Source organism: Quercus robur, chromosome 10, assembly GCF_932294415.1.
Source record: "Quercus robur chromosome 10, dhQueRobu3.1, whole genome shotgun sequence".
Taxonomy (NCBI): Eukaryota; Viridiplantae; Streptophyta; class Magnoliopsida; order Fagales; family Fagaceae; genus Quercus; species Quercus robur.
The window spans coordinates 50,362,248-50,506,426 of record NC_065543.1 but is presented as its reverse complement, the minus strand read 5'-3'; the positions used below and the strand labels follow the sequence as shown (position 1 = coordinate 50,506,426).

Sequence of the window (144,179 nt, the reverse complement as noted above, 5' to 3'; positions counted from 1 at the left end):
CATATACTTTTGTGATAAAGCAAAAAGAACATACACAGATTTAAGGATAAGCAGTAACATAAATAGATGGATAGACAAAAGCCACAAACAGATATTGAATATATATATATATATATATATATATATATATATAAAATAATTAAAAACACACAAACCAAATACGTGAAGATTGGTTCAGATCAAATTTGATATTTGCCACAATCTCTTTAAAGCAAATTTTGCCCCTCACACAATCATTGTTTGTGACTACTCAATGTCTTTTTCTCTCTCTTTGACACAAAATGAAATGCACAAAAAATATTCTCACTATTTTAGAGTTTTTTTTTTTTTTTTTTAAAGTAGTTTATTATGAATGAGGGACTATGAAAAATTATGTGTTTCTGAACAGGCACTCTGATTCAGTAATAACTATTGTGCACAAACTAACTGACTCAAACATTAAAATAATAAAATATTATTATTTGGACAAGTAGGCCCAGTCCATATATGCCATTGGCCCAACCTAATGTCCAACTCATAAGCATATAAACTCATATATTATCTCTTTCATTTTCTATGTAGGACTCAGAATTTTTACCACATTTAATAACATCTTCAAGTGAACATAGAAAACATCAATTTTTTATTCACTCCATACTATTTTTCCAACAATCCCCCACATGAATAGAAATTGATAAACACAATGCAAGTGATGATGCAGATACAGAGAGAGTAGAAGGAAAGTTACTGTATCGGAAGAGGTGGCTTTTGGCTTTGAACCTTCCTTTATGAAAGACTATTAGATATACTAGCTAATCAGTGAACACAATATTTTTGAACTGTCAGCCATTTGTGTATACCAAGACAATAGAATTCATACAGCTCATTTTCGGACATATTTCGTTCTTATAGTTGTGTTTATTTTGGCCCTAAACATATTCTAGTAAATTCATGAAGTGTTTTAGAGAATTCAGCCTTGAAACTCTCATGGAAGCGGCCCACTTCACATTCATATAGGTGACTCTTATTAAGAGTATCCTGCTATACCCCACTTGGAATTCCAAGATATAAGTGTTAGGACATATGTGATTTAATATTAGAAACATATGTCAAATTAGAATTGGCTAATCCTTTGACAAAACACACTTGTAGTTGGGTAGATCTAAGATGTGTTTAATACCTCAAGGAATAAGGTTTCAAAATTAAGTGCTAAAACCATGCAAGTCTATCTAAGAATCAAGTGAAGAAGTGATGGATTTTAAAGCTCAATAGCTAGTATCTATCAAGGTTTAAAAAACTGTTTTAGCCCGATGCTCGACAGCTTCTCGATAGATAAGCTATCTATCGAGGTTTATAAAAAACATATTTTCAGCTCTGATTTTCATCCAATCCGTGTATATATGTTTGAGCTATCTTTTCTCACAACCCTAAACATATATAAGGATTATTTTAAGGGCCGTCAAAGGTTGCATAATTGCGCGAGTGTGAAGCAAAGTTGTGTTCATGCAAATTGTGACCGGAGACAGAATTTGCCCTAGTTCATCTTTCTCTTGAAGAAGCTATCGTGTTTGTACATCGTAGGGTTTTGTAACCAAGGAGATTCGTAATCTTCATCGTGTTGGTGAGTAAGCCACGTACTCGGATCCACGCATCAAATTGGTTAGTCACGTATTAGGAGTCATGCATTGAAAAGGAGATATTTTCACTACAGAACAAGTTCAACTAGATATTGGGATAAAGGTTCAACTGTAGGTTGGTATAAGGTACTGGAATTCATTTACTTGTAACCGCTTGTTGTGATAATAGTGAATTCTTGAGAGTGGTGACCTTAAAATCACCCGATGATGTTTTTACTATATAGGATTTCCCCATTTGTAAACAAATCACCTTAATTTCTGCTGCATTTAGTTAATTGATGATTTGTTTGTGCTACCATGCGTATTGCATGCTAATTGAATTCATTAATTAACTTGGCAAATTAATTTGTTAATTCATCACAAGGGATCAACACATTCTTGGCCTATCAATAAGAATCATTAAAAGCAAAACTTACCCTGAACATCGCTTATAGACATCACTATTTCATCAAAGGAATGCGAAGGAGATGTTATCTCCATAGTGATAAAAATAATCTCCACGATTCTGTTGTCCATTTGAACCTAGATCTTGGGATTTCCTGTAACGACCCCACTCCACCTGTGTAGATATTGATTTTGCATTAAAGAAGGAGATTATGGAAGAAGCCCATCATTCCCCATACTCAGTGCACCCTGGTAGCACTAAAATGTATCATGACATTCGAGAAACTTATTGGTGGAATAACATGAAGAGAGTGATAGCTCAGTTTGTGGAGCAATGCTTAACTTGTCAACAAATTAAGGCATTACACCAGAAACCTTTAGGATTGCTGCAACCACTTCCCATTCCCGAGTGGAAGTGGGAGCGTATATGTATGGATTTTGTGACTGGGTTGCCAAGATCTCCTAAAGGACATGAGGCCATTTGGGTAATTATGGATAGGATGACAAAAACAGCACATTTTATTCCGGTTAAGATGACTTACTCACTTGATCATCTAGCACAAATATATATTGATAAGATTGTGAGTCTTCATGGAGTCCCAACATCAATTGTGTCTGATCGAGATCCAAGATTCACTTCAAAGTTTTGGGAAAGCCTACATAAAGCTTTGGGTACTAATCTTAAATTTAGTACAGCCTTCCACCCACAAACAGATGGACTGTCAGAAAGGACTATTCGTACTTTGGAGGATATGTTAAGGGCTTGTGTATTGGATTTCAAAGGGAGTTGGGAAAAATACTTGTCTTTAGTGGAATTTGCCTATAATAATAGCTACCACTCTAGTATTGAGATGGCTCCCTATGAGGCTTTGTATGGTAGAAATTGCAGGTCCCCATTGTGTTGGGAAGAGGTTGGTGAGAGAAAATTGTTGGGACCAGAAATCATTCAAATGACATCTGAGAAGATTGATCTAATTTGTAAAAGATTGCAAACAGCACAAAGTCGACAGAAGAGTTATTATGACAACTCAAGAAGGCAAGTAGAATTTGAAGTTGGAGATATGGTATTTTTGAAAGTCGCCCCAATGAAGGGTGTCATGAGATTTGGGAAGAAGGGGAAGTTGAGTCCCAGATTTGTTGGTCCATTTGAGATCCTAAAATGTATTGGAAAAGTTGCCTACAAGTTGGCCTTACCGCCTACACTTACAAGAGTGCATAATGTGTTTCATGTTTCCATGCTGAGGAAATACATCCCGAATCCTTCACAAGTCTTGAACTATAAGCCACTCAAGATCAAAGACAACTTGACTTATGAGGAAGTTCCAATCCAAATACTTGACCGCAAGGATCATGTGCTACACACCAAGACCATATCATTGGTTAAAGTTCTTTGGAAGAATCACACAATGGAAGAGGCATCTTGGGAGCAAGAAGATGAGATGAAATCAAAGTATCCAGAGTTGTTCGTTAACGAAGGTATGTACAATTTCGAGGACGAAATTTTTTAAGGGGTGAAGGATGTAACACCCCATAATTTTGATACCAATTTAATTATTATACGTAAATTATAAAGAAGGCCTACAATTAAATGGAATAAATTGATTTGGGCCTAAGATATAAAAAAAAATACTATGGGATATGAAGCCCAAGTGAGGTGACATAAGTAAATATATGGGCCTTGAAAACCCTAGTCTTTTACCCCTTAAGCTACACGTGCATATAGTTCTGAGGCTTCCTTTTTGCTTCAACCGCATCACACTATTGAACTTTGCTTCTCTTCACTGTGGCTGTGAGTAAAGATTACAGGTACGGTTTCTATGATTATACTAATAGAGAAAGGGCTCCTAGAATTGTTATTATATTTGAATAAGAATGGTATTATGGCCGTATGTCAGGAAGACTTTGAATTGAACCAAATAGAGTAATAGGCTTGGACTTTGTCACCATGTTAAAGGGAAAAGAGTGTTTGTGGTTAATATGCATTCACACTAAGCCTCAATTGTTGACCGGTTAATATGCATTCACACTAGTTCAGCCGTGTACTAGATTTTGGGTCTTTGGGTTGATAATTACAATATTATAATAGGAATTGTTTATATAGCTATATGGTCCAGGCTTTGAAATTTAGTTATGTATGAATAGTATGTATAGTCATATGGACTTCTATTGGCTCTAAGATTGATTTGGCAGAACTATATTATTGCACTAGCTATCTTTTAGCTATATTGAAGTTTCATGAATATTCTGATTAGGTTGCAATATTTATAAGTCCAGAAATCTTATCAAAGCTAAAAGTAAATTGGATAGTTAGGTGAATAAATAGAGGATTTTGGATAAATCAATATTGTCTAGGATAAAACCATTTTAAGTGTGAAAATTGATTTTTAAGTGGGAAATTGTGTATTGATGAACCTATTTTTGGTGTTGCTAGGTTCTAATTCTTCTGAATTGTTGTGATTCAAGGGAGGTTGATTTCCTTTATTTTTGCAACTAAAAGGTAAGTGGTGTTTACTAATTTTGGGGGTTTTCCCAAACAGTGTTGGTTATTAAACTATTATATATCAAAGAAATATATTGTTATTCTATACATATAAATGGATATTTTATAATTTCTTGATGTGCACATTAATTATTCGTTTTATGAAAAACTTGTGGGACAACCTAAATTTATTTGATATGGATTTCTGGCCGTGGGAGTTCCGATGCGTTGTGGGTTTGGCATGAGACTTCTGAATATGCTTTGAAAGCTGTGAAAGAATCAATCATGGAAGCTTGCTTCCTCTCCTTCTTCAAAGCTTTGAAAGCAGCCATGATGTTCTTCTCTAATCTTTTATTCCTTAATTTTTTTATTCATTTATCCAATTAATTGGCTTTTCTCTTCACATTCAAATCACAATTAATAAAAGGCGTAAATGCAGTTTTAGTTCTTACATTTTGGTTTTTTTTTTTTTTTTTTTTAATTTTGGTCCTTACATTTTAATTTTTCCAATTTTAGTCCCTAAATCAATTAACGCGTGTTATTTTGGTCCTTTCCGTCAATCAACAGCCGAAAATATCTGAGGTGGCTAAAGGAAGACTTAAATATTATTAAAAATCCACATCACCCATGACACATCAACATATAAATTTAAAAAATTAATTTATTAATTTTAACTAAATAAAAAAAATAAAAACAGAATTAAAAACCAAAATTCACATGAATTAAGATCTAAAAGTTTCTTGAACAAGAACACCAATCCAGATCTAAAAGTTTCTCCCATTCTTTTCATTATTTTTTTCTTTTTATTATTTTGTTGGAAGATCATGCCTTTTTTATGTTCTTTGTGTTCTTCCCCACTTCCCCAGAAATGTTCATGTTCTTCCTCACTTTCCCAGAATGGTTCATGTTCTTCCTCAAATAACTCGTTGCCCAGAAAATTATAAAAATCAATATTTTTTTTGTTTCTCTTCTTGCATTTTCTTAGCAACCAAACATGCAATACACACAACAATCTTCAAATGAGACCAAAACCCAACAATCACAAAAATACCAAAACACATCTCAACCAAAACACTAAAACATCTCTATCGGACCCAACCAACCAAACTCCAAACATCAAAACTCAACCAAACACAACAATAGACCAAGAAAATCCTCCACCGAGCCACCACCTTCAAACCCCACCAATGGCCAAAAAATCCAAATCTACCCACCACTTGTGAGCCCAGCTAACCACCGCCACCCAGATCTAAAAAATTTCCTTTCACAAACCCATATTATCCCTTTTCAAATTTATCAAAAATGCAAAAGAAATACAACAGACTCAACCCAGATAAAGAGAGAGTGAGATGAGAAAGTGAGGAGGGAGAGGGGTTTGGGATCTACCTTGAAGCCCACATGATGGCGCCGACACCGGCGTCTTGCCACCTCACCATGCTCCTCAACCTCACCCTCACACTCACACCTACTCTCACCACCAGCACCAGCAAATGATTCTCAGCGATAGTAGTGGCGGCAATGACGACCATGAAGTCGAAGTCAAGGCTCCCAGAAGCGAGCCGAGACATGGGTCCAAGACGAGAGCCAAGACGTGGGTCCAAGCTGAAGTTGAACAAGCACTTGTGGGAGCAGATTTCATCGGAGATGAGAGAAATCGATCACCCACTATGTGCACCAACAAGTGGAGGAACTTGCTTAAAGAGTTCAAGAAGGCTAAGCACCAAGATAAAGGGAGAAAGAAGAAAAAGGAAAAGAAAGAAAGAAGACAAAAGAAAGAATGGGAGGCGAAGAAAGATCTGGGAAAGAAGAAGAAAATAAAGAAGAAAAAGAAACTAAGTACAAACAAAATAGATCTAAATTCCACCATTTTTTTTGTTTTTAATTATGTTTTTTTATAATTTTTAAATTGATAAATTTAATTTTTTAAGTTAGGTGCTGACGTTGATGCTAACGTGGATGTTGAAGTTGCATTTTTAATATTATTTTAATAGGCACGTCAGCATTTACTGTGCAAATAGTACACTCCGTTAGCCACCTCAGATATTTCTGGCTGTTGACTGGCGGAAAGGACCAAAATAACACTCGTTAATTGATTTAGAGACTAAAAGTTATGAAATTAAAATGTAGGGACTAAAATGGAAAAAAACCAAAATGTAGGGACCAAAAGTGCATTTATGCCTTAATAAAACCCAAATCAAAGACCCAATTCATTGTTTTGTTCTCCAACAAAAGTTGTTCCATCAAACTTTGAAGCTCTTGAAAGAGTTCTTAGGCATCCTAGATATGGGTCTGGAGTGGCTGATCATTTTGTGATAGTGGAAACCATGAAAATATGATTTTGAAAGATCATTTATCGTAACAAGTGATTGAAGCAAACCCAGAAATTTTTTTTTGAAAATTGAAAAGGGTTAAAAGGGAGAGAAAATTATGTGGCTTATTTATAACCTTGGGATTTGTTGCTTGCCACGTGTCTTTCATTGGTGTAAAAACAAGAGAAAACTGGAGATATTATAACGGGAGGGGAGCCCGCCTCGAAAAAAAATAGGGTTAAGTTTAATGATTTAAAACGACATCGTTCCATTAAAATTTTTTTTTTAATCTTATACAAAACGACGTCGTTTTAGTTTGTAGGTTAAATTTCTGAATCTCTTTTAAATGTTGTCTTCTCTTATCTCTTATCTCTTGTCCGCCTCTCCCCCTTTCCCCTCTCTCTCTCTCTCTATCATTCCTCAGCCCCTGCCTTCGCCACTAGCCCACCACTGTCGTCCACTGGATGCCACCGTTTCCAAGGTTTCCCCTCTCATCTCTCCACTTTGTCACAACTATTATCTAGAAATTTCAAGAGAATGTTTTGATGCATAATACCTAGCTAATATGGTTCTCCTTTCTATGCTTTCTTCGAGGTATGAAAATTTATATAATGCTTAATATATACCTACTTCTCCTTGCAATGCTTTTTAGAAAGATGGAGAATTTGTTTGAAAGTTTTGTGAAAGATTTTGAACATGTTTGTTTGTTTGTTGTTGTTGTTGTTGTTGGTTTTTTTTTTTTTTTTTTTTTTTAATATTTGGGTTGTTTGATATTTCTATGTGGGTTGCTTGATGATTTTTTTTTTTATAATTATTTGTTTGTTTTATTTTTGCACCGAATTAACCGCACCACCTTGCTATGGTCAACCAAACCTAGTCTAAACCAGTTCTTACCCTTCACATGTGAGGCGCAGTCAAGCATAAGGGGAAACCGCACCCTATAGGTGTGGTGCAAAATTCCCCCGGCTGCACCGCACCGTGTACAGGCCTAGTTGTTGTTTGGTATTCTTTCTATAAGTGGCCCTCTGTGTTGTTTCGTATTCTTTCTATAAGTGTTATAGAAAGAACAGGCTAAGGAATTCTTACTCTCCCTTGGTGCTCGATATGTGTATTTATCTATATGTTAAGAGAATTTAGAAAGATAGTTATAATTTTAAAAAATATAAAAAATAACTCTAATCTAATTAGATAATCTTTATTCTTAAAAAAAAAAAAGGTTAAAATTGTAATTCAATATTGTAGGGACCTAATTTAGACTACTAGCCCAACGTGTATATGGACTTAAGCCCAAAACAATAAATTTGTAGAGAATGAGTTGGAAAACTGGGCTCTCGTGAATCAGATAATAGAGAAACAGATTTTGATGCTAAAAAGAGAAAGATAACAGAAGTTTGTTAAGAAATAACACTCTCAAACTGATCCAAGGATACTGATTCTTAAATATTTACTCTTGAAGCTTTATTACAGATTTGTTTACAGTTTTTTCCTCCCCTTTTCATGGAAGGTCTTTCACGTTATATAGCCTTCCCTAGACTATCTTAATCCTACACTTGTTGATCATCTAAGCCCTTACTTGAGTACTTGTCCCATCAGACACCCTTTTTGGCTTTTTGTGAGTTGCGTTTGCCAAGGTAGCACTATTCAGAGGTCTTCTCCACATAAATGCGGCCAGAAAAGTAGCTATAGTGCATTTAATGCGGTGGTAGCAGCTTTCCCTTAGATATTTTGAGTTTCCTTCCTTCTTGCACATTCATGAAACACGTTCCTATTGTTGGAGCTTTTTGGAGGATTACCTTAGTTATTGGAATGCATGCTTGAGCTGCATTCATCATATCCGAGGAGGAGTTCCTCCTCGGATCACCTTCCGTTCGTTCCTTACTTATAAGACTTTCACTGGAGACTTCTGATAACTACTTGCTTCTCCTTGGACAATCCAGCATTCCCGGACAAAGGCCCAAGGCCCAATATGTCATTCTGGGGCCTTTATCCCCACAAATATAATTAAAAAAAAAAAAAACTATTAGAGAAACTTTTTTCCTAAAAATTAGCACACTTTCTATCTAAACATATTTCATGTATGTTTGATACATTTTTTTTAACCTATTGCACACTCTTGGTGCAATGATCACTCCACAAGTATAAGTGCTTATGGAGTGTGGGGGGTAAGAGCTGGGGTTCAAGTCTCCAGGAGGGAGTTTCACACATTTATACTTAATTAGGTTAGAGTAGAATTCTATCTTGTATATAAAAAATAAAAATAAAAAGTACATTTTTTTTTTCTAAAAATTAGCACACACTAAAACCAACAATTTACTTCATTTCAAATCCTAAATTTTAGTTTAAAAAATCTCTTCCGGTGTAATTTCACTAACAATAGATAAATTCAAATTGAAAAATTACATTAAACTAAAAAAAAAAAAACTCAATCGCACATGCGGAGTGCGTGTAATGAAATAAAATTTTCAATTAATTGATTTGTAAAATTGTGATATGAATATATATATATACATTGGGTAATTCTACAGTACCCCTTCTTTTTTTTTAGGGGGTACGATACCCACTAGTAAGCAACCTGCTATATCAAGTTATCAAAACATCACATTTGATGATACCATCCTCATATTGTGTAGTACTAACATCATATGTGATTGTACTTTTGTCACATTTGGTGGTTCCCTTATTTTTTTCTCACATTTGATGGTATTATCCTTATATTGTGCAATACAAACATCACATGTGACTATACTTTTATCACATTCTGTGGTTTCTTAATTTTTTTCTCACATTTAATGGTATCATCCTTCCATTGTGTAGTACTAACATCATATGTAATTGTACTTTTGTCACAGTCGGTGATTCCCTTATTTTTTTCTCACATTTGATGGTACTATCCTCACATTGTGTAGTACTAACATCACATGTGACTGTACTTTTGTCATATTCGGTGATTCACTTATTTTTTTCCTCACATTTTATGGTACCAGTCTCACAAAACGCAGTATTAACATCATATGTGACTGTACTTTTGTCACATTCGGTGGTTCCCTTATATTTTTTTCCTCACATTTTATGGTACTAGCCTCACATTGCACAGTACCAACATCACATGTGACTGTATTTTTGTCACATTCGGTGGTTCCCTTATTTTTTTCCTCACATTTTATAGTACCAGCCTCACATAGTGCAATACCAACATCACATGTGACTGTACTTTTTTCATATTCGGTGGTTCCCTTATTTTTTTCTCATATTTGATGGTACCTTCCTCACATTGCACAGTACCAACATCACATGTGACTACACTTTTGTCACATTCTGTGGTTTCCTTATTTTTTCTTACATTTGATAATACCATCTACACATTGCGCAATACCAACACCATATGTGACTGTACTTTTGTCACATTCGGTAGTTCCCTTATTTTTTTTCACATTTTATGGTATTATCCTCACATTGCACAGTACCAACATCACATGTAACTGTACTTTTGTCACATTCGGTGATTCCCTTATTTTTTTTCCTCACATTTTATGATATCAATCTCACAAAACGCAATACTAACATCACATGTGACTGTACTTTTGTCACATTCAGTGGTTCTCTTATTTTTTTCTCACATTTGATGGTACCCTTCTTATATTATAAAGTACCAACATTATATGTAACTACACTTTTACCGCATTTTATGGTTCCTTTATTTTTTCCCACTTTGATGGTACCATCTTCACATGGGGGAGTACTCAGTTTTTGAGCCCATGTTTGGATGCTTTTTTTTGGTCACTCAATTTCCGTCACTCATCACTCATCACTCATCACTCTAAAATACCATGTTTGTTTGGCACCATCACTCACTTCCCATCACTCAATATTTTTCACACTATTTGTGGGCCCCATACTTGTCACTCGGTGCAGCTTTTTTTTTTCTTCAGTACCCAAACCCATCGAACCTAGTGAAAAAAAAAAAAAAAAAAAAAAAACCCAGAACATGAAGACCGAACCAGTGAAAGAAGAAGAAAAAAAAAAAAAAAACCCCAGAACAGATCGAACCAGTGAAAAAAAAAAAAAAAAAAAAAAACCAAACAGCCAACCTAGGAGAAGAAAGGAAAAAAAAGAGTCGAAAGGTGGTCAAAAGGTGCGGCTGAGTACTGTTTATGGGTCCCCTATGTGTGTTTAATTACAATATTGTCATTGAGTTATGAGTTATGAAAACTGAAAACAGCCAAAATGTGTTTTCAGTTTCCATAACTCATAACTCAAAAATCAGAAAATTGAGTGATAAAAACAGAGTTATGGACTTCTCAAACAACCTTTTTGCTATGGGTCCCACAATTTTTAAGTTATGAGTTATGGAAACAAGGGCAAAATTTGCTCAACAGCATTTTTTCAAAAAAATATTAGATAGACAACACGCGTTTGAAGTTATTTAGTAAGTTAGACTGTTTTTTGAAAATCGAGTTTGTGATACTTTAGTTTCAACCCAAAATCGAGGTTCTCAAACTTGATTTATGCCTGACCTTGATTTAAAAAAAAAAAAAATATGGAACTCAAGTTCCATTTAAAAAAAATAAGAACTCATGTTTCTTAAACTCGTGTTCCACCTTTTTTTTTAAATCAAGGTTAGGCGTAACGAGTTTGAGAAACTCGATTTTGGATTGGAACTCAAGTTTCACAAACTCAATTTTCAAAAAAGAATCTAACTTACTAAATAACTTCATACGTGCAACCGAATTTTTTCCAAAAAATGTACTGTTGAGCAAATTTTGCCCGGAAACAGGCCATCCAAACAGCCCCTGAGTCTTTGACTTTCTTCTCCTCTCTCTTAGTTTTTCTATAGTCTTCACTTCTCTCTTCAGTTTCGTCTCTCTCAAATTCTTCGGGAAAAATAGCAAACTAACATTAATTTCCCAACTATCTAGTTAATAGGTTCAGTTTTGAAACTAATTTCTTTTCTAACATCTCGAGTCTTTAAGAGTCGATTTAGGGCCTATAAATCGAGTTTTTGAGACTCGATTTTTATGGATTGACCACGTCTGATGTGGATTTTTTTTCCATGTGGAGCCTAGCTGGAAATCGAGTCATAGAGACTCGATTTCTAACTCAAAATTTTTTTAAAAAACTTGAACTCTCATAGATAACCCAAAATACCAAAAAAACAAATCTAAGAATCAATCCAAAGCTCAGATCAGAGCTTAGAAGGCAGATCAGAGGGAGAGAAAGTGCAGGGTCGCGCGAGCCCAGGCAGCGCCATCCCAAAGGCTCAGATCAGAGCTTAGAGGCAGATCAGAGGGAGAGAAAAAGCGAGCCCAGGCCGCGCGACCTAGGCGCCGCGCTGCCTGGGTCTCGCCTGGGCTCGCGAGACCCAGGCAGCGCGCGGCCTGGGTCTCGCCTGGGCTCGCGCGACCCAGGCGCCGCGCTGCCTGGGTCTCGCCTGGGCTCGCGAGACCCAGGCCGCGCGCTGCCTGGGTCTCGCCTGGGTCGCGCGAACCACTCCGATCTCTCTTTCTATTTCTGGTTTTTTTTTTTTTTTTTTTTTTTCTCTGCTTCCTTCCCTGATGTTCTGGTGCCTCACTGATATGGTTGTGTTTATAACGTTTAGAAATCGAGTCTCTAAGACTCGATTTCTACATGTGGCATACTTTGTCACGTCGGCAATAATTGAGCATAGAAATCGAGGGTCTGTTTGGATAGAACTTATTTTGCTGAAACTGAAAACTGAAAACTGAAAACATTGTAGCAAAATAATTTTTAAATGTGTGAATAATATCGTGGGACCCATTTTTAATGAAAAAGTTGCTGAAAAGTGGAGTTTGTGGGTCCGTGAACAGTAAATAGGACCCACTGGTGTGCATTCCACGGCTTATTTTGTTGTGAACAGTACCTGAGTTTGATGAAAAGTGTACAGTGAATAGGCTGAAAAGTCAAAAACAACGGCAGAAGAAAAAAAAAAAAAAAAAAAAGACACAAAAACGCAAACGCAAACGCAGAAAAGTTGAATCCAAACTCTGCCCGAGTGTTTGATAGTCGATTTATTGGCCAAAATCGAGTTTAAAAGACTCGAGATGCTAGAAAAAAAATTAGTTTCAAAACTGAACCTATTAACTAGATAGTTGGGAAATTAATGTTAGTTAGCTATTTTTCCCCAAATTCTTCTCCTCCAAACCATCCACAAGAACCTATCTAGAGCGACGATTACTAAACAAAACCCTAAGCAAGACCCACAAAAGAAGAAACAGATCCCTAAGCCATGAACGGTACCTCACCAGCTCTAGCGAGGGAATTGTTCTCGCCAAACAATAAAAATCCATTGTTTATTTGCTGTCCTGCGTTCCCTCTCTCTCTCGACCGTGCTTTCTTTCCTCTCTCTTCGACTACGCTCCATTTTCAGAAAGGACCTCACCATTAATTGACCTCGCCAGCGCAGGGAAAGGGGTTTTACACGGCGACAATCAAAACCCATTTCAGGTACTGTAGAGTTGGTTTGAAATTTCCCAAATTCCTTTGATTTGTGCTTCACTTTTTCACCAAAATTGCTTGATGATGGTATTTGTGAGGTTTGTTCTTTCCAAGTTGACTTTTTCCCCCCTCTGTTCTGTTAGAAGAATTTGATGTAGTTCGCATTTTTATTGATTTTTCGTGAGGATTTGTGTTTGTTTGGGGTTTGATTTTGATGGGTATTTATCGTTTTGGTGATTGGTCGTTTTGTTTATGGTTATTTAATCTTGCATGCGTTTCATACTTTTTGTATCCTCTGTTTGGTTGCTTAGAATGTATTGGGAAAAGAGAATAAAATGGAATCTCAAATTTCAATGTTTCGTGTATGACTTGTGATCATGTTCTTGCAGAAAGAATTGGAGTTTATAGGAATGATTGGCTTCTTAGAATACACATAAACATTTAGAGTTTGTGTTGGATCATTAGCATAATTGGCTTAATATACTGTTTCTTATTAGATTGAGTGAGTTCTTTCCAGTTTCGATTTGATTCTTTTTAATAATAATTTCAATAAAAGCTAACATAAAAATTTAATCGCTCTATTATTATAAATATTAATTTCAATAAAAAGAAAGATGGTAATCAGTATACACTGTACCAGACTACACCTAAAATGATTACAAACTCATATTTAGGGAGTCAATGAAATCTATAAATAAATAAAAATGTTAGGAATGAATGTTGACAATAGTAGTCTTCCATTCATAAGAACATCTCAGCATAGACTTTTTGAGAACATGAATAGGATGTTCAACCCCATCAAAAGTCCTACTATTACACTAACGCCACAGTGTCCACATATAACATTACGGGACTGCCTTCCATATTTTGCCACCACTATTGACTATGGAAATTTTCTTTCCAGCAAGAAAGCATTCTGGGACACCATCTTTGGCATAACCAAGAGTCTCCAAATGAGGCAAATATCTTGGGCCAGATATCCTTGCCACTGAACGACTCAAAAGATCAGTTTCAAAATGATTTTTTCTACTTCTTTTATTGTTTTTTGTTTCCCTTTACTTTGATACGTTATTATGGGTAGGTTAACTAACAAGTTGCAATTTTATTTGCATCAATTTCTCCTTTCATGTCGTTACTTAACAATTAAAGGAACTATTTTGTTTTTTTGGTTGCAAAATTTAAGTTTCAGACTAATATTTTAAACTACCTTCTTATCCATAATTTTTATGGGCTTTTAGTAAAATGTATTTACCTACTTAGTGAAAGTCTTTGTTGGTTTCAGGGAGGCCTTACTGCTACAGATGTTTTTGCGGTTGAGTGGATTCAGACTGGTGTTATTCACTTTGGGATGACAGTCTCATATTTTGGTTTTGTTAGTGATGGTAAATCATGATCCTTGGAATTGCCTTTTTTTTTAAATCTTGACTTGTATTGTGGTCAATTAATTTCACATCAGGTCTACATTCCAAGTAGCAAGCACAGTGAAATAGAGCACAGTCACAATTTGGTGTTACAAGTACCTGCATTTTGTTTTTTCGTGTTTCTGGATCACCTGTATTTTTGAATTTTCTTGTTCCTTGAAGTTTGCTTTCTAGTGAAGTTTGCAGAAGAAATGCTTTGTCCCCATGTTTTTGAAGTTTCAGACTTGTAAGCGTGTTCAACACTTGATGCTTGCCTTACATCATTGTCAGGCATTTACCCTAGAAGTGATTCATAAGCTTACTTATTTTGTTAAAAAAAGAATTGGTGAATACATTTTGTGGTTAATTTCACACTATGCTTAATTGGGTGCTAAAGTAGGAAAAGGAATAAATTATTGTTTTATAATTCTAGACAATAACGTCCTCAACAATGCATACTAAATTATCCTAATGTAGTTGACGATTAATTTCACATATTTTTCCATTTGGGAGCTGGAGATATTTATATTTTTCGTTCGAATTCAATCAATGGTACAAAACAATGCCTAAGCTTATTTTGTTTTGGTAACGTGACATATAAGTACATGTGTTTGTACCATCAAAACTACGAATCTAAGTTTATTTGCAGTCTTTAGAATTATCTATATGGTTGTATTTGAGCTAATTATGGTGACTATGACTCTTTTGGTAAATGAGTGCAACATTAATCCATGTATGATGTAGTCCACTATATCAAATGGTAGTTAATATATGTGAGCTTTTCATGAAATGACATGTTTCTTCTTCTTCTATTAGCATGGTCATACTGCTTCCAAATTATTTTCTATTTTTATTAAACATGTGAACATGATTGAATTGATCTTTTAGCACAGTTCCAGACCTGCCATTGCTTGTTAGCTAGCCTGTTAATGCACATATATACTCCCTTGTTGCACTAATCCATTTTAATTGGTGTCTCCAAGAAGTGAGATTGATTCTTATTCTGTAATCATTGTTCGTTCTGCAGTGTTTGAATTTAAAGCAATGATTTGTTGTCAAAAAGATGCTGATTTTGAATCTCTTGTATACAGGATATTTTTGTCATTTAGAGTGCCTGTAAATTAGCTAATGTTATGTCTGATTAGCAGTCCTTTGATAACATTGAATTATATTGATTGCACTTTGATCCATTATTTTAGTTTTTAATGATAGAGTAGTGAAACAGGAATACAATTATCAGCTAAATATTAAATGGAACGAATTACTTTCTGTCAGCATGTTACAGTAATAATTATCCACAAAATAAAAAGCATGGTTCAGTAATGTCTGATTAGTTTTTGAGTATTTGTTGCTCGTGTGTCTGTATTTCGACTTTGTTGCAGTGTTGGAACTTTCTGAGAAATATCAGAGGCGCTTTGGTCCTCTGTGTTATCTTGTTGCTGGATTTCTAGTTCTAATGCTTGCCAAAGTACAACTATGAAGTGAAATATCTTCCAGCATCAAAAGAGGATCGAGAGGGAAAGTTCTCAGCTGACTGGGAGGTAGTTGACATGTCAGAACTTTACACTGATATTTTGAGGAGATCAAGCAAAGACAGCATTCCTAGAGCCTCTAGTCTATCTAGTATTGACTCAATAATGACCCCTAGTCGAATGTCTGGTGAAGATTTGGATACAACCTGCAGTAGTACCCATGCTAGCACTGAACCATCTGACTATGTGCCTGGCCTAGATCCAAAAGCGAAACACCTATCATCTGGAAGGAGCAATGTAACAGCAGAGCCAGAGGTTATTCATCCTCAGCCACCTCTGTCAACAACTCCAAAAGGAATGACTCATGGCTACATGATCAAAAGGAATCTATTTTCAAAGTGGGCATATCACATGAACAAAAGTCTAATCGAGTAATGTAATAAGGAGGGCCTTGAAGTGTTATAAAAAAATAAAAAGGAGGGTCTTGAAGTACTAGGGGTGTTTCTCTCTCCTTGTTAAACCCTTTAACCTGATGGTTATATCTTTTATGATATAAATAAAATCAAGTACAAAAAAGTCTAGGAAACATGGTCCTTATGCATCAACTAATAATTGCTCGTTCTTATAAATTTGATTGGGCTGGTATTTGGAATGAAATTAGGAGCAAAGATAGTAATATGGAATGGTGGCATTTACTGTGGTTTAACTGGGCCATTCCCAAACATTCATTTGTTGGTTGGATGCTTATTATTACTAAGCTTTCAACGAAAGCTAGAATCTTGCAACAGGGTCTTCCAAGTTCCAGTGGATGGTTTGTGTGTTTTCTGCAGCTCTAGCATTGAGTTCAGGGACCATTTATTTTTCGGTTCTTCTTTTACCAATAGTGTGAGACCAAGAAAACATGGGTGAGATTTAAGTTTATATTTTTTTTTTTATAATAGAATTTTAACTTTAATAAAATTTTAATTTGTTAAAGATTAAATGTATAACATTGATTTACTAATTAGCAGTTCTTAAAATGTTGATAATAGACTTTTACTTGGAGTAGAAGTCAAAAGATTGGGTTATTTTATTTTATTTTATTTTTTTGAGAAAGAAAGCGTGTGTTGTTGTCTGAGAGTTAAGTTTTTTTTTAATTAAAAACTTTAAATTTGAATAGATTTTAAATTTGTTGAAATATTTGAGTTTAGAATTTTTTATAATAGACTTTCAGTTTGAATAGAACTTAAATTTGTTGAAGTTTAGATGTAATTGCCAAATGTGACAAAAGTACGATAAAATGTGATGATGAAACTGTCAAATATGAGAAAAAAATTTCAAATGTGACAAAAGTACAGTAAAATGTGATATTGAAACTACCCAATATGACAATGGAACTGTCAAATGTGAAAAAAAAAATGCTCCCATGGAATGTGACAATAGTACGGTCAAATGCAATATTGATACTACCCAATGTGATGATGAAACTGTCAAATGTGAGAAAAAAAATTATGGAAAATTAGGGTACCATCGAATGTGACAAAAGTACGGTCACATGTGAAACTATTTTGGTAAGTTTCTAGGTTTTGGGGGCATTACGGTCATTTTATTAAGTTCTAAGCATATTTAAGTAATTTTTTAGGTTATGGGGTCATTTCAGTCATTTTTTAGGTTTCAATGTCATTAAGTTAGTTTTTAGGTTCTAGTAATTTTTGAGGGTTGCGAAAGTATTTTGGTTATTTTCAAGTGTTATGGAGTATTTTTGGTCATAGGTTTAGGTTTTTTGGTTATTTCAATCATTTTTTATGTTTTAGGGTAATTTTGGTCTTTTTTTTTTTTTTTTTTTTTTTTTTTTTTAGGTTTCAGGGTCATTGGGTCATTTTTTTTAGGTTGTAAGGGTATTTTGATAATTTTTTAGGTTCTAAGGGTATTCCATGGTGAGGATTTTCGGGGGTATTTTGGTCATTTTCAAGTTTTATGAGGTATTTCAAAATTTTTTAAGGTTTCAAGGTCATTTCAGTAATTTTTAAGGTTCTATGGGTATTTCGGTCATGCTTTAGGTTTAAGGTGCATTACAGTCGTTTCTTTAGGTTCGAAGGGCATTATTGTCACTTTTTAAGTTACAATGTCATTTTAGTCATTTTCTAGGTTTCATGGTCATTTTTTTAGTATCTAAGGGTATTTCGATTATTTTTTAGGTTTAGAGGGTATTTTAGTGATTTTTTAGATTTTAGGGTCATTTTCTAGGTTTTAAGGATATTCCAATAATTTTTGAGAGTTTTAGGGTCATTTTGGTAATTTTTGATTGTTAGTATGTGTTTTGATAATTTTAGTATATTTAAGGGTATTTTGAGAATTTTAGAGATTTTAGAAGTACTATTTTTGTTATATATATTCGTCAATTATTAGGTAATTCGGTAGGGTTGGGTTGGGTTAACTACGCCTATATGTAATATTGGTACGGCTTAATGTGATGATGGTTCCCTTATTTTTTTTACTCATATTTGACAATTCCATCGTCATATTGGGCAGTACTAACATCACATGTAATTGTACTTTTGTCACATTCAATAGTTCCCTTATTTTTTTCTCACACCTAATGGGTCCTTCATCACATTAAGTAATATCAACATCACACATGACAGTACTTTTGCCACGTTCGGTTGTACTCGTATTTTTTTTTTCTGACATTTGATGGTACCATCTTCAAATTGTGCAGTACCAAAATCACATATGACTGTACTTTTGTCATGTTTGGTAGTTCAATTTTTCTTTTCTCGCAAATGACGGTTCTATTGTCACATTAGGCAGTACCAACATCACATTTGATCGAACTTTTCTCATATTTGGTTGTACTTTATTTTTTTTCTCACATTTGACGGTGCCATCCTCACATTGTGCAGTACTAAAATAACCACAAAACCTTAAATATGACCAAAATACCCTTAGAAAAGAAAATGACCGTAATGGGCCCTATACGTAGAGAATATCTATAAATACCCTTAGAAACTTGATAAATACTGAGATACCCTTAGTTAGGGGTGTGCATGGGTTGAGTTGAGAAGTTTTTTCAACCCAACCCACCATAAACCCAACCCACCATGGTGGGTTGAAAAAAGTCCAGCCCAACCCATCATAAGGGTTCAACCCAACCCATATGGATCCGGTTAGGTCGGTTGGACCCATGTGTTAGACAATTTTTTTCCCATTATTACTAAATTGAGCATTAGAACAACACCACTACAAATAAGAGCAAATTTATAACCAAATAATCATGAGCATAACGCAAAAAAACACAAACTATATAAGAAAAACTTAGGGTTTGGGTTTTTTATTTAGGAAGAGGGACAAAAAAATAAATATCAAAATTATATAATATATATTTTTTAAATTTAAAAATATATTAAATATAGGTGAGTCGGGTCAAGTGAGGCGGGTTTGTAAATCTTATGACCCAAACCTAACCTGACACATTGTTAAAAAAAAAAAAAAAAATCATGACCCAACCCAACCCACCACCTCCTAAAAATTGACCCAACTTGGTGGGTTGGGTTGAGTCGGGTCGAATCGGTTTTAGCGGGTTCACTACACACCCCTACTCTTAATACCTAAAAAATGACCGAAACAACCTTGAAAACCTTAGAAAGGACTGAAATTCCCTCAAAACCTAAAAAATGACCGAAACAACCTGGAAAACCTTAGAAAGGACTGAAATTCCCTCAAAACCTAAAAAATGACCAAACCCCCCCCCCCCCCCCAAATTCTCTCTAAAATAAAAAATAAAAAATAAAAAAAACTATTAGAACCTATAAAATGACCAAAGTACCATTAGAACAAAGAAAATGACTATAATGCCCCTGAAAGCTAAGAATGACTAAAATACTCCCGCAAAGCTAAAAAATGACCTAAATACCATTAGGAAAAAAAAATGACTACATGGCCTTTAAGTTAAAAAATGTCCGAAATGACCATAAAACCAAAAAAATGGTTGAAATAACCACGAAACCAAAAAAGGGGCCAAAATACTCTTATAACAAGAAAATGACCGTAATGCCCCCAATACCTAGAGAGCATCTAAAAATACCCTTAGAAACTTAAAAAAGGCCGAAATACCCTTAGTACCTAAAAAATGATTGAAATGACCTGAAAACCTTATAAAGGATCGAAATTCCCTCAAAAACGTAAAAAAAAGTGATCAAAATACCCTTAGAACCTTTAAAATAATCAAAATACCATTAGAACATAGAAAATGACTATAATGCCCCTAATATCTAAGAATGACTCCCTTATTTCTTGTAAATTCACCTCCTCTAACCAACAATTCTTTCCTTTCCCTCTTTTCAGTTTTCACCTCTCTCTCTCTCTCTCTCTCTCTCTAGGAATTTTTTTTTTTCACAATTTACGGTGTTTGTTTTGTAGTAAAATATTTACTCACATGTAAAATATTTTTAGTCAATCAAATCGATCTAGGCACCACCAGCAAGCTCCAAACACTTGATGGCTTGCATTTTTCATGTGATTTATTTTTCCAAATACTTGAAAATATTTTATAGTAAACATGTAAAATATTTACATTTGAAAATATTTTATATTGAAAGAAAGATTAAAATTTTATATTGAAATTCCCGTGAAAAAAATGTAGGTTGTATTTCAAAATTTTCGCAAGCAAAGAATCCCACAAACCCACGGAGCTCTAAGAATCCCACAAGCCATGGAGCTCTAAAGTTTTTTCTGTTCCGCAGTTTTCTCAGTTCGGTAGCAGCATATCGTCTTCCCTACGCTGTCGATGATAAAAGATATAGTTTCCTCTATCTCTCTCTGCATCTCTCTGTGTTCACGATATCTGCCGTTTATCGCCTCTAAATTTCGGTACATCCCTTTTTTTCATTCCTTTTTCCATCTGGTTTTTATTTTTTATTATATATATTTAAAATTTTTGGTTCCCTTTTGGTTTCGCAGGTTTGCTAGGAATACAACCCAGCAGGTTTTACTTCTTCTATTATTCCTTTTGGTCACTAGCAGGTGAGAAAACTATGATGATTGTATATACTTAAACCATGAAACTTCTATGATTATCTATGTTGCAGTGTTGGTTGATGTTTTTATTGATCCCTGTTCATTATGTAAGGCAAATTTAGACAATAGTCAATTTTTTTTTCTAAATTATAAATAAGTAAGTTTGTTCATTTGTAAAAAATAGTGTTGATCTATTGTTTATTTATTTATTTTGGGTCGGATGGGAGTGAAGATAAAGAATTTTAATTTATACATGGGCTTGTTATGAGTATCACCTTTTAGTACATTCTTGGATGTTAGTAGCTGGTCATAAATTTTTATTCTATTTTGAGTCCACCCTTGCACTAGATTATTTTTCATGAAAATGATTGATGTGAATTCAATTAAATTTCAAAATGAGAGTAATAAGTTGGAACTTAATGGACCTCATCAATCATGTACAACATGTGATGATAAATCATTTTTTCCTTTTCTTTTTTTTTTTCTAAGAAAAAAAATTGTTAGCGATGGTGAAAAAAGAGTCAGGAGATTCTTGAGCACATCAAAACAGTATACTTCTTTATTTTCAATTACTCAGGAAATTTGACTTTCAAGAAGTTGGAAATTTATTTGGCCTGGGGGTCCATCTGCTTTTCACGTATTCAAGGATTCTATGACTTCTAGATCCCTTGCATCTTTTCGTCAGAAGCAGACCTTCTGAAGGAGGTAAGCTTGTTCAAAAATTTATTTGTTCCATTGCAACTTGTTCTTTTCGACACTGTATGTTTTCATTGTATCTAATTCAAATATTTGTTGTGTTAATATGCAAATATTTTACTGTGTTTTTTTGGTTAATTAGACAATAGTTTACAAGTCACATTATGAAATTTTTGGGAGATGGGTTTGTGCATAGGCTAAGGCACAAAACAACAATATTAGAGGATCAATCTTTACTTCCCAGTTTTTTGAGTTTTATGGTTTTGTTTCTTTCTAACTATCTTCGCTTCCCCCCCACTTGCTTATCATTGCAGATATACTTGACATGTGTACTTATTTCATTTTAATGGTCATTAACCATAGGTACCAACGTGTGGTCTTTTTCTTCTTATCTAATTTGTATAGATTCCTCATTTTGGAAATGAAATTGTCCAGTTATGCTGATTTCTGTTTCTCTAATTTAAATGACTTCAAATTTTTTGATAATTAAACATTAACTTAAGAAGTTTTGGTTCTTTTTAAATCAGCGTGTAAATTTTTCATCCTTGATTTCTGAGTGATAAAGGTCCAAATTACTGGTTTGTACTCTCTATATTGTAAGTGAATTGCTTGAAGTTATTCCAAACTTATACATTATCAGTGACTTATTAATATGTAATGTTTGTTAATAATTGTTGGCGTTACTTGTAACATTATGTTAGCTTTATTGTGTTACCCTTTTTTATTTTTTATTGATAAGTGTATATCTATTTTTAGGAATAACATATTGGTCCACAATCCACATGGATCATAATACAGAGAACAGTGGGAAGGTTGTGTTCATTGATGTGAATGATGATGCTGGCGAGGATGTTAATAATATTATAGATAATGAATGTATCATGGGACAACAAGGCAGTGGTGATGCTACACAAAATGTGCAAAAACAGTGGAGCACTATTCTTGACAAAGGAATAGATCACTTGACAGATGCAGAAATAACTAGTTTGAGATTCAGTTCCCTAGATGATGGTGGACAATTTTATAACACATATGCGAAATTGGTTGGCTTTAGTATTCGCAAAGATAAGATAAAGCATAACAAAAATAACATTATGACCTCTAGGATATGGTTTTGTGCAAAAGAAGGATTTCAAACAGCAAGAAAGGAGGATAACTTAAATTGCAAGCGAGAGGCAAGACCAATAACTAGAATTGGTTGCAAGGCAGCTTTTCGTATTAGGTTTGATCAAAGGTCAAATGAATGGGTGGTAGGAGAGTTTAAAAAGGAGCATAATCACGACCTAGTTGCTCAATTAGAGACTCAATTTCTTCATTCACACAAGCATATTAAGGATTCTGATAAGGCTTACATTATAGCACTGCATAATATTGGGATCAAATCAAATCAAATCATGGACAATTTGATCCAACAAGCTGGAGGATATGAGAATGTAGGGTTCATTCCAAAAGACCTATACAACCATGTAGTGGCAGATCGAAATTCTAATATGCGTGATGGTGATGCTGAATGTGCTTTGGCATATTTACAAGCTAAGGCAGATATGGACTCGTCATTTTTTTTCCGGTACACTGTTGATAAAGAAAGCCCTTTGGCCAATCTGTTTTGGACAAATTCTCAAAGTCGATTAGATTATGAGTGTTTTGGAGATGTACTGGCATCAGCATCATCTAGGTAATAGAAATGGTTCAGTCTTCACCACACATGCCTATGACAATATTGTGAAGGAATTGCAAGAAAAATTTGAAAAACCAATAGACAAGCAAAAGGTGAAAAATCGCGTTAAAACCATCAAGTATAATTGGTCAGATTACTATGATGTGTTTAAGAATGGATTGAGTGGTTTTGCTTGGAGTCAAATCACCAAAATGTGGAGTGCTAAACCGGAAGTTTGGGAAAGTCTAATCCAGGTTTGTCACTTATACTCTAGGAGTTCATATTGTTTCTTGTGGTATATTTTACAAGCTGCTACGTAGATGAGGTCCCTTTTGTTCTAATCTTATGTTAAGCTTCCTCTTTACCTATTATAAAACAATTGTGAAGGAAGTTTTTGTTAGTGACTATCCTCTGTCCAATGCTAGACTCTGTTCTTCATACTAAGTGTGGACTAGCATTACATTATTGTGAGTTTGTTATGGTATTGGCTTAATGATGGCAATGCATCTGGTTTGGATATAGTGACGTATTAAGTAGATTCACTAGTGACCCTAGTATTGGGGATGGGAAAGAAATTAATATTCTGGGATATTTAAAACATACTATGCATTATGTTTTGATTTATAAATGTACTTGTTTTTTGCTATTCATAATACAAGGAGTAAGAGGATGTCTAGTAATAGCAAACATATTACTATGATACAGTCACAAAAGAAGTCTTGTGAAAAAAAGGTAAATTAGTAAACAAATATCAACCAACTGATCATATGTTAACAGACCCCCTTACTAAACCCTTTTCCTGGTGGGAAAATTAGTGAAACCATGAGAGATATGGAACTGTTACAGTCTTGATTGAAACATGCTCTCACACTGATGTCAATTAAGTGTAACTTTGTAAACTGAAAATTATGTGCATAAAAGTTCAAGGCAATTTAATCAAGAATTATCCAAGAAATACGAACGTGAAAGTTTCATTTCCAGTATATTGCATATTTAAGGAATAGTTGAGGTAAGTCTAATCCTATTCCTACTAAACACTCATATCTAGCTAATGCACTGTAATTCCATAACGAGAATAGTTGGGTACATTATCCTTGATAGAGCTCATAGCTTTCAATGTGGAGTAATAATATGGATGCTCTTGATGATTTTGCCTTTGCAAGTATGAACCCTTATATACTATGAACATTTATTCTTTGAATTTTCAAACTTAAGATCAATTTTTAATCCTCAAGTGAATCCACAACCTTAAGATTAAGGTTTACTCCTCTTAATACTTTAGGCTCATTGACTGATATTCAACCCAAGGTCCAAGGTGTAGTCCACCTATTGGCATGTGTTATATAATACCTGAACTATTGCTTAAATATCAAGTGGTATATAATACCTTGAAATTGATGTATTATATAACACATAAGGTGTAAAAGAGGATCGAACCTTGATGTACATATATATATATATATATATATAACCCATGATATATAAACGGTTACATCTTGGCACCTTTGATATTGTGACTTTAGCTTTGTGTGTAATGGGCTATATATATACGTTACTTTGTAGAACGATATTTCTAAGGATTAATAAAATTTTTTTTTTTGATAAATAACGTAAGAATATTATTAATAATAAAAAGATTGCCAAACCGAGTACATTGGGGATGTACTATGGGGGCACAAGTCAGGAAACAAAAGAACAACGGTCAAGAAACAAAGAAAAGGAAGAACAAGAAAAATGAGAAAAAACCACACTCCATTCAAAGAGAGTGTGTAGGAAAAAAGACTTAAGCTCCAGTAAAGAGCGTTCACAACCCTCAAAACTTCTATCATTCCTTTCACGCCAAATGCACCAAATCAAGCAATGAGGCACCATTCTCCAAACATCAATATGGCGATGTCGCACAAACTTTCCTTGCCAAGCCTCAAACAACTCAAGAACAGTATGAGGCATAACCCATTGAATACCAAACAAGCAGAAAACCATGGACCACAACTCCCAAGCTATGGAGCAATGAAGTAGAAGATGATCCACCGACTCCCCACTCCTCTTACACATATAGCACCAGTCAAGCACCATCACTCGTCTTTTACGAAGGTTATCTGTTGTTAAGATCTTACCCAAGGAAGCAGACCAAGAAAAGAACGCCACCCTTGGGGGAACCTTTGATTGCCATATCATTCTCCATGGAAAAGAAACAAAAGTAGAAGGGTAGAATGAGTTATAATAACCTCTAACCTCAAAACCTCTACTCCTTGCAAGTTTCCAACAAACCTTATCAGGACCAAACCCCCGCATCGTCGAAGAATAGACCAATTCCATAAACCGGTCAAAGGCTTCTTCTTCCCAATCTTGTGGTAGACGACGAAATTGCACATTCCAGTGAAACCTCCCAGCAAACCAACCCATAACTTTAGCCACCGAGGAATCCTTTGACCTACTAAGACGATAAAGCTCTGGAAATGCCTCTTGGAGAGTACCATCCCCACACCACAAATGCTTCCAAAATTTCACTCTAGTACCATCCCCCACATCATAAACAAGGAATTTAGAGAAGTTCAACCAACCACTTCTAATGTATCTCCACAGGCTGACTCCATAAGGACTTGTCACCTTTTTCGTACACCAACCACCCCAAATATTCCCATATTTTGCCTCTACAACCCTCCTCCATAAAGCATCAGTCTCCATGCCATACCTCTACAACAATTTATCTAGCAAGGCAGAATTAAAGTTCCCCAACTGTCGTATACCCAACCCCCCCACCTACAAAGGCCTACAAACCTTGGCCCAATTAACTAAATGTATTTTAGGTTCACCACCAATCCCATTCCAAAGAAAGTCTCTCTGTAATTTCTCCATACGCTTTGCCACCTTCCCTAGTAAAGGAAAAAGGGAAAGAAAGTATGTAGGTAAAGACGAGAGTGAGCTTTTAATGAGAGTCACCTTACCCCCTTTAGATAAATACATTCTCTTCCAACCTGCTAATCTCCTTTCCATTCTCTCTAGCATAGGATTCCAAACAGATAAATCCTTAAATTTGGCACCTAAAGGAAGACCCAAATATTTCAAGGGCAAAGAAGACTGCCCACACCCCAACAGTGTGATGACTAAACCAGTGTCAGGAGCTGCTGAAGCACGGTCTAAATCGTCGTCGGAGTCCGAGAGCTCTACTACCCTGGTCGACACCTCTCCCTCCTCGGTAAATTGGAACTGGTCTATTTGCTCCTCTAAGGACGAATGCGAAGAACCAGCCTCTTCCTCCGGAATAACCACTGCGGGAAAGGCGCGTTGGGCATGCAGCTGAACAAGAGGTAAGTCTGTTGAAGCAAGGAACCCTGGTATGGATACGTCAATACGTGCCAATCTTGGACTGCCAGCCCTTATAGCTTGGCCGGGGTCTACCAAGGATCGAGTGAGTGGAACGTAGTCCAAAATCAAAGGAGCCGACCGTAATTGTCCATCCTCGCTTACGAAAATCTCAGATCTCAGGAGGTAATTTAGAGCCGGGACGTTGACCAAGCTCAACCGAGGGGATGTTCGCTCCTTGTCTGCAAAGGCCGTTAAAGGGTTTACGTTAGTCCGAGGAGGCGTGCAACCAAACCAACAAGTTTAAAATAAAAAGAAAAAGAAAGAAAGAAAGAAAAAAAAAAGGGGGAGGGGGGGGGGGGGAGAGCTCAAAACTAAGGTCCTCCCCACGGAATCTAGTTCTATGACACCCCACCTGGCTTTCCCGCCCTAGTCGGACAGTGAAGGCCGTCATGTCATGGTCCGGAGACGATCAGATGGTCGTCCTTCAAGCCTTTGCTGGACTTGGGAAGGCAAGATATCAACCTCAGTTCGTCAATCCTGGACTTTAGATAGTATGAGTCGCCGAGCTTATGGCATTCATAAAGATGAACCACGTCGTGCCATGAAAGGCCGAGGTTCATCTGGTCGTTTAAGGCGTCAGCGCACCCCAGGATCCGGAACAGGTTCGCGGTGCACTGGTGTGGGGCCAATCTATGACCACGTAGGTAGTCCCTAGTTATTCTCCCCATTGGAATCGTCATTCCTCCTTCCACGAAGGCTATCATTGGAATTGCGACTTCCCCCGTTCTTCTTTTGAACAAAATTTCCTCCTGGTGGCAATACTCTAAACCTACCTCCGGTGGAATACGATACTTCGCCCTGAAGCCCGCCATACCGACCGAAGAGTCTACCATTTTTTCAAGCCTACCCATCCCCCCTAATCCTAGACAATGTGAAGGCAGTTTGTCTAATGAAGAGAAACGAAGAAGAAGCGCGCACTTACGGGTAAGAAACTCGACGGAATCTTCAAGAGAATGGCGGCGAAGGTAAGAACGGTCTGAAGGAGAAGGCTCTAAGATGTTCTGAATACTGGAGTGTTCGTCAAAAGCGAGGAATGAACGCCTTCAAAACTTTATATACTCAGAGGGAGTTGGACAGACACACTCCCGCCTAGAGCAAATGAAACGTTGTCCACCGTTGATCCGATCTCTAACCGTTGGATTGAAAGAGCGTAAAACTCCAAAAGCTGCAATTACTTCCCCCAAGGTCAATAAATGCCTGCAGCATTAATGAGGCACATGAGGGCACGCCCCCGCACGTGTAAAGCAGGAATCCGCAACGAGCTGTCCAGTAAGCATCAAAATCCCGCCTCTCCTCCTCGAATCAAGAAGGAAGAGCCGGAATTTTGAGGGGCTATTGTAGGGGTGAAGTTCGCCAGTAAACTGTGGGCCATGGTACTCGTACAAAGCCCAACCATAATAGGAAGCGAAAACACGGACAGAGGACCCCCAGCCCAACCATGTTGGGCCGGGCTTGTTTAAGGGGCGTCCGAGGAGGAGTGCCTCCTCGGACGCACCAAACGGGAGTTCAATTCACACCCTTTACATGGTGAAAGGCCATCCAAAATCAAAGGAAAATGCTAGACGTTCAGGGGGCAACCACAGCTGCCGCATTAAATGCAAGGAAGCTACTTTTCCAACCGCATTAATGTGGAGAGGACAGGAGAACAGTATTATCTTGGCCAGTGCAACTCACAAAAAAGGAGGAGGATGTCCTATGGGACAAGCACTCAAGTAGAGGCCCAGATGATCAACAAGTGTAGGGTCATTATCATTCGAAGGATGCTATATAAGAGAAGAAAACCCCCATGATCAGGGGATCAGAGGCAGGAGAGCAAAAAGGAAGGAAAGGAAGAGAGAGAAAGAAAGGAATTCTGTAAACGAAACTTTGGGGTACAGCCCCACGAACTGTTATCCCAGGAAACTTAATGAAGTATTCCCACGTTCAAATGGTTGCATGGCTTACTAACAATTACGTTTACTCTGTCAAGACCTAGTTCTACGACCCACTCTCTACAAATTCATTGTTGAGGGTCTTTTGGGCCAGAATTGCTCGCTTGTTGGGCTTGGGCCTCAAAATCGGCTCTTACAGTTGTTATGTTAATTCCTTATAGATTAAAATAAAATATCATACTAGAATCATCTACAACTAAAACTAAAGGTATTATGAAAAAAGAAGTGCTACATCTACAATATTTTTTGCAACACTTTCACAATATTGTTCATTAGGCTTTTTTTTTTTTTTTTCCACAAACCACAATACGCCAGTTTTGGTTGTGCTGTTTTTGTCTTTTCTTTTAAATATTTATATGTGTATGTACAGTTACACTGAATTAACAAATTCTTACACTTTCACAACATTGTTCATTAGGCTTTTTTTCTTCACAAACCGCAGTACGCTGGATTTGGTTGGGCTATTTTTGTCTTTTCTTTTAAATATTTATGTGTATGTACAGTTACACTGAATTAAAAAAAAAATTTACAATATTTTCACAATTATTGGCAATTTGCACTGTTCATTGGCCCTTTTTTTTTCACAATACGCTGGTTTTGCTTGTGCTTTTAAATATTATATGTGCATACACAATTACACTGACGCAACAAATTTTTACAATATTTTCACAATCGCGAAATCTCAGTTCCTTATAGATAAAAATAAAATAAAATAAAAAGAAATGCTATGTCCACAAAATTTTCACAATAATTTTGTAACAAATTTTAGGTGGCAAGGTATTTTTGAAGGATAAAAAAGTGATATCAGTAGTGGGTTCAATTTAAAACCAATAACAACTTGTCATTTATAATTTGTTCTAAAAATGTTATGGATGTAGCATTTCTCTCAAATAAAATAAAAATATATCTATTCGGATCCTAAAAATAAAAGTATCGTGAAAATGTTTTAATATTTTGTTGTATTCTTAGACTTCTTTTTTAGTATATATAGTCGAATTGGGTGAGCCAAAATTCACTGTACGTTTCACGCACAATTTTCTTGTATTGTCTTTTTGTTTGTTTTTTTTATTGCATAATTTTAAAACCAGTAATAATTTTTTACTTAAAATTTGTTATGAAAATGTTGTGGACGTAAAAATTAAATACTAAAATATCAAACTGGGACCTACCACAGTTGGAAATAAAAAAATATTACGAAAATGTTGTGATGTTTTGTTATACTCCTAAACTTCTTTTTTGTGTAACATTTTGTTGTGTTCCTAGGCTTCTTTTTTTGTTTAGTCAAATTTAGTAAGCCAAAATTCATCATTTTAGGCACAATTTTCTTCAATTGGCTTTTTATTTTATTTTTAAATGCAGAGTTAAAAGTGATTAGCCCAATTTAAAACCAGTAGCAATTTACCACCTAAGATTTATTATGAAAATATTGTGGACGTAACATTACTCTAAAATAAAATAATAAAATATCAGACTAGGACCCACCATAGCTAGAAATAAAGGTATTGTAAACGTGACTTTTTGTTGTGTTTCTAGATTTCTTTTTTGGTTTATTCAATTTGTTGAACTAAAATTCATTGTTTAATGCATAATTTTTTTAGGTTGATTTTTTTTTTAACACATTCTTTCAAGTTTTTTTTTAAAAAAAAAAAAAACACACACACACACATATTGTTTTACACACACATAACACACACAAAAATTGACGAAGTAACACTTTCCTCCTTTATGTTCAGGGTAGTTGCATTCCCCCCTAAACTAAAGTTGAATAATTTCGTCATTTATATTTTGTAAATAAGCATATACCCCTATTGTTTCTCTCTTAGTTAAACCCTAACAAAATCTTATAATTCCTAAAATATTTCATTGTGCAATGTCTAATATACTCCTACTAAATTTTAATGTCCCAGAAAATTTCTTTGTGTATATTGAATTTTATGTGGTAGACTGGTAGTCATGCTTAGAAAATTAGAATGATGATAAATGGTGTTCTATTTGTTACCTAGAGAACACTAATTTATTAGGTTTAAATCTTCTAGACTTATAGTTTTATCTAATAGAAACTTTGATGACATATGTATTTTGTTATTTTGTTCTTTTTTTAATTTATTTTCCTGTTTAAAAGGGTATTCATTAAAAATAAGTAAGCTAAACATCGTTGTTAGACTCATAAAATAAGATAATAAAGAATCAAATATGGATAACAAAATCTTCATTGTAGATGATTGCAAGTATTTAATTTAATGAAGATCTTCAAAAAAATTGTAGCATATATTATCATTCATTGTGAAGATGATTGCAAGTATTTAATTTAATGAAGATCTTCAAAAAAATTGTAGCATATATTATCATTCATTGTAAAAATTTAAATATTGTAGAAAGATGATGACTTTCATTAACATTGTTTGTTGCATTTTTTGGTGAGTAGATATTACATTTAGTAAATAAGTTCTAAGAAATTATAATAGTACATATATATTCAAATAGTTATTTTAAATTTAAGTACATGAATTCATACTTTTAAAAAAAAAAAATCTATATTAATTTTCTCACTAAAGGGCTTGCACGTGCAACCCACACTAATGTGTGTACATATATATATATATATATATATATATATATGCGCGCGTTAAAGACCGTGAGTTGAATTGCTCCAAGTTTCAAATTCTTGGAAGATTTCAAGGGTTACGCTCGGTAATTTGTGCTTTGTCCAGTAGGGAAGCTGGACTAGTGTTTTGGCGGGAAAATTAAACGAATTGTAGCTGAAAAAACCGTTGGTTTCCTTATATGACCAAAACAACCTTTGCTATATATTTCTTTACGTCTGTATATTCAGTGCAATTCCACTGCTATTTTTTTCCATAACCCCATGGGTAGATTTTAACCTCCAGTTCAAGAACCCAAGATTCATAGTTAGCCTTAGATTTTAGTTCCACAATCACTCCCAGTTTTCACGTAAGTTTCATTTGCTTTCATCAAAGAATTTATAAGGTACACAAAGCCAGTTTATTCTATATATATGTTTTTAACTTTCAACTACTGATCTTAGCTTTGCATGTACAGTTTATGGAACACAACATTATTCTATACAACATTCTGGCAAGTTGTTGATACAATAATATTCACAGATTATTCTACTGAACTTTTGCAAGTTTAGCCACAAATAGAGCTTGTTTATAGTAAAAGAGCAGTCAAGTGATCTTACTTAATTTTCTTTGTAAGGATAATAATGGTTGGAATTCCTCCTTTCTCCCACTTATCATTGAAACAATTGAATTACAAAAAATAGAAAGGAGCTTGCTCACATTTAAACAAATTCTTTGAAGCAATAATTATTAAAATAAAAAATATTACTAATTTCTTCTACATCATTTCAAAAGATAAATGTAGCAAATGGTATTCATCGCTAACAATTCATAACATCCAATATGATTATTCATAAAAATAAAAATAAAATAAAACAAAAGTTTTACAAACAATTCCACAGGAAAATTAATTAAGATAGTTTAATTTTGTGATAGATAATTCACAGAACTTTACTGTCTATATGTATAAAAAAATCATACAAATTTAAGAAAAATATATATTTCAATAATCCTACATATCACGGGCCTAGAATTATCGCCTAGTGATTGAACAAAAGACCGTACAATACTACGATGCAAGAAAAGATAAAATTAAAATTCCACAATTGAATGGGGGATTTTATTGTCCCTTTGTAGGAAGGGAGAACAACAGCCTTTGCCTTGAATGTGCTTTCTGCTGATTCTAGTGCTTGGGTAGCTTGGAGGGCCATTTCATAATGGAGTTGGAGGCATGTCATAGCCATCTGAAAAAGAATGAACTGAATCAGTCATGTGGGCATGGATAAAATTTTAAACAATTCCACAGTAGATGAAATAAACAAAATAAGAAGGAAAAAAAAAAAAAGTTTTCTTAAAGTGCTGAACTTCTCCTATCATATCACAGGAGTTACATATGCATGGTTTCAGAACATGTTCTCAATTCTGCAGAACTAGAGTTCTTCAATTTTCTTAAGGTTAATCCAAACATCACCATGTAACCAAAAAGGGTATTAGCTAGCATTCAAGATTAGAGTGAATGACTGATTCATGAAGCATAATAATGATGAAAGCTAACTTTTACGAGATGTGTTAGAAGACAAATTAGTAGAAGTTGTTACAAATGGTATAAAAAAAGAAATGGTTTTTGCAAGTCCATTTCACAATGTTAATTATAGCATATTCCTTACTGCTTGACTATTAGCTTCGGCAAAATCTACAAGTTCAACACACAGGCAATATTATCCGCAAGAAAGAGATGGTGAAGATGAAAAATGCAAGCACGAATTTTGAGCCTCTATGGACCTTTTATTGCTTACTGTGTAGCACTCTCGATCTGTGTCTGACTCAACTAATTGAAGGGCCCATGTATGCACCCATTCAAGCAAAATAGAAAGTTCAAGATTTCCTTCAACCAAGGAAGATGCTACATTAGAAGGATGAAGTGCCCCCAATATGCACGAGGCAGCAAAAAGAACAGCTCTTCTGACATATGCTTCCTTGTGATGGCATACCTCCCTGCTCAAAATTAGCAACAGGATTCAAACAAATACTTTCCACTGATGGTTTAACATGCAATATGATGCACAGACACAAAGGTGAAACCGCAATAAATAATCACAATAAGCCGCCATTCACCCATTTTCACTTTATGCCACTTTAACAGACACGTTCAGGTCAAATAGTCATTTCTACTCAGCCATTAGATATGTACCATCTCCAAGGTCTCACATCATGTCAAAATATCAACATACTGAATTTCAATTAGTACCTGGATCTTAACAAATTGAGATGACAGAGAGCCAATGAAGATGCTTCTGGGTGCATGGCTGTGCATTTCATACAAATACCAAGCATATGGATGAGTTTCCCCAGGACAACAAAATCTCCACCAAGCAAGTCAACACCATGTCTTTTCTTATCAAAACCCTGAATGGCAGGTGCACATTTTGGATTCAATTTAGGTGGGCACATTTAAGTGTTCAAATGGTGTCAGTCATAGGCGAATGCTAGTAAACTCAAAGTCTCAAACCATGTCTGCAATACCTGTCAATTGGGAGATGCAAAACTCTCCAATCTGTTCTATCCTGGATTAGCTCATCATACACAGAGGATTAAGGCTCTCTGGCAAAATGAAGTTAAATCAAATATTGCTCAAATTCATTTTACTTAGTTTATTTTATTTTTTACCATCTTCTGAGAACACATTACTGTTGTGTTCCTATTACTCACAGGTTTTAAACTCATAGGCGAATGCTAGTAAACTCAAAGTCTCAAACCATGTCTGCAATACCTGTCAATTGGGAGATGCAAAACTCTCCAATCTGTTCTATCCTGGATTAGCTCATCATACACAGAGGATTAAGGCTCTCTGGCAAAATGAAGTTAAATCAAATATTGCTCAAATTCATTTTACTTAGTTTATTTTATTTTTTACCATCTTCTGAGAACACATTACTGTTGTGTTCCTATTACTCACAGGTTTTAAACTCATAGCTCTTCTTTCTCAGGTTCATGTTTGTAGACAAATTTTTACACTGGAAAATATTTCCTATCTGTTGCCTGCGATGGATCCTTCAATTTGCTGTTCTTGAATGCCCACCTGAAGCTACTTCACTCACAAATGGTCATAATATCAGTGGTCTTTTAGACACCATGCAGCGTTTGCTAGCAGTGTGGTCTAAAAAGGAATTTGTGCAATCAGCCCCAATGGAGCAGCAAACTTGTTTCCTTTGTCATTCCTTTACACCTGCCGTGCCTAACTTTGCAGCTGCAAAAACAAATCCTAAACAAAAAAACAAAAACAAAAAATGTCATCAGTGTTAAAAGTAACATTCAGTTGTCCCCAGACCTTTACAGCAATATTTTTAGTTCTAAATTCAGGCATGCTTTAGCAACAATTTTCTTATAAAGAGAAAAAAGTGTTTTTTACATTTTCTTTAGAGGATAACCTACTTGCATTTGCTAGAAGCTCTAAGGAAAACCCAGCTGCAGAGCTATCTTGCACTGTTTTATGTAATAAATGTAGTTCTGATATCCCTCTAGGACAATATCTTCTCCACAAAATGAGAAATCCATAAGGCCAAAGCACCATAAGACTCCTGTAATTAAGCCCACTAAAAAGCTATAGAAGATGCAAATTTAAAATAATGTTAATAATAAAGGGTGTAAAATCAAAAGAAACAAAAATAAAGAGAATGTTGTTGGGGTGTTATATCTATCACTCAACGAAAATCTAGACATGATGTAAGGACGGAAAGGCGGTAAATTCAGACAATACCAATCATTAGTGGAACGAATCAAATTTTAAATGTTTAGAGGAAAAAAAAAATCAAAATTAAACCAAACTTTAAGAATGTAATTGTAATTCAACCCAAAAAAAAAGACTATTATAGGCTCTGCCACTATTTTCGACTTTTTCTTTTTTTTAAATGAAGAAAGAAAGAAAGAAAGAAATCCTTATAAAATTTACACAAAACTCAACGTTTATCCATGTTTATCTCATTCTCATGCATACATGCATACATATGAACTCTTTCTTTCTATCCAATTTTCTAATTTTAAATGGAGAAGACACTGCTGCCTTCTGATGAGGTATAAATTATTTCCTTCACAATACTTGTCTTCATTTGATGGATGAACAAAAAGCCTGTCTAATGCAGAGAAGTTATACGAACCTCAAGGCTATAAGTGAGAGGTTAATGTGGCACTGTTTCCTGGGCTCTCAGCATTAGACAAAATAAGAACATAATGCTAGCAGAGATTTGAAGGACGAACAAAAAGCTTACAAATTTGAACGAAATGACTTACAAAAAAGTATACTAATTGAGATTCATACCAAAACAAAAGGGAACAAATTTACTCATTGAGATGCTTCAAAATATGCCTGTTTTGTGTTTGCACAGGCACTCAGGTATTGGGTATGCAATCACATCTCTATCTCTCCTGTTAGCTCTCATCCCAGGCTGCCCCTGAGATTTGCTGAGCAGTTTCCTCATGATGCTCCTGAATTCTGCATCAGAATTGGAGAGATCATCAAAAAAAGGAAGCATGGCTCGCTGTTTGGCTTTATATATTTCATATGCCCGACACAGGCACGAGCACAATGAAAAATGCAATACAGACAGACTGAGATAAACTAACACAGATTTAGCAGTTGCAGCAAAGACATAAAAATTACTTTGACATCATGTCAGACTTCTAGTTGCCACTAATCATATAGTTTATATCCAAAGGCCTATCCAGATTGATGATTTGTGGGATGAAGTTGCATAACAACAATATAAAATGGAAACTCTGCATTTAGAAATTATCACTTCTATCAAACTATATTGTGCCATTTTTAGCAATTATCATTCCATCAAACTAGAGTGTACCATCTTTACGTTTTCTGCAATGAGGGGCTATAAAATTATAATTGGAAACTACTATTTAATCAGGGTTTCCATGGGCTGATACTAATCGAACTTCTTCGAGGAAGTAGCTAGTATAAGAAGTCTCAGTCACTTACTTGCACTGCTCGTCCCATATTTCCACCATGGGAAGGTACAAAGACATTGCTGTTCAGGGAGACAATGTATTCAATGGCAGCCAGAGCTGAAGACTTGTTAATGTACTGTGAAAGTTCTCCCATTTGTGCCAACTTCTCATTTGTCGCAACATTTGCAAATTCTGCCACAAGCGGCTGCAGAGCCTTTTTTCTCCCAAATGGCTCTCCCCCTGCAGTGTATACCCGTGCTCTTCCGGATGCTCCTAGAACCTTTACGAGCCTGCAATAACAGCACATTTAAAATTCTCTCCAGTTAGTCTTAAAAATCGTTATCAAGGATTATACGTATGAAGTTTTGAGTTTCTGATATACCTTCCATTTCTAGTGCATTTAGGGGGCATGGTCCAGCAAGTCGTCGTTGAATGTAGGTCATGTTTAACCTTCCTGTCAGGTATTCAGTTTGAGACTCCAGAACCTTGGTGATGATGACATCATATTCTGTGTCTAAACCAGTGAAACATCCAGTTCTGACCCACACATCCTTCTCTAGCCGGAGATGGAGGGCAATGAAAGGGCCTTCCATCCACATTCTCCTTGCAGGCTGATTTTCAAGCTCCCTAATTGGTGCTGCATATCTTAATGCATGAAAGGATACCTGCAATATGAAGATGAAATGGGACATAATTAGGCTAGAGTACACTGATGATCATTTGAAATGAATTTAATGGAGATTTATTTCCAATATACCTTACATCGAAGCTTCTGCAGATCAGATGGAAGATTCGTTGAGAGTTTAGAATCTGAACCTTTCAACACTAGAGCACCATCAAATTTGAAAAGTATGAGGAGAAAATAATTTGTCTCTCTGTGAGACTCAAATGTATTTCAAGGGTCGATTATGAATGACTTCTAGAGCCACTAGAACAACCGGCATAGCACGCACCCGTATCTAATAAATTGTTTTTTAAGAAAAAGAAAATATCATAATGAGTGCATCTTCGATTCTGAATTAGCATTCTACCTACTAACACTTCATAAGGAATCTTGTTTTCAATGGTCTGCCTTGACATCAAATGCACGGAAGGAAGAGATGATACAACACGTACATCAGCTTGTAAAGTGCTCTTGTAATGGTTTACATCAAATATATCCAAAAACTCTTTGACTAATTGATTTCCATATATAATTTCCTTCAATACAGGACAATTCTAACAATTTCATTAGAAAAAATTTATGAACCATGAATTCCACTACACATTGAGAGGTGACCAATACTCTACTCATGCTACTATTCATATGTCACAATAAATGAGTGCTGGATATATATACATTCAAAGGACTAAAGTACTTAACACATCAAATTTAGTCACATATTTTTCTTTTACCTTTCATCTCCCATATCAGATTAACCCAAGCATGGTTTGTTCCCTGCCCATCTGGTTGCTCCCAGAACTCTCTCAACTCCTCAGAAACAATATTCCTAACAACCCCATAGCCGGTAACGGCACCGTCACAGTTCATTGATTTAAGAAAAAAACTTCAAGTGACATAAAGTAAAATAAACACATCAGATTCAGGAACATAAAGTAAACACATAATCAAGAACATAAATTAAACACAAAATTTGTGAAGAATGAGGGCATGTTTTTATTTTATTTTATTTTATTTTTTTGATAAGCAAGAATGATATACAAACGAACGGCTGTTTTTCTTGCATAGAGAATACAAAACAGAAAGAAAACATAAAAGAAACCCAGTTCTGGCTATTAGAGCTAAACCTAGAAACCTCCATAACCTAAAGGTTATACTCACCCTCCATAACCTAAACCTTAAAAAGGTTATACTCACCCTCCATAACCTAAACCTAAAAAAGGTTATACTCACCCCACATCCTATCCTATACAAGAAGAAAAACAGAAAGAAAACATAAAAGAAACCTAGAAACCTCCATAACCTAAAAAGGTTATACTCACCCCTCCATATCCAAGGTAAGACCAAACCTAAACCCTACTGCCCTCACTCCTCCAAAGGAAGACCAAGCTTCCCTCACTCCCTCAAAGGAAGATCGAGCTCTTTTGCCTTGTCCTTGAGAGCCCTCTGTTCCTCTTTGGCTAACCCACCGCTCACCCTCACTAGTTGTAGTGCTCAATGAGATAGCTCAGCGCCTCCGCCTCCGCCTCGCTAGAAAACAGGAGGACGTTGAAATTCCTCGATCCACTGGCTTCAGCAGCCATCTTCTGGAGCAGAGCGTTGGTGTGGGGACTCCATAATAGCCTCAGAGAGGATCTCTTGAAATCCTTGACTAGACTCTTGGAAAGCGCACTTTTCGATTTGGATTTGGGAGCCATCGGAGAGAGAGAGAGGTAGGTTTTCGGTGTGTTTCTTTCTTGATCGTCGCTCTCTATATATAGCATCTAATGCGAGAGTCGGTTAATTTAAACCTAGCATCCTTAATTAAATCATTAAAGACTAAAAAAATTAAAGACAAAGTCTGAATACGAGCTCCTCCAGCAGAATCAGTAAATTTTTGTACTATTTAGAGAATATAATTAAATCATTAAAGACTAAAAAAATTAAAGACAAAGTCTGAATACGAGCTTCTCCAGCAGAATCTGTAAATTTTTGTACTGTTTGGAGAATAAACAGTAACTTTTATCTTTATTTATCAATTTTTTCAAATACACTTTCTAACAGACTCTCTATCTCATTTAAATATTATTTCTTCATTCATTATTTATTTATTTTTTAACAAGTACACATCTTTCAATATTTTTTCATTCAATACCTAATTATTATAATAGAAAAAAAGGATTTGAAGAATGAACATGGTCTGATGAGCTACTGTTCATTAGCCAAAAAAATAAGTTTTAGAGAGATTGTTAGAGTACTCTTTTTCTGTTTTTTCCGGTTTCACTCTCCATATTTTGGCTATCCATAGCATATTGGAGATGCTTTTAGTTATGGCTAATGTTTATGATTTTTATTTAAAAAAAATTAATATGGTTATATATTTTGAAAATTTAATCGTTAAATTACATAATCATTATATTTTTAACATGCATGTCAAATTTTGTGTCAATTAGATATTATTTATTATTCGATTTATAAACTTATTTTTTCATGTATAATTTAGACTATAAAAACTTGAAATTTAAACATTTGGTTAATGATATAATTATTGATATTTGATTTTATAGAAATTTTGCAAGTATGAGAAATAAAAAAAAAAATTTAATTCAATGTTGAAAGTGTCAAAATTCACATATAATAATAAAAAAAATATTAAGTAAATTTGTAGCCAAATTTTGTGCAAAAATTGTTATAGATATTATAAACATTTTATGTTTTTGATTTTAGGATTCAACTTGCCAAATGAATTTTTAATTTTGAAAACACAAGAAAACTGTTTTCTAATTTTATGCTTGAAGACAAGTTTTTGAAAAAAAAAATTCAAAAAATCAAAATAAAAAACAGTTGTCAAACATTAGGTGTGGTGAGAAATGATATATTCGCAATATTTTTACAACAAATCGTAAGTGGCAGGTTATTAATAGTTGTTATTGTTAGGTTAAAAAAGAAATCTCAGTATTAAATTCAAATTTGAACCAATAACAACTAACCATCTATGATTTGTTGTAAAAATGTTATGGACTAGGTGTGATTGACTACTATAATGTTTTTATTTTTCTTAACAATTCTACGATTGAATGCTTTAAACTTCCACTAGGTCTTTATTCTGATATTGAATGCTTAATCATAAAATTTTGGTGGGGCCAATGAAGAGATTGTCAGAAGATACATTTGGTGAAACGGGAAACTAAAGAAGGTATGGGTTTTAAAGATTTGAATTTATTTAACGACACACTTCTTGCTAATCAGGTCTGGCACCTCCTCCACAATAAACAAACTCTGTGTTATATAGTTTTTGTATCTTTTAGATATTATTTATTATTCTATCCATAAACTTATTTTTTTGTATATAATTTAGACTACAAATACTTGAAATTTAAATATTTGATTAGTGATATAGTTAATGATATTTAATCTTACAGAAATGTTGCAAATATGAGAAATATAAAAAGAAAATGTAATTAAATGGTGAAATTGTCAAACTTCATATATAATAAAAATATATTAAGTAAGTTTGCAGCCAAATTTTGTTCAAAGACTAGTTTTCTTAACGTGGTTGACTACCATAATCTTTTTTTTTTATTATTATTTAAATTCTGATCTATTATTATAGTCTTAAAATTTAGCCACAAATTAAAATTTGATAAATAATTTAAGGTATTCTTTTTAATTTTTCTTTATTTGACCCATTTTTTAACAACATGTGGTTGGATTTAGACTTTAGTGTAGTTGGATGATATAATTCAATTTTTTATGAGGAGCCGACTCTGTAAGGTAAAACTCTCTTAAACAAAATTTCTGATGTTTTAATTTGGTTCCCCAAATTTCAACTTAGGTTAAACAAAGCATAAGTGGGCTTGGGCTTGGGCTTGTGTGGAAAAATCAACAGCGAAACAAAAAAGATTAGCAAGCTGCCAGTAATGGAGGACAGTTCGGAGAGAGAGAGAGATGGAAACCAAGCTCATCGAAAAGGTCAGCGAAGTAATCTCAGCTATAAAGAGCGCTAAGCACGTAGACGAAGTCGTTTGCGCACTTCACTCTCTCGCTCTCCTTCTCTTCCCTCTCGATTCCTCTCTCCTCTCAGGTCAGTCACCTTCTTCGTTTCCGTTACCCGTGAACTGTGCGAAGCGAACAGAAATATCGAAATTCACGAAGTTCGCAACAAATTTGGATTAGTAGGACTGTGTTCTTAGGTTTTGTTCATAGAATTTTGTTTTAAACGTCAATTTGGATTTAGTTTGTATGGATTTTGGAATAGTAATACTCTAATATCGAAATTTTGATTTAGAAATATCGAAATTGATGTATTTTCATTTAAAAAAAAAAAAAATTTAAGCGTTAATGTATGGATATTGAAATAGTAATACAGTAATATCGAAATTTTGATTCTGAAATATCGGATTTCTTTCTTTTTTTTCAAAATTTTGGGAAAAATAGGACAGTGTTTTAGGTTATGTTCAAAGAATTTTGTTTTAATTTTAATGGATTTTGGAATTGTGAGACAGAAATATCGAAATTCATGATTTTTCAACATTTTAAAATAGTAATTCTATTTAAGCATTGATAAAAACATTGGAACTATTCCTTTGCACTGTTTGAGGATTTTTATTTTTTATTTTTTTATTATTAATTTAAAATTTCGTATTGTTTGAATTCATGCGAATCGACTGATTTGCATGTGTATTATGGAGTTGTAGGTAGTGTTGATCAGCGCTATAGAGAGCAGGTTTGTTCAAATTTGTACATGGAATTTTGAAGAGGTTGTGGATTGTGTTGATTTTCATGATAGGTCCATTTTTCATTTGTTTGGTTGCATTCTGCTTGTGGTGTGTGTACAGGTCCTAAGTGCTAAGGTACCTTCAGAAGAAAAGAGGGAGTGGTGGCAAGCGTTCTATCAAGGAGCTGCATTTCTGACATTGGCTCGGTTTCTGTTGCTTGGTAATGTGCTTGCTTTGTATTTACATTGTGGTGTCCTTATATCATGATTAGGATGTAATTAGGTGCTGTGTCTGTTTATCTTTGTCTACACAAACTCTTTTGTTTTTATATTACTGATTGCATGGAAATGAAGCCTGGTGGAAATCAGATATACAGGGAAAATGGAATATTTAGCTAACACTTTTTCTTTTCTTTTCAATGTGGCAAAACTTTGGCTTGGAATAGAATATCTATTAGTTTGTTTTTGGAAAACTGGAATTTGGGTTTCAAGACCCAATGGTTGTATGTGTAACTTACCAATTAAACAAGTTCCTCATTGAGAAATAATTATTTCTATTTTCCCAAATTGCAAAGAATGTATGCTCTCAAGTCCTTAGACGACATCATGAGTTAGAAGGTTTGTATAAACTAAAGATTCTAACTGATGATTGATTTCTACAATTTATTAGCTGTTAGATTTAGCTCTTGAGCTTTTTGTAATTTTGTCACATCCAGAGTGTTCGTCATAATGAACACGATGTTCATTTTTTCAATAAAAGTTCTATTACCTATAAAAAAAAACTGATGGTTGATTTTCCAGAATTTAGAAGTATGTGGCGTTTTCCTTCATGCTTGATGATAGCATTTCTGTTTGCTATATGCGTCTGTATTTTCCTTCTCTTTTGACAGTCTTGTGATGCATGTCCCTGATTTCTTATACAGATTGCTGTTGCACACAGATCTCGCTTCCAATTGGCTAGCTTGTTTCCCCCTTTCAGCGCGTATACATGTCTTTGATGTTTTCTTTGTTGATGGACTTGCCACTGAGGTTGTTCGGACCTTGGTTCCTTGTCTACGGCAGAATGCAACTGATGACCATGATGTTAATTCTATCCACTCCAATACTGAAAGGTATGGGGTAAACACGCTTATATCCATAGTTGTGAAAACTGCAGTCACTATCGTTTCCCAGTTGTAATTTCATTGTTTTAATGGACAGCTTTGTTTAGCTTGGTTGCACATACTTGATTAGAAAATTAGTCAATACAGAAGACCATTAGCTTACCAAGCTTTTAGTGGGGGTTGCAAAGCAATATGAAAATGACGAATGAATCCTCAATTCATGTTGGCTGTTGACATTTATTATCACAATGGTTCATGACTAGATCATTGCTACTCATTTTTACAAAACTACAGTTCAAAATTGTTTAGCATGCTGTTGCAGCTCTGCATCTACTTGCATTGCCAGTTTTAACCCATTTGCAAATAGAAAATCATGGTCATTTTAAGAACCTGTTATTAATTAGTATGTTGATAATGCCATTGTAAATTTCAAAGGACCTATGACTAACAGATTGTTATCTGGTACAAGCACCTTCCTTTATATTTTACACATAGTTCTCTATGTCTCTTGAGGACATGCTTTTGTTTTATCTGATACATGCCCTTACCCCTAATATAGTTGATGTGGTACATTTGAATTCCATTTGTCCTCTTCATCAAACTCTTAGGACTGAAAGTTTTAGAATTTTTAATGATTACTTATAAAAAAAAATAATAAAAAAATGTCTAATGAGCAAATTGTATGTTCAGGTATATGTAATAATATGTAAGACATCATAATAAATTACCAGTCAATCTGTTTACATCTTATTCAACTATGACAGGTTACTTGTACTCTGCTTGCTGGAAAATGATGGGGTGCTCCATATGGCTAGAGAATTTTGGCAGTCCAAAAATTCTTTGAGTGAACGTTTAACACCCGTTGTATCTAGGGTGGCGCAGATAATTGCATCTATTCCTGACAAAGCAAGATTGGGAGCCCCAACTTCACTCTCATCACAGTATCCTTTTGTCTCTCTGCTCGATATAGTGGGTTGTCCATGAATGCAATTGTGCTTTCACAAGTTTTTGTCAAAACGATCAACGTATTTGAATGTTGTATTATCTACCCATAAAAAAAAAAAAGTGTTGAATTATCTACTTTCTTGTTTTCACTATATGATATCCATACTTTATACACATCAAATATGTGTTACTGGCTTTAGTTATTGTTATTCTTAACAAGAGTACCGCACTTCGTTCTTCAAGCAAATTACCATTCAACTTCTTTCAGTAGCAGAAGAAAAGGATGAGAAAATATATGATAATCGAACTCTCTGCAATAAAAGCAACATGGGTGATGCCTTGCTATTTGTTGGGGAAACATTTTCTCTTATTTGTCGACGTGGATCTGCTGGTAACTGAATTTTTTTTTATAAATATGGTGATGTATCCATATGCGTGCCTGTGCTCTTTGCTTTCTCAATAAGTTATTTTTCTTTGAAAAAGTAACTATTTTACAATCATGGGTTACACAGTTTCTTAGTTTCATTTATCAAAACTGAAATCTCATGAAATCCTAAAATTTCAATTCTGGATAAGTCGCTGATTACAACATATGCGCAGGTTGTTACTGGAAGAAATTGGCATTTTGGGTTTGTGTAAGGAAAATGTATTGAAATGTTCATGTCTGTCTATATGCACTTGGTTATTTTGATGGAAGTAATTACCCTAAATGGTTGTAAGTAATAAAATGCTGCAGAATAATACCTGCACCCTATTAAGTCTGTGGTAGTTGTTGCGGGCTCATAGTCCTGACATGTATTACCACCAACATCCTTAGGTGTTAATTGTCTCTCAAACACAGTGGCTGGTACAACTAGCTTATCCGAGCCATTAAAACCATCTCTATTTTGGTTGATTTTGCTTTGGGTTTGATATAATGGATTAATTATTCTTCTATCATGTACTACCAGATGGATTACAATTGCAACCAAAGCATTAACCTGTTTTTTTCCTTTTTTTTTTTTTTTGACAGACGTGATTTCAAGTGAAATAACTCCACGGGTATATTCAAGGTATGTTAGTTAGAACAAACTGTGTATAAAGTTGAATTCTTTATTGAACTTTTCTCCTTTAATATGTTAAGGACTTGAAGGACCTGATAAGCCAATTGCCAGATGATATCCTTGTCCATATGTTGTCTTTCTTGACTTTGGAAGAAGCAGTCAGAACTGGTGTTCTTTCACACAGATGGAAACATCTGTGGCCATTTTTCAGTGGTAGTTTAAACTATGATGATCCAGATACAATGTGGGACATTGCTGACTAAAAGGAAAAAAAATGAAATTTGAAAGGAATAAGTTTATAAAAAGGGTGAACCGTATTCTAAAATTACTCCGAGGCTCAAATTTAGATGAATTCTGAGTTTGTTTTGAGTTTAATAAATATTTTAAAGATCTGCTTGATGGATGGGTTGACTTTGCAATCTCAAAGGGAGTTAAGAGACTTGAATTGGACTTTTCACCAACATGGGCATGCGTAGGTCCAAAGCGTTATACATCTCCACATGATTGTTTTTCTGTTGGAGTATCTTGCATCAAGTCCCTCACTCTTCTATACGTACATGTAACCAGCTAGCTTCTCGAGCATTTCCTTTCCAATTGTCCCCTGCTTGAAAGATTATATGTCAGCAATTCTGAAGACTTAGTGAATCTGAAGATTTGGGGTTCAACACTGCGGTTGAAGTACTTACACATAATACAGTGTTCTCAATTTAAAAGTATTGAGGTGTTTGCTCCAAATCTGGAGTCATTTGGGCTCGTTGGTGGGATAATAGAAACGCATGTTAATTATGCACCCCATCTTCTAGATGTACATATAGGTGGATGCGAACCTGTGAAGTATGCAATTTGCCCTCTGTCAAACTACCTTTCTCAGCTACAGAGTTTGGTGCTGAATATTTATCTCTCTCCTTATGTAAGTACTTTAAATTATTTTTAAATTTCTTGCATTTGTATGGTTTGATTCTAACCAAAAAAATAAAGTTTATATAGTTTTACACAATGTTCTCTCATCTCTCATCGACAGGAAAAATTGGAACTCCCAAAATTTCAAACATTAACCAATCTTAGACACCTTAAATGGAGAGTTATTGAATCTGATGGAGAAAGCCTCATCGGTTTAATACCAATGATAGAAGCAGCACCTTTTTTCCAGAAATTTAATTTGGAGGTAACTGTTCTAGCTTTATAGCTTGCCACTTGAGTGTATTGATTGCTCTCTTTCTTTATTTAGTGATGCTATTTGCCCATTAATTATTGGATTATGGTTTTCCATCTTTTATCTATTTAAAAGAAATGAGTTGTGCTAGGACCACCAAATATTGTACAACTTTGTACCACAACTCGCCACATGGCGAGTTGTGATTGGTGAAGGAGTGTTTGTGGTTTAGTGGGGACACACTTTCACCAATCACAACTCGCCACATGGCGAGTTGTGGCACAACGTTGTGCCATTTTATGTGGTTCCAGCATTTTCAAAAAGATATTCCTTGAACTTTACTTGTCATTTGCCATGAGCATTTATCTTGTTTGTGTTTTTCTTTTTATAATATATAAAAGCATTTTATGCACCTAACAATTTTTTTAATATATATGCTTTAAAATGGTTTTGTCCTTACTTGGTTAGTTGGATTCACAATTGGTTTGATGTATTTGCCGTGAACCATTCTATCACTTCTAATTTGATATTTGGAGTACACTTGTTACAGTGAGCAAGTCAGCTTTTCTAGTGCTTTAATCATATAGTCAAGTTTCTGATCAAAATCAATAGGCTTGTCTAACATTCTTTGCCAGTACCTTTGGTTTATAATAAGATAACGTTCTTATTCTGTTTCCCAATTGCAGTTGTCATGGTGTAAACCTCTAAAAAAAAGAGAATTGAGGTAGGTGAAGAAACATCCTAATTAGCATATCAAAGAGGTGGAAATAGTGGGATTTGTGGGGCGTCCAATCGACATTGAACTTGCTTGAAAGTGCCATCAAGCTTGAGAAGATTGTCATTATTCCTCGTTGTCCGGCTCTTGTGGGAACCCCTTGGGAGTTTGATGAGATTGAGAAGAATGAACGTGCTATAAAAGCTGCCAAGCAGCTCAAGAAAAATCTACCCCTTGGAGCTGAATTACTTATTCTTTAGTCATCAGCATCACTAATATATATACATACTACTAATTTGTGGTTGAAACGTGATGATTGTCTTTTTAATGTTTTTCATTGTATTATTAGTTTTGTAACTTTCTGTTATTTCAATTGAATGATGGGAAAATAAGAACTTTATTGTATCTTAGTATTGTAAATTTTTGTAAACGTTGAATGATGGGCAAATAAGAACTGGCTGACACTGACAGTCGCCAATATATTTGGTGAGATCTCATTGAATTTGGTGAGATTTTTGCCAATTTTCGCCACTATCTTGCCTGCTGTTTGCTATTTTCTAGATCTCCAATGCCAATCGAATCAATTGCCACTCATTGAAGGCCTAATTAGATCAACCTCTACGTTGGTGGTGGGTTCAAATTTGATCCACCTGATCAAGTCGGTTTGGGCACCCAAATCCAATCTGTCTTAACCCATGGATAACCCTATAATATAGCATTAATGTGTTTTTCAAAGTTGAGCGCTCTTCATTTGGATGAATTATCTTTGTTAACTGTAGTTTGAAGGTAAAACAATATACTCTTGTGCATAATGTAAAAGCAATATATTTTCAAAATAAAATTGATAAAAATTAATTGAGATGCATTGCCCAAAAAAAAAATTCTCACATTTAAAGCCTATACAAAAATATGTTTGGGAAAAATATTTTCAAAAGTAATGTTTGCCCTTTTTGAAAACATAGCATAAAAATTAATTTTTACCCTATATAGGTTTTTTTCTTTCAAATTTAAATCCTACAAAAATGAAAACGGTGAACCAAATAGGTTACGCCTATCTACAATCCAATTTTTTCGTGCGGAATTCTTTGCACCCAAATATGTTTTTCCTTGTGAGTTTCAATTGACTCAACTGATAAAATCTTTGATCATTGAATAAGAAATTTGTAGTTCAATCCCCGTCTACACCAAAAACCAATTGGTATCTTGGTCTGATAATAAAAAGTTTTCATTAGGAGCGGACGCTATAAGTTGAAACTCTCTATAAAAATAAAAAAATAAAAAAGTATGCCTTCCTTTTGTTACAGAAATTCAAATGCTTTGCTCATTACTTACGCTCTGTTTGTTTCGATGTAAAATATTGCATTGAAAATATTTTCCGTAAAATATTTTCATTTTACAGTGTTTGGTAGCATTTGTGAAAATGTTTAGGAAATCATTTTGTAAAAAATTTTATAATCACAGAACCCATTGGATCACTGCGAGTCCAACTAGAATAAAGCAAATCAAAGCAAAATTTTGTCTAGTTGGAGCTATTGAAGCATCACCAGCAAATCCAAAGTCACAACCCAGTACAAAAAGTCACAATCCAGTACAAAAACTGCAACAATCATCAAATCCCACCAAGTTATATAGTATACACAAAACCCATCAAACAACCCAAGTCATCCATGAAGCCATAATCAACCCACCACCGTGACAAATGAAACCCATACCTGAAACCCATCAAACAACCCATGCCGTCCATCAAGGCACCATCACTTTGCCTCCGCCGCTGTCGACAAACACAAACCATACCTAAAATTCATCAGTACAAAAATCATCCACTCACTAAATCCACCATAATCCGACCCACCAAAAGCAGCTCCACCACAATACAACCTCCAGAAACTCAACTCAACAATCTTAGATGAATGGTTTTAATCTCTTCAATTTGGGTCTTGAAGGGCGATTTTCGAAGCTGAATAACTAGGTCGGATTCGGTAGGGAGTGGCGCCACCAGTGGTCTGTCGCTGGTGGGTGTTGTCGTTGGTCTCACTGGTTTGGCTGGGGAGAGAGTTTGAGAGAGGGAGAGAAGAATTGAGAAGAAGAGGGAGATAGGATCGGGTGAGAGGGAGTGAGTGTTTTGTAAAATGTTTTACCATTGATTTTTTGGTAAAATATTTTACAAGTTTTTATGCACAAACTTTGGTCAAACTGAAAATATTTTACAACTTTGACTATATTTTACATGTAAACAAACACTTGAAAATAGGAAAATATTTTACGGAAAATATTTTACTTCGAAACAAACGGAGCTTTAGTAATTTTGTGAAATCCCAAACTTTTTATTCTAACATAAGTCACAGCTAGATTAGGAAAACATCTTTTGGAGCTGTTAGGTTTTTTTTTTTTTTTTTTTTTTTTTTTTTTTTTCCACCAAACTCTAAGTCAATCAATAATTATACTCATGTTGTTGTCTAATAATGGTAAGATTGGAACCAAGCCTTATAGTCAAAGGACCAAAACTTGGGAGAAAGATACGAGATTTTTCCTAATATACAATATTTGAGAATTTTGAAGAACCACTCTTAATTTAAAAAAACATTTATTTTAGATACAAAAATCAAAACAAGGAATAAACAATCTATCCAACATACCTACATACATAGAGCTCTGGTGCTGCCAGCTACACTTGCCCAAATAAATTAACTACAAAGCATGCTCACTGACCTCGCTAATGTCTGAGTTTTAAAAGTCTGATGAAATAATAGCCAAAAAAACCAGTAAGCTTCAATATCACTTGCATGTTCAATAGCTAAATAATGCAAAAGCTGCTCAGACAATCTTTCCACAGCATAGGGATCTTTGATTGCTTCAATCATCTTCAACCAAACGGGGAACTAGAGTCTGACTCAAATAAACCAGCTACAGATGAATCAAAATTTGATGACAGAAAGCTCCGAACATGCCTGAGAACCCATGGAGTTATTTCACTTGAAATCACACCTGTCAAAAAAAGAGGAAAATATATATATATATATATATATATATAATGCTTTGGTTGCAATTGTGATCCATCAAGTAGAACATGATAGAAGAATAATTAATCCATTATATCCAACCCAAAGCAAAATCAACCAAAACAAAGATGGTTTTAATGGCTCAGATAAGCTAGTTGTACCAGCCATTGTGTTTGAGAGACAATTAACACTTAAGGATGTTGATGGTAATATTTGTCAGGACTATGAGCCCACAACTACCAGAGACTTAATAGGGACTAGGTCTTATTCTGCAACATTTTATTACTTACAACCTTTTAGGGTAATTACTTCCATCAAAATAACCAAGTGCATATAAACAAGCCTGAAAATTACAATAGATTTTCGTTACACAAACCCAAAATCCCAATTTCTTCCAGTAACAACCTGCACATATATTTTAATCAGCAACTTATCCAGAATTGAGATTTCATGATCTCAGGAATCAGTTTGATGAGGTCTAAAACTAAGGAAACATTATTTTTTATATTTGAAACTAATTGTGTAACCCATGATTATAAAATAGTAACTTTTTCAAAGAAAAATAACTTATTGAGAAAGCAATGAGCACAGCACGCATACCCACACATACGCACACATCATTTTAATAAAACTATTTCAGTTACCAACAGATCCACATCGACAAATTCAGAAAATGTTTCCCCAACAAATAGCAAGGCATCACCCGTATTGCTTCTATTGCAGAGAGTTCCATTACCTAATAGTTTCTCATCCCTACCTCTGCTACTGAAAGAAGTTGAATGGTAATTTGCTTGAAGAACGAGCTGTGGTACTCTTGTTAAGAATAACAATAACTAATGGCAGAAACACATATTTGATGTGTATTAAGCATGGATATCATACAGTGAAAACTAGAAAGTAGATAATACAACATTTTTTTTTTATAGGTAGATAATACAACATTCAAATACGTTGATTGTTTTGACAAAAACTTGCATTCATGGACAACCCACTATATCGAGCAAAGAGAAAAAAGGATACTATGATGAGAGTGAAGTTGGGGCTCCCAATCTTGTTTTGTCAGGAATAGATGCAATTATCTGCCCACCCTAGATACAGCTGGCATTAAATGTTTACTCAGAATTTTTCGACTGCCCAAATTCTCTAGCCATATGGAGCACCCCTTCATTTTCCAGCAAGCAGAGTACAAGTAACCTGTCACAGTAGAATAAGATGTAAACAGATTGACTAGTAGTTATTATGATGCCTTCATTTTATGACATATACCTGATGAATATACAATTTAATCATTAGACTTTTTTTTTATAAGTAATCATTAAAAATTCTAAAACTTTCAGCCCTAAAAGTTTGATAAAGAGGACACATGGAATTCAAATGTACCACATCAACTATATTAGGGGCAAGGGCATGTATCAGATAAAACAAAAGCATGTCCTCAAGAGACATAGAGAACTATGTGTAAAACATAAAGGAAGGTGCTTGCACCAGATAACAATCTGTTAGTCATAGGTCCTTTGAAATTTACAATGGAATTATCAACATACAAATTAATATCAGGTTCTTAGAATGACCATGATTTTCTATTTGCAAATGGGTCAAAACTGGCAACACAAGTAGATGCAGAGCTGAAACAGCATGCTAAACAATTTTGAACTGTAGTTTTGTAAAAATGAAAACGAACTAGTCATGAACCATCGTAATAATAAATGTCAACAGCCAACATGAATTGAGGATTCATTCATCATGTTCATATTGCTTTGCAACCACCACTAAAAGCTTGGTAAGATAATGGTCTTATTTATTGACCAGTTTTCTAATCAAGTATGGGCAACCAGAGCTAAACAAAGCTGTCCATTAAAACAATGAAATTATAACTGGGAAACAATAGTGACTGCAGTTTTAACAACTATGAATACAAGCAGGTGTTTACCCCATACCTTTCAGTATTGGAATGGACAGAATTAACATCTTGGTCATCAATTGCTTTCTGCCGTAGACAAGGAACCAAGGTCTGAACAACCTCAGTGGCAAGTCCATCAACAAAGAAAACATCATAGACATGTATACGTGCTGAGAGGGGGAAACAAGCTAGCCAATAAGAAGCAAGATCTGCGTGCAACAGCAATCTGTATAAGAAATCATGGACATGCATCACAAGACTATCAAAAGAGAAGGAAAATACAGACACATATTGCAGAAAGAAATACAATCATCAAGCATGAACGGAAATGCCACATACTTCTAAATTCTAGAAAATCAACCATCAGTTAGAATATTTAGGTTATACAAACCATCTAACTCATGATGTCATCTAAGGACTTGAGAGGATACATTCTTTGCAATTTGTGAAACTAGAAATAATTTATTTCCTCAATGAGGAACTTCTTTAAGTTATAATTTTTTTTTTTCTATTTTAATTGGTAAGTTACACACAACCAACGGGCCTTGAATCCCAAATACCAGTTTTCCCAAAACTAGATATTCTATTCCAAACTAATTTTGCCATATCAAAAAGAATAAAATAAGTGTTAGATAAATATTCCATTTAACATATATCTATTTTCTACCAGGCTTTAATCTTCATGCAACCGATAATACAAAAACAAAAGAGTCAGTATAGACAAACATAAACAGACACAGCATCTAATTACTTCCTAATCATGATATAAGCACAACACAATACAAAGCAAGCACATTACCAAGTAGCAGAAATCAAGCCAATATCGGAAATGCAGCTCCTTGATAGAACACTTGCCCCCACTCCCCCCTCTTTTCTTCTGAAGGGACCTTGGCCCTAAGGACCTGTACACACCACAGGCAGAATGAACCAAAGAAATAAAAAATGGACCTTTCAAGAAAATCAACACAATCCACAACCTCTTCAAAACTCCATGTACAAATTTGAACAAACCTGCTCTCTATAGCGCTGATCAACACTACCTACAATTCCATAATACACATGCAAATCAGTCAATTTCGCATGAATTCAAACAATACGAAATTTTAAATAAATAAAAAAAATGAAATCCTCAAACAGTGCAAAAGAATAGTTCCAATGTTTTTATCAATGCTTAAATAGAATTACTATTTTAAAATGTTGAAAAATCATGAATTTCGATATTTCTGTATCACAATTCCAAAATCCATTAAAATTAAAACCAAATCGATTCTTAAAGAAAATTCTTCGAACATAACCTAAAACACTGTCCTATTTTTCCAAAATTTTGAAAAAATAAGAAAGAAATTCGATATTTCAGAATCAAAATTTCGATATTACTGTATTACTATTTCAATATCCATACATTAACGCTTAAAAAAAATTTAAAAAAATTGAAAATACATCAATTTCGATATTTCTAAATCAAAATTTCGATATTAGAGTATTACTATTCCAAAATCCATACAAACTAAATCCAAATTGACGTTTAAAACAAAATTTTATGAACATAACCTAAGAACACAGTCCTACTGATCCAAATTTGTTGCGAACTTCATGAATTTCGATATTTCTGTTCGCATTGGAAACGAAGAAGGTGACTGACCTGAGAGGAGAGAGGAATCGAGAGGGAAGAGAAGGAGAGCGAGAGAGTGAAGTGCGCAAACGACTTCGACGACGTGCTTAGCGCTCTCTATAGCTGAGATTACTTCGCTGACCTTTTCGATGAGCTTGGTTTCCATTACTAGCAGCTTGCTAATCTTTTTTGTTTCGCTGTTGATTTAAGTGCACGAGAACGAAGAAGATGAACCAGTGAAAACGTCGTCGTTTTGCAACTCCATCTAATTAGCCCAATTTCCACACAAGCCCAAGCCCATAAGCCCTATTGTTAGATAGCCCAAGCCCACTTATGCTTTGTTTAACCTAAGTTGAAATTTTGGGAACCAAATTAAATCATCAGAAGTTTTAAATTTTTTTTAAGAGAGTTTTAACTTATAGAGTCAACTCCTCATAAAAAATTGAAACATTGTAATATATATCATCCAAATACACTAAAGTCTAAATCCACATGTTGTTAAAAAAAATTGTTTCAATAAAGAAAATTTAAAAAGAATACCTTAAATTATTGATTAGATTTTAATTTGTGGCTAAATTTTAAGACTATAATAATAGATCAGAATTTAAAAAAAAAAAAGAAAAAAAAAAGAAAAAGAAAAAGATTATAGTTGTCAACCACGTTAAGAAAACATTAGTTTTTGAACAAAATTTGGCTACAAACTTACTTAATATCTTTTTATTATATGTGAATTTTGACAATTTCACCATTGAATTACATTTTCTTTTTATATTTTCCATATTTGCAAAATTTCTGTAAGATTAAATATCATTAATTATATCATTAATCAAATATTTAAATTTCAAGTATTTATAGTCTAAATTATATATATATATAAAAATTTATGGATAGAATAATAAATAATATCTAATTGATACAAAAACTCTATAACACAAAGTTTGTTTATTGTGGGGGAGGTGCCAGGCCTGATTAGCAAGAAGTGTGTCATTGAATAAATTCAAATCTTTAAAACCCATACTTTCTTTGGTTTCCCATTTCACCTAATGTATCTTCCAACAATCTCTTCATTGACTCCACCAAAATTTTCTAATTAAGCATTCAATATTAGAATAAAGACCTAGTGGAAGTTTAAAGCATTCAATCCTAGAATTAAAAAAAAAAAAAAAAAAAAAAAAAAAAAAAAAAGATTATAGTAGTCAACCACACCTAGTCCACAACATTTTTACGATAAATCATAGATGGTTAGTTATTATTGGTTCAAATTTGAATTTAGCACTGAGATTACTTTTTTAATCTAACAATAACAACCAGTAACAACCTGTTACTTAGGATTTGTTGTAAAAATGTTGTGGACAGATCATTTCTCACCACACCTAATGTTTGACAACTATTTTTTATTTTGATTTTTTTAATTTTTTTCAAAAACTTGTTTTCAAGCATAAAAATAGAAAATAGTTTTCTTGTGTTTTCAAAATTAAAAATTCGATTGGCAAGTTGAATCCTAAAATAAAAAACATAAATTTTTATAATATCTATAACGATTTTTGCACAAAATTTGGCTACAAATTTACTTAATATTTTTTTTAATTATATGTGAATTTTGACACTTTCACCATTGAATTAAATTTTCTTTTTATATTTCTCATACTTGCAAAATTTCTATAAGATCAAATATCAATAATTATATCATTAATCAAATGTTTAAATTTCAAGTTTTTATATACTAAATTATACATTAAAAAAATAAGTTTATAAATCGAATGGTAAATAATATCTAATTGACACAAAATTTGACATCCATGTTAAAAATATAATAAATATGTAATTTAACGGTTAGATTTTCAAAACATGTAACCAGGTTAATTTTTTTTTTTAGTAAAAATCATAAACATTAGCTATAACTAAGTTTATATTCAAACTTTGTCTTTAATTTTTTAGTCTTTAGTGATTTAATTAAGAATGCTAGTTTTAAGTTAACAACTCTTAAATACACGAGAGAATCAAATTATTTTTGTCTTTTTCGTATTAGATAGTATATATAAAGAGTGCGTATTTTTGATGTCATTTCCGATCAAAGACGATCAAGAAAGAAACACTGAAACTCGTTTTTGAAACACACCGAAACCCACCTCTCTTTCTCTTTCTTTTTCCGATGGCTCCCAAATCCAAATCGAAGAAAAGTGCCACTGGAAAGAAGCTTTCTAAGAGTTTGGCCTGGACAAAAGGATTCCAAGAGATCTACTCTGAAGCAATGACCAACGCTCTGAATCTTGATTACATGGATAGAGAACGAACTGGAAAAAGGAAAAAAAGCCCTAATTCATTCAATCTTGATTACAAAAAAAAAAAAAAAAAAAAAAAAAAAAGACCCACCCAAAAACCTCAATCCTATACCAAGAAAAGAAGGAAGAATAAGAATAGAGACCGAACTATCACTACAGTAAAAAAAATGTTTATTACAATGAAAAAAAATCATTGCAATAACATTAGAGTCATTGCAATAGTTTATGAGAAATGTTGCAATAAAATTTGAGATAATAGATTTGTGCTAAAAAAAATTTCCTTGCAATAAACCTTAAATATTTTAATGACAATTTTGAAGTAATAATATATTTGTTGTTACAATAAAAATTTTATTACTTCAAATATCTTGTAGCAATAGGCTATTGTGGGGCCTAATAGTTTGTGACCCTGGCCCATTTATTCATTGGGGTCTAAAGGCCCGAGCCGAGAAGGGTTGTAGCCCAGGATCGACAATACAAATACAAAATAGTCTTGGGACACAGTCGAGGACGATTCAGTCCTCGGCGTATCCGAGATCTCACAAGAAGAAAAGGCAAAAATGGTATAGAAATAACTTGGGAAAAAATCTAAAATATCTGTGCCAATAAAAAAGGGCATGCTGGAAAGTATGACAACCAGGGAAAGCTACCCTTACTGCCATTCAATACTCTGCACCTGACAGAGCCATACTCTCCAGCTTTTACAACCACCCTCAACCACTCTGGGTATGGGTTGATGGGACAAGTATCAGTCTTGGAATGTCGATCCTACACGTGGACGAAGGATAAAAAAACACAGGCTAGTATAAAAGGAAAAGTAAGCAATTCATAGCAGGGGCTGGGAAAAATGGCTAAAAACCAGAGCCTCCCAACCCGCCTCCAGGAGAAAGACTCCTAAGGCGAAAATGACTTAATCATGTATGAACACCACGAGAAACCAACCGTCTGGTGATTGAGGCCTAGCCTTTCAAACCCACGCTCTACAAATGATATTGTTTGGGCCTTTTTACATGCAAACCCAACACTGCTACGGTTCGTTACCAATCGTGTCCTTACAATTGGCGCCGTCTGTGGGAAAGGCTTGTGTTTTGGCATAGGCGATAGGTCGAGACGGTTCCCTTGTCATTTCCAACAGCCGGTTATAGTGTTCTAGCGTAAAGTTCCACTAGGGGCTATGATTCTTGACTAGGGGCTACGCTTTATAGCGTTAGCCGCGCAGATGGTTCTAGGGGCTCGGCCGAGGAGCTAATTCCCCTAAAGCCAAGGCCACATGCCCAAAAATTGAGTTTTGGACAGAACCAAGGTATTGTATGGTCCTCGGACTCAAACCTATGGGGAAACCAACTACTTGGAAGGAAAACTGAGTTTTGGACAGAACCAAGATATTGTATGGTCCTCGGACTTAAACCTATGGGGAAACCAACTACTTGGAAGAAAACTGAGTTTTGGACAGAACCAAGGTATTGTATGGTCCTCGGACTCAAACCTATGGGGAAACCAACTACTTAGATGAAAAAACTGAGTTTTGGACAGAACCAAGGTATTGTATGGTCCTCGGACTCAAACCTATGGGGAAACCAACTACTTAGATGAAAAAACTGAGTTTTTGACAGAACCAAGGTATTGTATGGTCCTCGGACTCAAACCTATGGGGAAACCAACTACTTGGAAGAAAACTGAGTTTTGGACAGAACCAAGGTATTGTATGGTCCTCGGACTCAAACCTATGGGGAAACCAACTACTTGGAAGGAAAACTGAGTTTTGGACAGAACCAAGATATTGTATGGTCCTCGGACTTAAACCTATGGGGAAACCAACTACTTGGAAGAAAACTGAGTTTTGGACAGAACCAAGGTATTGTATGGTCCTCGGACTCAAACCTATGGGGAAACCAACTACTTAGATGAAAAAACTGAGTTTTGGACAGAACCAATGTATTGTATGGTCCTCGGACTCAAACCTATGGGGAAACCAACTACTTGGAAGAAAACTGAGTTTTGGACAGAACCAAGGTATTGTATGGTCCTCGGACTCAAACCTATGGGGAAACCAACTACTTGGAAGAAAACTGAGTTTTGGACAGAACCAAGGTATTGTATGGTCCTCGGACTCAAACCTATGGGGAAACCAACTATTTAGATGAGAAAACTAAGTTTTGGACAGAACCAAGGTATTGTATGGTCCTCGGACTCAAACCTATGGGGAAACCAACTACTTAGATGAAAAAACTGAGTTTTGGACAGAACCAAGGTATTGTATGGTCCTCGGACTCAAACCTATGGGGAAACCAACTACTTAGATGAGAAAATTGAGTTTTGGACAGAACCAAGGTATTGTATGGTCCTCGGACTCAAACCTATGGGGAAACCAATTATTTAGATGAGAAAATTGAGTTTTGGACAGAACCAAGGTATTGTATGGTCCTCAGACTCAAACCTATGGGGAAACCAACTACTTGGAAGAAAACTGAGTTTTGGACAGAACCAAGGTATTGTATGGTCCTCGGACTCAAACCTATGGGGAAACCAACTACTTGGAAGAAAACTGAGTTTTGGATAGAACCAAGGTATTGTATGGTCCTCGGACTCAAACCTATGGGGAAACCAACTACTTAGATGAAAAAACTGAGTTTTGGACAGAACCAAGGTATTGTATGGTCCTCGGACTCAAACCTATGGGGAAACCAACTACTTGGAAGAAAACTGAGTTTTGGACAGAACCAAGGTATTGTATGGTCCTCGGACTCAAACCTATGGGGAAACCAACTACTTAGATGAAAAAACTGAGTTTTGGACAGAACCAAGATATTGTATGGTCCTCGGATTCAAACCGATGGGTAGCCAACTACTTAGATCATATGGGAAAACCAATTACTTATCAAAATCAAGTTTTGCTCAGAACCAAGGTATTACACGGTCAAGTTTTGCTCAGAACCAAGGTATCACACGGTCCTCGGACTCAAACCTATGGAAAGGTCAGCTACTTAATAAAAATTCTAAGTTGCTCAATCCTCGGCTCAAATACCAGAAAAAGGTTAAGGCTATGAAAGTTGTAAGGAAGATGGTGAAACGCCCTATTACTCAGCAAACTGGAGGGGCTGTTCACTTTTGGGTTATATGTCTTCGGATGATTACCTCCTACACCGCGCCGAGCATTCAGTAGTCATCTCGGCTATTTTGGGGTAAGTGTTGTTTTCTTTTAGGTTTGCATTATTGTGCCAGACAGCTCTATTAAATTCATGATAATATCTTTTCCTTAGCAAGAGTTTTGACCCTAAGTATCATTTGTTCAAGTCGGTATTATTGTGCCGAACAGCTCTCATAAGTTCATAATAGTACATTTTTCCTTGATAAGGGATTTCGGTCCTAAGTATTGTGCTCTCAAGTCGGCGGTATTGTGCCAGACCGCCCCAATAAGCTCATCATAATATTCTGTCTTTTTCTTCTTAATGTGGGTTCCAACCCTAAGTATCATTTGTTCGATTCAGTATTATTAAGTCGGATAGTTTCAATAAACACAGAGTAAGATCATTCTATTAACTGAGATTTCGGTCCTAGACGTCGGTCAAAGTGTAAAAATAAAAAGGATTCACAAGATAGTATGTCTATTCACGGCGTAACTATTTCAGAAATAAAGAGATAGAACATGTGAGGTAAAGCAATAACGACTTTTATTAATATAAAGATGTATTACAACGTACAAAGAAGGGCTTAAACAAGCCTATATAGAAAGAGGATTACAAAAACAATAAAAAAAAAAAAAAAAAAAAAAAAACCACAACAATACAGACAAATAAACAGTCAGATGCCCTTTTTAAACTCGTCTCCGAAATCCTTCCAAACTCTGCCCCAGTAGCGCCCATATTGAGAGGAGGACCTTCTTCAGAAGAAGAGGGAGGAGATGAAGAGAAAGAAGGAGGAGAAAAAGAGGAAGAAGGAAAAGCACCAGGATAGATCTGGTGGTGGAAAGAAGAAGAAAGAGAGGCAAAAGGAGGCACCAGTGAACGAAGAGAGGAAGAAGCAGGGGCACTTAGTCCCTGCGTCAGTCCTGACTCCTAACACGCTGGTGCCATGTTAGCTATGCTCATGAGAGAGCGGCTGGTACTGATAATGGGTGACCCTAGCTCAGTCGTGCCGAAAGTTTGACGTGACGAGCCCCTGCTTCGGATTTTGGCTGAAAGGAGGGTAAGAAGGATCTTGAGTCTTCGCCATCCTTGCCCTGACCGAGCCATTTTGAGCTTCGTATGAATGTGGTGTTTATGGGAGGGGTATGGTTCTTTCATTACTTGCTCCTATCTCGAGTGTATCACAAGTTAAGATGCAACTAGCGGATAAAGTAAACTCTGAAGGAAGCTAAAGGTTTCAAATTTCAGAAGGATTAAAAGGGTCTCTGTACAAGAGAAATAACCTCTTGCCTTCCTTCTTATATGGAGGGTAGAGCGGAAGATATTTAATTCGTCCAGATTTCCAAGAAAATCTGTAAACGAGAATGTACCCGTTCCACTTCCCCACATCGTCAACAAACCGTCGAATTTAAATAGTCTCGTAAAGGTAAGTCATTAAAGGCACGTGGCCCTGGCCCATTTATTCATTAGAGGTCTAAAGGCCCGAGCCGAGAAGGGTTGTAGCCCAGGATCGGCAATACAAATACAAAATAGTCTTGGGACACAGCCGATGACGATTCAGTCCTCGGCGTGTCCGAGATCTCACAAGAAGAAAGGGCAAAAATGGTATAGAAATAACTTGGGAAAAAATCTAAAATATCTGTGCCAATAGAAAAGGGCATGTTGGAAAGTATAACAACCAGGGAAAGCTGCCTTTACTGCCATTCAATACTCTGCACCTGACAGAGCCATACTCTCCAGCTTTTACAACCACCCCCAACCATTCTGGGTATGGGCTGATGGGACAAGTATCAGTCTTGGAATGTCGATCCTACACGTGGACGAAGGATAAAAAAACACAGGCTAGTATAAAAGGAAAAGTAAGCAATTCATAGCAGGGGCTGGGAAAAATGGCTAAAAACCAGAGCCTCCCAGCCCGCCTCCAGGAAAAAAACTCCTAAGGCGAAAATGACTTAATCATGTATGAACACCACGAGAAACCTACCGTCTGGTGACTGAGGCCTAGCCTTTCAAACCCACGCTCTACAAATGATATTGTTTGGGCCTTTTTACGTGCGAACCCAACACTACTACGGTTCGTTACCAATCGTGTCCTTACAGCTATTATTTCACGAATTTTATTGCAATAGATTGCAAAGAATTCACAAAAATAATTTATGTTAAATTATTGCAACAATATCTTTATTTTAATATATAATTGTTTCATTTTTTTATTATTATAATAGATTGTAAATAATTGATATTAGATCATTGTAATAATATATTCATTACAGCTTCATGTGTTGTTATTGCAATAGATTGTAAAATAATTGATATTTAGTTATTGCAATATTGTATTTGTTGCAATAAGCTGTCTATTTGAAATTTTTATTGTAATATATCACAATTTTTTTTTTTTTGAGAAACTATTGCAAAATAATTGGTATCAATTTATTGCAAAATAATTGGTATCAATTTATTACAATGGTTTCTTCAATTTTAGTTATTGCAAAAATTTTTTTTTGATTTCTTCAATTTAAGTTATTGCAAAAAAAATTATAAATTCAATTTAGTATTAAAGCCTCTATTGCAACTGAAAATTATAAATTGTTGCAACAAATTATTATTAATGTAATAATTTACTGCTTTTAAGTTACTATTGCAACGACATGTAATTTTTAGATGTGACGTCTAATACCACTATACTAAAAAAAATAATAATAATAAAAAAACCATGAAAACAATCCATCGGGTCTTTAATTTGGATAACAAACAAACTCTGCCACTTCGAATGCACGATCATGTGATAGACCCAAACTTGTTGTTTCCTCTTCTTTACTTCTGCAAATCCTATTCCATTGCCATTGACAAAAACTTTGCTCTTTTACTCTGAAATTTATCTGATCATCTCCGTATTCCATGTCTTGCACCAAAAACACCACTAATCAACCTCCTTCTTCTAACCAAAATCTTAGAAAAACTTATGATGATCTTGTTGCTAACCATACGATTGTCCCAGACATCTTATTTTCTCCTACTACTTTGACTAGAGCTTTGCATGATCCCACTCGTTCTTCCTGTCAAATGGTTTTAGGTCCTACCATCTTTAAAAATTTCCCAGAACAGATGTCCCCTTTGTTTCCACATAATATTGTTGTTCGTCTTGCTTATCAAAAACAAATTATAGAGTAGGGAGAATGGTCAAGCCTGGTCTATCCTGAAACTTGGTGCGAAACATTATAATCAGCTTGGAAAGGTTGGGCGAACCGCATGCAACCAAGATGTGATGATAAATGGTGGAACCTAGGGATTTGAGAGGCTATTATGACATCGACAAATGGAGTCCCAATTAACCCCGTTCTTCTTCCTACTGCAATCATGTTTTGGTCTCCTGCCCTCAATACGTTTGTATTCCCAGAAGGTTTTATGACCCCAATTATGGAGGATGTGTTTGGTTTGTTGGGTCTTCCATCGGATGGTATAATGTGCCATCCAAATATGAATAAATGGGAGACGAAGGAGCATGAGTATGAGCTCCCCAATGTAACTCTCACTAATTTCATCTCATCACAACGCAAAACTGACTTGGTGTCCTTTCAAGAGGAGTGCTCATTTTACCTCTACTGGATTTGTAAGTATCTCGTTAATGTCTCTTCTACAACAAGTGTTGCTCAATTTGTGCCTATTTCCAAAAATCTGGTTGCTAATATGAAAGTAGCTCTAGCTCCATTTTTTCTTGGACATTTGTATAGATCAATGTATCTCTATTCCACTCAACCAAAGAATTCTCATCATGGACCTTTACAGTTCATTCAACTTTGGGTTTACTCATATTTCCCCAAGTTAGCTCCGTCACCTAAACTTATCCCAACACCTCATACTTATGGAGAGATGTGGATGCTGGGCCAACATGTTCCAGGTTGCATCTCGAAATTTAAAGATTACTTTGAAGCTTTCTCCTCTTTGAAGAGAGAAAGACAGCGGGAATATTTCAGGCCCTTTCGAGAGAAGAAGTATGGTCCTCAAGGATTTAAGGAAACTAGAAAGAAAGAACGCGTGTACACTTATGGCTTATTTCACGAATTATATTGTAATAGATTGCAAAAAATAGACCAAAAAAAAAAAAATTTGTGTCAAATTATTGCAACAATATCTTTATTGTAATAGATAATTATTTCATATTTTTTATTACAATAGATTGTAAATAATTGATATTAGATAATTGCTTCATGTTTGTCATTGCAATAGATTATAAAATAATTAATATTTAGTTATTGCAATGTTGTATTTGCTGCAATAAGCTATCTATTTGAAATTTTTATTGTAATAAATTTCAAGTTATTACAACGGTTTCTTCAATTTAAGTTATTAAAAAAAAAATTTCTAAATTCAATTTAGCATTAAAGCTTCTATTGCAATTGAAAATTATAAATTATTGCAACTAATTATTGTTAATGTAATAATTTACTACTTTTAAGTTACTATTGTAATGATTTTTAATTTTTAGATGTGATATTATGTCTAGTACCACTATACAAATTTTGTTGTATTAACACTTGATGTAATAGACTTATTTTGGTGTAGTGTACCTAAACCCTAAACCTCTTTTTTTTTTTCACATACCTAACCCCTAAAATCCGTTACACTCCCATCCACCTTCTTCTACTACTCCTCCATCTTCTACCCTTTTAGTGGTAGAAGAAGTCTTTTACCAACCTTTTTGAGAATTCTTTGCTCATCTTTTGAAAGTCCTTTGGTGACCTTCACATGATCTTTAAAATTGTACTTTCGAACAATGACACTCAAAGCCTGGGCTTCGCCTTCATTGGAGAAAATAAGAACATGGAATTTCTTGGCATTCTCTGCATTGCCATTGGCTTGTTCAAACAGAGCATCAGTTTGTTGCTGTGAAGCCAAGACTTCACTATGGGTATTAATTTTTTTTTTAATTACAATTTTCATATTACAGTTATTAATTAAACATCTGAATATACAAATATTTTGTTTTATCTTGCTATTATTTTATTTAAAGGACACGGTGTCATTTTTAAAGATCTTTTAAAAAACAATACTAACTCTCCCTCCAACCAACCACTACTATACTAGATGAGGAAAAATTAATTTCCCTTCCATTGATAGAACAATAGTTTTCATACCATAAAAGAAAAAATAGAGCAGAAAAACCAGATTAGAGTGCATGACTAGGCAAATCACAATCAACCAGGTCGCGACAAGGTCGCAAAAAACACTACTCTATTTTTTTTCTAGTCATTGTGATATTGCCAACACATGTATTCTATGAGTGTCGTGCGTGGCAAGAGAAACTTATCTAACTTAATATAAAATGTGGCAATAGAACCAGATTAGAGTGTTGACTAGGCAATTCAAGACCATTTTGTGACCAGCCAAGTCGCAATAAATTGCGATCTACACTACTCTATTTATTTATTTTTTATTTTTTTATGGCCATTGTGATAATGCCAACACACACATTATGTGAGTGTTGTGTGTGGCAAGAGAGAATAATCTTGATCAATATATATATATATATATATATATATATATATATATATATAAAACCGAAACTTTTGAAGCTGTCACAAATTTCCACGTCAGCACAGTATTAAAAAAAAACATTAAAAAAAAAAAAAACGTAATGAAACACCCTTTCACGCCGCTTATCCACAAAACAAAAAAACAAAAAAAACGCAGACCCAGTCTGTTTGGATAGAACTTATTTTGCTGAAACTGAAAACTGAAAACACTGTAGCAAAATAATTTTTAAATATGTGAATAGTAATGTGGGACCCATTTTTAATGAAAAAATTGATAAAAAATGAAATTTGTGGGACCGTGAACAGTGCACGGATGCACTGTTCACGAAAGACCGGTCAAAAGTTGCGGCTACTGTTCATGTACCGTACATGAACAGTACCGCCTGTTGGGGGGAAATGCGTGAAAAAAGAAGAAGGGAAAACGCAGAAACTTAAAACGCAGCAAACGTGGATCCAAACTGTGCCTAAAACCCAAATCATATTTCCCGATCAAAATTCAGACTCAAACTTGCGATTCTTCGCTGCACCTCCATATACACACAGATCGAAATAGAGAGGCGATGAAAGAGAGAGAGAGGCGACGAGGAAACGGGGAAAGAAGCAGAGAAAGAAAGATAGAAATACGATACACACAGAGATGGAAATAGAGGGAGGCGATGAGGCCTGGGACACGGAGAGAGAAACAGAGAAGAGAAAGAGGCAAAACACGATTACTGTCAGATTTTCCGCCGCCATCCGTTCCCTCGCCAGACTCAGAACACCAAAACCGCAAGCACACACAGGAATTGAGATTGAGGAAGAGAAATCTAAGTGCCATTAACTCCGTTCAGGCCATTTACCTGCCATCATCAGATCGTCGAAACTGCCACCGGTTATTTTTTTCCCCTTTCTTACATCTGGGTATTTAATATGACTTAGTTTTTGGGTATTTTGGTTGGATAGGTATAGATTTAGATATTTGCTTAGATGTTTTGGGATTTTCTGTTATGATTTGTAGATTTCAGATTTTGATATTGTTTGTTTGGTTCTTTCCTTCTTGCCCTAACTCACTTTTTCTCTCTTGCTTTCCATCTCTGTTTCTTTCCCAAGAAAGCTGTGATTATATATGCTTTTTTATTTGTTATTTTTCTTTAAAGAGTATAACTCAAGGGATTATTCAGTTTGCGTAATTAGAAACAAAGAGGTTTTTGATTGGTTGTTGAGAAAATGGAGGATTAAGTGGGGGAATGATGAGGGAAATTGGAATTTGTTTTTGGTTCAATTGGGGACTAATTGAATGAGCAAAGTTTGAGTTTTTGGTTTTGTTAGAAACTAAACAGTAAAAAATGTGTAAAAGGTTATTAATTTGATGCTTCATTTGTTGCTGGAATTGTACTGGAAAAGAAATAAATGTGAACAATGGCTTTTACTGTTGTTCTTATTTTAAATTTTATGCTTGGTATTTGATGCGACCTTTTTTTTTTTATATAATTCAAATACTTATCTTAGGAATGCTAATCTATCCCCCCCCCCCCCCTCAAAAAAAAAAAAAAGGAATGCTAATCTTAGCAATTAAAGAAAGTTTACTTATTATATGATAATCTTCTCTGTTGCCTATGACATTCACATCAAATGGTATTTCCTCACCCATCTATCATCCGCTTCTCTCATCTATATCTCCAGTCACGCTTCACTGCTCCTCTAATTTTCTCTGTCTTTTTTTTTTTTTTGCAGATCAAGCATAGATTGTTTCATTAGCTTCGAAATTCCTATCCACAATCCATCTTTTCTGAGTGAGTTATTTTCTTAAAACAATGCTTACTCCTAAATCAGTTTTATATATGTTCATGATTATTGATATGCAGATTATTTACAGCTTTAAGTTAAAAAACCCGCACGATACATCGTTTCAGTAATCTTAAAATTTTAACTTTTACTGCTACAAAAACCGTTTGAAAGCCTCTCATTATAAATAAAAAAAATAAACCGCTTAAATTACAATCAAATGCTTGTTGAACATTGAATTTACATTTTAAACCAATTTAGTCTTGGTCCTATGAGCATTCGACATTACAAGCTTTTTTTTTTTTTTTTTTGGCTTCTCACCAAATTTTGCACATGCATGTTTTTGCTGCATTTTTCAAAATTTTAAAAAGTGAAAGATTAAGAGTTGTAGATATAAAGGGAAGGAACCAAATTGATTCAATAATGCCCCCCCTGTTATAATACTAACAGTTAAGCTGATGGTTTATTAAAATGTTTCATGTTATGCCACGTAGGATAAATACCCACTTAAACTTATACCTCATGTACAGTTAAAAAAGAAAAAACGCGTTATTCCGCTTAATGTAATAGTAAGTTAACAGGTATTTCCTATTAGCGTAGGGAGTAGAGAGTATTTTTGGAAATGGTTATTTTGAATTCGTGTCTTTTGGAAATCCAAATTCTGATATGTGATTATTATTATTAAATCTTTTTTTTGTCAATGGGTATCTTTGATCACTTGGTTTTTGTTAAATTTCTTATTCAAAATCTTGGTTTCTTTGTTTATGCTTACCTTTTTGGTAGGGCTTCCAAATTTCCATAGACATTGATTTCATGTCTAACATTGAAAATTTCATTGCAATGTGGGAACTGTGGAATGACAATGGTTAAACACACATGCAAATGTGGATTTAACCCTATAGATTTTTTTTTTCTTTTTTAAATGCTTGATGCAATTATTTCCCACCCCCTTATTTATGATGCTTTGATATTGAGTATTTTTTCCTGTTATCTGTTATTAATTTTTCAATATGCCTAGATAGCAAAGAGTAGATGAGAGAATCAAAAGTGTGTCCAACAAAAGTTACTAGAAGATCTAGGAAGCAAAAAACTCATTCCAAGTTCGCTGTATTGGACAAGGGAACCGAAATCTATTCTAATTTAAAAGAGATCAGTGACTCAAATATGTTGGCGCCACACCAAATCCGAGATAAGGTTCTGAAGGATGGCTAGAAGAAGAACGAGAAGACTATATCTAGGTAATACTAACCGTTATGCTCGCATCTGAATTGGTTATGAATAAATAGTTTAGAAAAAGCTATAATTTTCGTATATATTAATAATTTTTTTTTTAATAAACCTGAGTGGTTCTATCATCTGTTACTTAGATTTGGAAACTTGATCCTATTGATACAGTTTACTGAATACATTTGACTACATTTGTTTCTCCTAAGTGGTTCTGTTTGAAAATGTATGAAGGATTTGTCACTTTGTTAAAACTGTGAAATTTGAAAGTATAATGTTATTTACTTTTACGTTTTGATAGAGATTTATTTCTTAAAATATTTTTAACTGTTGATTTGATTGTTTACAATGCTCGATTTTATAGTTTTTTTAAAGTTGTATTTCATTCTTAAAATTAGATTGGCAATCTGTTTGGTGCTAAGAATTAAAAAGTAAAACAAAGGTAACCAGTTCTCAAGTTCGTTTCATCGTACCCTTTTGTTATTTACTTTATTTTTTGTTTTCTTTTAGATTACGAGAGATTTAATATTCTATATTTAGGTTATGGTTTTATAATTGTTGGAGGATTTGTTTTAGTTTATTTATACCATATTTTTCATTAAATTTTCAGTTTTGTCATAGGATATTCCGAGTATCCTAAGACTTATTAAATAAAATTGACAAGTCCAACAAGTCCAACTTAAACTCAAACTCATCATTCTTTTTAAACAAAATTATTTTTGTTTAATCTAAACTTAACAAGGAGTAAAACTCTATCTCTCTAACAAGTCCAACTTAAACACAAACTCAAACATTGATGTTATTATTATTATTATTATTATCTCTCTACTTCACTAATGTGATATTTTATGATAGGGTGCAAACCTATAGCCATGGATTATTCTATTGAATGTAACCCAATCTTTTTCTTATATTTTTCTATTTTTTAGTCATATATATTTTGTTTTGTTTCAATAATTTCTAAGCAGTGAATCTTTTGATTCTTTAATATTTTTTGGTCTTTCAGAAGTTTTAATATTTGAATTTTTGAGTTATTTTTTGCTGTATCTGAAATTGTCTGACAAATTTTTTATAAGCCATTGCACGTTTAAGTAATGGTTTCTTCATCAAATTGTAACACAAATTGAAGTCATAGAAGAATAAATCATGTAATGGTGTAGTTTCTTAATCAATTTAAGGCTTTATAAAATTATTTTAGTCTACCTCACAAATAGGTAGGTTCCCGTGCATAGCACGGGTTAGCGACTAGTATAACCTAATAACTTAATATGACACATGGCCAAAGAACCACATGATATCACTCTATTATATATATCATGAATATTTCTATTAGAAGTCATTATGGATTATATTATATGGATTGTAAACCCGGTTTAAAACACTGGTATTACTATTTTCATGTGTGTTTTAATAAGTATTACTGTTTACTAAAAGAAAAACATGTTTAATAACATTGGTCACCAATCACACCAAACTCTTCATATTCCTACCACTTGAAAGTTTAAATTTAAAAAGGAGGAAGTAAAACATCTTCTTGTTGTTAAGTAGCGGTTATTACTGTAGCATTTGATTTTTCTTAAGGGGAAGTGTTGTTTCCAAGAGATTTCTTATGCAATTACTTGTGAAAGATTCTCTTTTAACCATATTACATTTATTAGTTGTTAATTTTTTACAATTAACACAATGCCCAAGACTGGCCTCTCTAATTAAGAAGCATATGTCACTTTCTAAAATAATTGGAGGCACTCATTCATTAAAAATTATCCACAGCAATTGATTTAATATGATGTATTGTTGATGTGTTAAAGATGTTTAATGCACACTTTTTGTCAAGAATGTATGTTCAAACTAGTGAGAATTTTTTGATCTATTGTGGCTCTTGAAATCTGGTTTAAGCCTTCTATTTGTTTACAAGACTTCTGATTCTATGCTGACTAAATTTTTACTTGGCTTAACTTATATCTTTATTTTACTTGCTAATAGTTTAGTTTTGAATTGCATCTCTCTCATAGAGACACACTTGGGACTTATTACAAGTTGCTTGGTTATTCTTTTTAAGTTTAATTCAATTTATATGGATTCACAATTGGTTTGATGAATTTGTTGTGAACCATTCTATCACTTCCAATTGTATTTGGGAGTACAATTGTTGTAGCAAGTCATATTTTCAAGCTCTGTAATCATATAGTTAATTCTGATCAAGGGCTTGTCTAATAGTTTTTTGCTAGTACTTTGGCATGTATTATATGATTCTTATTTTGTTTTCCAGATGCAGTTGTCATGTGGGAACCCCAGGAAGAAAGAGAGAGGCTATTATTTTTTATTTGAGAAGAAGGAGAGAATACTATTTGGTTGTTTAAATGTGATCAATATGTATTTTGTTTTCCATTGTTTTGTTCGTTTTGTAATTTTTGTTATTCAATAGAATGATAGGTAATATGAACTGTCGTAGGCTTTAACTAATGCTAACCGTCAATATATCTATCATCTACACTATCTACTAATGGGTAGTCTAAAAAGTTTGGACAGTCTGTATTTGTATCATATCAGTGTCATATTTGTGTCATACCGGTGTTGCCATGTCATGTTATAATTTTTTAGAAATTGCTTTTGTCTCCGCACCCATGTCCATGGCCATGCTTCCGAAAGGATAATTGACAAACTTTCAAACAAATTCCCTTTTAAAAAGTCAATTTTAATTTAACATTGCATTCTATATTCACTCGTAACTAGTTATTAAACTTTCAAACAAATTCCCATCTTAAAAAGTCAATTTTAATATAAAATTGCATTTTATATTCACTAGTAACTAATATATTAAACTTTCAAAATGAATCACTGGTTGTAATTGACCATGCCTATCTTGGAAACAAGAGAATGATAATTAGAATTTAGGTTGAATCTAAATTCGATTATGGCTAAAGAGATTTCATTAAAGAAACACAGAAAATGCTTCGAGTGGTAGCATGCATGCTAATATGCTATGGGACCATGTACCTACGAATAGGGTCAAATCAATACGTTTGAAATATTTGAATATCAAACTCTTCAATCTCATAAATATTAATACCAAATCTCATCAATTCAATCGTTCTTTTGAAAAATACAACATATTAGAAAATACTATATTTTACATTAATTAAAGTCTATTTAATACTCTACACATAAATCAATAAAAGTCTACACTTCTATCTTGAATTTATAGCATGGATCCAATGAATCAAGTTTAATTTTTCTTCTATCTCTATAATTTTTTTTTTTTTAATTTCTTCTAGATTTACATTACAACTCTTTCTTCTTCTTCTTCTTCTTCTTCTTCTTCTTCTTCTTCTTCTTCTTCTCTCTCTAAATTAATATAATCCATTTGTTTCAACAAATAGGCAGGAGGAATTCAAGTTTTAATTCTTCTCATAAACAAGATTAAATAATATCACTAAATTATAAAGCTCTTGACATTTCATGTGCATTTAGAAAAGATTAAAAATTAACTTTTTACTCACTATCTATTGTTTGTGGGCCAATTTTTTTTTGGTCTAAAATTTATTTCAAATAATCTAACTTTTAGTTTTTTTATTTATTTATAAATAAACTAGATTTTAGCTTTTTGTCTCGCATTATGCAAATAAGTTAATTACCATAAATAAGCAATTCTCACGCGGACTATTAATGTTGTTAATTACTTTGTGATAATATTGTTTATGATATTTGGTAGTTAATAAATCTTGAAATATTTGTCAATAGTCTTGTAATTCAACTAGCACTTTATCATATTTTGAATGGAGACATTTGCAGAGGTAACTAGTACATCCAAGTTGGAAGTAGAATCAATTAATTTAAGCGTTTGGGTCAAATGTAGATATTGTTTGGCTTGTACTAGTTTTAAATTTACATTTGATGTTCACGAGTTGGTAATATATTCATAAGTAAACATTTCAGTCTTAATAGTACGTTTACATGTTTTCAGGTCGAGTTCATTTTTATGACACATTCATGTCACTACCAGCAGAACACTAGTCCATAGTGGAGGAGTAGCTTTAGAATTATTAAGTTTAGCTGAGTTGGAGTAGGATATAAAGAGAGAGATTGTGGTTTGGGACTTGGGATTGGGAGGTTGGCATTGACCGAAAATCTATCATGTATTTGATGCACGTAATACCACTTCTGAGAATTAAGAGGTTGACATTGGGAGCAAATCTATCATGCATCCAATGCATGTAATACCACCTCTAGTGCAGAAGGACGTTATTTATAGTATGCTTAAAAAAATGATGGCATTTTCTTGATTTTAAAAAACTAGTAAAAAAGTGGCACAGTCTTGTTAAATAATAAATACTAGTTTTTTTTTTTTTAATTTATTTACTGAATTGCAATTTATAATAATTATATTCTTAAAGTTGGCATATCTTTTATTTTGTTTAGTTTCAAAATTTGGATTCATACTATTAGTGTTACCCTCCATTCAAAATGATATAGTTGTATGGATCCATTATTGCATATGCTTGGAATGAAGTGTTTATGATGTTTGGGATTCAATGGGTGTTGCCCGACAAGGTATAGCTTCCCTCCATTTTGGTTAGCACAATCAACTAGGTAAACATTCCTTGAATGTATGGAACTAGGCATTGGAGTGCATGATATGGTTAATATGGAAAGAACATAACAACTGTACTTTTTTAAGGAGAGTGTGAAATCTATTAAGCAATTGAAGTCCTTGCTACTTCGTACTTTGTTTGATTGGTCTCAAACCTTGCATTTTTTTTATTTATTTCCAACTCTCTTAGATATTCTAATTGGTTTGCTTGTTTCCAAGTGGGGCAATAAAAGTGGTTGGATCTATGTTGGGTTTGTCAAGGTGGAGCTTTCAACACTAACTGGTTTGCTTGTATTCTTTTCAAGGTGCTTTATGTTCATCATCGTGAACATAGAGTGTTGCTCTTCCTTTGCAATAAATTTTTATTACTTATCAAAAATATAATTCAAACTTTGGGAGAAAAAATCAAAATTATCCCAATCTTTAAAGGTGTAAATTGTAAATTAGTTATTAAAATGATGTAATTTAAATGGAAGAAAAAAAAAAAGTGACATTGATTTAAGTTTAGTTGATGCCTAATTTTGAATTGACACATAAGAAGTACTTCAATCCAAACGATAAGGAAGGTTAGAAATACCAATCTAAATATTTAGGGCATGTTTGGTATATCAACTTAAACACATGTTTTCAGTTTTTAAACAACATTACACATATTTTTACATACATTTTCATTCACACGTATTTCTAAAAAAATTGAAAACTGTTGTTTAAATACATGTACCAAACGGACCCTTAAAAATTAGAAAAAAGTTCAAAATATTCCAAAATTTTTTTTTTGAGAATAAAAAATATTCCAAATTTGAAGAGTATAAATTATATTTTTTGGTTTTTTTTAACAAAAGCTAAATGCTTTAACAGAAATTTAAAGAGATCATATATAGCCTCGTTCACCAGTCAAAACGTCATCGTCTTAAGACATATAGTACGCATTTCGCGTTCCCTCTTTCTCTTCTCTCTCCCTATGGCGACCGCGATGGTAGCCGAGCCAAGGAAGGTGCCGAAACCGGGTCGGGGCGGCTTCGAAGCCCACGGACTATCCGAAGAAGAAGCCCGGGTCCGAGCCATAGCAGAGATCGTGAACTCCATGGTAGACCTATCACGCAAAGGCGAGAACGTGGACCTCAACGCACTCAAATCCGCCGCGTGCCGAAAGTACGGCCTCTCACGCGCCCCCAAGCTCGTGGAGATGATCGCCGCGGTTCCCGACTCGGAGCGCGACTCGTTGCTCCCGAAACTCCGTGCCAAACCGGTCCGAACCGCTTCCGGAATCGCCGTCGTGGCCGTCATGTCGAAGCCTCACCGGTGTCCTCACATCGCCACCACCGGGAATATCTGCGTGTACTGCCCCGGTGGGCCCGACTCGGACTTTGAGTATAGTACGCAGTCTTATACTGGATACGAGCCTACTAGTATGAGAGCTATTAGGGCAAGGTATGTGTTGGAATTTGCAAAAGTTTGAAACTTTGATTATTGCCTATATAAGTAAATGTATTGGAATTTTGAAACTTTAATTTTTGTTATGTTAATGTGTGTGGATGTTGCTATGTAAAGTAGCCAAATTTGTAGAGGAAATTTTGAGTTTTTGGGAAAATAATATGGTTAATTCAAGTCGAGTGAATGAGAAAGACTAAGACTTGATTTTGAGCAAGGTATGTATTGGAAATTGGAAACTTTGATTTTTGTTATGTTAATGTGTGGATGTTGCTATGTAAAGTAGCCAAATTTGTAGGAAATTTTGAGTTTTTGGGAAAATAAAATTAATGGAACAAGTGAAAAATGATATGTCAATTGAGGTGACAGAGAGTATGGTATTGGGTAGAATATGGATGGCATAAAAGTATAAGTGAGGTCAATTTTAAATAGTGTGGTGAGGATTCATTATTGACCACATACTCTATCAATTGAGGTGATGGAGGGTATTGTTTTCGATAGGATAGAATGACGGTAAAGAATACATGTGGCTTGATCTTTTGTGGATATTATTACATAAAGTAGGAAATTTTGAGTTTTAGGGCAACTAATGTACTTGATTAAAGTCGAGGAAACAAAGAAGATATCAGAAGGCTTAAAATTACATAAGGATATGGTACTTGTTTGAGGTGATAGAGATTATGGTTTTGGATTTGATGGAATGGTAGAAAAGAGTATATGTGGTTGACACTGACCCCTAAGTTTTGGGTTGAAGGCTTGGTAGTTATTGTTGTTGATGTAGGGAAAGTGGGAAACTAGTATGGTAAAAGTTTTTGCATTGATTTTATTTTAGTGAGCATATAAGCTTTGGGATCAATGCTTTGTTGCTGCTGTTTTTATATTTGTTAATGGTAGAATCTGGCTATGCAAACATGTTATTAGGAAGGTATGATTTATTTAGCTTGATAGACGGTATAATGTTAATTAACTTTGTAGTTTTTAATGGGTATTCGAAGTTGTGAACCTGCTGAATTATTGGTAGTACTATTATGCATATGGTTAGGTGTTACTTTTGTCTTGTAGATACATTACTCATTAGAAAATGTGGAAAACCTTAAATGGAGACTGTTACTAGGTAGGTAATAGGAACATTCAATTATAGCAGCTGAGGTTCTGGATCTTGTTGGCATAGATTAGGTTGAATCTAACTTTGGTTATGGTTAACATGCATTTGCACATTTGATGCTGTTCACTACCTTTTTTTTTTTTTTTTTTTTTTTTTTTTTTTTTTTGTTCTTTTGGGATTACTAATGAAAATTTATTGATCAAAATAGAACCACCCATGTACACCTGGCGGGTGTACTCGGGTGATAATATTGTTTATGATATCTGGTGGTTAGTAAGTCTTGAAATAATTATTGATTTCTCCTTATTGTGGTTCCAGATAGCATAATAGAAAAGAATTCATGCGGCTTGATCCTATTTTTTTTTTTTTTGGATAAGTAACGAAAATTTTATTAAACAAAAGAAAACAGCCAACCCGAGTACATTGGGGATGTACTATGGGGGCATAAATCAATAACCAAGGTTACAACGATCAAATAAAACAGGAAGGGAAGAACAAGAAAAATGACAAAATACCACACTCCAATCCAGGAGAGTGTGTAAAAAAAAAGACTTAAACTCTAACATAGAGCGTTCACATCCCTCAATCCGGCTTGATCCTATGCGAATATTATTACATAAAGTAGGAAATTTTGGATTACTGACTTGAAATTTTGAGTTTTAGGGAAACTAGTGTACTTGATTAAAGTCAAGGAAATGAAGAAGATATAGGAAGACCTAAAATAACATTAAAATATGGAAATCCTAAAGGTTTGGGGCTAAGGTTTGGTTGTTGTTGTAGGGAGATCAATACAGTAAAAAAGTTTACATTGAATTTTTGTTTATTGGGCATCCGAGCTTTGGAATCAAGACTTTGTTATTGTTTTGTATCCATAACATTTTTTTTAACTGGTAAATTCTGTCTCTAAAAAGTAACAAATCCTGTCATTAAATTCCATAATTTAATGATATAAGCTATCCTTATAATGAATAATAATATAGTAATTGCAGATATAAAGTGATTCAACAACATGTTAATTAGTAGAAATGTATAACTTTTAACTTGATAGACGGTATAAGGTTGATTAATTTCTTAGTTCTTTGTTTGTTTATATTACTTTGTGAAACTACAGAATTGGTGTTTCTACTTATGTGTATGGTTCATTGTTGCTAGTGACTTGTAGAAAGTAGGAGGATTATTGATTATGCTATATGGAAAAACTTTAAGCAGAAACTCTTACTAGGTAGGACTTAGGGCGAACATTGGAAAGTAATAGACCATTCGTTTATAATAGCAGCAGAGGTTTTGGATTGTGCTGGGGGTAAATTTTATTAGAATTAGGTTGAATCTAAATTTGGTTATAGTTGACATCCATTTGCATTTGGTGTTGTTCATTACCTTGTGATAATATTGTTTATAATATCTTGAGGTGAAATATTTATTGAGTTCCCCTTATTTTGGTTCCAGATATAACCCCTATGTCCAGGCTAGAAGCAGAATTGATCAGCTTAAGCGTCTGGGTCACAGTGTAGATAAGGTCTGGCTGTACTAGTTTTAAACTTACATGTTATCGTTTAAAAGTTGATGATAAATTCATAAGTAGACAGTCCACTTTCTAATTAGTATGGGTATATGTTTTCAGGTTGAGTTCATCTTGATGGGTGGCACTTTCATGTCACTGCCAGCAGATTATCGCGATTACTTTATACGGAATCTGCATGATGCTTTATCAGGACACACTTCAGCCAATGTTGAAGAGGCAGTTGCATACTCTGAGCATGGTGCCACAAAGTGCATCGGCATGACCATTGAAACGTAAGTTACTATACAAGTTTTTTGATATGCGAATATTTGATTTCACTCTCATTTTGCACTTGCTTTTAGTTGTGTTCAATTTTTTATTGATTCCCAACTGGTCTGTTTGATTGAAAAAGTTGTCTGAGATAATTGTTGTCACCAAGGAAGTTTGATATGAGAGCGCATCTATCGAGTATATTTCTTTTGATTATTGTGTGGGTTGAGTGTTCTTCGAGATATACATCATGGTAATTTTGCATTGGTGGGTGCTTATCCTGTAGCGTGGTGAAATATCATGGGAAGATGTTGTCAAGACATACTTAAGATGTTTGACAATTGAGTTTGCACATTCAGAATGTTCATGTATCATAGTAATCATAACAATTAAAGCTTCTGTTGTACTTTTAAGAAACTTGAATCTGTCATTTCCTTGATGAAAATAAATTGTTTACTGTTGCTCTTGTTTAATCTGTCAGGAGGCCAGATTATTGCCTTGGACCTCACTTGCGGCAAATGCTTTTGTACGGTTGTACACGATTGGAGATTGGAGTCCAGAGCACATATGAGGATGTTGCTCGTGACACAAATAGAGGCCATACAGTAGCTGCTGTGGCTGATTGTTTTTGCTTGGCAAAGGATGCTGGTTTTAAGGTGTGCTATAATCATCTTATGTTCATAGATTCTATATGATCAGTAATTTAAATTTGTCTTCTTGGACATATATTCCAAAAATTTCTTGCTCTTTCTCAATACAGTGGCTTTGTTTTTTGGAACTCTTGTAGTTCGACTAGGGGGCACATGTATCCCCATTGTTGTTGCTATATGAAATATGAAGCCAGTTTAATATCATCTCTTTTCTCCTCAAAAATTTTTAACCTACTTCTATTGAAATCTTATAGATTAGAATAAACTTATTACCCCAAAAGAAGAAGAAGAAGGAACCTTATAGAATAAAATTACAAAGCTAATAATAGCTTTTGCAGAGTACTTATCAAAAAAAAAAAAAAAAAAGCTTTTGCAGAGTAACCTGGCCTTTCTTTAATGTTGTTTTCTCTCTTGTAATTTTCATATTTTTGTTGTAGGTTGTTGCGCACATGATGCCTGATCTTCCAAATGTGGGGGTTGAGAGGGACATGGAAAGTTTCCGGGAGTTCTTTGAGAGCCCTTTATTCAGAGCAGATGGACTTAAAATTTATCCTACACTTGTAATTCGTGGAACAGGGCTTTATGAACTTTGGAAAACTGGCAGGTATGATGTTATTGTTCATTATGTGTTAGATCTTCTCCCCCACCCCAAACCTTTTCAAGTGGTGGGGATAATTTAAAATACAGGGCCTTAAGGAAACCATATTATTAGTTCTGAAATCCAGGTCTCAAAACCCAATACATGCTTGAAAAGAAAGACTTGCGTTGCATGAACTCGTAGTTGTGTTGGGAAATTTAATTATAGAACTCTCTTTGCAGGTATAGAAATTATCCACCTGAGCAACTTGTGGACATTGTAGCTAGGATACTAGCCATGGTACCACCATGGACACGTGTTTATAGAGTTCAGCGGGATATTCCCATGCCTTTGGTTACTTCTGGGGTAGAAAAAGGAAATCTTCGGGAGCTAGCATTAGCTAGAATGGAAGACCTGGGTTTGAAATGTCGTGATGTTCGAACACGAGAAGCTGGAATTCAGGTAAGTGGACAAAATTATACTATTTGTAAATTTTATACTCTATGTACTGCAAAAAATAAAAATAATTGTAAAAAACTTGTGATGGAATTCAGGTAAGTGGACAAAATTATACTATTTGTAAATTTTATACTCTATGAACTGCAAAAAATAAAAATAATTGTAAAAAACTTGTGATGATTTTAGGATATTCACAACAAAATTAGGCCAGAAGAAGTTGAACTTGTCCGTCGTGATTATATGGCAAATGAAGGTTGGGAAACATTTCTCTCATATGAAGATACACGCCAGGTATTTTGGAATGCCTCTCTCTCTCTGTCTCTCCTTCCCACTTGGGTGTAGATGCATGCATTTAATCATTTCCCTACTTTTACACTAGCATCATTCTGTGCTTGTCACTTACCAAAAAAAAATCATTCTGTGCTTGTCACATTCAAATATGGCTGGTTGCTAGGAATTGAATATAAACTCCTTAATGATTTCGATGCTGTCTAGAATGACCTAGCTGGTCCTTGCATTAGCAGCTATTTCACAGCTACATATTTGGCATTTACATTAGTCATTTGCAGATAAATTGAGTCTCTAATGTAGTAGGTTGGCTTTGTTTGCTATGGTATGATCTTGTGGAAGCAACTCTTGCTTGCTGAGACATAATGTAACCTTGTTTTTTCATTCTTTGATTGGACTTCCCTTGATTTCATTCTCTGGTCGGACACAGGATATTCTTGTTGGATTGTTGCGGCTGCGGAAATGTGGCAGGAACACTACTTGCCCAGAACTCATGGGGAAGTGTTCTATTGTTCGTGAACTCCATGTTTATGGTACTGCTGTTCCAGTTCATGGCCGGGATGCTGACAAGCTACAACACCAGGTAGCACAGAAAACCCTTTTCATTAACTATTTAGTGATATGTAAAAGAACATTTGTTGAAATTATTACTGATGAAAATGGCCTACGTAAAATAAATGTGTAATTTACAACACCAGGTAAGACAGTAAAGCTTGATGCCAATATTATTTGATGCTTCAAAATCTTTAAACCTGGAGAATCTGTATGTTCTACTTGCCTTTAGTGTAGGTCAATAAATTTCAGTATACTTAATGTTCTATTTTTTATCCCAACAAATTTTCTTTTTTGCTTCTCATTCTTCTCTTGACTCCCACAGGGATACGGTACCCTTTTGATGGAGGAGGCAGAGCGGATTGCACTCAGGGAGCATAGATCAACAAAAATAGCCGTCATTTCAGGTGTAGGAACACGACATTACTATAGGAAATTGGGCTATGAGCTTGAAGGGCCTTACATGGTGAAATCTCTTGCCTGACAAGATTTATCATGCAATGTAACAAAATTTTGTATCCTATGTTTAGAATTAGTATTAATTTATTCATGCAATTGTGTGAGTATGCTCAAGTCTTTCACAGTGTTTTCCTTTATGTTTCAATTTTCGTAAGACCAACTTAATTTTGTTTGTGGTGCACACCACTATCAGCTTCTTTTGATTGCTTTAATATATATGGCCCGTCGTTAAGATCCTAGGCAATCAAAATGTAGCTTAAAGACCAGAAACCTGTAGTCATAAAAGATTTAGTGTTGGAATTTTGCTTATCGATTTCAGACAATGGGGTGTGGCAGTTAGCCCACTTGGAAGACAACCCTATTAAGGGATCTAGTTGATAATAATGGTATGAGGTTAAGACTAAATGACAGTATATGAACCCTTGTCAAAGGTATGTTCCAAGGAGTGAGCAGAACATGCCTACATTATGAAATTGGTCAAATAAGAGTACATAATTTCTCAATTTTTTTTTTGACAATTTTTTTTCTTTTAAATAGATACAATAGCATTTGAATTATTTGTGGAATCTATTTCATGATAATTACTCTTCCATGATAATCACTCTTTACTATTAGATTAAGACACCAATGTTTTATTTTTTTGTTGGGTGGTGGAACTTTACTAGTTGAATTAATTTAAACTCACACCTAAAATATGGGTAAGCCGATGATGTGCCAAGATTCAATTACCCAAACTTGGGGGCTTGATTCCAAACGCAATAGGAACTTGGGATTTGAACAGTTATATATACAACTCTAAAGCAATAAGCCCAATAAAGCCAGCAATGGACCACATGAGAAAAGGCAAGAATAGATAACAAAACTGTCATTTTTGCAAAATAATATCTTTTTTCCAATTATTTTACTAGAAAGATTCTTTTCAAAGTTATTTAGTAAATTAATGAACTTGATTTTGCGAAAATCGAGTTTTATAATCCCACTTCGGAAAAATCAAATTATTAAAGAACAATTACGATGGGAAAAATCAAATCATATAAATAATACTAATAATTCTTAACAAGGTTTCATTCTCAATCTTAATTATAAATTTAGCTATTCTTAGTAATTGAAATAAAACACAAAAATAAAATACTAAGCATTAAACTTGATAAATAAAATAGAGAAAAAAATATTCACAGTGTTGTCATGAAGAAACGCTATAGAGAAGCCACATGTGGCTACCTATACACGCTACATGTTTAGTCCTAGCCTCTAGTTCTTAGTAAATGAAACTCAATTTTTACAATATTAAGTTCTATATAATTTGTGTTTGTAAAAATCGAGTTTCATTTGCTAAAATCTTGACGTTTTTAAAAATTGGGCTTTAACAAGTCAAGTTCCATAAAAATTTAATAAAAAAAAAAAAAGACAAGTTTCATGAAAAATTTAAAAAAAAAAAAAAATTTACATAGAACTAAATTTACTAAGTATTTGAAGTAGAGTTCCAAGTAAAACACTATTATTAGGCGTTCTAAAAAATATTCAACTTTGACACATCACAAATTTATTTTATATTTTTTTAATCACTTCATTTAAATATTATTTATTTATTTTAATTAAGAAAGATATTTTATATGGAAGAGAGAGAAAGTTTGAATAAAAAAACAAAAAATAACAAATAACACATTTGTTAACATCACTATGACACCGAGCCTGATAAAGTAGGCTTACCAAATGGGGGTAATAAAAGTGATTGGATCTATGTTAGGTTTATTAAGGTGAAACTTTCAACATTGGCTAAAGATCCTTGGCCCATGGATTAATGGGCCAAACCCCATTCACCATAGTTGAGTAGCCAAAAATATAAATTGATTAAAAAAAAAATCACTATGGCAAATGTAAATTTAGTGCTCAACGTGTGGAAATTTTAATTTGAAAGCTGCTATTTTTGCTTCATATATAAATTTTCATGCTCTTAGCTTTAGCAGCTATTGTCACCCGACACAAACACACAGTCACAAACAATGATGCTCAAATCAACGTTCACTCCTCTTTTCTCAATCTTTCCCGCCAAACCCAGAACTCCAAAACTGTTTCATTACCGCACTATAAGTATAACCAACACTTTCACGCCCAACCCACCAAGTGTTCGACAAAATGCCTCATCCAACACCCTCACTGTTCCTCCTCCTCAACTTCCTCCTACTTCAGCATACATCCACCTACCCTTCTGCCGAAAGCGTTGCCACTACTGTGACTTCCCAATTGTCGCTCTCGGCTCTTCTTCTAACCAAACCAATGACGACGACCCTCGAATCTTAAACTATGTACAATTGCTCTGCCGAGAAATCAATGCTACAAAACTAGAATGTAACACCAACCCACCTCTCAAAACAGTGTTTTTCGGGGGTGGTACGCCTTCACTAGTGCCACCGAGGCTTGTGTCTTCGGTTCTCGAAGTTTTGAGGTTGAAATTTGGGTTGAGTTCAAATACCGAAATATCTATGGAGATGGACCCTGGGACCTTTGATTCTAAGAAGCTGAAGGAGTTGATTGGGTTGGGAGTGAATAGAGTGTCTTTGGGAGTTCAGGCATTTCAACAAGACTTGTTGAAGGCTTGTGGGAGAGCACATGGTTTGGAAGAGGTTTATGAGGCAATTGAGATTGTTGGGTCATGTGGTGTTGAGAATTGGAGTATGGACCTTATTTCATCTCTTCCTAACCAGACACCTGAAATGTGGGAAGAAAGTTTGAGGCTCACCGTTGAAGCTCAACCTACCCACGTGTCTGTATATGATTTGCAAGTCGAACAAGGCACAAAATTTGGTATATTGTAAGTAATGAAGTCAATAATTAACACAATAGTTTTGGGAAATTATACTTTGTTTCATATTAGGTCTTAGGTTTTTAATTTTGTCAATAAAAGTCTCAAATTTTACCATTTACCTTATTCTAGGCAGTAATGGAGTAGAGATTTCTGGCAATTATTTTCTCAATCTAAGAGAAACACATCTCTAAATAGAGCCAAATTGATTTATGAACAAGCCCTAGATGAAATGCAGAGTTTAATCAGTGGCTTCCCATTTTTTTCGGCTTTGTTGCTACTTAAAATAACAGAGATGGAAATAGGCCATAATTTGAAATGATTTCATAAATTTGGGACATTAATTGACAAAATTAAAAACTTAGGGCTTAATTTAAAATATGATATAAACTTTGGGCCTTTTTATTTCATTTTCCTAAATAGTTTTTAGCTTTGTTAATTGTTACAAAGTTTGAAGTTGACCTTGAAGATTCTTGCAGGTACACACCCGGCGAGTTTCCTCTGCCTTCTGAAATACAGTCAGCTGATTTCTATAAAATGGCTTCAAGGATGCTTTCTGATGCTGGTTACAACCATTATGAAATTAGTAGTTACTGCAAAAGTGGCTTTGAGTGCAAACACAATCTTATATATTGGAAGAACAAACCTTTCTATGGGTTTGGCCTTGGGTCTGCTAGTTATGTTGGTGGACTGAGGTTTTCAAGGCCGAGGAAGATAAAAGAATACATGGGATATGTGCAGAATTTGGAGAATGGGCTGGTGGATTGCTGTGGAAATGATCCTATTGATGCAAAGGACATGGCCATGGATGTTGTGATGCTCTCTCTAAGAACTACAAGAGGCCTGGATCTGAAGTCTTTTAGAGAGGCATATGGTGGCTCTCTTGTGTTCTCTGGATCTGAAGTCTTTTAGAGAGGCATATGGTGGCTCTCTTGTGTTCTCTCTTTTCAAGGCTTATAAACCTTATGTGGAAAGTGGGCATGTTGTTTGCCTGGATGAGCATGGAACAGTTGTGAGTGCAGATGAAATCAATACTGCGTTATTGGATGTGGACAAGATCAGACAGCTGGCTTTCATTCGGCTAAGTGATCCAGATGGGTTTCTTTTATCAAATGAATTGATATCCCTTGCATTTGGGGTAATAGCTCCATAGAACTGTAATCATTTATTGGAGCCAGGAGCTGTTTCAATGCCTATAGAACCTAGCTGTAGAGGGTGAAAGCATTTCACCAGCATCATCCTAAGAAGGGTGACCTTTTGTTGAAAATCATCCTAAGAAGGGTGACCTTTTGTTGAAAGTTTTCAAGAGCATAAATTGTTGCATCAATATTGAAAATCAAAATTATATACACAAGATTGTTTGAACCTAGTTGTTTTATGTCGGTGTTGAGCTGGTGTTCATGATTCTGAGAACCTGTCCTGCTTACAAACTGGTTGTGTTGATAAAACAAGAAAATCAAGATACAAGCAAACTGTCTGCTTTGTGGGCATTACAAGGCAGAGCATCATGGGGGATGCACTTACCTTGAAAGCACTACATTTCAGAGCATAATATTGTAGCCAATGAAAGAGTATTGTAATTTGAGGTTGAAGAAATGTTGTTGCCTTAAAAGCAAGCAGAAAAGGTAGTGATTTTTTAGATTATTAAAAATGAAATGTTCTTTATAAATATAGAAAAAAATTTAATTACAAAAAATATATACTTTAGTATTTAATTCTTACTTCTTGTTGAACTATTGATGTCACTAGTTAAATTACCGCACGATGTGCGGTGGAACTTATTATTGGTTTTCTCCAATATTTCAATAAATTTGCCAAGAATCTTGTAGGTTAATTGGTTGGCATCTCAATTTCCAATAAAGACATTCATGATTCATATCCCCAAACCATCGATGTCTAAAAAAAATTTTGAATAAATTTCTTTGTAAAAAATTGTAATCTTTAGTTATTTTATAGACAAAATAGAAATCACACTATATATATATATATGTGTGTGTGTGTGTTTGCAAATTGAAAATTGCATGATATAGTGGTTAATGTAGATAAGCATGTTTCATGCCTACTAAAAAAATGCATATATCCTTCAATTATTGTTTCTCATATAAATCGTAGAAAAATTATATTAAAAAAACACACACGCATATATTAGAAAATTTAAAGGACTAAGATTTATTTTAGTAAATTCACAAATATTTAATTTTTTTTTGGCTCGTGTCAATTGTTGTCAAAACAACTAATAATGAGTAAGAATGTCATATTCTAAATTTATTATTATTCCAACTAAAAATTATCTCTTATATAGAATTTATAAAAATAATCATATAAATTCATTTGATATAAATAATTAATGCACAACTATAAATAATTAATATTAGCATTTACTCTATTGGCTAATTTAATGAACTAATACTTTGATATAAATGTAAACTTTGTTGATTTAGAACCCTAAATAAAAAGAACTTCAAGGAATGCTCCACATCGCACAACCTTATACTTTCTAACATGAGACTTCTACTTTTTTATATATATATATATATATATATATATATATATATATATATATATATTTATTAGTGCCACAGCTTCTAGAGATTTGTGGATCCTCATTAACACATTGTTGACCTGCTAAAAAAAGTGTACAAAAAATAGTAGTATAAAATGAGTTAATAAATAAATAAAGAAGGGGAGATTAAAAAAAATATGATGAAATTTGAGTTGAGTAACCTTTGTCATTTGATGGCATCGTTTTGTGGATTGGCAGTCTCTTTACAAATTTGAGCTGGAGCCTATATAGAATTATGACATATTTTTTAAAAATGAAAATAAATTTTGCAAAGATAAATAATATTTAAATTAAAAACACAAGATTAACTTCATATGAAAATAAAAATTATTATGAAATAAATGTATGACCATATTCATTACCTTCATATGGTTTTTGGTGGCTTTTGGTGGCTGAATTTGTAGCTCTTTCTCGCCGTTCATTCATAATGGATCTTCGTCTTAAACGTTGTTTAACTATTTAAAGCAAAGTAAAAAGTTTATGTGTTGCAAACAAAAGACTTTATTATTCAATGATTTTAGAGGAGAAAAAAAAAAGGAAAAAGACTTCCATAGAATCCTAGTTTATTGAAATATTCATAATCTAAGTCGATAGGATGCTTATGAAATAAAAGGATGCTTATGAAATAAATGTAAACAATTCAAGTAGATGAGTTTGTAATTTGATAAAAATTTATTATGTAAAATTAATGTATGACTATATTGGTTACCTTTAATTGTTCATTACTTATATGGTCTGTCGCAAGAATAGCTGATGATTCTTGAATAGTGATTCTTTGTCTTTTGTTTGTTGAATCTATAGATCTTGATCGTCGTAAATTCATAATTGATCTTCGTCTTAATCTTGCAACTGTTGTTATTTAGCATTGTTCAACTATTTAAAAAAAATAAGAAAAAGACTTCCTTAGTGGCCTTGTTCATTGGAATATTCATAATCTACGTGGATAGGTTTTACTTGAAATCAAAAAATTAGTGTATAACTATATTGGTTACCTTCAATTGTTCATTGCTGGTATGGTCTATTGCAAGAATAGTTTATGATTCTTGAATAGTGATTCTTTGTCTTTTGTTGGCTGAATCTACAGATCTTGATCATTGTAAATTCATAATAGATTTTCGTTTTAATTTTGCAACTCTTGTTATTTTAGCATTGTTCAACTATTTAGCTAAAAATAAATAAATAAACAACTATAATATACACAACCAAACTAACATTTTGTATATTTGTAAGACAAATCAAGTCAATGTAAAAGGTAAAGTGAAAAAAATATTTGCCTGTAGGCCAGTAGTGGTGGTGATTTCTTCCATGTGAGTAATCTTTTGTTGTAATTTAGGGACAACTCTGAATCGTCTTTTTCTTTTGAGAGAGAGAGGAACTTTTTGAGAGATTTTTTTTTTTTGATAAGCAGAATGAGAGATCTCGTTTGAAGAATACATAGGTTTTTTTTTTTTTTTTTTTTTTTTTTTTTTTTTGCGTATTTGATGTGGATTATAGTATTCCAATTGTGATCAAATTCTTTTTTATTTATTTATTTTTCTTAGTATTATCTATTTGAAATTGGTATTTGAGAATCAACGTATGACATTTTTTTTTGTTATATATATAAATGTGTAGTGTAGTAATTAAAAAATTAGAAAGTTGCATAATCCTTTACCTCTTGAAATCTTGCTTCTGATAAAGAAACCTCAGCAAGAATACTGCTGGGTTTAGATCCATTGTGCCAGCAAGCGTTGGCATCACCATTTAACCCCAAATAAAGAAAAGACCAATGACTAGACCAGAGTTCTCCTCCTGCTACAAAATAATGGAGTAGGAGATGATCTACTATTTCTCCACAATGCAGTTGTCCAACCAAAAATGCAACCTTGAGCAGAATCCTTGTTGTCCATATATTCTTCAATGGAAACCAACGATCTCAGTTTCCACTCAAAGCTTTATAGCAGGAACTAACATCAAATATTCCATAACGTGATAAGAGAAAATGCTAAGAGACTTCATAAAGCATGGGAAAGAGCAACAAACACTATAAAGTGTAATTTGAAGCAAATTGTCAAATTAGGTAGAGCACTCTTGTGGGTACGACAAAGTTTTGTGGGATAAATAAAAACAAAGATTTAAAATGAGAGATCTCGTTTGAAGAATAAATAGTATTTTTTTTTTTTTGACGTATTTGATGCAGATTATAGTATTCCAATTGTGATCAAATTTTTATTTATTTATTTATTTATTTATTTGTCTTAGTATTATCCATTTAAAATTGTTAATTTGGTATTTGACAATCAACGCATGACATTTTTTTTTGTTATATATATAAACGTGTAGTGTAGTAATTAAAAAAGTAAGAAAGTTGCACAATCCTTTACCTCTTGAAACCTTGCTTCTAATAAAGAAACCTCAGCAAGAAGTCTTGTATAGTATTCATCAAAATCCTTCCTTCTTTTTATCAGGTCTCCCAATACTGCTGGTTTAGTATTCATCAAATTCTTCTTCTTTTTTATTTATTTATTTTTCTTTGGATTTTCTATTTAGTTTTATTCATTTATTTATGTGTCTTAGATAATTTAGTTTTTGGAAGTAGTATTTGAAATTTCAGTTTAAATAAGAATTGCAATGTGACTATAACTCATTCATCACAAACTGTGGTCTACATATATGACATATCTAGAATACTAAATATATATATATATATATATGTATGTATATATCATATGATACTATTTACGTTTTCAAACGTGATTTTGAAAAGAGCAAATTAAAACACTACGTTGTTGTATTTTTATCCACTTAGAATATCCACCTAGAAAATTCAACTTTAATCTCATTAAGATTTTTAATTCAACTTTAATCTCATTAAGATTTTTATCCACTCAGAAATGATAGTTGAAGAAAAATTATATCCACCTAGAAATTATAGTTGAAGAAAACTTATATTTTGTGCGTGTGTGGCATGTGTGCGCGCGCCACATTGTGCGTCTGTGGTGTGCCCCTTTTGCCCCACTTGCTGACTACACTATTTACCCTTCTTTTGGCCCTTATGGTATCTACAATGTTTTAGTGCTTTTTTCAAGAAAAACAAAATGACGTCTGGATAAAGGGGGGATTGGGCATATGATCCAAATTTGTAGGACATTGTGCCATTTCAGATGTATAATCATCTGTCTGAAAGTCAATGTAGCAGTGCTAGAACTCTTGTAAGACAAATATGCTTTGAAGGGGGCAGAACTAGCATCAATAAAGGGTTTCATTGAAAAGATTTCCAAGACAATAAGCAATACAATTTTCGTATATCTTTGGCTCTTTGCTGTTCCATTGACAATTAGATCCCTATTTGAGGAAGAAGAGTTACACCAGCAAATGGAAAATTAGCAAGGTTGCCTCCAGATGTAATTCCTTTTCTTTGACTTTCTTGGCGAATGCAGATTTTCAAAGGATTCTATTGCAATGGGTCGACACAGAGTAAATCTTGCCATTATACTCCATGTTCACCTGCTTGATAACTGCAACAGCCTATCCTGCAGCAGAAGAACAATGGAGCTGAGAAATATAAAACCTTTTTCAATGAGCCTACACAATGTTTACTCTTCTTTCAATTAGTGATGAAAGTTTCTTGAATAAAGGACCTAGGTATATTCTAAATGAAACGGAATAGATGAAATTTACAATGGACCATATCTCACTATAACCCAAAAGATGAGATCATTCAAAAGATGAAACAATGAAATGTTTACTATCATAGAGAACAATTCTATGTATCTGACAGCATGATCAGCCCAGTTAGAGAAAAAGATACATATTGATTGCTCTAGCTTTAACAAATTGGTATCCTAGTTACCTCGAAAGATTACACACTTGGTTAAGGATCATGTCACATGAAGTGAAAACCATTGGTTTGATTCTTATCCTTCTCTCCTTCCTCTCCACGAGGTTACTCACTTATTAACAACAACAATGATAACAGCAAAGCTTTTTAGTCTGAAAATTATGGGGTCAGTTTTGGATCTTTAGAAAACTAATTGGGATTGTTCACATGTATAGGATACTCATCCAAAAAAAAAAAAAAGACAATCTAGTCACTGATCCCAGCTTATGGTTTCTCTAGCAGCCCCTACATTGTCATAATGTTCCTAAAGGAAGCCTGATACAACTGGCAATTATAGAGGAATGTGAAGATACAACAGCATTATTTTACAATGGTAATTTTTTAACATTCTTATTTTTTGATAGGTAAAGCTGTTGAAGGGATTCAACCCCCCAGACATGCCCTCCACTAGGGAGGGGGACATGGCTGTTGGCCTAAAGGCCATTGGCAGTAATTTCCCAACATTCTCAACTAGCATGTATGCAAATCTGTCTTTTCTTTTCTTTTTTCCATTCAAATGCTTTATGTACAAAAATGTCAATATTTTGATTGAAACATTTGTCCTGTCAAAACTGAAATAGCTCTGTTATGATCCCAAAGGTCATTTGTCTTGAACCTTGACTTAACAATGAAAGGACCATACATTTGTCAACCTAAGCAATCTATTATAGAAGTCTCTCATTTTCTATGAAGCATGTAAATATATTACCAACTATGAGGGTTTTGTTTTTTGTCCAACTTTTGAGATGCGCCTAAGCTCTTGGGTATCCTTCCTCATTTCGCTGCAAAATACACAAAAAAATTTAAATAAATCATTGCAAAGGCTCATCAAATGGAATTTGGAAAAGCTGAAACAGGTACCTTTGGTGCAAATAAACAATTAGATAGAAAATAGGGAGCAGCATCAAAGTCAGTATTGCGATAGCCAGGTAGAATACACTTGTTTCCTTCTGCTCAGATGAAACAGTGAATAGCAAAAATTAAATAGCAAGAAAATATTTTAAAAAATAAAATTCAATATGCCAACAGGATGCCTAGATTATCTTTCTGATGGTATGGAAATCAGGGAGAGATAAAATCTATTGCATGAAATTATGAACCCTCTGGCACAGAAAAGTCCTTTTTCTGGCTAATCTGTTTTCATATGACCTTAAAGACTGCTTTGGACTGCTTCAAAGAACAAGCCATCCAGAAAAGCAGCACGAACTAAGCAGGCAAAAACATTTTGCCAAGAGCTTTGTGGAAGGCATGCCAAAATTTTTTTTTTTTTTTGATAGGTAATCAAAGATTTATTTCATAAAAAGGACATCTTGTTCACGATGGTGAACACTCAGAAATTAAAATGAAGTACCTCAAGAAGAGATTCGAATAGAGAGAAGAAATTCAGAAATGGAAATACATTGTGTAAAAACCCAAATTCTACCCCACTGAAATAAGGTCCCAACTAGTATAGGCCTCAAAAGGATATTCCCTAAATGGGAAAAATTTCTGTTCTAGCAGGAAAAAGGATATTCCCTTATTATGTCAACCAACTAAAATTATTATGAGTAATTACAAACTGGAGGTCTACCTTAAAATCCAAGCTACTGTGGTAAGAGAGTGAAGCCTTACCTTGCCTCCCTTAGAAAAGGGTTTCTGTTTTCCTGAGCAAGTGTGAGCATCACAAAATTGTCGCAAAAACAAATCTACCAGCAAATCAGAACAACACCATTAGAAATTAGCAATCAGATATACTGAAAAGTTTTTTTCTTTTTTTGAAAAGAAAAAACTTTAAAAGAAATGTCAATAAATGTGCAATGTTACAACAACAAGACAGAATAGCTTCTTGAATTTTTTTTGAAGAATACCATGAAGACGGATTGCAGAGGGGCCCTGATTAGCAGGAAAACAACTATCGGCAAGACTCTGCATGGAATACAGTAGACATAAGCCATGAAAACACTAAAATCAACAATGCAAGCAATTAGATCGCTCAAAAGCAACCTCACATAGGTGACGATTTCTTGCGGTAGCTGCAGGGTTGCACTTGGTTTTGGTTGACTTGGTATTCATAACGACATCACAATGCAATGCCCCACATAAATCAGCCAAGCACTTACTGTGACTCTGCATTTATTAAAAGTTTGTTAGGAAACATTAACACAAGTTTTCTGAATGCAAAGACCACAACCCTCAATTTAAAATGAAACTAATTTATCATTAAACATCTTCTTAAAAATGTAATTCATGAATTCAGAATCATGTCTTGAAATCAAAAAAAAAAAAAAAAAAAAAAAAAAACTGGCAAATGCAATATGGCTAGTCTGACATTAAGGCAAGCTCACAGAATTTAAAGCAATTACAAATGCAAAGTAGTATTTACACCATATTAGAATAGAGCCCATATATCATTCATAAATAATTAATTAAGTTTTTTAAAAATATAGTTTTATTTCTAATTTTCGATCAGATAATTATGAATCATCAGCATTTTATTGTCTTTGCCATGAAAATAAACCTTATAAGTTATAGCTAGTTATAATATAACTTAGTCAAAAAACTAAACAAATCAATATATAAACATGAAAATGAATAGATTTATCAAAGTAAAATTAAAACTATATTGCCTATTTTTTTAATTTTTAATTGAAGATATATATAATGCTGAATAAAAGAGGTAAGAAGGGAGAGAGAAAATAATTAGTTGATAAAAGTGTAGGCATGGTCAACTCAACAATAAAATTTTAAATTTTATGATTTACAGTTTTCAATGCATGAATAAATGAACACTAGGTCATAGAGTAATAACAATTAGAATGTAGCGTTCATCACATGGCAGCAATCAAAAGATTGCAGCTCGCAATTAGTGAATGATGCTCCCTAACATATAAAGACAAGGAACCCGGGTCCACATACAACATTCAGTAGATTGTAGTGTCTGTTGTCAAAATGCTGATCAAGAAATTTTTCAGCACGGAAGCTTTTCTTACAGTATCCACACCGCCATTCATTTATATCCACATGAATCTTGTGCAGTTCCTGATCTCTGAATAGATCTTTGTTGGGATGAAGTCTACACTTACTTGAAATCTGATAGTCTTCTCGTTCCACAAATGGCATCAAATACTACACAAAATGTACAAACAACAAATTATGGATGTCCTTTTAAGCAACAATTTCACATAGTGCATCCTTGTAATCCTAAATAACAATTTTCCCTACCTCATCAATTATTTTCCAAGCTGCCCTACTCCTTTCTCTTGAACAATGAACCTCATGAGCATGCTCTTGCTCTTGCTTGAGAGTTCTAAAACATAAAACATATAACAAGATCAGATGACCAAACTTTCTACTAAACTATATATAAAATCGGTAAGTGGGAATAATGAATACATGATAATAGTTGAGAAAATTAATTGTGTAAGCATTGAAGCCAATGAGATCTGACTCAAATGACATTCCCTCCTCCCACAAGAACAGCTAAAGGGTCCCACTGTGCATGTGTAACTCACGATTAAATTTTTTTTATAGGTAAGATAAGGTATCATTAAAAGGACTACAACATGGAAAAAAATGAGGTAGCCACAAAAATACAAAAGAGACATAAAGCTATGTACAAAAAGAAAGGGAATCTAAAAACATTTGGAGGGACTCACTAGATGTGAGTCCCCAAACCCATGACCAATCAAACAAAGTCCCTATAAAAGACTCAAGAAGTTGCTCCCTCAAGCATTCCATATATATATATATATATATATATATTTTTTGATAGGTAATAAAATCTTTATTGATAAAAAAATTACAATGAATTTACAATAGTAAACTCACTACAAAAAAACAGACACAAACAAATTAGTGGGAAAAGCTAACAGAATTAAGGAAATCAGACAAAGAGGTACAATGCATAAAACCCCAAATACGAGACCACTCAAACAGAGTCCTAGTTAGCAAAGAATTCAACAGGTCCACAGTTCTTTCAATGTCCTCAAATGTTCGGGCATTGCGTTCCTTCCAGGTTAACCACATAAGACAAGGCGGTACCATATTCCTAACATTTGAAGAATGAATCCCCAACCAATTCCACCATGCAAAAAGGAGAGAGACTACTGTCTTCAGCAACACCCACTGAACCCCAAACAAGGAGAAGACTTCACTCCACAAGGTATGGACAAACTTGCAATAGAGCAATAAATGATCCAAGGTTTCCTCATCACACCAACATAGACAACACCAATTAACAAGAGGAAAGTTCTTCTTAACAAGGTTATCTATTGAGAGAATCCCATCCCTAGCAGCTGTCCATAAGAAAAAAGACACCATTCTAGGAACCTAAACACTCCAAATGCACTGCCAAGGAAAAAAAACCGATGGAGCTTCCAATGATGAATTATAAAAAGAACGCACATCAAAGACACCACTATGATTCAATTGCCAAACCATGGTACCATCACCCCCCCCCCCCCCCCCCCCAAGGTATTTTGAAATGAGATATGTGTAAAGAAAGCATAAAACCTTGCCATCTCCCAATCCTGAAACTCCCAACGAAAGAGTAAGTTCCAGCTTCTATCACCCCCATCAGGTGCAATAACAACCGTATCAAAAATCCTAGCTTCTTTATCCACAGCACAAGCAAACATTTCTGGATATAATTCTTTCAAAGAAGTAGGACTAATCCAAGGGTCAAATATCAAAAGAATGCCTCCCCAACCAATTCCTCCATCCAAGCAAAAGATCCTTCACTCTCTCCTATCAAATTCAAACACGAAAACCCATTTTTGATTTATTTCGTGATTGGAACAGGGTGATATGCACTGTTTTATATCCCAGGTAAAACTTCGGTTAGTTCCTTAGGTACACACATGGCTGTATTAAATTTAATTTTCCTCGGGAAAAAGCAACACTGTTTGTACTGGTTAACGGAGCAAAGTGTTTGAATTTAGTACAGGGAACCTAAGTTACATCACTAAAGGAACCGTAGCTAAGTTTTGCTCTTTTTCCCTTAGCTTACCAAACGTGTTTCTAACTTTAAAATCTGTTGTGAGTTCTAAAAACATGTTTCTGAAAACAAAAAACTGAAAACATTACTAAGTTGTCTGCCTAATCTGACAAGAAAGAAATGTTACCTTGAACCTGCAAATCCTTCAAAATCCTGGAACAAAAAATAAATAAAAATAAAAACAAGAAAAAAGGGTCAGCTTGCAACAAAGCATATAGATACTTTCACGTTATATATATATATATATATATATATATATATTGCCTTCTTCTTCATGTTTTACCTATCAATATATATATATATATATATATATATATATAAACCACTATAAATTGAGTACCAGATCCATTACAAAACAGCTAATACTTTCACAACCAATATAACAATGAAAACCCAGAATTCAAAATATGAAATTGAAGCTACCCAATAAACAAAAATCCAATTTTGTTTTTTTTTTTTTTTTACTACTAGAGTAGTTTGTAATTTCTTGTACAAGATGGCTACCTGGTTTGGCTCTGAAAGAGAAACTGCATAGGCTATTTCTTGAAGAGAAAGAGACACCAATAGAAGAATTGAAAAGATTGCTGTGGCTTTCTTCATCTCTCTTTGGACAGTTTTCTGGGCTTTCCTGAGAATGAAGAACTGAGAAAGCTTTGTGGACTTGGCTAGGTGGCTTTGCTTTCGTGGGAATGCATATGGTGCGTTTGGTTGCTAAGAAAAAATGACACTCCGGTCAGGGATAGGGTATTCCTGCACTTATCGAGAATGTGCTAATACCAGCAAAAATAGGGATGTGTCCATTTTGAGTAAATTATTTTAATTTTCTTTTTCAGGAAGAAAATATTGGACAAAATAAAGTATTTTAAGTTTTTTTAAAAAAGTTTCGACTTATGGCATCCGCGCATGATAATAGAGTATTCTTGCACCTTTTGAAAATGTGCTAATACCAGCAAAAATAGAGATGTGTCAATTTTGAGTAAATGATTTTATTCTTCTTTTCCAGAAAGAAAATATTGGACAAAATAAAGTATCTTAAGTTTTTTTTTTTTTTTTTAAGAAAGTTTCAACTTATGGCTTCCGTTCCTAATAATAGCTCTTTATCATCAAACCAAAACACTAATCAGTTTTTGATATAAGATGGGATTGAAACCTAAATCTCTTATTCAACAATCAAAGATCTAACTAGAACCCACAACTTAAGTTCTTCACTTAAATTTAAATTATATGGCTTTATGGACTGATATAATATAAAATGTATTATCTCATGTAATTTATTGATTAATGTGGCACATGTTAATTGAGGAAATTAAGTATAAAGAATACCTAAATTTTGTCCAATAAGTATTTTATTAATTAATTTTTTTATATAGAAAATAATATCAAATCGTAAGTGGGAATTTTTTATTTATAATTTTCTTATAAAAAATAATATGACATAATTTCCTTGTTCAATTGTATTCAATTTTATGAGTTGAGATAATTGGAACCTATATAGATGATATATTTTTATGTGTTAAAAATGAACAACCCAAAAATTTATAAACTTAAGAGCTATCTCACACACATTGCTTGAAACACACTAAAATCAAAGCATAATCATAATCTAAATTGAATTCAAATTAACTTCTAATTATAGTCTAATTTTGCATCTAACATATATTTTAGTAGGAATGAAGAGATAATCATCTCACTTATTTAGGAAAGACCACCTCTTCATTATTATTTTTTTTATTGTTAAATATTTTCTCACTTAAGCACGAGTTACAATCTAATTTAATTAGAAAATATAACAAGATATTTAGATGATATTTAATTTGTTTACTTTCCTTATCTTGGTTCTAATCTAATGGAATAGGTGGCAAGCACCATTTGACTTTTTCATGTTTATTGATTAACTACCAGAAGTATATTTTTTTTTTAATAATACCATAAGTATATGTTAATCTGCTAAAAATTAAATTCACGTCACACTTGGTATAATTCTTTATAATGTTACATCAAAATATTTAGTAAGTAGTGGGTTCCATTTAACTCAACTAGTAAAGAGTTATCATCAGGAATAGATACCATAGGTTGAAACTCTCTAAAAAAAATATTTAATAAGTTTTCATTAAAAAAAAAAAATTAATTCATTGTTAGATAATCCCTATATCACTATTGTGCTCATCAAATATCAAGAAAATTGAAGACTAAGAATCATCTTATCTAAGGAATTAAGTAATTTTCAGAATTATGAATTTTTCGATTTAAAAAATTGACTGAAAAATTTTTGGGTTGAATATTGAATAATAGCATATTGATATGAAATTTAGCTTGTTTAATAATTAATATAGAGATTATAAAAAAAAAACAATAATAATAAATAAGCATATTGAGACATTCATCCATCAGTTCATTTAATAAAATGTTGATATAATTGAAAGTAATTGGCATTGGCAATTGGCAAAAAAAGGATATCTTATATGAATAATGTAACAGATATAAACTTTTTTGAAAAAAAAAATAATAATTACTAATGTAGTAAGTGGTTATTGGTAAATGAAAATATGACGTTAATAGTAAGCCTAAATGAAAATCAGTAAAAAATTGGCCACAACAATATTTTATAAAAATATTGTAAAATAATTTGTAACTGTAGTATTAGCTGTTTTATATTATTATTTTGACTTTTTTTTTTTTTTTGAGAAACAAATTATTATTTTGACTTTTGAGTGGGTGTTTTTTTTTTTTTGGATGAGAGAGTGGGTGTTTATTGTTGAGTTGGATTACCCACTTTTAAATGCTGCTAAGATTAGAATTTCTTTGTGATGTCTTATTTCACTGGCATATTAAAAATGGAAAAATATTGGATTAGATTGACAGTTGGCTAGAAGTCAACCAACCCCAAACAACCTAGACTATATATATATATATTTTTTTGCTGGGTAATTGGTTTATAGGGGGATCGAACCCCGAGCTTGATAAGGGCACTAAGGCCCGGGTACCACTCAGGCACAAGGCCCGGTGGTTAGACTATAGTTCATTAGTTGGAAGGAAATCAGTATAATAATATTGGACCAAGTTTGCTAGAGAAATTACAGAAACCTTTGACAGAAACAAGAAGGGACTAGACGAAGCTTGTCACTTCTTTTTGGTCAAAACTAGGTAACTCACATAACTGGAAACATCACAGATGACTTGATTTTGGGTCGTACAAGGAGTTTATGTCTTAGTAATGTATTTTCTTGTTTTGCTTCTAATTTTTCTTGTGTTTTATCCTGTCTCTTTTGTTTTTGTGGTTTTTCATGGGGTTCTGCTTGGCTGTGTTGCTGCTGCATACCTCTTCCTGAATAGCATATGAGAGAATCATTCAAGGTTGCCAATGTTTTTCCAGGTATATACTATCACTCCCTCAAGGATATTAAGGCTCTGTATTAAACATCCTCTCTCTTCCAAGTTCAACCATACTCGATCGCCTTATCCCAAATAGAGGATTGATTTGTCTTTTTTTTTTTGGTCAGCAAAAGAACTTTCATTAAGCTTAAAGATTAATAAGTCTATTACATCTTAGGCTAGCTTTGTCAGCCGCTAATATACTTTCCACCACAGACGGAGGATTCAAAAATATTACAAAAGAGTTAGCACTAATAGCCCCAAACTTAGCCAACGCATCAGCACACTGGTTGGCCTCCCTATATATGTGGACTATTTGCTTGTTGGGGATCTCGCTCAGCAGGTTCCTGCAATCGGTAAGTAATGGCTCCATTAACAAGTTAATAGTATTATTATTTATCAACAAAACAACACTCAAAGCATCCAACTCTATAATTAAATTACTAAGCCCCATCTCCTTGGCTAATAAAAGACCATCCCTTAGAGCCCACAACTCTGCCATACAGCTGTTTGAGGCCCCAAGAGGCCTTGCAAAACCTTTCAACCATTGCCCATCATGATCTCTAATGACTCCACCACCACCAGCCCTTCCAGTGCTCCCAATAGCAGCCCCATCAGTGTTCAACTTCGCCCACCCCATTGGAGGCTTCTCCCAACCCACTTCAACTACAATTTTTGCTTTAGGTAGCTTGGCATTTCTTCCCACAGAGAAAAACTCCGCACTATCATTAATGCTCTTTTTGTAGAAAGTTTGCTCCAACCTGCCTGTCCTGAAAACAAAATTATTCCTATGGAGCCAAAGATTCCACACTCCTATGGGAAACAAAATTTTCCAAGGAATCCCCATCCACCTAGAAATGACTTCAGATTTGCAATTTACTTCAAGCCACTCACCAATGGATAAGTTGAAAGACTCCCTCAAGCAGGTCGGAAACTGAAGTTGCTGCCAATACTCCTTAGCAAACTCACACCCCTTCAGTAAGTGCTCAACAGACTCATTACTTTGGTTGCACAAACTACAGGAAGCATCAATATTCAGGCCTCTCAACCCCAAAACCTCTCCGGTAGGAACACTGTTATGCAAACATAACCAAAGAAAAAATTGTATCTTAGGGAAAGCTTCTATTTTCCATACCCACTCCATCGACACAGCTTCAAGCTTCAAGGGATTAAGCCCCTTAGCCAACAAATAAGCAGACTTCAAGGAGAAAAATCCATTCTTAGAGTAGGCCCATCGGAGCGAGTCCTCTGCCTCACAATTACACGACAGCGGGGTGGCTTTTATGGCATTGAGAATATTTTCAGGTAATTCAAAGGATATAAGGTCTACATTCCATACCTGATTATGGACAACACATTGCTTTACTGTGATGAGCTCTTCCTCACGGTACAATGGCCCTTCAATGAGAGATCTCAGTGTGCCCATTGGGAGCCAAAAGTCAGACCAGAACTTTACTGAATCACCATTTTTTATTGACCATTTCAGACCCTTAACATAAATTGGTCCACCCCTCTTACATGCCGCCCAACAGCTAGAGCCTGGAAGTTTTCTTCCTTCAACAGTCATTCTATTTGCTGAAAGATACTTGGCCACAAGCATTTTAGCCCATGGAGCCTCCTTTTCACAAGCTAACCTCCAGCAAAGCTTAGCAAGAATGGCATAATTTCTTTCCTTCATTTTGTGCAACCCCAACCCGCCAAGTTCTTTAGGAAGAGTTACCTTATCCCAGCCAACCAGATGCAGTCTCCTTTTCTCTTCTGTTGATCCCCACAAAAAGTCCCTTATAAGTTTATCTACTTGCTCACAGACTTTAACAGGAAGAGCTTGACATTGCATGTAATACTCTGCCACAGGAGCTGCTGCTGTCTTCACTAGCACCAATCTACCAGCCCTTGACAGAAGATTTGTCCTCCAGCCAGCCAATTTACTTTGTATTTTATTGATCACAAAGTTGTAAGCACTTCCCATTCTACCTTGATGAGTAATGGGAAAACCAAGGTATTTTCCTAGGTTGGTGGTTGCAGCTATCCCAAGCCTCCTACAAATGCTCCTTCTACTCCTACCAGCCACATTAGGGGAAAATAGAATCTTTGATTTTGTCAGATTCACCTTCTGCCCAGCCAGATTACAAAAATTATCCAGCACTTCAATGATAGCTTCACAATTTTTCCTATCCGCCTTAGCAAAAAGCATCAAATCGTCCGCGAAGAAAACATGAGAGAAGCTCGGCCCACTTCTTGAAGCTTTAACCATATCCCATCTCTTTTCCTCGCACATACTAGTTATTTGGGCTCCAAGGTATTCCATGCATAGAAGGAATAAATAGGGAGATATAGGGTCTCCCTGCCTTATACCTCTCGAAGGTTGGAATGACTCTAGTTTACCTCCGTTGAACAAAATGGAAGTGGTAGTAGTAGACACGCAGCACATGATCAATTTTATCAACATCTCTGGAAACCCAAAATGCTCTAGTACCATTTTGATAAAAGACCACTCTAGGCGATCATACGCCTTCTCCAGATCAATCTTAATAACCATAAATCCCGTTCTTCCTTTTCTCTTCCTAAGAGAATAAATTAACTCTTGGGCAATTATTACATTATCCGTACCCCTTCTCCCTTTGAGAAAAGCGGTCTGCATTGGGGAAATCAAGGATGGCAGCAGAGGACGAATTCTCATAACAATTATCTTTGAAATGACTTTGTATATCGTGCTGCATAAGCTTATGGGCCTATAATGACTAACCGTCTCAGGCCCCGGTTGTTTAGGAATCAGAGCAACAAGGGTCTGATTTAGATATTCAGGAACTTTCTGCCTTGTGAAAACTTCCTTAATCTCTCTCTTAACCGAGTCCCCAACCACCAGCCAAAACCTTTGAAAAAATCCAGCATGTAGCCCATCAATGCCAGGAGCTTTGTAAGGCTTCATCGTTCTAAGAGCATTCCATATTTCCCCATCCGAGGGAATGTTGATTAAGCTACCAGCCTCCTCTTGACTAAGCTTAGCGCACCATTCCGAGCTCCATTGTGAAGTAATAGGACAAAAAACTTGCTCTGATTGATAAAGCTTTCTGAAGTTTGAGTTGAAAATATCCTTGACTTCCTCTATATTACGACACCATTCACCCTCACTGTTTTGGACACAGGTGATTCTATTCTTACTCCTCCTATTGAGCGCAGAAATATGAAAGTAGGCTGTATTTCTCTCCCCCGAAATTATCCAATTGGTTCTGGATTTCATAGCCCACAACTCTTCTTCAAGCTCAAGAATTAAATTATACTCCTCTGATAGCTGCTTTTGAAGATTGATCAAGAAAGTATTAGGGCAGTGAGCTAATGCCCTTTGAGTCCCCAACAGTCTCGCCAAAATATTCTTTTTCCTTATGAAGACATTACCAAAAACCTCTCTATTCCAATTTTGTGCTTTAGTTTTGAAAATAGAAAAGGCTTCAGCAAGATCACCCTCACTATCCGCCCAAGCATCCCTCACCACCGCCGGGAAGTCACAATGACTCAGCCAAATAGACTGAAATCTAAATGGCCTGTCCACATTGGAGCCCAAAAAAGGATTTAATTTCAGTAACAACGGACAATGGTCTGAGTTAATTCTAGCTAAATGAGTTACACTAGCTTCGGGATAGAAACTCTTCCAACCCGGATTAACCCAGCACCGATCAAGCCTACATTGAATTAAATTATCCAACTCCCTCTTGTTAGTCCATGTGTATATAGGACCTGTAAATCCAAGGTCCATCATACTGCATTCATCCATACACTCCTTTATAGCTCTAACTCTCCTCTGGCAAATCGGATTCCCCCCATACTTCTCCTCAGCAGTCAAAACTTCATTAAAATCACCCATAAGAGCCCAAGGCAGATCATGCATATTAGCTAAAATCTTAAGATTATTCCACAAAATGCAACGTTCTTCAAATCTAGGACTAGCATATATAGCACTAATTAACCAACTAAAGGATTGAGCTCTTACCCGAATTAGCGCATGAATCTCTTGCTCAGTAGCAGCCAGGACTTCAACATGCACCAAATCAGTACGCCAAAGCACCCAAATACCTCCAGCGAACCCAACTGTATCTGCCACTGCATACCCATCAAAAGGCAGAGTCTCTATTATCTCATCAGCTCTTGCACCACTCATTCTAGTTTCAGTGATCACCATGAGTAAAGGTGAGTGCCAATCCACCAAATCCATAACCGTTTTCCTGAATAGGGGTTTCATAGCCCCTCTGCAGTTCCAAATCAAAATATTCATAATATTTGAATCAGTAGAAACATCGGACCCGGACAAAGAAGAATTATCTTCAGTGTCTCTGGATCTCCATAGCTCCATTAGCTCCTTCCTCGACTCCCAAATCCCCCGGAATAGAGTCACCGCATGTTTTATTATCCCCAGCTCTTCCTGAGTAGCCTTGATCAGAATCGTGCCATTCATCTCCGTTTCTGCAAATTGGATCATTTTCACCTTGTGTAGATTGCCCATCAATGAGCATTCCACCGGAGCCGTTAGCAACATCTTCCTTACTGCGATTTTTGACTCTGTCAACCCCATTTCCGCTTCCGACAGAAATTTTTCTGAGTTCTGCATGTTTGATCCTTTGACTGATGACCTTGAGTTTGTCACCGGCAGCACCGGCACTGGAGGTCGATCCGTCAAGAATCTCCACCACGGGTCCGGAGTCATGATCCATGCTTCGTCTTTCAATGGCAGATACCCCAGCAGCCTGCTTCTCTCCGTCAACGGAAACATGTTCTTCCACGCCACCATCAGGTCTTGCTCGAACCAGCCCCATACATCTGTTGGATCTTGCTTTATCCAACGGATGGTCTCCTTTCCCACAGGAATCACCTTTCCTTTGTAAAAGATCGCCCAATTTTCTTTGCTCTCCATCACTGTTACCAGAGCCCTCTGTTTCAGTATTTCCAATAAGGTCACTTGGTTTATCTTTGTTGCTGGACGGGCTAGAAAAGCAGAATGGGCCTGGTTCAGCTTCAGCCCCAAACACAAATGCTCCGTTAATCTTACTCTGGCCCACCACTTTGGACTGCATCCCAACTAGGCTAGTTACTTTCTGATTTGTTTTGGTCCGTGTACTCTTATCCTTGGTGCCCTTCCCTATTTTTGGTTGGCTTTGACTAGACATAGCCATCACATTTGTCCCTTTCTGCAATACAGCAGGTTGCGTGTGCAGCATTTTCCTCTTGCCATTTCTATCATTTTGACCCGCCACTCTAGAAATGGCAGCTGTAGCAGAGGAAGCTTGCGACAGCTGGACATCAGCCAAGTGGTTCGTCTCTGCCGAAGTTTGCACTGGCTTTTTCCTGCTATTCATCTTCTTCCTATTGACCACCATCCATTCCCCATATTCTTCCTGAGCTTTACCTATATCTCTATCCTTCAACCCCTCTTCCTCCTGAGTATTTATCTTCTCATTGTGCTCTTCACATTGGTCCTGATTCCGCTCCTTGGTTTGTTCCTTGACAATGTACGGGCATGCTTCAAGTTTATGCCCAATCCTACCACATGAGAAGCAGAGGGCATTGATACCCTCATAGAGCACACTTTGTTCAATCTTGCCAATAAATATTCTCCTTACCAATGGCTTATCCAAGTTCACTTGGACACATAGTCTAGCAAACCTACCCCGTTCCCAATTGACAGTGTGAGAATCGATCCTGAGGACTGGGCCAATGGCTCTCCCTATTTTCTTGAGTGCATTCGGTTCATAGTACTCTAAGGGTAACTCAGGTAGCCTTAACCAAACTGCTACTGATGAGAGGGTTGCCTTAGAGGCCTTGAAGCCAGGCTCCCATTGCCTGATAGCAAGAAATTGTTGCCCTATAAACCAGGGACCCCCTTTAAGGATGGTATCAACATCTTCCAATAATTCAAACTTCACAAGATAGTAATCGTATCCCAAATCTATGCAATCCATTCCTCCACACGGATTCCACATTTTCCTTATCCTCTCCACAAGGAAAGAAAAAGCCATCCTCCTCCCAAAGGTCTTGATAATCAGTGCTTTTTGCCAAGGAGCTCTCATGCGCATCTTCTCTTCTTTTGAAAATCCAATTCTAATATCTCCATCCTGATCGCTATCCTCTTCAATATCAGACTCCACATCCTCTTGCATAGAGCTATCAAAGCCAAAAGCTTGCTCAAATGCTCCAGGAATAGCACCCACTAACTTATCCTTATAGCTCTTCACATTGTTTCCCTTAGCATTCTCTCTCATTCCATCCACACTATGGCTATCCTTGAACTTCTTGGTACTGCGAGCAGGATTGATTTGTCATGTGTTGTTAAGATGATCAAAGATTTAATCTTCTTAAAATGTTGAGAAAATTTGTAATTTCATGGGATCAGTTTGTCATCTTCTCTAAAATTCATTTGACTCCATCCCTTGAAGGTGTGTGTTGTCTTATACTTGTATTCTTGTATGTGACAAATGATCTTTTATTATTTTAATAGCTAATTCTTTCAATCGGTGTATAAACAAATGGTCATTTTTTTTTATTTAAGATTTTCCATTGTGGTTTAGTTTAACTAATAAATTGATTTAGTTGCTGGCCAAAAGGTTATCATTGAGCTGATATTGTAGGTACGTTATACATACTTGAAGACCATATAATATGGAGGATCATTGAAAAATTATATATCACTACGAAGTTGGTTAGCTTGCTTTCAAAACACAAATTCATCATTTTGCATAAAAAACATAGTTTTATTCAATACTTGTCCGCGTACAAATGCAAAGGAAAAGTATAAAGAAATCAGTAACAATTTTAGAGTTTATTTGCTCATAACTTTAGCTTAAGATGACAACAATCAAACCTTAATCTTAAAATTTTGGGATCGGCTATAACTCAAGCTCTTCTGCACGAGTTGTTGGACATTTATTGGGGAACATAGATGTATGCCATTGAAGCACTCTGTAGTCTGTAGCAATAACCTTATTTGCTGCATCAGAAGGGTGTGTTCCATCAAAAAATACATGTGAGCTCCTGTCTTTGCAAGGTGCTTGATTTGAAATGCATGACCCAAGTTGTGTAGTTGTACAACATGAATTTCTTGAATCTTGAAACCCTATAGAAATAGAAAGTAGGATTCAAAGTTATAAATGTACTGGACACATAAATAAATAAATAATCAGACTACTTTTTTATGCCTATGCTTGCTGTGAAAACAAAGAAACTCGAAAGGTGAAGTTTATTAGTTTCTGTTTCTCTGTCCTAATTAATAATAGAATATGAGTTAGCATTCTTGCTTCTCACATTTTCCAACATATTCTCAGCAAACAAACAGATTTGTGAAAAAATAAGGCAAAGTAAACTTACCATAGTGAGTAGGATTCAATATATTGTCTTGCGTAAATCCAAAAGCTTTTGCAAGAACAAACTTTGAGCCTTTTAAGGAAGGAGCCTAATTCATTGAGCTTTGCAGCAAGCTTGGCATTGTAAATAGATACCAAAGAATTGACTTGATTAAGGCATCTAGTCTTTGGTGGCATTGGTTGAGGTGTGTTTAACATGACTGGCAAACAACCTATTGCACCACTCTCAAACAGTACAAAATTCCTTGCTCCCAACATGCGATATAACTAGAATTTTTTTGCCCTTTGGTTGTTTTTCTAACAAATTTATTATGTGGCCCAAAAATGAACTATTTAGTTAAGTAGTATCTCGAGCCTCTAAAACTCGACTCGCGAGTACACTGAAAGAGTTCCAAGAGGTGGCAAAAGCTGACGTGGAAAAATCCACATTGAACTGAAGATGCTATTTAACCAATTAGTTTGCTTTTCAGCCACATAACGAAATTGACAGTAAAAACAGCCTAATGTCAAAAAAATCCATATAACTATGTCTCTCTTTTCCTATTTTTATTGTACATACATATATGCATAACATAGTACCCAGGTCATGAAAATAATTGAGTTACCTGTAAATGAATTCCCATTTGCTTGACAAGAAGTTCAGCAAATTGTTCAGGATTGTAGGGCATAGTAGCATTGGGACCCTTAGGTGCAAGATAATTTGGTGTATAGCAAATTTTGAAACTTTTAGGGACAAAATAAATAAAAAAATTCCCAAAATTTAAGGGTGTGTATTGCAATTTAGTTTAAAACTTTTCATATATCGCCAAGGGAAAAAAAAAATTATTTTTATAATTCAATAGTTACAACAATAGGGGATGAGGCTTTAAACACTAATTCTTCTTATAAAGGAGAGCAAGCAATGTCACCCAAGGTACAAAAGCTCTAGGTTAAATTTAGGTATCATTAATTTTCCTTTCGAGACATGTCATTTTATTACAATGTTCATCAAATAAGACACAAACTAACAAATTATCTTCTTTCTTTTTATGTTGGTAGATAGCAGGGGAGGGGAGGGGAGGGAGGGAGAGAGGTGTGGTTATTCGAACCATAAAAATGAGATACCATAAGGAATGTTATTACCACTAAATTATCGCTTGTAAAAAATAAACTTCAAAGTTAAATTGTTTCAGATATATTCACAATATAGTTTTAGAAAATCACAGTTTGACTATTTTATAAGTCTATATTAATTAAAATATCAGAATTTATAAGAAATCTGTTTGAGATTAGTCTAACTATTAAAACCGTTACATACGTGGAATCTTGACTTCAAATAAAAATCATGAAATGGCTTATGCATTTGGGAAAAAAAAAAAAAAAAAAAAAACCTATCAAATTAACACAATGCAAATATGTTTTTTTTTTTTTTAAATTTTAAATATCACCTATTATTCACATAAATAGCTTTTAATTATTTAGATTGGTTTCTACTTTCTAGTACTTGCGTGCATGAATGTGTTATGTGTGTGTTGCTTAATAAAATTTTGTCTCCCTTGACACTAAATTCTGGCTCCACTACTAATATTGAAGGTGTTAAGGTGTTTTTTGCTCACTTTATTGACATAATGTCATTGCTTTATATTTTAAAATTTCACTGTTGTGATTTATGTGTAATAAAAATGGTGTCAGTTAGATCTATACGAATATGATATAGTAGCTTCTACCATAACTTACTACCTTAACAAACTTTATGTCATTAACATTATTACGACATTTTTGGGACAAAGGTTTTGTCGTTATAGTAGCATCATCAATCATCATGACATTTTCTCTCTCTAAAGTTGTGCAAGGCATTAAGCATCCATTCAACAAGTTTATTAGTCCAGCAATTTGCACAAAGGCAAAAGAGATCACAGATATATTTCTTTTTAAAATCTCTAAGTAAACATCTTCATCACTTGCTTACAAGTTCTTGGAGGTTCAGTGAACCACATAGGCCAGTACCATTAAAACATCGATTTGCAATAATACTGTATACTGCTTCTGTTGGGTGAATTGCATCGAAAAAGACTTGTGATTTCCTGTCTTGGCAAGGGGCTTGATTTGGAACACATAGCCCCGATTGTGAAACAGAACAACATGGGTTTAGTGAATCTTTTAGCCCTGTAAAAATTTAGATCTTTTAAGTTACAAACGAACAAAATATATCAAGAAGTAAGTATAATTTAAAAAATAAATAAATAAATTTTATGACTATCACTTTGGTCATTGAGAAAGCTAAGGCTAGCAAAAAGGAAAGAATAAATACATCATTGGATTTTGAGTTTCTTCTCTTCTTATCAAATAAAATACAAACAATAATAAACCCTTAGTCCGAAAAATTTAATATCAACTATAATTTATCAACAAACTAATTAAAGTGTGAGTTCTAGTTAATTCAATTAGTAAAGTTTCTAATGGTTGAATAAGAGATTTGCGATTCAATCTCCGCTTACACCAAAAAACCGATTGGTGTCTTAGTCTGATGATAAAGAGTTACCGTTAGAAGCGGATGTCATAGGTTGAAACTCTCTAAAAAAATTTAAAAAAAAAAAAAAAAAACTAATTAAAGTCGACCACATAAGTAATCTTCTCAATGTCGACCTTTTTAAATAATATGTTTTTTTTTTAAAAAAATTTATTAATGTTATTTTATACTTGTCCTCAAGGACGGACTTAGGATTTTAAGTTAGCGGGGGCTGGAGTAAAAAAAAAAAAAAAAAAAACTTCAAATAGGCATCCATATAGTATTAAATTATTATAAATACACAAAATTGTTGTTTCTAAATACATTAAGATGCAATAATTTACCAACAAAGACAAAAACAAAAACAAAATAATGTATTTTTAATACTAGGCTGGCTAGGATTTTGTTGTTGTTGAAGTTAGCACTCACAGCAGTAGTGCTATATAGGTATAATGCTATTTTTTAGCTCCTCAATACCCAAAAACCATTACGCAGTAGTGGAGCTAAATCTTTACGCAGCAGTGGAGCTAAATCTAAAAGATTTAGCTCCTCAGCTACAATGCACATCTATCTTTAGATGTGCACTGTTGCTCAAACCAAAAAAAAAAAAAAAAAAAAAAAAAAAATTATGACACTTCTCTCTCCTCTCTAATTAAAATATTCCTATCCTTTTCTCTCTCTCTCTCTCTCTCCGGCTTCTCTTCCTTCTTCTTTCTTCCTCAATTTTTTTTTTCTCTCCAGCTCGCCGGCCTCCCTTATCCCTCAGCTCACCGGTCATTTTTTTTTTCTCTCTAGCTCGCCGGTTTCCCTTATCCCTCAGCTCGCCGGTCATTTTTTTTTTCTCTCTAGCTCTCAGCTCGCCGGTCAAATTTTTTTTTCTCTCTCTAGCTCGCTGGCCTCCCTCATTTCCCTCATCCTTCAACTCGTCGGCCAGCTCTTTCATCGCTGATCTGTTCCACCGATCCAGCTCGCCGACCCACGCCAAGCCCCATCACCGATCTCCCCAAGCCCCATCGCCCAGTCCGCGCCCCTCCGCCGGCCTCAACGTCACCGGCCCAAGCCCCAAGCCACCGATCCACGCCTCCGCCCAATCCTCCAATCAGACCCACGCCGCCCAGTCCTCCCCACTCCGCCGATCAACGCCTCTGCCCAGTCCTCCGATCAGACCCACGCCATTCTCTTTGCTAAGATTGAGTTTGTTTTTTTTTTTTTTTTTTTTTTAAATGTATTTTCATGTGGGAATGATGTTTGATTTTTTTTTTCTTTTGTGGGTTTGATGGCTGTGGTGGCGGCGATGGTGGTTGTTGTGGCTATGGTTTGGTGGTACGGTGTTTGGTTTTTTTTTTTTTTTTTTGTGGGTTTGGTTGTGTCTGCTGGTGGTGGTGGTAGTGGTGGTTGTGGGTGTGGCTGATGGTAGAGGTGGTTGTGGATGGTGCTGGGCTGTTTTTTTGGGTAGTGGGATATATTATTTTATTGTAGGTGGTATATTATTTTATTGTAGGTGGTATATTATTTTATTGTAGGGATATATTATTTTATTGTGATGTTTATATTATTTTATTACGTTAATAGCTAAAATAGATTCACTGCTGCAGTATATGTGTAGGTATAATAGATAAAGTAACTTTTGGTGGAGCTAAAAAGCTAAATTTTTAACTCCACTGCTGTGGATGCTCTTAGAGCCTTCACAGTGGTGGTGCTAAAAATTTTAGCTATTAGCAATTCAAAAAGCTACTATATCTATTTTACCACTTTACTCTACAATACAACTAATATCAAATGTTCTATTTTTTTTATCACTTCATTTAAAATAATATAAACAACTCATTAAAATAATAAAGGAAGAGATATAATCTTAATAAAATATTAAATTTTATTTTTAACAACTTACTACAGTCAACTGGTATTTATACGAGTTTACTGTAGTTACAAAAAATTTAGTTTTAAGTTTTTCAATAACACGTGAATTTTTTGTTTTTTAGTAGTAAAATAGTTTTTTTTTTGCTAAAATACAATTACCATTGTGAATATTTTTATTAAGTTTTTGGATTGGATAGTTGCGATTTAGATGAGACTAGTTAGGCTTGTTGAGTAGAATAAAAACTTAAGGTTTTAGAAGGAGGCCAATTATAAATTTGAAATAACATAATAACTAAATATATATATATATATATATATATTTTTTTTTTTTTTCTTTTTTCTTTTTTCTTTTTGGGACCCAAGGGGGCCCGGACCCCCTTGGGCCCCACCTATGTCCATCCCTGCCTGTCCTTTATATCTTTTTATTCAATCAGCTTGAATCAAATCACAATTTTTTTTTTATATGCATTAATTGGTCTCTTTTGTAGATAATTAGACCATCTCAAAGACTATATATTATCCTTTTATTAAAAGGAGTTATTCCTATCATATATAAACGAAATTCTTTATCATTTATTTGAATTCCCACATATCCATCTTAATGTACTATAATAACCTCACGATATGCTCAATTTAATGAATATTTTATATACAATTTTTTTTTCTCAATTTTTATAAAAGTGGGGTTTTTTTTTTTTTTTTTTGGAAAGAGAAAGAAAGGAACAGGACTCACCATAACGAGTAGGATTTGCCACCAGATCATACATTAATTGATACCTCTTTGCCAGAGCGAATATTGCGCCTCTAACAGTTTTCGCCAAAATTTGAAGCTCTACCTCAAGCTTGTGATTGTAAGTAGATATATAAGAAGTTAATTTATCTGAACATTTGTTCTTTTGTTTTTCATAGAAAGCTGGTTCACAACCCATGGCGTCAATCTCAAACACTAGAAACTTTCTAGCTCCTACCGTATACAAATCCTGCACAAAATCAAGACCATGCACGCATGATTATTTTTTTTTTTTTGATGAAAATGCACGCATGATTATATATGAGGCTATGTCTCATTTTTAATGTTCTAAATTATATTCCACTCGCAATTGGTCACACGACTCACACGTATTATTTTTTCTTATAAAATAATCAAAATTTAAATAATAAAAAAAATTGTACACATGACATATTATAGTTGGTGGAATATAAAATGAAATAACAAAAGCAAGACATAGAATTTTTATTCCTAATTGGAGAGAATGGACTTACCAATATTTTACTTCCAAGTTCATCTACAATGATCTCAGCGAATTGTTTCATATTCCACTTGCTGCTACTATTGTATTTAGGTGAAAGAAAATTCTGGGTATAATCATTTCTGCCAATCACAACAAGAAAAATAGACTTTGTCAAGTAGTCTTTGAGCTCATCTGGATTACCAAAAAGTGTTGGCAAATATTCTTGAGCTGTCTTCTTAAACAACTCAACTTGTTTGTCCATGCTTAAAAATACACCCTGCATGATATAGCCAATAGAAGAAATAAAAAGGATTTTTAGTTTTTAAAAAACATTATATGCTATACAATAAAATTTGAAATTTAAAAAAGCTCAAAAATATATTTTTTCTTTTCATGACACGTGTAATTATTCTTAATAAAGATTTGGATAAATTACATATAGTTTGCATATTATAAAACATTCATGATAAAATTACATATTATATTAGTTTAAGTCTAATATCAAGCAAAGCACGAGCCTTAAAAAAAAATAAATAAATAAAAAAACCGCGCGCTTTTAGACATGTTACAAAATTGCCAAATGGAAAACAAAAATTGAATTTCTTACATGATCAACAGTGCTAGTTTCAGGACGGATCCCAGCTGGGCCAGATGCATAGTTAAATCCCTCAGTGTGTTTTTCTGTCTGATTGAAAAGCAAGTATGGAGGAGGGACTTGTAATCCAAGCCATTGAGCTGCATTTAGATCACAAAGTTAATAATAAGTAAGAGTATTTATCATAGAAAATTTCAACATTGCTCTAGTTCTTACATAAATGATAGCATCCATCAAACTATTGGGGGTTTTAGGGTATTTCTTAAACAAAATTGACTTCTTCGGATTAAAGAATCTCTAAACAAATCCAATCCATGGTAGCTCTAAAAACCAAAGATATGGATAGGGTAGCCTGATGAAAGTAGTATATTTTGATTCAACTATTTAAATCATTATTCAATAAATTATTAGAATTAAACAATTTTTTTTCACATTCTAAACTCAATTGAAATCTTAAATCTTAAAGGGAAACGCTAACGAATGACCTTAGGACAATAGTTAACAATCCATTTAAAGAAAGTTTTTATGGGAAAAGAAAAAAAAAAGTAATTAATTTTAACAGCATTTTCCATTTTCCATAAAAGTGATGTTAAAACTTTCCTAAAATAAATTATTAACCATTGTCCTAAGAGCACCCGTTAGAATAACACAATCTTAAAATACTAAAATAAATCAAGCTAATAAATTTAAGCCAAGTCTCAAACTCACAAAAACACATAATAATTTTATAAACCCAAACCAAACTTAACCCGAGTTCCAAAATAAATAATAAACCAAATCTAGCCCATCAATCCATGACAAATTAACCCAAAACATTGGTTCAATTCATCGTGTTAGTGCCTTGGAATAATTTGAAGGCACACTGCTACATCAAGCTATCCCAATTATGAATTTTACAAGCATAAATTCTCAACTTATTTTCAAAATGAACAAACTGATACTAGGATACTTGCTTGTTTGATTTATGTGTAGAAATTTACCATAGAAATCAGCCAATGTAAGGCCATTTGTGACCCTGCCTGTTGTTCCATTTGGAAAATCTATGCCATAAGGTGCATAATTTGCTTTCGCATCTGTGTTTAGAATATTATCATTGCCAGATGCAACAAATGAATCTCCAAATACGTATAAAGCTGGTGCTAGCGGTTGCTTTGCCTCAGACTCTACTATACAAAAGAAGAAGAGGCAAACGACAAAAAAATGCATGAAGATGAAGGTCCTGCCCATTTTTATTGCACTATTCTGAGATTTTCTCTCTTAATTTTTTGTTTTTTGTTTTTTTGAGATAATATAATCAGAAGATACAGGGAATAGGATAGGAGGGAGTAGAAGACAATTCCCTCTTAATTGGTTGTACAAAAATGGTGGCTATTTATGGCCTTTTTATAGGCTAAGCAGTCAATACTTAATAGGTCCGTTACTCTGGAGTACCCAACTACAGCTAAAGTCGACTTAAAATAGCATAACCAAAATTAGTCTTTTTTTTTTTTTTTTTTAACTAAAATTTGTCTATTTAATGTGGTCATTTATGACCTGACTTAAATACCAATATTTTATGGAAATTTCTTTATAATATTTGCAAATGGTTGACCAATATGGATTTACAATTGTATTAAAATCTGACTAAATCTAGTATGTATTATTATTATTATTATTATTATTTTGAGAGAATTTCAACCTATGGCGTCCGCTCCTGATGATACCAATCAGTTTTTGGTGTAGGGAGAGATTGAACCCCAAATCTCTTATACAACCATCAGAGACTTTACCAGTTGAGCTAACTGAAACCCACCAATATTATTATTGTTGTTATTGTTGTTGTTGTAGTATTTTTAAATTGCATACTTTTGTTAGTTCATAATCCAAAATCCTTTGACCCTTTTCTCTCTCTCACAAACCTTAAGAGTTAGGATGCCAATAATTTCTTGCGGCAATCTAATCATTAATCGGTGCAAAACATAGAAAAGTTTGAGACAAAAAAAAAAATACATATGATGTACAAATTTAATTAATAAGCAATAGTAAATAAAAAAAAATTTAATTAGAGAATTTGTATAAAAATAAATTAGCTAATTTAGTTACAATTTGTTTTGGAGAGAGTAATAGGGGGAATGGAATGTAAAGAATTTTTTTTTTTTTTTAAGTATTCTTTTTATTCCCTCATTTAAAAGTTTTTTTTTTTTTTTGGTTAAATGCTTTGTTTAAAATTTTAATTTTTCTCTTAATCCTTGAAAATGGAAAGAATAGAATTTACTGAAGTCCTAATAATACCTTTTTTATTATTAAATGCTTGTACTCTTTAAAGAAATAATAATACTTTTGTTATAAAAGGAATTTCTTTGTCCTTGACTCCACTCTTGACCCAGATGAAGTGGTCCTAACACTAACAGGAATAAGAAATAAATAAATAAATCGTCAGTGAAGGATTTGTCATATCATAATTATTCATCAATTTCGGTTTTGAGAGAGAGAGAGAGTTAGTTAGTTTTGTGGAATAATGAAATGGAAACAGAGAAAAAGAAGAAAAAAAAATTGATGAAAGAGAAAAGGAAATTTAAGATAAAGGAAAATATATTTTTTAATGGAGATTGAATTCTCAGTTCCGGGGATACTCATTATGGTTGTAAAATGCATTTTTTTAATATAGTAAAAAAAGGGCGTATATATTCTCATATTTAGAAATTTGTGAAATGCATTATTAGAAGAGATATCAAACACAACCTAAATTAATTAATATCAACCAATACATATATGGTTGTTTGAGTTTAATTTTTTTTTTAGGAAAGTTGTTTGTTTGATTATAATTGATTTCATAATATTATACCACGTAAGTTCTTTAAGGCATGTGAGTTCCAGTTAGTTCAATTGGTAAAAATTTTTATGGTTAAATAAGAAATATGGAGCAATCATCAAGATCAGACGTCATAGGTTAAAACTCTCTCTAAAAAAAAAAAGTTCTTAAGGCCACACAATTTTACATCTTAATATAATTTTTAATTCTATTATATACTTAAATATCCCAATAGAATTTTGACACATTATATTTTTTTAAAATAATATAATATATGTTTCACCATTATAGTAAATGCTTAATACTAGAACATTTATTTTTATATGCAAGCATAATCGTAAAAATATTTATTAATAACAGTCATAATTATCAATTTTTATATATTTTTTTTAAAAGGATTAAGTTTAGTTATAAAATTTGTTGTAACTTTAAACTACAACCTTACTCAATATTTTTTTATTGGAGGTGAATTTTGATAAATCCGAAATACATTTTCTTCTTATATCCTCCATACTTGCAAAATTTCTAGAAATCTATGTTATTAATAAATTGTTTAAATTGCAAATTTTTGTAATGTAAAATTATGCATAAAATATAACTTTATAGATCATATAGTGAACAATATCTGATTGGCACAAAAATTGACATTATATATATTATAAGAGCGTAAAGAACATGCAATTCAAAGGTTAGATTTTCAAAATATGTATTTGTGATTGCACGATTTTCCTAGCCCAACTTCTATTGATCAGGCCTTGGCCCAAAGTGCAACCCACAATAAATATTTGTAGAGGATGGGTCAAAGAACTTGGCCTCAGTGAACCTATTCGGTCTGATACATGGACAGTATGGTTTGCAGAAAAAATAAAGACACAAGAATGGATCTCTCCTGTATGATTCTATTTCTTCAGTTCCCAATACAGTTTTTCCGTCTCTTCTTTTAGGGACTCCACTACATTATATAGTTCCCCTCCTCTCATCTCAACCTTACACCTGTTGATCATCTAAGCATCTACTGGAGCACCTGTCCCATCAGCCGCCCTCATCACTCCCCTTGTGAGTTACAGAGGCCAAGGTGGTACTGTTCAGGGGCCTTTTCCTCATTAATGCGGCCAAGAGGGTGGTTGGGGCGCAATTAATGTGGTGGTAGCTTTCCATCAGATATTTTGGATTTTATTCATTTTATATGTTGGGAGGATGAACTGAAGTGGCTGGGGAGAGTTCCTCGTCTGGGCTTCGTGATGTCCAAGGAGGAGTTACTCCTCGGACAGGTTTCCTTGGCGTTATTGGGATTGAGTAATGCTTCATATGTGGTTTTTCTTCTGACAAGACGCTCCTCGGACGGGCCTGAATGTGGAATAGCCCATTATTTTTGCGCCGGGCCCCACAATAGCCCCTCAAAACTCCGGTTTTTATCTCCTTCCGAGGAGAAAAGCGGGGTTTTGATATTTGTGAGAGGATGGAAATAAGGAGATCGTGTGGCGCGCGTGCGGATCGTTGCTTTTGACGCGCTACAATTTACGAGGCGCGGCCATTAACTTCTGGAGGCGTTATGTTCCCTTCATCCAACGGCGTGGCGTGGATCGAACGGCCATCGTTTTTTCTCGTATTTTTAGACAGGAGTGATCTTTTCTCTCTCTCCTCCCGGCTATATAAGACGTCAGAGTGGTTCAGTTCCTTCTTTTTATCTGTATTTCATAAACCTCAAAGGACTCCAGAGAACTCCATCGAATCCCAGAGATACACGAACACTTGCGTCCGTTGCGCCACCGTAACCGTTTTTTGTGAAGCATTTCGTCCAAGAGAGATTTCCAGGCGTCCCATTGGGCGTTTTGTGAAGGTACCAATATATTTCGTTCTTCTCGCTGTTTCAATTCCCTCCTCGGACTCTACTTTTCTTCTCAGTCTTTACTTTCATTTCCCCAATTCAGTTCAGATGGGTAGATTCGAAAAATTAGTAAAAACTCTCGCCGCTATGGAGGCCTTTAGGGCTAAATACCACATTCCCCCGGGGGTTGGGCTGCGGTACTGTCCTCTTGAAGGAGTATTGACAGATAGAAGTGAGGGAGAAGTCGTTATCCCCATGATTGCTTTCATAGAGGGAGGGATGACACTTCCCATGCGTAGGATTACAAGGGAATACCTGTTCAACCATAGGTTGACGCCGTATCAGTGTGCCCCGAATATGTTCAAGATACTAGGCTGTGTAGATGTCTTAGACGAGCGGATGAATCTAGGCCTTACTTGGCACGATGTAGCTCATCTGTACGAATGTCACCGCCTCGGGGATGATGGGTATTATCTTAAATCCCGGAACGAGGACGTTAGGTTGATCTCTTGTCTCCCAGTATCCAATAAGATCGTGAAGAATGACTTCCTCATTGCTTCTGGGGAGTGGTTCGACGGTATTCATTGTCCAACTCAGGCAGGAAACCCAGGTGCGGCGCTTTTAGGATCGGTCCTTTCTGGGAAAGGATTTAGTATTGAGGGGTTATTTTTCTTGCTTTCTTTGTAATTGGAAAATTTCATGGACTAACCCCACTTTTCTTGGTTGTTTGCAGACAAAGTTCACGTTGCTCCTCGGATAAACTTTGTGAACGTGCCAGCGTTGAACTATCTTCTTAGGTCGGAGATTTACGTTTCCGAGGACGGACAGTTGCGTGCGGCCCATCTGGTTCTGGGCTATCAACCTCTAAGCAGCGCTTTCCAGGCAATCGGTCACGCTATAAGGGCTGGCAGTCCAAGGCTGGCTAGGATTGACGTGTCCAAGGACGGGTTCTTAGCTCAACACGATCTGCCACCAGTTGTGTTGTCTGGTGTCAGAAATCCCTATTTAGCAGAGCAGCTACCTCTGGTAAACGAGCCTGGCGCTGCTGTTTTGGTTGAAGAAGAAGCTGAATCATCTCGTCTTTCCCATGAGGAAGAGATAGACAAGTTTTACTTCGAGGAGGAAATTCAGCAAAACCCCTTGGTGGAGCTTTCTAATCCCGTAGCAGAGCAGGACCAACATTCCGCAGTTGGTGTTCCCTCAATCGTTATCTGCTCAGACGGTATTTCAGACGAAGAGGCAGAGCCCATGGCAGGAAAGGGAAAGTCTCTGAGAGAGTTGATGTCCAGCCGAGCCAAGGGCCAGTCCTCGAAGGCGCCTGCCAAAGCGCAAACCCAGGACCCGCCTCCTATTGTCCCTCAGGTCCCTACTGATCCTGGCCTCAAAACGATCCCCGACCTGAAGAAGAAGAGGCAGGCTAACATTCCTGAGGAGGGTGAGTTGGTTACCCGGCCTGCTAAGCAGCAAAAGGCTGCCAAGGGGCAGAGGAGCAAGAGGGCAAACTCCTCTGAAAGTAGGGATGAGGAGAACCGCGCTGAGGTGTGTGCTGCCCCGCGCACGTGGAGTCCTAAGCTGGAGTTGGAGGGGGTTGCTATTCCCTACAACTCGTCGATCCGAGAGTACAATCGGGGCCGAGCAGGGTATGTGGCGGAGGCCTTAGAGCAACCCTTATTGCTTCCTCGGGATATGGAGGCCTATAGGCGGTTCTCTCAGCCTGAGCTTTTCCTATCCCTTAAAAGGGATCTTGCGATGGTGAGTAATTCTTTTACTGATTTATTGATTTATTTAACCCTGTCAAATTCTGAACTGACTTTGTTTCGTTTACAGATTACTCAACAGGTATTTGTGGCTGAGGAATTTTGTCGGGATAATTGAAGTCGAGTTGAGGTTGAGGTCCAGTCCCGGACGGAGATGGAGAAGACCTTGGGATCCCTGAAGCAGGAACATCTTGAACTTACTGAGAAGTTCAAGGAGTCGGAGAAAAAGCGTAAAAGCGCTGAGGCTGGTCTGAAGAGTGCCGAGACCCAGGCGGAGGATCAGCGCAAGGAGCTACATTTGACCCAGATCAACCTCGCCACCGAAAAGCAGGCAGTGCTGGAACTTAAGACTGCTCTGCAAAAAATCGATGGTGAGCTGCGGCGGGTTAGAGAGGAGGCTCAGCTGATCCGGGAGTCTGTGGAGGCTGAAAAGAATGCTGCTCGCCAGCTTGGGGTCCAAGAAACGGAGGCCAGGCTCTCCGAGGAGATCCCTGAGGTGTGCAGGGATTACTGCAGCACCTCATGGGCTTACGCCCTTGATGCTGCAGGAGTTCCTGCAGATTCGGCGTTAAGGCTGCCTGAGAACATCTTCTTCCCTCCGAAGATCCGAGAGAATCCTGACGGCGCCCAGGCAGCGACTGAGCAGGATCTGACGGTGCCAGATGCCGTCCCTATGCCTGATATGGCGAAGGATTCCGCCGCAGACTCTACCATCGAGGTTCCTCCTCCTCAGCTCGAGCAGAAAGAAGATCCTCCTGCTAAGGCTTAGCCTTCTAGGCTTTTGATCTTTGTACTCTCTTTTTTTTTTTTTTTTTTTTTTTTGAATGAGAGTCGTCTTATTTTTCCATTCTTTTGTAAGGACCTCTCTTTCTAATGTACTCGGAATATTAATATAAAATGTTCGTTTTGCTTACTATGGATGTATGTCAGTAGCGCTCTTTTTTAAATATTTGCAACGATGTAGATACAGGTAAACAGTCAAAATAAAATGGGTTTTTGGGCTGCGCATTTGAGGGTTGCGATGGTGCTAGACTGTGCGCATGCATTAAAATGATTTCCTTAAAGTATTAATCTCCCAATCTATCATAAGTAATAATTTCCCCTAAGTCTGTGGTCCGAGGAGCCATGCAGGACTTAGGTTCTGTTTAAAACTTATAAATAGTTGCCCTAAGTATTAATTTCCCCTAAGTCTGTGGTCCGAGGAGCCATGCAGGACTTAGGTTCTGTTTAAAACTTATTTTGGATACTTGGTTTCCCCATAGGCTTGAGTCCGAGGACCATGCAAGGCCTTGGTTCTGTCCAAAACTTTTTGAGTAGTTGCCTTAAGTAATAATTTCCCCTAAGTCTGTGGTCCGAGGAGCCATGCAGGACTTAGGTTCTGTTTAAAACTTATTTTGGATACTTGGTTTCCCTATAGGCTTGAGTCCGAGGACCATGCAAGGCCTTGGTTTTGTCCAAAATTTTTTAAGTAGTTGCCTTAAGTAATAATTTCCCCTAAGTCTGTGGTCCGAGGAGCCATGCAGGACTTAGGTTCTGTTTAAAACTTATTTTGGATACTTGGTTTCCCCATAGGCTTGAGTCCGAGGACCATGCAAGGCCTTGGTTCTGTCCAAAACTTTTTGAGTAGTTGCCTTAAGTAATAATTTCCCCTAAGTCTGTGGTCCGAGGAGCCATGCAGGACTTAGGTTCGGTTTAAAACTTATTTTGGATACTTGGTTTCCCCATAGGCTTGAGTCCGAGGACCATGCAAGGCCTTGGTTCTGTCCAAAAATTTTTGAGTAGTTGCCTTAAGTAATAATTTCCCCTAAGTCTGTGGTCCGAGGAGCCATGCAGGACTTAGGTTCTGTTTAAAACTTATGAATAGTTGCCCTAAGTATTAATTTCCCCTAAGTCTGTGGTCCGAGGAGCCATGCAGGACTTAGGTTCTGTTTAAAACTTATTTTGGATACTTGGTTTCCCCATAGGCTTGAGTCCGAGGACCATACAAGGCCTTGGTTCTGTCCAAAACTTTTTGAGTAGTTGCCTTAAGTAATAATTTCCCCTAAGTCTGTGGTCCGAGGAGCCATGCAGGATTTAGGTTCTGTTTAAAACTTATGAATAGTGGTCAGTGGACCAGCAAGCAGCGGATAGTCATGAAAGAAAACGTATGCTAAGCCATTCTCATTAATAACAATATCTTCTGAGATTATTTACATTCCATGGTCGAGGTACAGCTTTTTCATCCAAATCTTCTAGGTAGTAGGCGCCTATTCCGGCCACAGATGTGACACGGTATGGTCCCTCCCAATTGGGCCCCAACTTGCCCCAAGAGGGGTTCTTTGCGCTGCCAAGAATCTTCCTCATCACGAGATCCCCTGGACCCAGAGGCCGCAGTTTGACATTAGCATCATACCCTTGTCTCAGCTTCTGGTGATAATAGGCCATATGAATCATCGCTTTTTCCCTTCTTTCTTCAGCTAGGTCCAGACTCCGTTCCAATAACTCGTCGTTATCGTTTGGGGTAAACAATCTAGACCTTAGTGTGGGAAAGTTGTTCTCGATTGGGAGCACGGCCTCAGCCCCATAAGTCATCGAGAAGGGGGTCTCACCGGTCGATCGTCGTGGCGTCGTCCGATAAGTCCATAAGACGTGGGGGAGTTCTTCTACCCATCTCCCCTTTGCCTCGTCCAGTCTCTTCTTCAATCCGTTCACTATGACCTTGTTCACGGCCTCGACCTGCCCATTTCCTTGAGGGTAGGCGGGGGTGGAATATCGGTTAATGATTCCAAACTCGCGGCAATACTCCCTAAAGTTCCTACTGTCGAACTGCAGACCATTGTCGGAAATGAGTGTACGCGGAGTCCCGAAGCGGGTGATGATGTTCTTCCAGATGAATTTTTGGGCGTCCACGTCCCTAATGTTGGCCAAGGGTTCAGCTTCCACCCATTTAGTGAAGTAATCAGTTCCGACTATTATGTATCGCTTGTTCCCCGCAGCTTTGGGGAAAGGTCCGACTATATCAAGGCCCCATTGTGCGAACGGCCATGGGCTAGAGAGGGGGTTGAGGACCCCTCCGGGTTGGTGGATATTCGGGGCGAATCTTTGGCACTGGTCGCACTTCTTAGCGTATTCTTGGGCCTCTCTTTGCATGTTCGGCCACCAGTACCCTTGGGTGAGTGCCCTGTGCGCCAGCGACCTTCCTCCTGTGTGGCTTCCGCAAATCCCCTCGTGTAACTCCTCAAGTAAAGACTCGGACTCTTCTGGATGTATGCAGAGTAGGTACGGCCCAAAGTAAGAGCGTCGATATAGTTTGTGGTCCTCTGATAGCCAGAACCGAGGAGCATTCCTGCGTATCTTTTCGGCTTCCAGTTTTTCCTCCGGTAAGATGTCGTTTTGGAGGAAGCTCTTTATGGGGTCCATCCAGCTAGGACTTTTTCTGATCTGATGGACTTGAGCCGGGTTTCTGCAGATGGGACTTGCCTGTGATAGATCTTCAACAAGGATTATTCGCGGCAGATTATGCGCCGAGGACGTGGCGAGAGTGGCCAGCGAGTCTGCATGGGTGTTTACGCTCCTGGAAATGTGCGTCAGACTGAAGGATTCAAAACTCTTCTGTAGCCGTTTGACTTGTCCCAGATACTCTTGCATCCTAGTATCTCGAACTTCAAGCTCGCCCATCACTTGTCCGACCACTAATCTGGAGTCCGAGAATGCTTCTATTATTCTTCCACCCAATCTTTGAACCATCGCCATCCCTTGAAGTAAGGCTTCGTACTCGGCTTCATTGTTCGTAGCCGAGAATCCGAGTCTTAACGATTTTTCAATGGCAGCGCCGTCCGGTGATATTAAAACTATCCCAACTCCTGATCCTCTCTGGTTGGCCGCGCCATCCACGTAGACCTTCCAATGCATGGTCCCCCCTGCTGAAATTGCGCCAACCAATTTTCCACCCAGGTCTTTCTTCTCGGTCATCGTTTCTATAGAGGGCTCAGCAAACTCCGCTACCAAGTCTGCGAGGACCTGTCCTTTGACGGAGGGTCTGGGCATATATTTAATATCAAAGGCCCCCAAAAGAGCACTTCACATGGCGATCCTTCCTGTGTAGTCAGCGCTTCGAAGAACGGCTCGAAGGGGAAGCTGAGTTAGAACGATGACCGTATGCGCCTGAAAGTAATGAGGAAGCTTCCGGGTTGCATGCACTATCGCCAGAATTGCCTTTTCTAAAGGTAGGTATCGCACCTCGGCCTCATGTAGTGATTTGCTCACATAGTACACCGGTCGCTGCACCCCATTATCATCCCGTATTAGTACCAGGCTTACAGCATGGGGAGCCACGGCGATGTAGGCAAACAACACCTCATCTGCCTCAGGACTGGACATGATGGGTGGTCGGGACAGGTAGTCCTTAAGCTGCTGGAAAGCCTGAACACAATCCTCCGACCATTCGAACTCTTTCCATTTGTTTATCAGGAGGTAAAAAGGCCGACATCGATCCGCCGATCGCGATATGAACCGGTTTAATGCCGCAATTATGCCAGTGAGCTTCTGCACCTCCTTCGGGTTCCTAGGAGTCTGTAGGCTGTTAATGGCTTTGATTTGGTCGGGACTTACTTCTATTCCCCTGTGGGTGACCATGTACCCTAGGAATTTCCCGGACCTGACCCCGAATGAACATTTGGAGGCATTCAGCCGCAACCGGTGCTCCCTTAAGATAGCGAAGACTATTCCGAGGTCTTTCACGTGCTCGGACACCCTTTTACTCTTCACAACCATATCGTCTATATAAACCTCAATGATCTTGCCCAGCTGTGGCTCGAACATCCGAGTCATCATCCTTTGGTAGGTTGAGCCCGCGTTCTTTAGCCCGAACGGCATCACCTTATAATGATAATTTCCGATGGGCGTCATGAAAGCCGTTTTCTCTTGGTCCTCTGGCGCAAGGGGTATCTGATGATAGCCCTGGAAGGCGTCCAGGAAGCTTATTCGAGGGTGCCCCACGGTTGCATCTACCAATCGATCGATTTTGGGTAGGGGGAATGGGTCCTTGGGGCACGCCTTGTTCAGGTCCGTGAAGTCCACGCAGACCCTCCACTTCCCCGTCTTCTTCCTTACCACCACTGTGTTCGCCAACCATTCGGGATAAAAGACCTCTTTGATAGCCCCTGCTCTTTTCAATTTTGCCACTTCGTCTCTTACGGCACTAGCGTGTTCCTTTGAAGGGCGTCGAGGTGGCTGCTTCCTCGGAGTGGAAGAGGGGTTGACGTTCAGGTGGTGACAAATGAGGCTAGGATCAACCCCCGGGGCATCGTAGGCGTCCCATGTGAATACGTCGACATTTTCTCTGAGAAATCTAACCAGTTCCTCCTTTTCTTGAGAGGGCAATTCAGAGCCGACCTGAAAGAACTTCTCCGGGTCATCATGGATAGCAATCTTATCTAAACTTTCACACCTTATCTCCTCGGCCATCCCATCGTCTTGCCTGGCCGAGGAGGCTGGTTGCTATAAGCTCTCTGCGACCGAGGACTCGACTAAGGGCCGATGTAAAATGGCGGCCACCATACACTTCCTGGCCACGGCCTGATCTCCTCGGATCTCTTCTACTTGTCCTCTGGATGGGTATTTTACTTTTTGGTGAAGTGTGGAGGTCACGGCCTCTAGGGCGTGGATCCACAGCCTTGCAACTATCGCGGTGTAGGGTGAATAAGCGTCAACCACGATAAAATTCACCTCCACCACTTCCACCCCAGTCTGTACGGGTAGTCGGATTTGCCCCTTTAGCGTAACAATCCTTCCCTCGAAGCTGAAAAAGGGGGAGTCATAAGCTGTCAAATCTTCCGGCTTCAAGTTCAGCCCCTTGTATAGGTCAGGGTACATTATCTCCACCGCACTTCCCGAGTCTACTAACACTCTTTTCACATCGAAACCCCCAATCCGCAATGTGACCACCAAGGCATCATCGTGAGGTTGAATAGTTCCTCTCTTATCCTCATCCGAGAATCCCAGTATCAAGGAGCTTCCCTTTTTTGGCCTTTTGGGCTCCCTTTGCCTGCCCTCGGAGGGGAGCCGATCAACAGCTAATACCCTAGGGATGGGTGGCCCGGTTCTTCCTGGAGCAGCGAGGATGACATGTATCGTCCCGGTGGGGGGTCTTAAAGACACGTCCCTTCGAGGCTCTTGTGCTGCTTGGCCGGGATGGCCGCTCGATGGGTGCAGCAGGTGACGTAACTTTCCTTCTCGGACCAATTGATCTAGGTGATTCCACAGATTCCTGCAGTCCTCAGTAGTATGCCCATGGTCCCGATGATAGTGGCAGTACAGGTTCTGGTTACGTTTGGAAGGGTCTCCAGCCATCTTTCCCGGCCACCTGAAATAGGGTTCATCCCTTACTTTCTCCAATACCTGTTGTACTGGCTCTCTGAACACGGCATTCACTGTTTGCGGGTTGCTCTGCCCAGCCTGTCGCGGAAAATCTCTCCTCGGCTGACCAGGATTGTGACGTTCCGACCTGACATCATTTGCTTTGGGGTGGATAACCTTCTCCTTTCCCCTCCCTTGCAGCTGATCTTCCTCTACTCTTTTGTACTTGTCGATCCTATCCATTAACTGTTGGACGTCAGTAACTGGTTTTCCGGTGAGGGATTTCCTTAAGCCATGCTCGGTGGGGAGACCGCTTTTGAACGTGCTGATAGTAACATTATCATGGTTGTCATCTAAATCGTTATACACCTCCCAATACCTATCCGAGTATGCTTTCAGGGTTTCTCCTTCGTGCATGGATAAGGATAGTAGCGAACTGAGAGGTCAAGAGACTCTGGTGTTTGTAATAAAACGGGAGCAAAAAGCTTGAGTGAGCTGCTTGTAGGAGCCTACGGAGTTTGTCTTCAGGCTGTTGAACCACCTCATTGCCATCGATCCCAAGCTGGATGGGAAGATTTTGCACATTAGGGCTTCGTTTTGCGAATAAATCGCCATTTTTTGGTTAAACTGACTCACGTGCTCTACCGGGTCTGTTCTGCCGCTATAGATGGCGAACACCGGTTGGTTGAAGCGTCTTGGCAGCTTAGCCCCTTCGATTCTATTCGTGAAGGGTGACCTCGAGACCTGATCCAGCGCCTTCTTCATGGCGTCGTTCCCCGAACCTTTGCTAGATGGGCTCTCATACTTCCGTACAGGGCGTGGTTCCTTTTCGTAAGAAAAGGTTTCACTTGGGGGGTCCTTGACCTTTGTCTGTAACTCACGTCCTCTACATTAGAAGACTCGCCTGAGTCAGAGGGAGATCGTCTTCGCTGTACACGTCGTAACTTCCTTTTTAGGTCATCTATCTCTCGCTGCATGGCCTGGTGACTATTTCGCCTCTGAGACACGTGACTTCCTATCTGAGTGTGACTCTGGCTCGTCCGGATAGTATGCACACTTCCCTCACGATTCCCCCTGCCGCCTGGGTTGGTTGGGTTATTTTGCCTCTGGGACTCGTCGGGTTGTGTTCGTTGGGAGTCAGCTTGGTGAGGATCCTCCTGGTGCGGGCCTAGTTCTGCCATGCTCGACCGTTGTACTAGCTGATGCCTTAGTTCTTCCCACAGACGGCGCCAATTGTGGTTGCACGATTTTCCTAGCCCAACTTCTATTGATCAGGCCTTGGCCCAAAGCGCAACCCACAATAAATATTTCTAGAGGATGGGTCAAAGAACTTGGCCTCAGTGAACCTATTCGGTCTGATACATGGACAGTATGGTTTGCAGGAAAAATAAAGACACAAGAATGGATCTCTCCTGTATGATTCTATTTCTTCAGTTCCCAATACAGTTTTTCCGTCTCTTCTTTTAGGGACTCCACTACATTATAAAGTTCCCCTCCTCTCATCTCAACCTTACACCTGTTGATCATCTAAGCATCTACTGGAGCACCTGTCCCATCAGCCGCCCTCATCACTCCCCTTGTGAGTTGCAGAGGCCAAGGTGGTACTGTTCAGGGGTCTTTTCCTCATTAATGCGGCCAAGAGGGTGGTTGGGGTGCAATTAATGTGGTGGTAGCTTTCCATCAGATATTTTGGATTTTATTCATTTTATATGTTGGGAGGATGAACTGAAGTGGCTGGGGAGAGTTCCTCGTCTAGGCTTCGTGATGTCCGAGGAGGAGTTACTCCTCCGACAGGTTTCCTTGGCGTTATTGGGATTGAGTAATGCTTCATATGTGGTTTTTCTTCGGACAAGACGCTCCTCGGACGGGCCTGAATGTGGAATAGCCCATTGTTTTTGGGCCGGGCCCCACAATATTAATATTTATATTTTTAAAGGAATTCATAGCCTCAAGTTACACTCAATTTTGTAGCTAAATTTTATCTTAAAATATAGAAAAAAATCATATTATGCTATATTTTCCCATGTATTGCTTATGTGAGAGAGCATGCATTTTCTGCCATGTGACTCGTTCTTTATAGTTATCTTCATTTAATCTTCCAACTCACCAAACTTTGCATTTATGTCAAAATATTACTAATTAATTGTAATGTAATAATGGGATAATCAATAAATGTCATTTGTGCTATGTATTTATGTCAAAGTATTACTAAAAAGGTAAGGATTTACTACAAACTAAGTTGCAGCAACTCCTGCAAAAATACACACTAGTCAAGTAGCCATCTGGTGAAAATTTTAATCATGACATGGAAGTTTTCATTTAAATCTTGCCTCATATAGATACCTGTCCAGCCTTATATTTAAATAAAAACTTCCATGTCAAGATTGAATTTTTCACCAAATAGCCACTTGACACGTGCATTTGTTAAGACTCTGTATAGATGTTGTAATTGGGTTGGTAACAAGATATTGGATTGATTGTAACTGATTAGTATCTATTATATAGATAACCTAGTACAGTTAGGATGTGGTTGAGGGAAGTTAGTTAGGTTGGTTAGTTATAATAATTAATTGAAAGTAACTACCAGAAGCTATAGAATTAGCTATTTTCCCATGCATTGCTTATGTGAGAGAGCATGCATTTTCTGCCATGTGACTCGTTCTTTATAAGTATCTTCATTTAATCCTCCAACTCACCAAACTTTGCATTTTTGTCAAAATATTACTAATTAATTGTACGTTATAATGGGATAATCAGTAAATGTCATTTGTGCTATGTATTTATGTCAAAGTATTACTAAATGGGTAAGGATTTGCAATAAACTAAGTTGCAGCAACTCTTGAAAAATACACACGTGTCAAGTGGCCATTTGGTGAAAATTTTAATCTTGACATGGAAGTTTTCATTTAAATCTTGCCTCATATAGACACCTGTCTAGCCTTATATTTAAATAAAAACTTCCATGCCAAGATTGAATTTTTCACCAAATAGCCACTTGACACGTGCATTTGTTAAGACTCTGTATAGATGTTGTAATTGGGTTAGTAACAAGCTATTGGATTGATTGTAACTTATTAGGATTTGTTGTATAAATAAGTTGGTACAGCTAGGATGTGTTTGAGGGAAGTTAGTTAGGTTGGTTAGTTATAATAACTAACTGAAAGTAACTGCCAGAAGCTAGAGAATTAGCTATTAGAGGACTTCTATCTTGTACATCAGATTCATAATAGAAATAACAGAAGTTTCATTGTTCTTGATTCTCTAATTCTTCTCTCTATCTATTCTCTATCTTAAGGAGGACTGGTTCCCTCGAAGCAACTACTCATAATTCCCTATTCCACCATTAATTCCCACCATCATTATGCAGGAGTTGCTGCAACTTAATTTGCAACAAATCCTTACCCTTTTAATAATACTTTGACATAAGTATAAGTGCTTGTGGGGTGTGGGGGCAAAGGTCGGGATTCAAGTCTCCAGGAGGGAGCTTCACACACATATATACTTAGATTAGGCTAGAGTAGAATTTTTATCTTGTATAAATAATAATAATATTTTGACATAAATACATAGTACAAATGACATTTATTGCTTATCCCATTATAACATGACAATTAATTAGTAATATTTTGACATAAATGCAAAGTTTGGTGAGTTAGAAGACTAAATGAAGATAATTATAAAGAATTCACATGGAAGAAAATGCATGCTCTCCCACATAAGCAATGCATTTTCTCTATTATTTTAGGATAAAATTTAGCTACAAAATTAGGTGTAATCTGAGACTACGAATTCTTTTTAAAAGATCAACATTATTACATATTTTGAAAATCGAACCGTTGGATTGCATGTTCTTTACACTCTTATAATACATATGTCAAATTCTGTGTCAATCGGATATTATTTACTATATAATCTATAAGCTTAAATTTTATGTTGAGTTTTAAATTACAAAAACTTGCAATTTAAATAAATTATTGATAACACAAATATTGATCTTAATTTTCTGGAAATTTTGCAAGCACGGAAGATATAAGAAGAAAATGTATTTCAATGATGGATTTATCAAAATTCACCTCCAATAAAAAAATATTGAGTAAAGTTGTAGTTTAAGGCTACAACCAATTTTATAGCTAAATTTAGTCATTTTTTAAAATATAATAAAATGATAATTATGACAGTTGCTAATAAATATTTTTACGATTATGCTTGCGTATAAAAATAAATATTCTAGTATTAAGCATTTACTATAATGGTGAAACATATATTATATTATTTAAAATATATATATATATATACATATATATATATATATAATGTGTCAAAATTCTATTGGAATATTTAAGTATACAATAGAATTAAAATTATATTAAGATAATGATATGTAAAATTGTGAAGACTTAAGAACTTATGTGGTATAATATTATGAAATCAATTAAACTCAAACAAACAACGGTAATAAATGTGTGATAATACCTGTATGGGCCTAAAGATACACTAGGCCCCTTAGGGTGGTGGATTTAGGTTGTTAGGCCCAATACCATTAATTTGTTTAGGGTGGTGGAGGTTATTGTTTAGGAGTCATTCTTTCTTTAATGCAACCATCTGAGTTGGTACAGTGTATTAAATGAGGAGATGATGGCTACTTTATCTAGATAATTCATTTCTTTTTTGCTCACATGTTTCTTCCACCTTCCTCGGTTTCTTGTCTTCTGGTACCATCAGCTTACTTGGTAATTCCCAAGGAATGCTTGCTCCTTGGGAGGTCGGCCTCTTCATCTATCCTCCTCAGGCTTGAATCTGCAGGTTGGGCCAAGATTGATGTGCAAGTGGGCCTTTTTCCTCCTCAGGTTGGGCCTACAGTTTTTATTCCATACTCAGCCTCACCCCTCCTACAATACCATAGGTAATACTTATGCTTAAGTTAGAGGAAAATAATTAATTATTTGTCCAATCACTTAAGAAAGAAGATCAAATTTTTAATTATTTTAATTACTTTTGTTTTCTCTTTTTCAATAACATGTATTTAACATAATTGAAGTAGATTTCATAAATATAAAATGGACTATAAGATAATTTCTTACAAAATTTTTAAAAGGCATAGTACATTACTCAAGGCACTGGCAAGTATATAAAAAAAGCAAGGAACTTCATGTAAGGAACTGTGAGATTCTTTCATATGGTGCATTTCTTAGGATTCTCTTCATTTAGTCTTCCATTTTTCCAAACTATGCATTTATGTCAAAGTGTTAAACTGATAATAATTAATTGCATGTAAATGTATTTGTTATTATGTATTAATTATCTTAGTATACTAATTATAATAATAATAATAATAATAATAATAATAATAATAATAATTACTCTTTAGTGTTATTTTTCCATACTTCCTTAGCACTATTATATAATTGAATAATAAGACAAATTACGAATACAAAGATAAATTAAAAATTTCAGTTCCATAAAAAATTAGTACAAGAAGACAAGTTAAGGATTTAAAGTTAAAGTAAAAAATTTTTAACTCAAATTGAAACTAAATAAAATTAGGACATACATTTTATACTTCATTTTTTATTTTATTTTATTTTATTTTATTTAAAAAAAGAGTCTTTGAACACATGCATAACGCATGTGATTTATATAAAACGAATTCATATAGTTATTTTTATTAAAAATAATTAAAAATAATTTATTTTAGAATAATTATTATATTAAAAAATGAATGGATTTGGAATATGGCATTCTTGCACATATCTAGCTGCTTTGTTAACAATTGAAACAAAAGCCAACAAGAGAACAGGCAAATCAATTAACAAAAGCTATCAATAATAGAAAAAATAATTGTGCCCTTGAATTAGTAAAAAATAATTAAATATTCTTTTACTGAATAAATAGTTAAATATTTATGAATTCCCTATGTCATATGTCAATATTTTTAAATGCATTTGTAGGGACACGATTCTCAAACGGCCCAACGATTACGTTGGGCTCGCACGTGAAGGATCCCTCACAATAAAATTTGTAGAGAGTGGGCTTAAAAGGCTAGCGTTTGGTCACAGGGCGTTGGTCCAAACCGGATTTTAAGGAACTCAGATAAGAAAAGGCTTCGGCCTGGATATCCAAGCCCCACAGTTTTATAACTTGTGGGATTGGGCTTCTCGGATCAGGTCCGAGGAGCACTAATGTTTTTCTCCGGTTATCCGGCGGTGACTTTTTCGTGGTGGTTTACATATATTATCCGGTCATTCTCATCCCTGGAGCTTTTTCCGCAGGAAGTGAGATGATCTCTACCTAATTAGTTTACCTTTCCTTTTATACTAGCCTACGTTTGTTGTCCCTCGTCCACGTGTAGGGTCAATTTTTCCAAGACTGATATTTGTCCCGTCAATCTAATCCCAGAATTGTTGGGGATTGTTAATAAAGCCTAAAAATCAGGTTCTGTTAGGTGTAAAGTCTTATCAATGAAGGGTATTAAGGACAACTGTCCTGAGATATTTTAGATCTTCTTATGGATTTGTTCTTATAGCTCTCTTTTACCCCTTTTGTCAAGGGAGCTTTAGGCTTGCCGAGGACTAAGCCGTCCTCGGCTGCATATCTCGGCCATCCTCGGCCTTATACTTTTGAGCTTGGGCCACGACTTTCTTCAGCTTGGGCTTGCGGGCTCCCCACGAGCAAATGGGCCTGGCCCATAAACTATCGGGCCCCACAGCATTAATTTTAAAAATACGGCCTAAAAAAACGCAGTTATAGGCGAAATCATCTTATAGCCACGTTTTTCTGAGCTATAGCTGCGTTTTTAAAACGCGGCTATAGAACTTTCTTTTTGTAGTGATTGTATGTGGAATATTTGACTTCAAATAAAAATCAGAAAATGGCTTATGCATTTGGAAAAATAAAATTCTAACTAATTAACACAATAAATTTTTTTTTTTTTTGTTCATTAAAATGCCGCTTATTATTCACATAAACAGCTTTTAATTATTTAGATTGGTTTCTAGCACTCATGTGTTTGTCACTTATAAAATTGTCTCCCTTTGACATCAAATTCTAGTTCCAACACTACCATCAAAGGTGTTTTGCTCACTTTATTGACATAATTGTTGCCTTATATTTTAAAATTTTAGACCAATATCATCTTTAAAAAATATATATTTTTAAAGCCTTTTCAGGGTGACATTTTTGGTAGGTTTAAGGACACAATTTTCACAATTATTGACGTGGTTTGTTGCGACTTATTTATGATAAAAATTGTGTCAATTAGACCTAAATGCGAAAATGATATTACTCTTATCATAATTTACCACCTTAACAAATTTTATGTCATTAACATTATTAAGATATTTTGGGACTAAAGTTTTGTCGTTATTGTAGCATTATTGTGACATTCTCTCTCTTTAAAGTTGTGCAAGGCATTAAGCATACATTCAATTTATAAAAAAAAAAAAAAAAAAAAATTAAAAATCTTATTGGAGTAGAGAAAAAAGAAAAGAAAAGACTCAAGGCCTTAGCCCTTGCAACAAACAGCAACCAGCCAACCAGTTTATTGATTCACCAATTTGACAAAGGCAAAAGAGAATACACATACACTTCTTTTTAAAATCTCAAAGTAAACATCTTCATCACTTGCTTACAAGTTCTTGGATGTTCATCCCACCACATAGGCCAGTACCAATAAAACATTGTGTTGCCATAGCAGTGGCAAATTTGTAATTAAAGCAAATCTGGCTTCAAATTTTTTAAAAAAAAATTTGGGGCAAACCTAAGATATAGTCCTTCTCAAAAAAAAAAAAATTAAAATTAAAAAAAGAAAGAAAGAAAGATGATATAGTGTCATACATCAAGTTACTCAATTAACTCATCAAAAAAAGAAAAGCTACTCAATTAAATTTAACACTTGGCTGCATTAACCAATAAGAATATCGTTATCTTTTCTAAGAATAATGAAATTTAATAAACTTAATCTAGTCTTATGTCTTGGTATATGAATAATTAAAAGCACATTTAATCATTATGTATTAGCTGTAGAGTGAGACTCAAGAATATGATTTTACAGAATCTGTCAAACCCTTCGCTGAATTTCATTCTCAAATGCCTCTAAAAACTGATGATTAAGTTGTGATGGCTCAATAATTTAAATGTTTAGTGAATAATCAAGGACTTTTGTCATGAATAAAAGCTTTGTATGAGAATAACAAATTAAATGGATAAAACATCGTTTGATCAAAATGCAATATGTAGAACAAATGTGATGAAATCTGTAGTAAAAAATTGTGTAAATTTATTTTTGATTGTACAACATGTCCTAGCAAGCCCAAACTAGACTAAAAAGAGATTAACAACAAATAAAGGAACTAAAAATAACAATTTTGTTTTTGAAAGCCTTTAGTTCGAAGGGGGAGAGAGAGAGAGAGAAAGTAAACATGCGATGAGGCTCTTTTTATTATTATTTTTAGTTTAATGTAATTCTTCAACTTGAATTTATCTATTGTTAGTGATATTACAAAGGAATGAGTTTTTAAGAAATTAAAATTTAGGATTTAAAAATTAGTAAACTGCTAGGTTTAGTGTGTGCTAATTTTTAGGAAAAATTGTATTAAACGTGAAGAAGTGCTACGTCAACAACATTTTTACAATATTTTCACAACAAATCATAAGTGATTAGTTGTTATTGGTTCAAATTACGTGCGTGAGATATATTCAAATAGAAAGTGTGCTTATTATTAGGAAAAAAAAAAATTATTTGGTAGTTTTTTTTTTTTTTTTTTTTTGAATTTTGTTGAATTACAATTTTAACTCTATTTTTTATTTGTTAATAATATGGATTATCTAATTAGCTTAGAGATATTTTTGACATTTTTCAAAGCCATGACTAACTTTTTGAATTCTTTTAATATATAAAGATAATATATAAAAATAATGAATAATGATATTAGTGCATTTGCAATTTTGGCCCCAAAATACAAATATAAAAGGCTATCAATTTTATACATTCAATATCAAAATCACTTACGTCAATCAAGCTAAAAATGTGTAAATTTACAAAATTGCTACAGTAACTGTGTAAATTTACACTAATACTATTTATTTTACATATCCCGATGCTGAAGAAAGAGGATGGATAATGATTATATTGTGTGAAGAAAGATAAGCAATTAAAAAAAAAAATTTATTTTAATGTAATGTAGTATAAAATAGATAATTTGATCTGGAGTTTTTTGAAAAACAAGTATGTAAAATAGAAAAAGTATGTTTTTATATTAAAACTAGACTTATTACACGTGCTTTGCACATGCAATAATACTCTTTTGTATTTTTTTTTTTTTTGGGTCTAGTGTTATAATGTTTAAAAGTAATATATAAATAACGGTGTGCTTTATTTTTTAAAGAAAGAGATAAGATAAGGTAGAATAATGTTAAAAAATGAGATTGAGATAATGTCCTAAGTTTTAGGCCGAATGGAGAAGATAAAGGAAAAAACCTAAAATTTAAGAACAGTAAATTACTCTTTTAACCGATTTGTGTTTTTTAATTTAAAATTATTTAACTAAGAGATAGGGGTATTTTAGACAGTTTAAGAATTTGTGTGAGGGTATTTTAGTACGCAAAATATTGAAACACAAATAGGGAATACTATTAATAAATTACTAGCCTCATCACATGCACTCCGCATGTGCGATGAGACTCTTTTTTTATTTTAAGTTTAATATAATTTTTCAATTCGAATTTATTTATTGTTAGTGAGATTACACAGGAAATGATTTGAAATTGAGTAAATTATTGGATTTAGTGTATGCTAGTTTTTCGGAAAAGAAGAAGAAGAAGTATCAAACGTATGTGAGATACGATTAGATAGCGAGCATGCTAATTTTTAGGAATTTTTTTTTTCTTTAGGTTTAGGGGCTTGGAGTAGATGACTCCTTTCTTCTTTCTTCTTGGTCCGCTTTGGCTCCTGATCTTGAGCTCGCTTTTCTTGGCCTTAGGCTTGGCTTTTTCTTGGGGTCCTTGCCTTTTTCGATACTTTAGGCCCTTGCCCTTGGCCTGGTCTCGACCCCCCTTTGCTAAGTACTTTTAATCTAGCAGGCTAGCTGCCTGTTTCATCTCTAAGTCTTGGACATTTTGGCATAGGTTGAAGTTCCTTCATGAAATCAAAGAGTCGGTCATCTTCCATCATATCAAAAATGTGCAAGGAGAATTATGAAAGATGGCCTTCACATACTTGCGTGGGTAGTTTTTGTTCTTGTTTTTTAATTTTGTTGAATTAAAAATTTTAACCCTAATTTTTATTTTTTTAAGAATAAAGATAAATTATTAATAGAATAGAAGATGAAACATTTTGCACAAGAGAAACTTGTAACGAGGATCTACAAAATTTACATGGTACTCGATTTTGAGGTAAATAAAAGTTTATAGCCCATGTTACATTGGGCCATTGTTAAAGTGCATTATCCTTGGGCCCAATTCAAAGGCCTCCCGCCAGATTTCTGGGGCATCCAAAACGGTTCGTTTAATAAACATAAAAACGACACCGTCAAAGGCCCTAACGCCGTCGTTTATATTTGCTCTTACTCTCTGCATTCAGAGCTAGCCGCAGTTTGTGAAAATGGGGAAGAAAACGAAGAAGCCCGGAAAAGGCAAAGAGAAAACAGTGAAGAAAACAGCCAAAGCAGAGGAGAAGAGAGCTCGCAGAGAGTCCAAGAAGCTCTCTCCCGAAGATGACATCGATGCCATTTTGGTATTCATTTTTGAATTCGTGTGAAAATTGTTTAAAAGTTTGCGATATCTTCTGTTTGTTTCACTGGAAAATTTTTGTGAGAAAAATGGGTCCTGAAGCTTTTGTGTGTTTGAAGTTATATTGGGTTGGAGTTCAATTTTGGGACTGTTATGTTATATGTTTAGAATGATCAAATTGTGTTTTGTTTTGAGATTATTTTGTTTGTTTCACTGGAAATTTTTTTGAGAGAAATTGTGTTTTGTAGAATTATATTTTGGTGGGAGTTGAATTATGGGACTGTTATGTTTTATGTTTAGATTTAATGGGTTTATGTCAGAAAGAGATTTTATGTGTCAAATTTATGATTGGTTTGTGAATTGAATTGTTATGTTTTAATATGTGTTGGTATAATGTAGGCTTCTTCAAGTAAAACAATTTTAGTATTGAATGTTTTTGTTGAAGTATATGATTCTATACTAATAAGCATGAGCACTCATGGAAATTCTTGAAAATTTAGGACATGTTTCTAGGCATGTTTTATGTTTATTTTAAAACATCTCTAAAAATCAAAGTACACTGAGGACACACATGAAGAGCGTCCCTGAAGTGTCTGAGTTTAACACGACATGCCAAGGATTTTGGAGGGTTGAAGTTTCTTAGATTATAATGTATGTGTTTGGTTTCACAGTTGAGTATACAAAAGGAGGAGGCAAAGAAGAAGGAAGTCCATGTTGAGGAGAATGTCCCAGCACCATCTCCCCGATCCAACTGTTCGGTAATGCACTTACTTTTAGCTGTTATTGATTTTGTTGAGTTGGCCTTTCTTTTACTTTTGCATGTTAGATTGATTCTTTGATGATTGTTCTGAATTATTGTGTAGCTAAACATAAATCCTTTGAAAGAGACAGAATTGATCCTTTATGGGGGTGAATTCTACAATGGCAACAAGGTTAGTTCTTGAAATCCACGAGTGTAATCATCTATTTATTTTGAAGACAAATGATTTTTCTGTTTTACTCACACTAATACTAAGTGAATTTGAATTGTTGCAGACATTTGTGTATGGTGATCTTTACCGGTATGATGTGGAAAAGCAGGAATGGAAGTTAATTACAAGCCCTAATAGTCCACCTCCTCGTAGTGCTCATCAAGCAGTTGCTTGGAAGAATAATCTCTATATCTTTGGTAAACTGACAGCATTTTGGCTTAATATGTACATCCATGCAGACATTCACAAACTATTGCATCACATATATAGTTACATTTTTTTTTTCAATTAGGTGGTGAGTTTACATCCCCAAATCAAGAGAGGTTCCATCACTACAAGGTGAATCTTCTGTCATATTGCTTCTTTTCAAGAATACATGGTTGATTAAAGTTTGGGTTTTGAACTGTTGTACCTATATATCAGTTTGTTTTGTGCCTAAGTTAATAATCATGCCTTTCAATTTTGTTGGCATAGGACTTTTGGACGTTGGACCTGAAAACAAACCAATGGGAACAGATAAATCTAAAAGGTTGCCCTAGTCCACGCTCAGGTCATCGAATGGTAAGTTCATGTCACTTCAAATTGACACATACATCACTTATTCTTTTAGAATCTCAACAATAGCAATTTCAACCCATAGGGACTTGTATATGAAGTTTATGTAAAGATGCACCATCATGTGTTAAATGTGTGAATGAAGCAAAATTCTTATATGAATAAAAAAAAGCATGACATGAGCAAATTAGGAAATGTGTCAATTGGAATTAATTTAATTTTGAAGAATGGATTTGTAACTTCATTTGACTTGAGATAGGCTGAAAGCAAACTAGAAGTAATAATTGATGACCTCTTAACAATTCTGCTTCTGTACTTAATAACCATCTGAGCCTGCCCAAAAACAATGTTGTTGAACATGAATGTATATTGTAATTTATGGTATGGTTAACATTGCAAATTTTCAATTATAATAGTGATAATAACAATAATTTTATATGAAAAATAACAAATTAAATGAAGCAGTAAAACTTATGTAAATTGTAGTTCATGATTCAGTGTATTACATAGTCAATGTTTATGGTTTCATATGGTGTTGATTTTAAATGACATGCTACCAAAGTTTCAATTACATCCAGTTTGAAACTTAAAAAAGATAATAGCAAGGACCAAAGCATTATGCTATCAAAATAGCAAATTGTTCTCAGCACTTGTTGTGGAGCCTTTATCAAGATGTTTATTAGTTAGTTGTATTGTAATTTAATAACCTCATCTTCAGTCGTTAATAGCACAGATGTCTTTTATGGCTTGTGTGATTAATTTTACTTTTTTTTTTTATTGTTTGGTGTTGGTTTCTTGCTGATTTAACTATTTGGATTCTTCCATCTCTCTCTCTTCATTACGCATTGACCCCTACACATGCTGATCACCATATGCATGCTCACAAGTATTTATTTTTTCCTTTCTAGTTGAATAACTAATTTTTAGACTTCTCAGCTTTATGTATTGCTCAATTTCTTTTTAAATGTCATCCATTTTTTGGTATTTGATGCGTATATAGGTTTTGATACATTTTCATAATTCATGTATTAGTATTGTCTTTTAATCTCATATGGTCTTTGTTCTTTTTCAATAATTTTATTTGATTCTGTTACAGGTTTTATACAAGCACAAGATTATTGTTTTCGGTGGATTCTATGACACTCTTAGAGAAGTGAGGTTGTTGATGGGTCTTTATCAACGTTGTTGAAGGTTTCATCATTGTTAACTAATGCATCTGTGTTGATTGTCTGCTTGAATTTTTAAGACCCTGTCCTAAACCACAAAAGAGACTCTAATTCAAGCTTGTTTTGTTGCATAACTGTTTCTATAAAAAATTAATAGAGAAATGTAACCACATTAGGGACTCTAATCATAAGTATGATTTGTTGAATATATTTATGCCCTTCTTGATACTATATCTTTTTGGTTAGGATATTCATAAAATTTTTGTGCCTAATGGATGAGGTTTCATAACGTCTTGCATAAGGAGGATCCAGATTCTATAATTTATGTATTTGAATGTAATCTAACCAAACCAAGGATCAGAACTTTGTTGTCTTGTCTTGCATACTTGTCAGTTGTAGTATAATTGTAGATTCTAAGCTTTCAAATACTTTGTTATTGTTTTCAATACACATTGTCAACTATTTAACATAAAAACTATTATGTCTGTCTCTCTGCTTGATTTGTTTCCTCTATCTAGGAAGAAAATGAGTTTCTTTTTTTAAACGTGTTCGGTAATAAACGCTAATCAGTTTGTATGAACTTAATAGCACTTCTTTATGCCATATGATTAATGAAGCTGTTTAACTCCATATGTGCAGGTATTATAACGATTTGTATGTATTTGACCTGGATCAGTACAAGGTGCACATTTTTGGCCCCCGTTGTAGGAGGCTAGTGTTATACTTATCTGTTATGTTCCCATCTATCATTTAATCAATGCTAATGAAATGTTGCATTGTAGTGGCAAGAAGTAAAGCCTAGTCCTGGATCCATGTGGCCAAGTGCTCGTAGTGGTTTTCAGTTTTTTGTTAACCAAGATGAGGTGAGTGATTTAGAATGCACTTTGTTATGGTAGCTATGGAGCTATTCCCTACTTTATTTGTTATTTTAGATCTGTCACACTCTGCCTAAGATGTGCTACGAAGTCCAGAGCATATAATTATCATTCAGAATGTCAAATTCCATTGGAGTTAAAGAGGAATTTATGTACTTTTATGGGTATTTTTGAATTTTGTCATGTCCCAGCATTAGTTAGAGTTGTTGAGAAACAATTTACTTATAAAAAAAATTACAATTATCCCCTGGTATGAGCAATGGCTTTTTATGTTGGTATATTGCCTCCTTCGATATGATTCCTAGGTTCTTTGTGGGATTTCAAATGGAGGTGATTTAGGGTTTCTAGAAATTTTATTGACTTGAGTGGTCAGAGTTTGATGCATACCAGTAAGGTTGGTTCTTGATCTAGGATAGAGTCACTATCACTATTCCCCCCCTTTCTCTTCGGAATATAAAAAATAAAATAAAAAACCAAACAAAGAAAGAAAAAAGGTTGTTAATGAATGATTAATTAGTTTTAAGTTGTTGGCTTGTTGAACAATGCAATGCAATGCTTGCATTTGTATCCATTTTGCTTGGATTAGCCTGAAAGGTGTAAGCTGCTTTCTTATATAAGATTTTCTTTATTGTTGGTTTGCAGACTTGAGTTTTTAAATTATCATTAATAATTATCAAATAAAAATGCATTGTCTTTACCATTTATTGTCCTTTTCAATGAATTTGACTTTGTCATCTTTTCTGCCACCACTGAATTGAAGTGTTTTCAGGAGAAAAAGAAAACTATATATTTACAGAGTTCCTTTGGCATTGCAGGTTTTCTTATATGGTGGCTATTCCAAAGAAGTTTCATCTGATAAGAGCAGCTCCGAGAAAGGAATTGTTCATTCAGACATGTGGTCACTTGATCCTAGAACTTGGGAATGGAACAAGGTCCATAACCTCAAGTCTTTTCTTGTTTTTCAATGAATATATAGAAGTGTATTAGAATGGAGAGGCAAGCATGGTTTCTTTATGGCAATGGATACAATTACAAAGGAACCACTTTCACTTCACCATCTGTCTATAAAAAACAGAGGATGATCTTCCAAATGTTCTAACAAAACCTTCTTTTTTTTTTTTTTTTTTGGTGCTAAGCTTAATAAAATTGTCTTATATTTAATTTGTATCACTGACTATTTTATTGAGAGCTGGGAAGGAACACAAGTGCCAATTTCTTTAACCCAAAGGCATTTTGTCAACCCTACAGTCAGGGGTTATACTGTAAAGAGTGTGAGTTTTCTTTAGCCTTTTTCTTCTTAATGAAGAAACAGAAGTTATTACTCTAAAACTAATGCCCAGCAAGCATACAATGGTAACATTCTAGGATTATTCTGTAGTCCTCTATAAGCAAGGCCCACTTGAGACGATCAAACTATTGTCTAGATCCTTATTAATTGATTCTTTGGCATATGAGTTGCATAATTATAGCTGTCGTTATGACCATGATTTTCCATTCTGTTTTCTTTTATATTTAAATGGAAAATTATTTTTTCCTTATTTCTTTGTCTTGTTTCTTTAATAGAAGTGTTATATATGCATAGAACACTTTGATTTTATTTCATTTATGGAAATTCAACCATGCTTGTGGGTGTACTATTCAGTCTAACTGTATTCATATCATCGTAAGTAGGTTTAAGATGCTGCTGGCTCCTGAAAGTATTTAACTTATATGTTCTTGTCTCAGCCTTGTTTTAATGTTTTATAAAAATAAGTGACTTAAGAATCATGAGCAAGCAACTTCTGTGCTGCTCATATAAACTTTTCCTGAAATTAAAGTTATCATTATCTTATTAAAGTTCTCTTTTGTTGAGATTGTTGCTATGAATGTGTTTTATTGTTGCTAATATCATTTCCTTTGTAATAGGTTAAGAAAAGTGGGATGCCTCCTGGGCCTCGTGCTGGGTTTACCATGTGTATTCATAAGAGGCGGGCCTTGCTATTCGGTGGTGTGGTGGATATGGAAGTTCAAGGTTAGTTGTTCTGGTCTGTGTGTTCGGTTTTCCTTTACATCTGCTTGTGATGTCATATATGTGCATCTGTGGCATGCTTTGATGTACAGATATCATGTGAAACTAATCCTAAGTAATTGAACTGCAAATCCTCATCAACTGCTCCTTTGCACATTGTCAATCCTTAATTTAAAACGGTCACTCCTAGACCTGGTTGTCACCTATCAAAGCTCATAAGAATGTTAAAAACTACTTTATTTTATATTCTCTACTCCCTCACGTGCTTGAATTTGTAACCTACTATTGTCACTTTAAAAGCCATCTCTTGAATTGATGGTAAAAGGACAGGATCAGTGATGAAAATGCTTGTGAGATGATAGTGATAGCACTGACTGTGCACCGATGGCAGGGTTATGTTTGGTCAAGAATAATGCATGCATTGGTGAGAAGTGAAATGGTTTCGTTCAATGTACTAATCAAGACTGAAAAAAAAGGAAATGAGAATTAAGTTAGTGAGTAAAACTTTTTTGTCTGTGTTTTAATGAATAACACTGCATGAGGCTAAAACAACATTGCAAAATATAAGTGGTGTGACTGACCTCAAAGTATCAGGTTTGATGACTAAATGTGTTCACTACATCACGTTATATTCTTGCTTCCTATACAGTTGCAGTCTCTGATTTCATGATTGTCTGTCTTTTTATGGGCCGGTGCCTTTCTTCCCCCCAAATGTGCAGGTGATGTTATAATGAGCTTGTTTCTGAATGAACTTTATGGCTTCCAGATAGACAGCCGTCGGTGGTAAGTTCTACCTGACATTTTTTGTAATGGTTCAGTTATTCCTAGACATATTGTGTTTACATCTTTTATGTATGGGTATAGCACTGTCATGATATTCAGTTTTGGCTCTATATCTTGCTTCATTTCTCTAATTATTTGCAATAATGAATGACTTTTTATTTTAAAAATAAAGGCAATGCTTTAGTTGTGAATGTCATTTTGTAGATCATGCCACTTACTGATTATGTTAATACACTGTATATAGGTATCCATTGGAGCTACGAAAGGAGAAGTCAACGAAAGATAAGGTATACTCTGTTTATCATATAATAATATGGTATAGGAAAAATATTTAATCTGGATATCTCCCAGATACATTGCCTATAAAGTTTGTGTTCACATTCTTTGGGTATAAAAAATAGAAGTCATTCATTTAATATTGCTTTTGTTTTAATAGCGGCTACCTTCTGCATTGGTGTTTTTCAGTTAAAAAAGAGTTGTGGACAGAAAGATATGGATGTGGATCTTGATGGTAAGATTAACCCAATTGAACAAGAGGAGTGTGCAGCAAATGATGATGAGAATTCAGAGTGCCAAGCAGGTGACATGGAGACCAACCTTGATGAGATATCTCAGCATATGGCAACAGCCGTGACTGTTGATAATGGAGGGTTGGCTGCCAAATCTGGTGGAAAGCCTCACGAATCTGGTGCTAAATTGGAAATGCAGAATTCTGATTTGGCAGAGGTTTGTAATGCTGGATTGAGATTTTTTCACATGCTTTTAGTGTCTTTCAACTATTGGATTATTAATCCAATATGCATTTAGGTTTATTCAATTATTGGATCATTAATTCAGCGCAAACTTTTAGGTAGTGAAACCTTGTGGACGCATTAACTCCTGCATGGTTGTTGGAAGAGATACATTATATATATATGGGGGCATGATGGAAGTTAAAGATGAAGAAATTACACTCGATGATCTGTATTCTCTTAATCTCAGCAAACTTGATGAATGGAAGTGCATCATTCCGGTTTGTTTCATTTCCTTCCCTACATGTCAATGCTTATTTTTACTAATTTGTAGATGTCTAAGTAGTGATGTGCTGTACTCTAGTCTTAAATGTTAATCATTTGTAATGTCACAGAAGCTTTAACTTCTGTAATAGGGATGAATGTGTAATTTTCTAAGTTCTCCAGTCTAAATTAATGCGGAAAGGTTATACATTTTTTTTTTTTTTTTTAAGATATGTTTTAATGGACATTCTTCCTTCCCTTAATAATGAAAAATTGCATTTGTAAAGCCCATTTATTCCTGTTTGCACCCTGTCACTATTCTGAACCAATCTTTAAGGTTAAAAATGGCTAGATATGGCAATCAATTTAGAAATTATTCTATGTCTTTATTATGAGATTTCATGTCAAAAATGATGTGACTTACTTGTCATGCAAATATGAAATTGCACAATTAAAACTAGTTTTGAAATGTTGACTTTGCTAATATTATTTCTTTGCATGTTTAATTTGTTTGAATTTGAGAAATATTGCAAAGTGTATCATTTTTGATCCTTGCATTCTTCAATGCTTGACTATACTTTTATTTTTCTGAGACAGGCATCGGAATCTGAATGGGTGGAAGCCGAGGATGAAGATGATGATGAAGATGAAGATGAGGATGAAGATGATAGTGAAGATGATGATGGGGAAGGCAACAGTGATGAGACTACTGATGATGATGATGATGATGTGGAGGTGCATTGTATTTTCCTCATTCAGCAAAAGATAGTTGTATTGTTTTTTAGTTTAGGCATGCACCCTCTTTAACTTGTCAGCAGCAAGATTGAACCCTTAGTTTTGCCCTTCCCTTGCTTGGAATTTCAATATTTGAAACCTTGTTTCCTGTTTTCTCCTTCCTTATCTTCTTAAAACACAAATTTTATGAACCCTCTTTAACTTGTTAGCAGCAAGATTGAACCCTTAGTTTTGCCTTCTCTTGCTTCCTGTTTTCTCCTTCCTTATCTTCTTAAAACACAAATTTTGAGTATCCCTAATTTCATGACATTTATCATCTTATTTTGTTCCTTTAACATGAAGAGCATAGGTTTCACCTAGAAGCTTTCTTATTAGAAATTAATGCCTGTAGATACTGTCACTGATAAAATTAAAATTCTACAATATTTTGATATTATTGAATCTTGAATACTTAATTTCTTGAGCATAAAATAATATTCAAATATGCAATCTTATTTCTGAAACAATTTTCTAGTTTTGAATATTATGATACAAATGATGAAGATGTTAAAGGCAAAATCTCTTGTTTATTTATTTATTTTTTTTGGCTGGGGGAGAGGGTGTTTGTTATGGTGAAAATTAAACCTGACTTGGTGCCTCCAATTCTAATTCATTTGTGATATGTTTGTGTGTGTATATATATATAGGCAGTATGTGATTAAACTCTCATGATCTTGTGTGTGTGTGTGTGAGAGAGAGAGACAGAGAGAGAGCTGCTGATGTGCTGCTTAGAGATGTTTTGGTTACTATTTCCTTATATTTAATAGAAGTTGAGAAGATGTGCCAGTTTATTTAAATTTGGTTTTCGCTCTTCTATGCATTTAGGCTAAAAATGATGGGTCCCTTCAAATGGGAGATGCGGTTGCTTTGATCAAAGGTCAAGGAAAGACTCTTCGAAGAAAGGAAAAACGGGCCAGGATAGAGCAGATCAGAGCCAGTCTAGGCCTTTCAGATTCGCAAAGAACCCCAGTGGTACTTTAACATATGTGGCTGTTTATTCAAGTATATAAATCATTTACAGCATGAGGATGTAATTTATGTGGATTGTGTTTTGATTGCCATTGCTGATTATAGCAGTCTTTACTTATTATGCAGCTGAAGGCAGCTTTAGAGTTTAGACTCCTAATTTATCTTTCTTCATCATATAAATTTGTCAACTGATAGCTTGTCATCTTTGTGCATGAAGCCTGGAGAATCATTGAGGGATTTCTATAAGCGTACAAATATGTACTGGCAAATGGCGGCTCACGAACATACTCAACACACTGGAAAGGTCTATTCTTTCCCCCTAAATAAATCCAACTATATACAGTTCTGTTCTCTCTTGGAAATACCTGCTACATGTTATCTCTTCTCCCTTTTGTTGCTCTTTTTCTGTCAGCTAATTATTGGTGTTGGATAAATTAAAACAGCTTTACTTATCAAAGGGTTTAGCCCCATTTTCAATTTTTTAGTAAAACATAAAAAATACTAATAAATGGTATCAGATTTTATTAGTTCTGCAAGAAAGACCCGGGTCTAGTCCACTTACAATTGGAGGAAGCAAGTATCATAAAGTACTTTTGAAGTGGTTGAATCAAAGTGGCATTTTTAATGGGTTTGTGTGGAAGGGGATCCTTCAGTTTAAATTTGATCTCAAACCTTTTTAACCCCATTTTTGTTGAGTCCTCAAGTAAAAGCGCAGAGCCAGGTTGTAACTGGATATAATATTGAATGTCTTTCTGGATGTCTGACATAATATTGTCTTGGCCTTGCAGGAGCTTCGCAAGGATGGTTTTGATCTTGCTGAGTCTCGATACAAGGAGCTTAAACCCATTCTTGATGAGGTAATATTTTTGATTTGTATCTCAAGGTTCGCATAGCAATACTGCCTGTGAATAAAATCATTCAAACTTACATATAATTTTCTTTTCTTTGCATGTATAATGCAGCTGGCCATATTAGAGGCCGAGCAGAAGGCTGAAGAGGCAGAAGGGGCTGAAACTAGTTCAAGAAAGAGAGGCAAGAAAAAAAATTAAGAATTAAAAACTTTAACAGTTTTGAATATGCTTTGAAGCTATGTATGATGTATTTGTTTGTTTTAGTAGTAAAATTATTATTGTCATTTCATGAATGTGCTGTGTGCTCTCTGTCTCTCTCATGGAAACACAGATAGTAATCCCATTAGTGTGACACTCGGTATATGAGAAATTTTGTGGAATCTGTAATAGACAAGGTTTCTGAGCTAGTGAGGTATTGATCAGAACATACCAGTATTTTCCCCTAGTGTCCTTGAAACATTCTCAAATATATCTCCATTTGATTTTTAACAGATATCCCCCTTCTCAGGCTCTGAGTTCTTGTAATGGTTTGAGAACTTGGCAATCAAAATTTTCTGGAGTACCCTTGAAAAATTACTGCCTTAATTGCAATTTGTCTCCTTATACTATGAGATCAAATTCAATTCTCCTACTATACCATAATTGTCTTTGACTTGAGTTAAGTCCAACAAGTTGTTTTTAACACAAAATTATTGGCTACTTGATTGAGCCAAAATAAAATAAAATGTCTACAAAGTTTTCCCCCTTCTCTCCTATAAATT

General features: G+C 35.0%; 7 protein-coding genes and 3 long non-coding RNA genes across 31 annotated transcripts; 6 read left to right on the top strand and 4 right to left on the bottom strand.

Annotated features, from left to right (window-relative positions):
* The first annotated feature begins 12,911 nt into the window (after window positions 1–12,911).
* On the top strand, window positions 12,912–16,770 carry LOC126702815 (uncharacterized). Its single transcript, XR_007647859.1, has 3 exons — window positions 12,912–13,250; window positions 14,524–14,623; window positions 16,024–16,770. It is a non-coding gene; the product is annotated as an uncharacterized LOC126702815 (long non-coding RNA).
* A 3,950-nt stretch (window positions 16,771–20,720) lies between these two features.
* LOC126703322 (protein FAR1-RELATED SEQUENCE 5-like) lies at window positions 20,721–24,077 on the top strand. 2 transcript variants are annotated; one of them, XM_050402289.1, is made up of 4 exons: window positions 20,721–20,961; window positions 21,052–21,114; window positions 21,686–21,813; window positions 22,561–24,077. In XM_050402289.1, exon 4 carries the CDS (start codon window positions 22,587–22,589, stop codon window positions 23,481–23,483), a length of 897 nt encoding a protein of 298 aa, XP_050258246.1. In that variant the 5' UTR covers window positions 20,721–20,961; window positions 21,052–21,114; window positions 21,686–21,813; window positions 22,561–22,586; the 3' UTR covers window positions 23,484–24,077. The 2 variants fall into 2 exon arrangements, with proteins under 2 accessions (XP_050258246.1, XP_050258245.1); XM_050402288.1 differs by having other exon boundaries at window positions 21,052–21,813.
* An 8,170-nt stretch (window positions 24,078–32,247) lies between these two features.
* On the bottom strand, window positions 32,248–38,748 carry LOC126701687 (uncharacterized). 13 transcript variants are annotated; one of them, XR_007647465.1, is made up of 11 exons: window positions 37,057–38,747; window positions 36,682–36,964; window positions 36,331–36,589; window positions 35,659–35,832; window positions 34,776–34,921; window positions 34,300–34,605; window positions 34,114–34,191; window positions 33,867–33,944; window positions 33,592–33,749; window positions 33,126–33,338; window positions 32,248–32,587 (listed from the first exon to the last, which is right to left on the bottom strand). It is a non-coding gene; the product is annotated as an uncharacterized LOC126701687 (long non-coding RNA). The 13 variants fall into 13 exon arrangements; XR_007647461.1 differs by having other exon boundaries at window positions 34,114–34,605; XR_007647466.1 differs by lacking the exon at window positions 34,114–34,191 and having other exon boundaries at window positions 37,057–38,746.
* A 1,996-nt stretch (window positions 38,749–40,744) lies between these two features.
* On the top strand, window positions 40,745–47,146 carry LOC126701686 (uncharacterized). Of its 4 annotated transcripts, none has more exons than XM_050399991.1 (10): window positions 40,745–41,023; window positions 41,637–41,665; window positions 41,778–41,877; window positions 42,597–42,768; window positions 43,524–43,700; window positions 43,948–44,095; window positions 44,717–44,756; window positions 44,828–45,657; window positions 45,769–45,912; window positions 46,587–47,146. In XM_050399991.1, exons 1-6 carry the CDS (start codon window positions 40,888–40,890, stop codon window positions 43,973–43,975), a joined length of 642 nt encoding a protein of 213 aa, XP_050255948.1. In that variant the 5' UTR covers window positions 40,745–40,887; the 3' UTR covers window positions 43,976–44,095; window positions 44,717–44,756; window positions 44,828–45,657; window positions 45,769–45,912; window positions 46,587–47,146. The 4 variants fall into 4 exon arrangements, 1 of the variants encoding a protein (XP_050255948.1); XR_007647454.1 differs by having other exon boundaries at window positions 40,755–41,023; window positions 42,580–42,768; XR_007647456.1 differs by lacking the exon at window positions 41,637–41,665 and having other exon boundaries at window positions 40,755–41,023.
* Window positions 47,147–49,158: 2,012 nt separating this feature from the next.
* LOC126701688 (uncharacterized) lies at window positions 49,159–53,363 on the bottom strand. 5 transcript variants are annotated; one of them, XR_007647474.1, is made up of 7 exons: window positions 53,157–53,361; window positions 52,526–52,554; window positions 52,314–52,416; window positions 51,552–51,740; window positions 50,635–50,808; window positions 50,351–50,417; window positions 49,159–49,600 (listed from the first exon to the last, which is right to left on the bottom strand). It is a non-coding gene; the product is annotated as an uncharacterized LOC126701688 (long non-coding RNA). The 5 variants fall into 5 exon arrangements; XR_007647473.1 differs by lacking the exon at window positions 49,159–49,600 and having other exon boundaries at window positions 49,614–50,417; window positions 51,552–51,723; window positions 52,492–52,554; window positions 53,157–53,363; XR_007647471.1 differs by lacking the exon at window positions 49,159–49,600 and having other exon boundaries at window positions 49,615–50,417; window positions 52,492–52,554; window positions 53,157–53,360.
* Window positions 53,364–72,535: 19,172 nt separating this feature from the next.
* On the top strand, window positions 72,536–79,052 carry LOC126701929 (elongator complex protein 3). Its single transcript, XM_050400385.1, has 9 exons — window positions 72,536–73,077; window positions 75,629–75,698; window positions 75,804–75,976; window positions 76,435–76,609; window positions 77,041–77,207; window positions 77,423–77,642; window positions 77,826–77,930; window positions 78,358–78,510; window positions 78,805–79,052. Exons 1-9 carry the CDS (start codon window positions 72,608–72,610, stop codon window positions 78,961–78,963), a joined length of 1,692 nt encoding a protein of 563 aa, XP_050256342.1. The 5' UTR covers window positions 72,536–72,607; the 3' UTR covers window positions 78,964–79,052.
* A 1,738-nt stretch (window positions 79,053–80,790) lies between these two features.
* LOC126702934 (uncharacterized) lies at window positions 80,791–83,110 on the top strand. The gene is made up of 4 exons (XM_050401801.1): window positions 80,791–81,750; window positions 82,221–82,608; window positions 82,658–82,995; window positions 83,028–83,110. Exons 1-3 carry the CDS (start codon window positions 80,942–80,944, stop codon window positions 82,892–82,894), a joined length of 1,434 nt encoding a protein of 477 aa, XP_050257758.1. The 5' UTR covers window positions 80,791–80,941; the 3' UTR covers window positions 82,895–82,995; window positions 83,028–83,110.
* Window positions 83,111–87,527: 4,417 nt separating this feature from the next.
* On the bottom strand, window positions 87,528–93,875 carry LOC126702509 (uncharacterized). Of its 2 annotated transcripts, none has more exons than XM_050401212.1 (10): window positions 93,643–93,875; window positions 93,266–93,291; window positions 91,365–91,449; window positions 91,059–91,268; window positions 90,147–90,269; window positions 90,011–90,068; window positions 89,775–89,848; window positions 89,025–89,113; window positions 88,873–88,945; window positions 87,528–87,811 (listed from the first exon to the last, which is right to left on the bottom strand). In XM_050401212.1, the coding sequence occupies exons 1-9, from the start codon at window positions 93,736–93,738 to the stop codon at window positions 88,876–88,878; spliced, it is 831 nt and encodes a 276-aa protein (XP_050257169.1). In that variant the 5' UTR covers window positions 93,739–93,875; the 3' UTR covers window positions 87,528–87,811; window positions 88,873–88,875. The 2 variants fall into 2 exon arrangements, with proteins under 2 accessions (XP_050257169.1, XP_050257168.1); XM_050401211.1 differs by having other exon boundaries at window positions 87,528–87,816; window positions 93,643–93,874.
* Window positions 93,876–105,795: 11,920 nt separating this feature from the next.
* On the bottom strand, window positions 105,796–111,261 carry LOC126704301 (GDSL esterase/lipase 7-like). The gene is made up of 5 exons (XM_050403300.1): window positions 111,015–111,261; window positions 110,047–110,174; window positions 109,471–109,716; window positions 108,941–109,187; window positions 105,796–106,004 (listed from the first exon to the last, which is right to left on the bottom strand). The coding sequence occupies exons 1-5, from the start codon at window positions 111,259–111,261 to the stop codon at window positions 105,796–105,798; spliced, it is 1,077 nt and encodes a 358-aa protein (XP_050259257.1).
* A 22,047-nt stretch (window positions 111,262–133,308) lies between these two features.
* LOC126702098 (uncharacterized) lies at window positions 133,309–143,911 on the top strand. Its single transcript, XM_050400720.1, has 20 exons — window positions 133,309–133,475; window positions 134,143–134,229; window positions 134,335–134,403; window positions 134,507–134,639; window positions 134,735–134,781; window positions 134,917–135,003; window positions 136,094–136,155; window positions 136,803–136,845; window positions 136,946–137,026; window positions 137,854–137,970; window positions 138,944–139,049; window positions 139,766–139,829; window positions 140,074–140,116; window positions 140,295–140,555; window positions 140,680–140,841; window positions 141,422–141,559; window positions 142,424–142,570; window positions 142,785–142,871; window positions 143,356–143,424; window positions 143,530–143,911. The coding sequence occupies exons 1-20, from the start codon at window positions 133,344–133,346 to the stop codon at window positions 143,614–143,616; spliced, it is 2,022 nt and encodes a 673-aa protein (XP_050256677.1). The 5' UTR covers window positions 133,309–133,343; the 3' UTR covers window positions 143,617–143,911.
* Window positions 143,912–144,179: the final 268 nt, after the last annotated feature.

Coding starts and splice junctions, on each gene's coding strand:
- LOC126702098 (XM_050400720.1), top strand. CDS start 133,344: ATGGGGAAGAAAACGAAGAAGCCCGGAAAAGGCAAAGAGAAAACAGTG. Junction 133,476..134,142: donor ATGACATCGATGCCATTTTG/GTATTCATTTTT, acceptor TTGGTTTCACAG/TTGAGTATACAAAAGGAGGA. Junction 142,872..143,355: donor ATACTCAACACACTGGAAAG/GTCTATTCTTTC, acceptor TTGGCCTTGCAG/GAGCTTCGCAAGGATGGTTT.
- LOC126701929 (XM_050400385.1), top strand. CDS start 72,608: ATGGCGACCGCGATGGTAGCCGAGCCAAGGAAGGTGCCGAAACCGGGT. Junction 75,699..75,803: donor TGGGTCACAGTGTAGATAAG/GTCTGGCTGTAC, acceptor ATATGTTTTCAG/GTTGAGTTCATCTTGATGGG. Junction 75,977..76,434: donor ATCGGCATGACCATTGAAAC/GTAAGTTACTAT, acceptor TTAATCTGTCAG/GAGGCCAGATTATTGCCTTG.
- LOC126702934 (XM_050401801.1), top strand. CDS start 80,942: ATGATGCTCAAATCAACGTTCACTCCTCTTTTCTCAATCTTTCCCGCC. Junction 81,751..82,220: donor GGCACAAAATTTGGTATATT/GTAAGTAATGAA, acceptor AGATTCTTGCAG/GTACACACCCGGCGAGTTTC. Junction 82,609..82,657: donor ATCTGAAGTCTTTTAGAGAG/GCATATGGTGGC, acceptor TCTTTTAGAGAG/GCATATGGTGGCTCTCTTGT.
- LOC126701686 (XM_050399991.1), top strand. CDS start 40,888: ATGGAAACCAAGCTCATCGAAAAGGTCAGCGAAGTAATCTCAGCTATA. Junction 41,666..41,777: donor ATCAGCGCTATAGAGAGCAG/GTTTGTTCAAAT, acceptor GTGTGTGTACAG/GTCCTAAGTGCTAAGGTACC. Junction 42,769..43,523: donor ATCCACTCCAATACTGAAAG/GTATGGGGTAAA, acceptor CAACTATGACAG/GTTACTTGTACTCTGCTTGC.
- LOC126702509 (XM_050401212.1), bottom strand. CDS start 93,738: ATGAAGAAAGCCACAGCAATCTTTTCAATTCTTCTATTGGTGTCTCTT. Junction 90,270..91,058: donor ACTACAATCTACTGAATGTT/GTATGTGGACCC, acceptor TAATAAATGCAG/AGTCACAGTAAGTGCTTGGC. Junction 89,114..89,774: donor CCTTTTCTAAGGGAGGCAAG/GTAAGGCTTCAC, acceptor TCATCTGAGCAG/AAGGAAACAAGTGTATTCTA.
- LOC126703322 (XM_050402289.1), top strand. CDS start 22,587: ATGGATCATAATACAGAGAACAGTGGGAAGGTTGTGTTCATTGATGTG.
- LOC126704301 (XM_050403300.1), bottom strand. CDS start 111,261: ATGGGCAGGACCTTCATCTTCATGCATTTTTTTGTCGTTTGCCTCTTC. Junction 110,175..111,014: donor TACATTGGCTGATTTCTATG/GTAAATTTCTAC, acceptor ATCTAAATGCAG/CTCAATGGCTTGGATTACAA. Junction 109,717..110,046: donor AAACTAGCACTGTTGATCAT/GTAAGAAATTCA, acceptor TATATCATGCAG/GGTGTATTTTTAAGCATGGA.